Source organism: Nycticebus coucang, chromosome 13 (genome assembly GCF_027406575.1).
Source record: "Nycticebus coucang isolate mNycCou1 chromosome 13, mNycCou1.pri, whole genome shotgun sequence".
In the NCBI taxonomy this organism is placed as follows: Eukaryota; Metazoa; Chordata; class Mammalia; order Primates; family Lorisidae; genus Nycticebus; species Nycticebus coucang.
Window position 1 is genome coordinate 100,846,859 of NC_069792.1, and position 126,438 is coordinate 100,973,296.

At 52.9% G+C, this 126,438-nt stretch overlaps 1 protein-coding gene across 9 annotated transcripts; it reads right to left on the reverse strand.

Annotated features, from left to right (window-relative positions):
- Positions 1-5,025: 5,025 nt before the first annotated feature.
- TSNARE1 (t-SNARE domain containing 1) lies at positions 5,026-118,216 on the reverse strand. Of its 9 annotated transcripts, none has more exons than XM_053558525.1 (19): positions 118,159-118,181; positions 110,635-110,825; positions 78,570-78,886; positions 73,573-73,769; positions 71,640-71,751; positions 68,161-68,393; positions 64,145-64,294; positions 62,447-62,953; positions 54,576-54,653; positions 53,920-53,989; positions 43,631-43,721; positions 40,355-40,426; positions 37,670-37,726; positions 26,478-26,636; positions 15,035-15,107; positions 12,879-13,340; positions 9,077-9,158; positions 7,784-7,968; positions 5,026-6,875 (listed from the first exon to the last, which is right to left on the reverse strand). In XM_053558525.1, the coding sequence occupies exons 8-19, from the start codon at positions 62,853-62,855 to the stop codon at positions 6,265-6,267; spliced, it is 2,349 nt and encodes a 782-aa protein (XP_053414500.1). In that variant the 5' UTR covers positions 62,856-62,953; positions 64,145-64,294; positions 68,161-68,393; positions 71,640-71,751; positions 73,573-73,769; positions 78,570-78,886; positions 110,635-110,825; positions 118,159-118,181; the 3' UTR covers positions 5,026-6,264. The 9 variants fall into 9 exon arrangements, with proteins under 9 accessions (XP_053414500.1, XP_053414494.1, XP_053414495.1 ...); XM_053558519.1 differs by lacking the exon at positions 68,161-68,393 and adding an exon at positions 73,114-73,326 and having other exon boundaries at positions 118,159-118,180; XM_053558520.1 differs by lacking the exon at positions 68,161-68,393 and having other exon boundaries at positions 118,159-118,180.
- Between the last annotated feature and the right edge of the window lie 8,222 nt (positions 118,217-126,438).

The window sequence follows — 126,438 nt, forward strand, 5'->3', positions numbered from 1 at the left end:
CTCTCCAATCTGACAGTTCTTGACTTTTAATGACCTCTTTTAATCTGTTTTTATTTTGTTTACTGGACAGTTCCAAAAGTTTGCTTTGTCTTATATTTTTCTTACATGCTATTTGTTTCTCCTTTTTTTCCCCCCTTTTCCTTTTTTATTCAATAAAGATTTTTTTGTTTAATTGTATTCTTATTCCATTTTCACTGGTTTGGATGTTTCATACCATAATACTGTTCTTCAAGGGGTCACCGTTTGGCTTGAGTTTTAATGTGTTTATTGTCTATTCATCTGTCATAGTTCTGTGATCAAAATACAGCCTGCCCTGCCACCACGGGGACTTTCAGCTTCTCCTTCACAAGTGCAGCCCCACCCAGCCCACACCCCTCACCCTGGCAACCCCCACTGCGTCTTCTCCATCTCTATGCTTCCCACCTTTCAAGACTTGTTTTGTTGCTAAGCACAATGCCCTTAAGAGTCATCCGAGTCATTGGCATTTTTAAGTTGTTTCCTTTTCATCCCTGAGCCGTGCACCTGCCACTGCCTGGACACACCGCAGTTCACAATCCACCTGTTGATGGGCAACTGGGTTGTTTCCAGCTTAGAGCCATTACAACTAAAGATGCTATGAACATCTTCATTCAATCTTTTGCAGGAACATGAGTTTTTTTTCTACATAACAAATGCTCATACAACTTTTGGGGTCGTCCAGCTAAGTGTTCTGTTCACCTTTTTAAGAAACTCTCCAACTGTTTTCCAGAGTGGCTATGCCAGTTTTCGTTTCCATATCAGCAGCATATCCATTTCTCTGTGTCCTTCTATCCCTTATTTAGTCATTTGACTAGGTACGTTGTGGTATGTTGTTATGATTTTAATTTGCACTGCCCTAATAGCTACTGATGCTAAGAATCCTCAGATGTGCTTATTTTTCTTTGGTGAAGTGTCTGATCAAGGTTTTTTGGACCATTTTCTAATTTAGTTTTTTGTTTTCTCCTCACTGTTGAATTTAGAGAATCCTTTGTATATTCTGGGTACAAGTTCTTTGTCAGATAAGTGATTTGTAAATATTTTCTACTAGTCAGTGGTTTCTATTTTCATTCTTTTAACAGGATCTTTTGTAGAGAAGTTTTCAATTTCGTTGAAGAAATCCTTGAGTTTTTTTTTTTTTAACCATGTATAGGTTATTAATAGGGGCTGAGATGAGTCAATGTCTAACTTCTTTGGAAATAATACAATAAACTCAGAATATCTGCACAACTCTTCCCAACACTTTGCATTGTGCACTTGCTGTTCTATCTTTCCTAAAAATTTAATCCTACAAATTAGACATTCTAGTCATTGGAGACTTTTTATTTTAATGGACACTTGATTTTACTTACATATTCATATTTCTTGGTTTACTATTCTTCTCGCATTACAGATCTGCCTTCTGGGTTCATATTCCTCTACCTCAAACTCCATCCTTGAGTGGAAGTCTATTAGTAGTAAATACTTCCAGTTTTTATTAGGATTGTGTATCTATACTTTGCTTTTGTTGAAAGATAGTCTTGCTGGTTGAGAATTCCAAGGCAATGGCAAGTTTCTTCCCTCAAAGCTTTGAGGGTGTCACGTTTTCTGGTTTCCATTGTTGATGTAAAGTCAGCTGATCACATTATTTTCCTTCCTTCCTCACTGCTAGGGAGGCCCCCCCTTTCCCCATAGTGTTCTGCAGTCTCCCCGTGTCGTGTCTAGGAATGTGCTTCGCTCTCACTGCTCAGCACACACGTGCAGCCCGAGTTTGTGGAATCGCAGATCTCGTCAGAAACGACCTCTGCTGTCCCACAGCCGGCTGGTTCTCCTCTTCTGGGACTCTGGTGGACGTATGTTGAATTTCCGGCTCTACTTTCTACATCTCTTAATTTTCGTTCACTTCTATGTTCTTACCTCTCTGTGCAACACTGCAATTCCTTTAGAAATCTTCCAGTTTGCTATTTCTCACTTAATCTATGACCAATATGTTGCTTAGTCTATCCCTCGAGTTCTCATTTCTGAAATAAGGTATACTTGATCCTTCTCAGGTCCACCCGATCACTTTTGATACTCCAGCCCTGTGATTTCGTAGAAATTGTTACGTGACTAGTCCCACTGGCTGTGTCCTCTGGGGACTGAACTGCTCCATGGTCTTGCTGCTCTTCGTTCTCCCTCCCGACTGCTGCCCAGCAGCACACCCCATTACAGGCTGGCACTTCTGTGGTTCCCCCCAAGGCCTGACTAGATCTTTTTCCCAGAAAGGACCTTGTTCTTGGGTTCAAGACTCACTGGAAAACCTGCTGCTGCTTTCATTCTTAGGGCAAACCTGCCTCTTCTCACTGGCTGTCCACTCTAGCATGTTTGGTAGGGATGGGAGAAGGAGTGACAGGCAATCTTGACTATCTTGCCCATATCCTGAAAGCCATCAAAATATTTATAATCATGTTTTTTCTAACATCAAATGCCCTACTGTGGCAGAGCCCTTCAAATTGTGTCCACCATCCACCAGGAGTAGGTCTACCCAGCTTTCCTGGTTCCCTGAGATCCGAGGGTGGGGGAGGTGGCTGTGCTCACTTGCAGTCAGAGGGATATGAAAACATCCTCGCTCACCTGGGAGGGCAGCAGGACCTAGGGAAAGGGCATAAACATGGAATCTGAAAACCTTGTTTCACGCCTGCCTCTAGCAATCTCTGTGACCCAGGACAGGACTCTGGCCACTCCACTGTCCTGGGCTCTCAGGTGAGGTACTCTGGGCTCTCTAGCTCTGATGGAAATCATCCTGGCTGCTAGCCTAGTCTGTCTTTCCTGAAACACACTATAAAAGGCCCTGCAGTCAAACTCCACCATGGATGCCACAGAAGCGTCTCCTGCAGTGGTCACTGATGCCTTCTCTCTGCCCAAGGTCAGGTCCCTCTTGTCTGCAGCACATGATGCTGCCAGCCACCCCCACCCCCACCACCAGCTCCTGGTGCTGCAGCTGACATGTCACCTCCCTCCTCCCCTTGGACAGCTCCTTCTCTTCCCTTTGCTGACCTGTCCCCGTGTCCCAGATGGGAATTCCCAGGGCCTTGTCTCAGGCCCTTTCCTTCTCAGTCCACATGGTCCCTAGAAGGGCCCAATCTACCAGAGCTTCCACAAGCCCCTCTACGGAAAAAGACCCTTGCCAGTGGGACGGGCACTCACCTGAGCCTCCCCACAGACATCTGGCACCAGGACATTGACACTAACCCTGCCTCCCTTAGTGACTTCCCCTTCATAACCATCCTCCTCGGTTACTCATGTTCAAATTTGGGCTGCCTGGGGGACAGACGCACAAAGTGCAGACTCTGAGCTGCTGGTCTAGATCCATCTGAAACCCCATTGGGCAGTTAAACAAGAGTAGGGCTTCCCAGCTGCCTCTTCCTCACTATTCACAGAAAACAAAAGCTCTGCTCTTGATTGGCTCTTGCTAAAACCAGGACCACAGTCCTCTTCCTAATGGGCCTCAGGCCATCCCTCACCCCATATTCATGAGGCGCTTTCAGACCCAGGCCGAGGAGGACCCCGCTCCTCCCACCTCTAAGTGTCCCTGCCGCCCTGTGCGCCTCCCCGACCGCTAGGGCCCCATGGACAGCCACCTTCTGTCCCAGTCATGCTCATGTCTGGCCTCTGATCATCTGGCCAGCACAGGCAGTGACCAGGAAGACAGAGGTCACTTTAGTGGCAGACAGAACAAGACTCACCCATCCTGCCTTGACTTTGAGCCCCTACTCCTCAGCTGTAGGCCCAAGTAGAGCTGGTTTTCCCCACCACGACCCTTGATTGCTCTCTGTCTGGACTATTTTTGTCTCCTCCTTCCCATCACTGACTATTCTGCTGGTCTTACTCACCACTGCCACATGGCCTTTAAGGCCTCTGCTGAAATGTCCCATCCTCAAGAAGGCCTCCTCAACCCTAAACCATGCAGGCCCCAGCTCTGTCAGCACCCTAGGTTGGCAGATGACAGGGTCCCCACCCAGACCCAGACGGTGCAGGCCCCAGCTCTGTCAGCACCTCAGGTTGCCAGATCACAGGGTCCGCACACAGACCATGCAGGCCCCAGCTCTGTCAGCCCCTGGTTTGGTGGCTCGTAGGGTCCCCACCCAGACCATGCAGGCCCTAGCTCTGTCAGCCCCCCAGTTTGGCAGATCACTGGGTTCCTACCTCAGTACCTATTCCCTTTCCCTTTTAGTAACAATATCCCCATTTGGGGCTAAAACTATAAAAATATTTCCAGCTTCTACCGCATCTAAATTTGAGCATTTGACTAACTCCTAGGCAAATGGCTGAGATGCAAGCAGAGATGTCTTTCAGGACAGTGGATTTGTTTTTGCTCATTTCCTCCCTCCATCCTGCTACCTAGAACATGAGTGTGATGGTTGGAGTCCTGCAGCCATTGTGGGCCATGAGTGCCATGATGGAGAATGGAGCTGAAAGGGACCTGGGTCTCTGAGGACTGTTTGGTGACCTTGCCAGCTCTGGATTATCAACCTCCAGATATACTTCACGTGAGAGTCACAACGTCTGTCTTCTCTAAGATGAACTACTCTTTTTAAGTGACACAGAACAACTTCGTCAAGTATGTATATACCTGCTTGGTTTACACTTTTTGCAGTGCACTAAGAAGAGAGGCTTCTTGCCTGCCTTGGTTGCTTCTGTGTCATCTGCACTTATTAAGGGCCCAGGCCAAAGGACAACCCTGATAGATACCTTGAGGCAGACCAGGGCCAGGGTTTGAAGCCAGGGCTCAGTGTATGACTAGGATCAGGGTTAAGTCCATGACCAGGCTCAAGGTTCAATGTGCGACCAGAACATTTAACTGGGCTGGGAACATGGTGTGGGACCAGGATCAGAGCTGTGTGTGACCAGGGACAAAGCTCAGAATATAACTGAAGTAAGGACACAGGGTGAGAAGAGGACCAGGCTTATTTGGGGACTAGAGTAGGGACTATGTCCATAGCAAGACTGTAACACAAGAAAGAAAATGCTCATTGCCGTAAGAGAGGTCAACATCAACCACAATGAATGTTTATAGTGGACGAGAACCAGAAGGAGATTTACAAAGGCTTCTTGGACGGGGTGGCTTGAAATGAATCTGGATGTTAAGGGTAGAGAATGGCTTTCCTGGGGAGGGATCTGTTTGAGTAGAGGCCCCCATGCATGCAGAACAGAGCCATGGACACCCATCGAAGGAGAAGAGCGTGGAGCAGGGCCAGGACACATTCAAAGACAACTGGCTGGCTGGCGTCAGTCTGGGGTCTTTCACAGACAGCAGTCATTGACACTGAGCCGAGTAAGCACAGCTCAGGACCAGGCTCCACTGGCTCGCCAGAAAGGCCACAGGCTGGCCCTCAGGCCCCAGGTGGCCAGGCTGGCTCCCACCTCCTCTCCTGCTGGCACACAGATGGTAGCCACCCAAACTGTGTGGCCACAGATAGTGCATTGCCAAGTGGGGACGAGGACAGGAGGTAGCGCTGCCCACACTGGAGGGGCTCACAGAGTCAGAGGTGGTAATGGTGAAGAAGGGCCCAGAGCCGAGAAGGTGCTCAGGACTACCCCCAGAGGGGCCAAAGCAAGGGCAGAGCCAGGGAAAGCAGCGGGTTCCAGCTCATTTACTGTCATCATCGTCGGCATTACCACCTTTTTTGTTATTTTATGTCCATGTAAGAAAAATACTTTTTGCAAAAAAAATCTACAGGTACAAAATGGCATCCCACCCCCATATAGTGCCAAGTAGTATATATGCCTATATATATATCCTTATATTTATAATAACATAGATATAAAATTGGACAGAAATGACTCTGGCCCACGGGATGGGCTCCCTGGGCGGAACAAGGCAGAACTGCAGGAGCCCAGCCCCTAGTCAGGCCTCAGGCATCACTCCAAGCCACACCACTCTAGGGCCCCAACGTCCAAGTGCATCTCCCCACCTGCCACCGCCTCCTGCCTGCCACACGGTGCTGAGAAGTCCACAGTCAGGCACCCCAGCTGGCCGAGTCTGACACCAGCAGTGAGATCAGAGAGGGACTGATCTCTCACCGCCCTCTCCCCAGCCCGCTGCCCCTTCTATAGGTCAGCAAACCCCCAGACACAGCCCCTGACACAGGGAGCACAGGCAGATGTCTGTATGTTCTCCGCCTTCCGGCCCTCTGGACACAAGTTGTCCTGGCTCGCTGGAGTCCCTGCCACCTGTCCCCAGCACAGAGGCCTGCCCTGCTTCCTGCTCCACCACACCCAGGACCAGCCCTATATTTCCTCCTCCACCTTTAGGATCATCCCTGAGAAGACCTCAAGGCCTGGCTGGGCGTTGGCGGGGGCATCCTGGGACCCCCTGGTGGGCCCATGGGCCACTCCCCCAGTAAGGGTGCCATCTGGGACAGAAGGTGAGACTCCCAGGCTGGGGCGCGCCTCCGCCAGCCTCTTGAGGGTCTGGTTGAGGGCCTCGACCCCGTCAGCCAGCCGCTGGCTCTGCTCTGTGAGCTGCTGCAGCAGCAGGTTCTGCTGGGTCATCAGTGCACTCTGCTGCTGGGCCCAGGAGGACAGCAAGGCACCCTGCCGCCGGTGGGAGTCCAGCAGCCGCTGCTCAAAAGCAGATACTTCAGAGGCTGCTGCCGGAGTCTTCCCGGAAGGCAGGGGAGGTGTGGGTACCGATGCTGAGGAGGGTGGGGAAGGCTGGAAGGCCCCCACAAACGTGGCTGCAGGTGGGGCTGCAGCTGGGGAGGCAGGTGGGGAGGGTGAGGAGGTGGGCACGTGGAAGGTTCCTCGGAAGTCCAGGGGGTCAGGTTCAGGTGGGCTGGGCCCATCCATGGTCCGCAGGGGCAGCCACAGGCAGCTGGGGGCTTCATCTTCCTCATCGGCTAACAGAGGAAGACAGGAAGACATCAGCCTGGCTGGCCAGGGACTGGCACGGTATGGGGGACGTGGAGGGAGGGGGCCTGTCTGGGTCCCACAACACCCATGAGAGCTGAGGAAACTAAGATTCAGAGAGGTGTGTGGATTCACCCCTGTGTGGGCCAGGCCACCATGGCACCACCTCCTATTCATCCCCCACGATCAAAACACTGAGGCTCCATCCATCTGCACAGCTGTCCCGAACCTATCTGACATCCCGCCCATCCCTGAGGTACACCCCACCCACCCGCCTACCCCTCGCCTGTGCACCTCCACCTAGCCCTCCCCCCATGTCCTCCCCACCCACCCCTCAGGCACATGCCCTTCATCCACCTGCCACATGGGCATCTGCCCGTGGATGTCCCCAGGAGGGTGAGAGGGTCCAGTGTCCCTAGAGAAGCAAGACCAGCCCTGAGCACGGAACCCCACAGCCTCTGGCTCCACACCCAGCTGTGCTTAGTCCCCACGTGGTAGACCCTAGGAATAACCCTCCTCTACTGAGGGCCTCAAATTCCCTGTTTGAAAATAAAAAGCTGACTTTGAAAGCTCAAGGGTCACTTTGGAACCTCTGACCCTTCCAGTTCTCTAGGTGTGGAAGACAGGCGACCAGATGTCCTTCCCTAACCTGCCACGAGGCAGGGCCCATTGGGTGGGAACAGGATGTCATGGGGGGAGGGCCTTCCCACCTGAGCCCCACCTGCCTACAGCCCGGGTGGCTCTTGGTTTACAATGGAAATGGGGTGACTTTTCGGCAGCCTCGCCCCAGAGAGCCAAGAGGCTAGGTTCATCCATGACAAGGGTGGCTGGCTCAGTTGCCTCTGCCGCCACCGCCTTCTCCTCCTCCTCATCGTCCTTCTCCTCCTCCCCGGCACACCTTCCTCCTGCAATCCGGGGCACGTGCTGCTACTTCTGACCAGTGGTCCCTGGGGTTGGTCTCGCCAGCTCGTTGCTGTCCTCCAAGGTGAGGCCCTCCATGGCGCAGGCCTTAGCATCAGCACACCCATCAGTCTCACTTGCCAGTTGTCCTCAGTGACAGATGGGGAGGTAGCAGGCCATGGGCTGGAGCAGAAGAGCCCTCATCTGGCGCCAGGACGCCCAGCCCAGCCCTGCCACGCGCCACCCTGCAGACGACCTCAGCACAGCCTCTCCCAGTCTCCTCTCCTATCCCGAGGAGCCAATCCTTGGCCACCCTGATCTTAGTCTGATGGCCACTGGCAGAGGAAAGGGGAAGTCGGCAGCACGCTGGCCTCCGTTCTCATGTCCCTCGTCCCTTTACCATGTGCTCTCCCTGAGCGTGAGCCTGGCCTGCAGCCACCCAGCCAGGGTGGGAGCCACCCGGCCTGGGCCTGTGGGAGGGAGCACAAGGCCCCCAGCGGCACAGATCTCTCCCACTCACACTCCACTTCCCCAGACCCCCTTGTGGCTCAAGCCATGAACACCTTTCCCTCTGTGCTCTTCTATGGAAACCAAGTACAACTCTGACCTCTCAAAGCCCTCCGCACAGCCCACCACTCAGCTGTCCATACTCCCCTGTGGTGTCTAGGGCTTGCCTGCCTTGGGCTGCTCCTCTGGGCACAGGCTGCACTGGCCCTCCTGCCAGGACAGCTCCTGCTTGGCTTCCAAGAACCTGTGATCTCCCAGGAAGCCTCAGGGCCTCTCTGAGTTACCATGGTGGCAGCCCAGCTGCACAGCAGCCCCAGCCAAGGATGGATACTGAGCTGCACGCTGGCACCACTGTGCCTATGGAGAGGGTGGCAGAGATAGCAAGCCCAGCCACACAGTTCCCCAATGGGCAGCTTAGCCCATGTGACTGCAGGGCACTGTCCTCTCCTGAGGGCCACACCACTGCCTGCCAGCCTTGCCTGGACTGCTGGGGAAAGACCCTAGCTACCTGCTTCACAAGCTTGGTGGGCACAGGACCCAAGAAAGAAGGCAGTGGGGGCCCAGATGATGGAGGAGATGGTGCTGACCACCACTGCAGCCCCCTCCTCAGCCCTCCCTGCCCCACAAGGCTTAAGCCAGCAGCGTGGCTCAAAGGAGACCCTGTGGGTCTGGACGTCCCGCACACAGAGCAAGCCCTGGGCCCCTGGACACACGGATGAAGAGACAGGGGGACAGAGGGAAGAAGAGAGGCCGGCAGGGCACTCTCACCCTCACACTGACTTACTTGGTGCTGGCTGCTCTGGCCAGGAGCTCACTGGCCGCCTCCACAAGTGAGGACACAGCCTCAATGCCAGCTTCAATACTGTCTGCAAATCAAGACACAGAAGGCAGCTTCAGGGGCAGGGCCCACCCGTCCTTGCCCTGAGGGCACCTTTAAGGGAGGCCCCAAGGAGCCCGCTTAGGCCAGGGAGTGGACAGCTTGGGCTTTGTGTCTGCTCCTCTGCGGCCCTGAGGCCCCTCCATGTGAGCTTCCCTGGAGGCCTGGCCTCCAGAGGAGCAGCTGCAGGGTCGGGTGCTAGGCTGCCAGGCACCACTGAGGGAGCTGGTGTGGGCTGTGGCCCGCCAGTGGCATTAGGACAGAGGCCTGGAAGGGCCCCTGGAGAAGGCGACTCCCCAGCACCCTCACCTACAGGGAGAGCACACCAGGAAGAGACAGAAGCTGTGGCAGGGGGCCAGACCCAGACTAGAGTCAAGTACTGCTACCATGGCCCTGCCCTTGGGTGGTCCCACACCCTTTGTTATGATCCCTCAGTGGAAGGGCAGTGCCCCATCTCGGGTTCTGCTGCAGAGCTGCCACAAGGATGGCAAGGCCACTCTGTGCACACAGAGCTGTGGGCATCTGGACAGTGACCAACCAATCTAAACCCTGGTGCGGCACTGATGGGACCAGCAATTTTGTGCAAAGAAGTCACAGCACTGGGCCACATTTGAGCCACAGACAAGGCCCAGGAAACCAAGAATCCACACAGCCCTTCAGGAGCAAAAGGCAACACCATGCAGAACAGAAACTGAAACTGCCCAGGTCCCCTTGGAGCACACAGCCGGCTGCAGGGACACCACGCCAGCAGTGGGCAATTGAGACCTGGGCATTCAGCACAGCAGGAGTTTGGCTTGATCAGGGCAAGGGACATGGAGATTCTCACACCTGGCACTCCCTTCTCCCCAAGGGGAGGCCATGTGCCACCCGATGCATAGAGCGTCTGCCTGCCGCCTGGTTCCTCACAGAGACCCGGCCACCCCTACTGGCTGGCAAGATCAGATGCAGACATCAGGCAAGGGTGTTAATTCTCAAGGAAGAGGAGGCACCCTCAGAAGGCACGGCACCCAAGTCAGGCTTCAGTAAGAACTGGGAGGCAGAAAACTTGGCTTCAAACTGCATCACGGTGCACAGGCCTGAGCTGGCCAGAGCTCCTGGGCCAGCCCTGAGCTGACCAGAGCTCTTGGGCATGGCCCTGCACTGACCGGAGCTCCTGGGCCGGTCCTGAGCTGACTGGAGCACCAGGGGGCAAGGCCTGTGACAGAGAAAGCTGTCACAACCACAGGCTGAAAGTGTCACCTCTAGTTCTGAAAGATGTGCTCTAAATCAGCAGCATCCTCAGGAAGAAAGGGCCCCCACTCTGATCAGAGAAAAGAGGCCCCATCTCCGTAAGCCTTGAGAACCCCCCAACTGGGCCTCATAGGAACTCTTAACCAATAGTTCACCAGCTTCATCCCACCCTCACCCAAGCCCAAGGCTCACAGACACATCCTGATCACCCCACCAGGGACCTGCCGTCCCCCCCACAGGAAACCTGACAGCTGCCACACAGGCAGGACCAGCCTCCCCAGGGTGGAGGTGCCTGCCCAGCCTGACCTTGCCATGGGCACAGCCCGTTCACGTGCAAAGAAGCTACCTTGCACCTACATGCACTTGCAGACCCCAGTGGCAGCAAGTCTGGCCTTGCTGCTGTCATGGGCAAGTTGGGCTGGGGTGCAGAGTGGAGGCCATCGTGCACAAGAAGGCCACAGTGGTTTGGGCTGACACAGGTGGCTCTGGGAAAGACACGCTCCCCAGCTGCGCTTATTCTCTGTCCTGTGACCACACACAGCCTAAGCTAAGGCCTGGACCCTGCCCTTGGACTTGGATAAGGTCCGAACCTGCTCCACGTGAAGCCCTCGCTCTAGGCGTAACCACATGACTTGGAGGCACATGTGACTCCTGCAGTCCAGGCCCCTCAGGACAGTGACCAGGGGTTCCGCACACAAGCCACAGGCCAAGTGTGGTCTTTGAGGTGCTCCCCAAACTCAGCCATGGTCCTAATCTGGGACAGCCCCCAAGCAGATGCCCAGCTTGGAGGCAGAGCAGCTACGGCAGTGCGCAGAGGTAGGCAGGAGAGGCCCCAGGCTTCTCGGGACAGGACCTGCTTATCAGTCTCAGCCCCAGGGGCTCTGTCTGGACATATGGGGTCAGCCCTGCAGAGCCACAAGCCCCTGGGCAACCACCCATGACACAGGGGGCTGCTTGGTGGGAACCGGCTAGGAGGGCTCCTGGCTCTGGGAGTCAATTGGATGCCCTGACACTGAAACAGGCCTCCAGGCCAGAGAGCATCACCCTGGGCACTGCCCCCTCCCCAGACACAGGAAGAGCAGGAGACACACCTCAGGGGAAAGTGCCCACCCAATGATCTCAGGGCACAAGGACACCTGTGGGAGGCCTCCATGCACTCTGTCAACTTGCTATCCGCAGCCCCCAGTTGTGATATGTCCTTACGGGCCTGGCCCTGCCCAAGCCCCAGGCCAGTGAAGACCCAAGGCGGGAAGATCAGTGGCTCTGAGGCACTGGGACCTCCCAATGTGATATCCCCTGCCCCGTCATCAGACTCTGCAGCCACTTCCCTGCTCCTGGCCTTCGGTTCTAGAGGGGAAGTCTGTCCCATCACAAGCACTCTCCCACTTAGCCATTCAACAAACTTCAGCTATCAACAATGGGCCAAGCCACTCCCATGAGGAGATGATGGGCACCAAGGAATCAGGCAGTCGGGGTCCCTGACGGGGGCTGAGCCCATGGCCATGACCTACCAGGGGATCAGAGAAGGTGGGGCTGGATCTCAACCCAGGGCAGGTGAGCAGACCTGAGCTTCTGCCAGCCCTCCAGGATGGGGACTTGGCCATCCCAGTAGCACCAGCCCCTGCTCAGCCCCACAGAGCATGTCGCCCTTGCCCTAAAGCACCCCAAACCAGACCCGCTCTGCACACAGAAGTATGGACGGTAGGACCCTGCCCTGTGGAGAGAGTCTGCAGCCCCCAGAATGGACAAGGCCTGCAAGTGCTCCTTCAGACTTGCCCCAGGCCACGGCTCAGTGGCGTGCCACATCCACACGTCTCCCACCCAGCCCAAGTTGGCCCTTGCTTGTCCCCGTGAGGCTGGATCCTGAGTCCACTCTGTGGCCTTCTGGAGGGAGCTTGTCCTGTTTTGGGGCTTCGTTCCCAAAGTCCTTTCAGCAGCTCCCCAGAAGGGTGAAGCCCGGGGCTGGGGGGCGCTCAGCTTCGAGGAGGTGGAGCTGTGCATGTGGAGGATGGTGGAGAAGAGCGGAGAGGCGGCAGGAGGCAGCAGCAGGGGCTGAGCCAGCTTTGCCCTGGGAGCCACAGACAGCTGTGGGCTGCAGAAGGGGCTCCACAAAGAGCAGAAACTTCTGGCAAAGGTGGTTCGGGCTCAGATGGGAGGATCATGTGTGCAAGGAGGCTGAGAGCCACCAGGGAGCCCAGGAGTGAGGCACAGCCTGGGGTACACAAAAGACCAAGCTCAGCCCAGAGTCTATCCTGGCTCTGCCGAAGTCCTAAAACAGTGGGCAGGTCATCTTCTGCTCTCTAGGGGCTATGACAAGAGCCAGCCAGTTGAAGCTGGGGTCTGGCCTTATCTGCTCATGACAGCTTTACCCCAGGAATCCAGGGAAGGAGGAGGGGCAAGGGCTTCCCTCTTCCTCCCAGACACCCCCACATCATCAAGCTCCGTGGCCAGCCAGGGGGTGTGGGGAGCGTCCACTTACTTGGCAAGGGCTCTGCAACCTGGCCCTCGCCTGGGGGAGCCTGGGCGGAGAAGGTCTCTGCCACCATGCGCTCTACCGGTGTAAGGATGAGGCCAGGCACAGGGCCACCCTCGGCCAGCTTTTTCCGCACGGCGCCACGCAGGTCCCGCCACTTGTGCTTGAGGTCACCCAGGTCTCGGTGGCAGTAGCCGAGCGCGTTCACTGCCTGCAGGATCCTGCCCCACACGCAGTGCTTCCGAGCTGGGGTGCCCCGTAGTGCCCCAAACAGCAGCGGGTAGTGGCGTGTCACCCTCTCCACCAGCACCTCCGTCTCCTGGGGGCTGAAGTTGGGCTTGCGCGTCTTGGTGCGGTGGTGGGAGCCTGGCTGTTGGGGAGAGCCTGGGCCGGCGCCCCGCAGCAGGGCTGCCATGGCTGGCTCGGGGCTGGAGCTCCGCCGGCAAGTGGCCTGGCTGCTGCTGGATCCTGGAAAGGCACCAGAGGCTGAGCAGTGGACAGAAGCTGTGGGAAGGAGGTGCCACCAGGCTGGTGGCCACAGGTTTCTGCAGGTCCCTGCATGCGTGAGCAGAGGGGACACACCAGGGCCTGGCACAGGTGTCCTGCACCCGTGGTGTCAGAGCCTAGTGTCATGGCTGCTCTGAGCCTCCCACCTGCCCCCTGCCAGGTGCCATCTCCCCTCTCCCTGACCTGCTTGGCAGGTCACCCCAGTTTGTCCCTGTCCACTCCCTCCCTGAACTGCTGGTGTGAATGTCCCTTCCAACCACAGTATGGCCCCACCTGATTAGTCTGTCAGTGGGACTGGCAGGCATCTGGAGTGGACAGGCCAGGGCAGGTAAGCAGACCTGACTGCTGTAGCCGAGCAGCACTGGGCACTGCCCTAGGCCTTGCTCACAAGAGACCTGGCCAAAGCACTAAGAGCTCCTGCCCCACCAGCTCAGGTACCCAGCACACCCAGGGCCAGGCCCCTCAGAAGCCCACCTGCATGCCTCCAGGCCCCAGCACAGGGTGGACAAATGCAGGCCAGGGCCTCCATGTGACCACACCAGGTAGGGGGCACCAGCGTCCTAGGGCTCTCTGAACAAGTGGAGGAGGCTGGAGCACATAGGGTTAAAACTGACCTGGTCTCTGCTGAGAGCCTGGACTGGATTGGCTGTAGGGCTCAGGTGCACCCTCCCAAGCAGTGAGCCCTGGAGCCTGGGAGCCCCAGAGCCCCAGCCTTTGAAGGGCAGCATCTTGAGGGCTCAATGGCTACCACCCTCCCCTGCTTCATCCTCAAAATGCATTGGACCTAATGGGTTAGGCAGGACTCCTACAAGGAGGGAGGAGCTTAGAAATACCTTTCTCCTCATTCCAAGGTGCAGGTGGCCAGCTCCTCAGGCCCTAGAGCTTTGAGACCTCAGGGGGAGACTGAAGGAGCCCCTGGGGAAGACCACAGGTGACCCGCGGATGCAGCAGGAGGCCAGGACCACCCTTTCCCCCAGTTCTGGTGGTAGGTGGCTGAGGAGAGCCAGGCGGCAGGGCGGCAGAGTTGGGAGACCTGGCTGCTGTGGCCTGTGTCCCATTTGGCAGGGAAGGCCCTCCTTACTGTGGGTACAGACGCCTAAACAGAAGCCTCCAGCCTCCTGGCTACAGGCTTAGCCCCTTCATCCTGACTGCTCACCAGCCAGGGCAAAAGGGTGGGCCTCCCCACGCTGCTTTCCCTCCTTTGAATGAGGAAGGCAGGGCTGTGGGTGCTGCATGCTGGGAGGCTGCCCAGGAGGTGCTGGCTTGCGGAGCTGGCCTGGTCTCTCTTGAGGGCTTCCTCAGCATGCTGTCCCGGGGTCCCTCCACAGGCAGGCACACTGGTGGCAGAACCACGGCCCTGGGCTCCACATCCCAGCAACCTCATGGGGACACCGTTGCAGCCGCACCGCAACCCCCACCTGGGATGGCCTGTCTTCACTCCTTAGGCTTCAGGTAAGCAGGAGGCCCCACAATGGGCACAGAGGCCAGGGGCTCTTGAGTAGAGGGGTGGGCAGCCCTCGCCCCTGAGGCCCCCTCTCAGCCTTCCTGAGGGCTGGAGGCAGCCCAACCCCACCCTGGGGCCTTGCTTGACTCAGAGGCAGTTTTGCCCACACCTGGGGGTCAGCGGGCAGCCTGAGGCTGGAGTGGCTACCCACCGATGGCGTCTCCTTGCTCCGACGCCATGGAGGCCAAGTCCTTGATGATCTGATCCACGTCCAGCAAGTCACTCTGCAGAATAAGACAGAGCCATCAGGTACAGAGCTGCAAGGCACAGACCAGGGCATTGGAGAGGGCAAGCCCAGAGCCAGGCACCGGCGATAGCCACAAAACTGAGAACCAGTCAGCATCCAGTGACCAAGTGGTCTGCCCACTTCCTATCACAGAAGGAGTGATCAGAAGGTCAGGGACAAGCCCGGGGTCACTGTAAATCAGAGGCAAGGCAGGGATCTGAATGCTCAGTCTCCTGACTCCAGGCCAAACTTCAAACTCCCCTAATACCCAGGGTCTTCCCTGGGGATTTGCAGACAACTACAGAACAGTGTCCCCAATACTGCTGTAGAGGCCTGAGGAAAGAAGCAGGAACTGTCCTGAGCACCCCATCTGCACGCTTGCTGGCTGCTTCTGAGCACACCCCATCCCTCCGTACCGCCCAGGGACTCCTTGACAGAAGGGTTCTAATGGCCCCTCCATGTGCACCAGCACTGAGCACGGACGGCACATAGGGGCTGCTCAGAAGTCCCGAAGGAGCGGACTGGGCAAACAAGGACAGGTGGGTGGACAGACAGTGAAAGATGAATGGGTAGGTGGGTAAATGAGTGGATGGATAAAGGGATGGATGAAAGGACGGGTGGGTGGGTGGACAGGTGGATGGATAAAGGGATGGAAGAAAGGGTATGCAGACAAATGGGTGGATGAAGTTATGGGCAGATGGGTAAACAGATGAGTGGGGGGATAGATGGGTAGATGGATGGGCGGGTAGGTGGATGAGTGGGGGAAGGGATGGATGGAAGGATGGGTAGGTGGGTGGCAGCTCCATAGCTACCCAAGGACTGAGTGGCTCCATGAAGAAGTGAACAGACTAAGAAATATAAACTTGGGCCAGGGGACTTGAGGGTCCCTTCTCCCTTAGCACGGCATGCTGGCCCCTTGTGTCCTCCAAGCTATCTAACTCCTTGCTCCAACAACAGGATTATGAGGATGTGGCCATACCACTCTCAGCCCACACACGTGGGCCTGGGCATCCACAGATAAGGGATAGAGTGGGGACTCCAGAAGGCCCATGATCTCCAGGCCTCTCAGAAGGGGAAGAGCCTGCAGACCAGACATGTACTCCTTTCCTGACCACCATGATGCACAGGGGACAACTCCCTGCTGGCCACTGCATGGCCCTGGACACACCTGGTCACTCCAAGCCCAGTCTACTCACTCATCACCTGTGCAAAACCAACCCTCCCACACAGGTACCTGACTGCGCCAAGCCACATGCAGCGCCTGGCAGACAGCTGGACTCAAGCTCAGGGCAGGGGTGGTGCTTCCATCCTGCCAGTACGGGGAGGGGTGGCCGTGACCCCTGCCCAGCACCCACTGAGCAGCTTAGTTGCAGCCAGGACCGACTTCCTCTAGGGTCACCTTACCCCACTGCAAAGTGTTACAGGGAAATTCATCTTCTTAGGAGTGTTTTGGGAAATGAAGCAATTAGCACTATCTAAAGCCATACCAACTATCAACCACAATTCAATTGCTGGGTTCAAATTCGGCCAGCATGGGGTAGGCAGCTGCTCTGCAGGACTCAGCCAGCAGGAGTAGGGTGTGGAAGGCCTTAGCTCCAGTTTGTGTGGCACGGTGGCAGCACCAGGCAGGGTGGTGCTGACTGGCCCTGTCCCTGGCCCTGTCACCACCACCTTTTCTGGGAGTAAGGTCACAGGCCAAGGAGGCCAAGCTTAGGCTCCACTCCGAGACAGACATAAGATCACAAGTCATGGTGCAGCCAGGTACAGGTTACGGACCAGACCCTCCCATGTACCAGCGCTAACCACTGCCCCCCAGTACCCCCCAGCACGGAGTATAGCTGCACGTGGACCCAGAGCCTGGGGGCTTTCCCAGGACCTTGCAGGCAGCGCTCACACATCTCACATCAAGTGTGATGTACCTGCGGTTATCCCACCCTTCACAGACAGGGACCTGGGTCGCAAAGGGCACATGACTGCCCAAGGACACACAGACAGAAATGTTGAGGCCAGCATCCAACCTAAATTTATGTTGACACAGCCCAGGTCACTACCCACCACAAATGCTACTTAGCACCCAGGGACTGCAGCCTTCCCCCAGGATGGGCCCAAGGCCCCAGTTAGCACTTGGGGACAGCAGGCCTTCTCCAGGACATCCTGTGCTGCAGCCACCTGCACACAGCAGGCTCGTGTGCATAAGCCGAGCAGGAGAGGCCGAGGGCCACGCTGGTGTGGACTGCCCTGTCCATGGTGGGAGGGAGTGCTCCAACCACTGCCCAGCATGCAGGGACATGAGAGAGAACAGCACAGGGAGGAGTGAAGCTGAGCAGGACCCAGACCCTGTAGGCAGGCTGCAAATCCCTGCGTCCCAGCCTTGGCGTTCTGGCCACGTCTCTGTGAACACATGACTACTGTCCCAGGAGTACTCTGCATGCAGCAGTGTCAAATCCAGTAACCTGGGACAGCCCAGCTGGGTATGGTGTCACCAAGTCAGAGTCCCTGATGTGTTGGCAGGGTGTGGATGGCTCATGTTCTGGGCTCAGGGAGAGCCCCCTCAGAGGAGCAGGGACTGGGTGACCTTCTAGCTGTGGCCAGGGAGTATCTCGCTGTGGCCACATGGCCGCCCAGGGAAGACTTCCACACAGGCTCAGCTCCTCTGGGCCAGATGCTTTACAGTCATCACTGGCCTGGCTACCTGCTGCCTGGTGTGGCTTGGTGTGCTACACCAGCAACGTGTCAGATGGCAGCAGGTGCTCTGGCTAAAACCCCACAGGACTCCGGCCCCTGCCAGTTGAACTGAGCAGGGGTGGCAGAAGCAGGGACTACCCAGGGAAGAGCTAAGACCCAGGGGACACCTGTACCACTCAGCCCCACCAGCATGGGGTGCACAGGGACCCCAGAGCCTTCAGTGCAGTAGGAAACTACAGCAGGCTGTGCCCGCTGGGAGAGGTGACCAGGACCCCACAGTATCAGGAGTTCTGCTGTCCCAGCCTCCAGAGACTCAGCCAACTGTGCACGGATGGGTATCAGCACCACCCTGCAACCTCATGCAGGTGAACGTGGAGGCATCTGCAGCTCATTTTAGGCATCCCCTTTTTGAGATGCTTGGCACTCAAATCACTGCCTTGGACCCCCTCTGGCAATGGGCTGGCACAGATCCTCCACACCTCTGAGGGCTCACTGATGAGTGAGCATCATTCATCTTGAACAAAAGGGGAACCAAAGCTTGAACAAAAGCTCAATCTCATTCTACCTGAGCCCTGGGCTCCTGGCAAGCAGCCATAACTAAGAAATCCCCTATTCTGTTCTGGAAAACAGCTCATTGCAGAAAACCACACCCCACAGGCCTGGATAGGCCTGGGCAGGACCAGCCTGGCCCATCTTTGGTGTGCTCCCTGCACAGAACAGACGTGACTTTGCACAGGGGCAGGGAGACAGGGGCCACAGCCCACCTCTTCACCACCAGGACCCTACTGCCTGTCCCCACAGCTGTGGCAGGGATTCCTGAAATGAACTGGGAGGATGCTCAGATGCCAGGGCCTAGCCATACTGGTTATGCAGTCTTGGCTCACCCACAGGATGCAAAGAAAGGGCTGGCCTTCTGCAGTGGGGGTGTCCATGGAGGGAGCAGCGTTCCCAGGCCCTTCCCACCTTCGTACTTCTTCCCCCAAGGCCACTGCAGAGTTGCAGATAACTCTTGGGCTGTCTATCCTTTGTCCCAGCACCACTGCTGCTCTGCAGGACAGGCTGGGGATGAATACGGCCCTACACCTGCTGCAGAACTAGCAGCTCCAGTGGGATGGACCTGGAGCTGGGCATGCCACTGACCCTACCATGGGCCCCAAGAGCCAGCCATATTTAAGAGCACAGAGGGGAACATCTGGGGCAGGTGGCTAGCATGGACACTGGCCCTCCAGTCACTATGCAGGCACCTAGGCCTTGGGCACCTGGGCTGGTCCCAGGTCCTGGGAATAACGCCCAAGGCAGGCAGGAGTCACGATTCACCAGACAGCAAGATCCCACCCAGGACTTGGAAGAAGTCAAGTCCAAGCCTGAGAAGGTGGGCCAGCTTGGATCCTGGTGCTGTCCCCACGGCAGGCCTAGAAGGGTGCATTCTGTGTGTGCAATCAGAGGCCAGCAGGACCCTGGGGACAGAGGAACACCTGAGTTGGTAAGTGTGTAAGTCAAACGAGACTGTTTTCACTGCTTCTAAAACTAGAGCTCATTAAAAGCTCCCACAGAATTTTACTGGCACGGGGAAATAGCCACCTTGCACAGGACATAAGAAAACGTGTGTGTGCGTGCATGCGTGTGCGTGCGCGCGTGTGTGCGTGTGCATGCGTGTGTACGTGTGCGTGTGTGTGTGCATGCGTGTGCGCATGCATGTGTGCGTGTGCGTGTGTGCATGTGTGTGCGTGTATGCGTGTGCGTGCGTGCATGTGAGTGTGTGTGCGCTTATGTTCCCTTCACTTTTAAGAACGAGAAAAAAATATCACTGTGTCTCTAGCACACAATCTCTTCTTAGAATTAGGATCTTGGCAACCGCCTACCTATAAAGACGACTGTTCCAGCTAATGGAATAGCCACGTTTTATTTATTTATTCACTTATCTTTCCACTTATTTATAGTTAGCCAGGTGGATCCCTCTTGCGTTGGGGCTGTGCACAGGGCAGGGCAGCTACACTCTGCCTGGAGTCTGGAGCCTCCCTGGGCCCCTCATCCCAGCCTCCCACTCCCAGGCCTGCTGGGTAGCCATGGCAACACAGCAGCCAGTATATGCTGAGCTCGGCACCTGTGTCAGGTGCTCCAGCAGGTGACACGGGCTTGGTGAGGGGCACTCGGGCCGCTGGCCAGAGCAGTGCCCTACAGGCCCGCACACGCCACCAGATGAGCACCATGCCTACCTTGTCCACCTCACCAGCCTGAGACAACCACCAGTCACCCCCCAGGCAGCACAGGCTCCAGGCCGGGTGGACCTGCTGGCTCCTGGGGTACCAACCCTGCTGGGCTCTCTCTCTCTCTACTCCCAGCACTGAAGCTCTGCTCTCCCTGTGGGTGACCTCAGTAACATCCTTCATCATCATCCTCATCTAAGAAAGGCCAAGAGCGAGGCAGCCCTCAGCCTGAAGGGAGGACAGCCTGGGCTCAAGCAGCCTGGGATCTAGTCCCAGCTCTGCCACATGAGCTGCATGACCCGGGCCAAGTGATGGGGCTGCTCTATGCCCCGCTTCATCTTGGATAAAATCAGAATGTAGGCGTGCTCACTCACACAGAGCTGCCACGTGGGCGATGGGAAGATGCATATAAATAATGGCAGCAAAGCCCTTCCATTAAAAAGGAGATCTTCCTCGGAGTCCCCGCACAGAAGCTGAGTCATTCACCTGCCCTCCCTCAACCTACCCACCTATCTGTCCCCTCCCTCCACCCCTCCCCCATCCCTCCCACCACGTACCCACTCCCCTCCCTCCCACCCTCCCTCCAACCATCTACCAATTTCCCATCCCTCCCACCACCTACCCACTCCCCTCCCTCCCACCCCCCTCAACCATCTACCAATTCCCCATCCCTCCCACCACCTACCCAGTTCCCTCCCTTCATCCCTCCCCCATCCCTCCCACCACCTACCCACTCCCCTCCCTCCATGCCTCCCTCCACCCACTCACCTAGGCCTCCCTCTACCTACCTGCCCCTCCACCCCTCCATCCCTCCCTCTCCCTACTTACCCACCCATCTCTCTCTCCCTCCACCCTCCCTCCAGCCTTCCAGCCCCACATCTACTCATTCAACAAGCAGTCAGTCACTAGGAGCCCACATAGTGTCAGGCATTCTTTGGGGTGCTGGAAAGACAGAAATGACCAGAACAGACAAAACCCCCTTCTCTGTGAGGCTCACGTTCTAGCGGAGGGGGATTAAGAATGCACAATGAGATAAGTAAATGGGAAGTCAGACAATGCACAGGAGGGTGGGAGTTAGTGGGAAGCATTTGTTGCTCAGCTGTCTGGGAGGAACAAAGGACAGGGCATGCCACGTTGCCAGGCCACAGGTGGGGGCAGGTAGGGGCACTCAGTGACAAGCCGTGGAACACACAGGCTGCCTTTCCTGAGGGCAGCTACGTAGCCTCACCCCACATGCTCATCCTACAAAGTGACACTCACATGTCTCCCCCAAGAGGTGGGGATGTTGGACCCACAGAAGGCAGCAGAGATGACACATCATGATGTCCCTCGAGGCTAGACTACAAATGTCAGGACCCTGGGCTCTGGAACCTAGCCCCCTATTAAGAGGAAGTATGATGTAAGCATTCCAATTTGTACAAATAATCAACACACTGAAATGGGCATAAATGTATTTATGATCTATGTACAAAAGACTTAATAAAAAAAAAAAAAAAAGAGGAAGCCACACGTCGGGGGAGCGTGTGGAGCTCAGGCCAAGAGCCCCCACTCAGGTTTCAGCCAGCAGCCACCTGAGACGCAGGAGTGAACAAGCCTCTGTGTGACCCCACCCTCAGCTACCTGGCTGCGCGAAGCAGCAGAAGCCATCTCAGCTTTGTCCTGCTGGGATTTCTGACCCACAGAACACAGGAGTGCAAGACCTGGTTTGCCTCCCTGAATCCCCAGGTAATCTGTTACATGATAACAGTACCAGGGCACCAGATTATACAAGGTAGCTTTAAAACATGGCCTTGGATTCTCTGACACTCCCCACCCCCATACCTGGGCAGGTTTGATTACTAGAACCAACAAAGAGCAGGGAAGTGATGCTGTGCACCTCTGTGGCTGCACCACAGAAGTCCACACAGCTTCTGCCTTGCTGGCCTCCCTGGGGACACTGTGCAGCCGTGTCAGAATCTGAGCACCATGGGGCAGCCGTGCTCTGAGGAAGCCCCATCTGTGAGAAGTGTCCACTTCTGTGGAGACAATCCAGTCACCATGAGCCATCCCAGCCCAGGCACCAGAAGCAGAGTAAAGAAGTCTCTGATGACTCCAGGCTCTACCTGCTTAAGTCACCCCCAGCCACTCAAGTCTTTCCAACAGAGGCCATGGACATCATGGAGCAGAGATGAGCCATCCCCACTGAGCCCTGTCCAAATCCCTGAAGTGAAACCCACCATCATTGCAGCATGGTGGCTGTTTAATGCCGTGAGACGAGGGATGGCTTGTGATGCAACGGGAGGGAGACGGCAAGGCCTCTGGCTTTTTGTTGGTTTGAGGGGGAGCTACAGCAAAACTCTGAGCGCAAGTGTGACATGATCTGACCCACATCTCAGGATCACTGTGGACACAGTGCTGAGAGGAGGCAGGAAGGGAAGCAGGAAGGTCAACCAGGAGGCTGACACGACGGCCGGTGAGAAGTGCTAAGGGGTGGCGGCTGGTTAGCTTCTGGACACACACAGACAGGACTTGCTGACAGACAGACATGGGTCTGAGTGAGGAAGGGAGGGAAGCCAAGGGTTTTGGCCTGAGCCAGAGGGAAAGCAGTGATGAGAATGGCCTGGGAGTGGGGAGCTCCATTCTGACCCTCCAGACTGGCAGCTGGACACCAGTCCCTGGTGCTCAGGAGAGATCATGCTGCAGGTGGACATTTGGGAGGTATTTGCAGGTATGTACGACATGAGAACAACCAAGACCACTAGGAGGGGGAGAAGGGGCCTGTGTTACCCACCCTGGAAGCCCCATAGGGAGGAGGGCAGAGGGACGCTGCTCCCAGAGGAGGAGGAACAGCAGGCTCTGTCAGAGGCTGTGGACAGTTCCATAGGGAGGACAAGAGGACAAGAAGGAGCCTGAGCAGCAGATGGTGGAAGGTGGAGATGCTCCTTCTGATGGGAGCTTCCCAACACAGCAGTGACCACTGTGTGCCTGCTGGGACACAGGGAAAGAGGGAGAAGGTGAGGGCCAGGGGTGTGTGTGGGGGCTGCGGGCAGGCTAAGGGTGAGAGCCGGTCTCTGCAGCAACCAGGGAGAAGGCACATAGGCCCTGGAAGTTTCTGGACTCCCTCTGGGGGCTTCCATTTCTCAGAGGAAGTAGGAAAGAGGATGGGGTAAGAGGAAAGCAGATGTGACCCAACCAGGGGAGGCTGCTGGGCCTCAGGACCTCACATGACCCCCAAAGCACCCTGAGCACGGTTCCTACTCCTGGCAACACCAGACCCACCAGACCACCTTTCAGAGTCCCAGAGAGCAGGCCTCCCTCCAAGTTGGTTTGGGGGAGGACATACGCTTCACCAGGTGAGCAACCAGAGTGGTCTCAGACCCACCACTCAGAACACCAGACACACCCAACTGTCAACCAGGGCTGTCCAAGGGCAGCAGGGCATGGGGGGCAAGAGCTGAGCCTAAAGGTCAGACCACAGCACTCCTGGATTTTCCCAGGAAGCCCTTAGGGCCCCACATTGAGAAGCCCCTAGGCCCTAGTATCTGCCAGGTTGGAGTGCTTCCTCTCCTCAGGAGGCCCAGGCACATGCAAACACCGCCCCACAAGGGCCACCCTCAGCCTAGCAGCACACACACCTGCTCTCAGATTATCTCACGAGTGTTAGCACTGCAGTTAACAGAGTCTCCGGGCTCACACCCTGGTTAGCAGTGAGCTGCTAAGCTAGCAGCAAACACCAGCTTATCCAGCTCAGTCCTGGGCTGCTCACATCTTCAGGGGAGGAAGGGCAGGAGGCAGGTGTTAGACTCAAGAACGGCCACCCCTACCCCCACTGGCCAGCTCCCCCCAGCCCAAATTCCTCTGAGGTGGGTAGACTCTCCCACACCACCTCCAGCTTCTGGGTGGTACAGACCAAGAGGGGGTGTTTGCTGTGCCCATTTTACAGGTAAACAAACTGAAGCTCAGAGCAGAGACCTGCTCAGGGTCACATGGTCCAGTGGTGATGAGGCTGGCCCTGGGACCTTGGACCAGACTCCTACTTCCCCATCTTGGCTAGAAGGGGATGAGGAAGCTTCCTGAACAGCTGCCTGTCATCTCTCCCAGGCCCTGGGCCTAGAGCAAGGACTATACTCCTTAGCCAGACAGCACTGGTGGTGACAGACCGAGAATCATCTCCTGATTAGATCAGGGATAACTCCTGATGACTGGGTCCTGCAAGCCAGCTGCCACCTGTTGGCTGTGGCATGGTTCATCTGTCCCCATATTTCAGCCTCACAGGGAACCTCAGCAGGCAGAGAGCAGGGCCAGGGGCAGGAGAGAAGGGGCCACACTGGCCCAACTCAGGCACTGGGCTTCGCCCCTTGGAGCACCAGCCACCCAATTCTCATCTTAGTCAAATAAGAAAAGGGGTCTAGGGTCCATCTTGGGAGATAAGGAAAGGGACAGCCCACCAGGGGCAACAGGAGAGGAGCAAGGAGCCCCAGAGCCAGGGGGCCAGGACGGTGGCCAACTGCCCCGACCTACCCCTGGATAGCTGGCTAAAAAGGGCCTGTCCATTGAAGAGTCCCAGCACCTCAGAGCACACAGCCCACATGCAGGCCACACGCGGCCACCTCAAGGCAGTGAAAGGGCCCCTGTGCGCACAGGGAGCAGGCCCCCTGCACCTGCCAGCTCTCTGTCACAACTATATTTGGCCTGGGACTAGCCCTGGTGTTTGTGCAGCTCCATTCTTTACAGGAAATGAAGAAGACCCATGGGTGCCAGCAAAGAGGGCCACATACACCCATCTGGGGCACATCTGGGGCTGGCCCAGCCTCCTGACCCTCCAGCCCCACTGCACTGCCCCCCACACACACACTTCAGCAGCCTTGGGGGACCCTTGTCTAGACACGCCACATGCTTTTGCTCACCAAGGCCATGGGAGAAAGCCCCAGACTCCGTCTTTCACAGGAGAGGAAACTGAGGCACAAGGAAGGCTAGGACTGGCCAGAGCTTAAAACAGGACAGTGAGACCAGCCCTGGGGCAGCTGCCTCATCAGCAGCCCAAACCTGAGGGGCTGAGTTAGGCCGGGCCACCCAAGGGCCAAACAGCTCAGCAAGGGGACAGAACTGGCAGGATGGTGGGAAGCTATCCACGGAGCCTTCCGGGCCAGGGCTCAGGCCATAGGCACAAGGACCTAGCGTGGAGATGGGGTGAGGGCACAGAGCAAAGGCCTCCTGTGGCCACCACAACACCAGGCATAGTCAAACTCTGGCCAGCAGAGGTGGGGGGCACAATCAGGGCCCTGTCACTCCCATGAACAGTAACATTACCGAGAAGCGGACCCAAGACCAGGCAAGCAGGCAGGGACTCTCCTGCACTGTCAGCCGAGGGTCAACAGAGGACCAAGGTGGACAGGTGCACAGCTTGGACTCCCTTGCTTGTGGCAGCCCAGAGTCAAGCTGGGCCACCATCGGGGGTTAGGCACACTGTCCTCAGGGTAGGCTGGTCCGTTTCATGCGTTCACTTAACAATCTGCCACGCAGGCTGACAGGGTGCGTGGTCCCTGCCCACAGGAAGCTGCATTCGACTGGGAATGGCAAATGAAACAGCACGGCCAACAATCGACCAAGCAGAGGTTCTGGGCCTGAGCAGGTGGAAGAGCGCCAGGCAGGGGAGCGTGGCGAGGAGGACCTTCCCAGGGCCCACGCCTGAAGGCCGGGGAGCCAGCAGGGCCAAGATCTGGGATGTTCTCAGGCATCCCCAGGCCAGGTCAACAGGGTGGAATAGAGGTCATCACAGAGCCCCCGGAAACAGTACATTCTCACTCAGAATCCAACCAGAACAGGTCCAGGTGGCCCCCAACACACGCATGCACACACACACTTAAACTCACATACAGCCACACCCACTTGCACACATGCACACTCACTCTCACAGTCACACACTTTCACACACATGTGCACACACACACACATACACACGCACATACTCCCAAGTGCTCAGCAGCTGTCACAAGAGCACCTGCCGCTGACACACATGGGCAGGAGGTGCAGACACGTACAACCCTGGAGACACAAGGAGCAGGCTGCACCCAGTGTCCCCCCACAGCGGGCCCCCAACAGCACTCCCCACACCTGTAAGCAGCACCACCACAGCGCCTGCTCAACTCTGAGCAGTTTTTTCAGCCATTGACCCTCGCCACCAAGCCAAGCCACCTCCACTAGTGCTCTACAGCCTGCCAGAAACCTAAAGGTCCAGCAAATAAAATGGCCACAGTGACTGTGCTGTGCCCTGTTAGGAAAACCCACAGAAAAAAGAGGATGGGGCAGGGCTCCCTGGATGCCACAAACCAAATACTCACTGAGGGGCAGTCACCGCAAGTGAGGCCACAGGGGCCCAGCTCTGGCCCCTCCGGGAGAGGGGTGGCCCCAGGATGCTGGCCAGAGTGAGCAATGCTGTGGCAGGGTGGGCACCAGGGCTCCATGCAGAGGGCTGAGTGTGCGCCCAACAGCCTCACCTCCATCTGCAGGATAGCCTCCTCACGCAGCCGGATGGCCTCCAGGTCCTCCTCCGTGATATCTGGAAGCAGCGCCTGCTCCTGGCTCTGCCACACATTGCCACCCCCATTAAAGATCTTCTCATCATTGGCCAGCTCCACAAAAGGGACCTGAGGACTCTGTAGAAGACAGAGGCAGACCCTATGATCACCAACGCACCCATGTTACCTCTAAGCCCCAGGCCACAGTCTCCTTCCTCAGGTCTCAGGACAAGAGGAGGCTCCAGAGCCCCTGGGAGCCAGGTGCCCCATGCCTGGAACCCACACCTTGTACCTGTGGGGCAGGAGAGGGGGTCTACAGCCTGGGCTTGTGTGGATGGCAGGCAGAGACCCAGGACAGCCAGACACTGGCCCTGCCCTTGATCCCCCCTCAAGGCTCCCCTCCCCCCTGGCCCTCATCCCAAATTGGACTGCCACATTCTAGGCTCAGACACAGGGCTGGCAAGACACGGGGCTGAGCAGGCCAGGACCCTAACCCCAGGGAGAGCAGCTCACATGGTGTCCTCAACTTTGGGGGTCACAGTCCCTCTGGAACCCCCCCAGAAAAGTTCCCCATGCATATAAAATCTCCCTTTGGGGCTTGGGGAGCAGCAGGTGCTCTCCCTTTAGGGAGGGGCTACAGGAACCACCTGAGGGAGCTGCAGGCTTGGGCCATTAGGAGGGGCAATGGGGCCTTCTTCAGCTTGTTTTTACTCCTTACTGAGTTAAGTCACCAAATTTTGAAATTCAGTAAGATCATCCTTTTCCCTTTAATCAATCCCATTTCTCTCTGATAGAATAATCTGGGGTTGCCAGACCCTCCTGGGGCCATGGCATGCTGGCCACACTGGGAAAGGACTCCCAGGATTATGGTGGCATGTCCAGCTCAAATGCCAGAGCTTGGGACTCAGTGACAGCCACCTGCCTCTGCCTGTCCCTAGGACCTGGACTCCGTCTCCTCAGCCCTCCGTGGAAGGCATGATTAAAGCCTGCTCTCCAGTCCTGGGAAATGCCCTCCTTCAAAGTACGGAGCCTGGCTGATGTGTCTTGGGGAGGGGTGGCCGGCATTGCCAGGTCCCAGCCTCTGAGTTGTGGAACCTGCCTGCTGCATGCCGTCCTGGGGATCTGAGTGGGAGGGCACAGCATGCAGCCTCTCTGCCTCTTCCCTTCCTACCAAACCCTGCTGGCCTTTACCCAGGCCAGAGCCAGAGCTATCCTGCCAAGGGCAGCTGTCCGTGCGGGTCAGGGCAGGACTCAGTGGGCTGAGACAGCAGGGCGCAGCTGCCATCCTGATTCACGTAACTCAATCCCAAAACCCTGCAGTGTCCTCCGTGTCGGTACAACCAGACGTGCAGGCTGAGGCAGGACCGGGGTCTGTGCACAGGCCAGCTTCTACTGGTCCCAGGGCTCCCACCAGGCCCCAGAAACCTGACCCTCAGCCCTGCAAGGAGGCTGCAAAGGGTACATCCCGCTCACTTTTGGCTTTTCTTTCATTGCAGGACCCTGACACTTGCTGGAGATAGAGGCCATCTCACACGGCACACAACTCAGGTATGCACACGTGGAGCTCTGGCTGAGTTCATGTCAGCTGGCAGGCCATGTGGGACTCCAGGGAGAACCAGCAGGAGCCCCTGTCCCTCTGCAGCAGTCAGGAGCCCTGCTGGCCTGCTGCAGATGCTGTTCCCTGAGGGCAGCCAACCCAGGCTGCATTGTGTCCAGTGAGATGCCCCTGCCTCCTGAGGCCTGAAGACTCTCTGCTGGTGGGTGGCTGGGAGGTGCAGGGGGCAAGCCTGCCCCTTGGCAGTTAGAAGGAAGACTCCAGAACACAATCCAGAGAGGCCCCCTCCTCAGTCTTTCCTGGCATGCTTTGAGGGGCCCAAAGTGCCCACCCTGTGGCAGGTCCCAGGACAAGAGTAGGTGATGGTGAGAATACGAGTGGGTATGCACAGATCCCACCAGGCACAGAACCAGCGGGCGCTGCAAGTCAGGACTTCAGTATGCTCTGGCAGCCATCACCCGAGGGGCATGTGATGCTGTGAAAGCCGTGGGCTATGACTGATGGTGTCCAGGGGCAGGGCGGGGTGGCAAGACACCCCTTAGCCCCACGGTGCTGCCTGAGACTGCCCACTGGTGACAGCCAGACCAACAATGACCTTTGGAGGGATCAGGCAGGAGGCAGGTGCCACATCTCTTTCCCAGTTTTCCTCAGGACCCCATGAGGTGGGTATGGCAGCTCATTTAAAGGGAACAGCTTATAAGGTCCCAGGTGGTGATGCTGTGCTGACCCGGTTCTCCTTCCCAAGCCCACACTCTCTTACACACCATGCAGGGGGGTCAGCAGAGGACTCTAAATAAATAATTATGTGGATAGATGAATATAAAATAAAAGATATAAAAAAATCTGTTGACAAGCGCTACTCATCCAAGGCGGTAATTATCACCTCTCGTCCTGGTGTGGGTGGGAGGAAGTGAGCAGTGCCGGGGGTGGCAGCAGGAGGGGGCACTGGCCCCACGCCAGGCCCACAGCCCCCGCTGGCTCCCTTCTGTGGCTCCAGCCCCTCCTCAGCCTCCAGGGCTCTCTCGGAAGGAACATTGGCAGAAGTTCCGGTGCCTGCGCTGGAGCCGACACCAGCTGTGAGACCCAGGCAAGGCAGGGGCGTCCCTGGGCCTCAGTGTCCTCATCTGTAGACTGGGAACACACCAGCCTGTGCGGCAGCCTGTGCCTCACCCCCAAGGAGGAGCCCGCGGAGGACCTGCCCTCTCCCGAGGCAGTGAGGGCCACAGGACAGGCCACTCCCTGGCTCCCTGTGTGATCTGCGGGGTCCTGTAGCGTCTCTGAACCTCTGTCTTCACTTCCACGAATGGAGCTGACCCCACACACACCCTCAGGTCATCTCCAGGAGAGACCAGGTGAAGTGAGGAGCCAGAGCACAGGAAGACGCCAGGAAACACACATGACAAGATGCCACTTTAAAGTCTCAGAAGAGACACCAGGAGGACCTGAACTTTTTCCCAGAGCTGGTGAGTCAGGAGCATCTGCCCTTGTCGGGGCATGGGCATGAGCCGAGCCACTGCACAGCAGCAGGGACGGGGCACAGTCTGCACCTCCTAGCAGTGACCTGCCTGAAACACAGACCCTGACAGAGGCTCCTGCCCCACTCCCACTGGGGCTTGCCTGGGCGGGGCTTCCTACGCTGTCAACACAGCCAGTGAGTCAGGAGCCCCCCAACAGCCCCACCTGCCATGCTCCTGAGGTGGGAGGTCCAAAAATGCTCACCCAGCTGACCTCAGGGCAAACACCTGCCAACAGGAGACGGAGCTGGAAGAAACCCTGCTGCCTCCTAGGATGAAACATCACGGCCAGCTGGGGAGAAAGTCAGGTGCTGGGGAATGAAAACTGCACAAAATGTCCCAGTGACACTTCCCTGGGGTTTGGGATTCAGTGGAAGCAGCCCACAGACTGAGAGCAAGACGCCATGAGGTGGGCTGGCCAACCCAGGCTGGGACAGGCCAGAGACAATCCTGGAGGGCCTGTACCCCCAACTCCACAGACAGGCCAAGAGCAGGGACCAGAAGCCTGCCCTCCTGACAGCGCACAACAATGACAAAAGGCAGGGAAGGAAGAAATGGTATAGCCGCCAGTCCCTGCAGCCCCCAGCTCCTCCATAGCCCCCAGTCCCCAGCAGTCCCCAGTCCCTGCAGCCCCCAGCTCCTCCATAGCCCCCAGTCCCCTGCAGCCGCCAGTCCCTGCAGCCCCCAGCTCTTCCATAGCCCCCAGTCCCCTGCAGCCACCAGTCCCTGCAGCCCCCAGCTCCTCCATAGCCACCAGTCCCTGAAGCCCCCAGCTCCTCCATAGCCCCCAGTCCCCCGCAGCCCAATCCCCTGTGGGCCCCAGTGCCCCTGTAGCCTCTAGTCACCTGCAGCCCCCAATCCCCAGCAGCCTCCAGTGCCCCCATAGCCCCTAATCCCCTGCAGCCCCCAGTCCCCCCTTGCCCCTAATCCCCATGCAGTCCCCAGTCCCCACACAGCCCTTAGTCCCCCGCAGCCCAGTCCCCACGCAGCCTCCAGTCCCCCGTGGCCCCCAGTGCCCCCATAGCCCCTAGTCCCCTACAGCCCCCAGTCCCCAGTAGCCCCCAGCCCCCCGTAGCCCCTAGTCCCCTGCAGCCCAGTCCCCACGCAGCCCCCATTCCCCCGTAGCCCCTAGTCCCTTGCTACCCCCAGTCCCTCCACAATCCCCAGCTACCCTGTTGCCCCTAGTCCCCTGCACCCCCAGTCCCCATGCAGCCCCCAATCCCCCACTGCCCCCAGTCCCCTCGCAGCCCTCCTCCTGAAAAGCCCACAAAGTGCCTTTATTCTCCTCACAAAGGCCCAATTTGGGTCTTTAGCTCAGAAGCTGGGATTAGGGATTTGCTGGCAAGGTGCTGGGAGCAGCTCAGAGGGGAAGGCCCTGTGACAGCAGTCCAGCTCAGGACACAGCCAGACAAAGGCGGCTTTCTCCTCCCTCTCAGGCCTGGGGCTGCGTCCTCATTCTGACACATAGGGAAGAAACACAGGCCCCAAAATGGCCTGGAGATAGGGCCGCACACATTTCCTGTAAGAAGGGATGATGGGCATTGAGGGAAGCCCTTTCCCCCCACAGCAGACCACAGCCCATGTCCCAGGTCTCTCGGAAACTCTGAGAGACAATAACTTTCCAATGTACTTGACCCCGGCGGCACGGTGGGGGTCAGGGCAAAGGACACTCAGATGCTTTCGAAAGGCAACTTGTTTTTGGTCGTCCCAAGGTAGGTCCTTGGATTCTCCAGACAGCAGTGACGGCGCTGTAGATGACAGAAGCTGGTGTTTATCAAAGCCCCGACATCAGGACTGCATACAGCAATGCATGCCCAGCCCCACAGTAAATGCTGAAAACTGGGCTCAAGGGACAGTGACTCTGCTCTAGGCTCTGGACAGAGAAGGACTAGAGAACATCCCACCAGCCTGTGAACGTGAAACGTGATTTTAATAACGTGGCCTGGAGACACACAAAGTTCCAATGAGATCTATGCTAAGTCCACCAATGTTGGCACAAAGACAGAGCATGACCCGCCACTGTGGACCATTCCCCTGAAGCTGAGTGAGTGGCCACAGCTCTGGCGAGGGGCAGGCAGAGCAACCCTGGACCCAGCTGGAGGCTACGTCAGACCGTGGCCACGATCGCCAACTCCAGAGAGACTGCGCTGCCCAGCTGAGGGAAGACAAGGGTGTTGCGTACCACCCACTCCTGCTGGGACAGCCCAGCAACAGTCCCGTCCTTGGCAACAGTTTCTTGCTGAACGGGTTGTTCGTCACTTCATCACTGACAATCTGCAAACTTCCTGGGAATAATCTAACCTTTGTAATTTCTCAGAAGCACTATGGACCATTCCATTCCCTTTTAAGAGAAAATTCTACTGAGATGTCACACACATATGAGCCAACAGCCAGATGGCGAGTGCGCCGCTCTGTAAGTAAGAGAAGAAAGCACCAGTTGGCCAACAGACAGCTCAGCCAGGACCCCAAAGCCCTTTCCAGCCCCAGCATAGAAAGCCTAGACTCTGACACTGCCCAGCAGTTCGGTCTGGTTTTGACCTCTACAGAAGCAGTCATATGGGGTGTCCTCTTTGGTTCTGACGCACTCACACTATGACTGAGGGATCCCCAGTGGACCCTGGCAGCCTGGTTTATTCTCTGGTTTGCTGCAGAATCTCCCACTGTGAGTTCTTCACAAATTACTCCTCTGCTCTGCTGCATACTGGCTGTTCCCCGGGCTTCCTACTGCGCGTGGTGTTGCTATGAGCATTCCTACATGTGACTTTGGATGAATGTACAGTTGTCCCACAAAATCCACAGGGGGTTTGTCCAGAACCCCTAGAGACACAGAGATCTGCATATGTTCAAGTCCCCGCTGTAACATGACACAGCACTGCATGTAACCCCTGCACATTCTTTGGTGCATTACTACACCTAACACAACATGGAAGCCATGTAATAGAGTTAATACCCCGTACCATTTAGGGAGTAATGACTCCAAAAGTCTGAACTCATTCAGGACAGCCATATTTTTTTTCCTAATATTGCCGGTCTGTGGTTGGTTGAATCCGCAGATACAGAGCCCATGGATGTGGAACACCAACTATACACACCTTCACTGGGCAGATCTGTACAATCAAAGGGATGAAAACACTGGGCTTTGTAAAGTAGATTATTTTCAGATTATTGCTGGTACAATTTACACCTGGTCAGCAATGTAGGGGCCCAGCTGCCCACACTGCAGCCGACACTGGCACTTTCAGGTGTTACTCACACCCCTTCTAGTTATCAGGGGTGTGAGGTGGTGGCTGCTACACAGCACAGAGGCTTCACTTGCCAGGTTCCTGGTAATAGGCTCAGGACATGCCCATGCGCTTATCAGCCAACTGGAGAGCATCTCTGGTGAGGCACCAGACTCATCTGCCTTTGTCTTACTCATTTGCAGGAGATCCTCTGAGACCCTCCTATCGTGTGAAATTAAGTCCTTTTCAGATGTGTGTTACACAAACACCCCCACCTCTCTCTCTGCAGGCTGCCTTTTCACTCTCCTCATGGTGTATTAATTTTAACAAACCCGGGTTTATGCATCTTTTCTTTACAGTTAGAACTCCTTTAAGAAATGTTTGCCCACCATAAAGACATGAATGAAGGCAGGCTTCTCCAGCATCTCCTAGAAGTGCTGTCTGCTCTTTTGCAAGCAGGCCTATGAACCAGCTGCATGTGTCGTGTGCACTGAGTGAGACGAATTCTGCAAAGGATCCTTTTTTCTTTCAGTTCAAACATTCAAGTGACCCAGCGCCAAGCCCTGAATGAATCACCAGCATCCATCGCAGGGCTGTCCACCTGGACCACATGTCCAGCTGCCATGGTGTGTGGGTCTGCATGTTGAATCTGTCCCTGGGCGTTGTTGCTCTGTCTGCCTAGCCTTGTTCAAATACCACCCTGTGTTCATTTCTGTTTTAAATCATGCTCCAATACCTGAAAGTATAAACTCTCCTCTTTGGTTCTTCAAAACTGTCTTCACTACTTTGAGTCTTACTCATATTTCCATATACATTTTAGAGTCAGCTGGATGATTTAAACACACATGTGCACACATGCTTAAAACCTGTTGGAATTTTACTTGGATTGCACTGAACCTATCCATTCATGTGGTGAGAACTGGCATCTCTGTAAACAGGGCGCACTGTCAATTACATAGATCTTTTGTAATCTCTCCCAGTGATGCTCTGTAGTTTCAGTGTAGTGGCCTCGAGCAGCTCTCCATAGATTTCTTCTTGGTCTTGAAGCTATTATAAATGGTATTGCTTCTTAAATTTCATTTCCAAATTGCCTTTTGCTGGCATGCACAATGTCTTCTCATATGCTGACCTGGATCCAGCAGTCTTGTCAAAATCACTTACTAGTCTAACAGCACATCACAGATGCCTTCTGATTCCCATGCACACAATCACACTGTCGATGACTGCAGTTTGTTTTCTATTCCATCCTTATTCCTTTATTTTTTTTCATGCCTTATTGCATTGGATGAGACTCCCAATATAGTGGAAATAGAAGCAATAGTACTAGACACGTGTTTTGCCCTTAATCTGGGGAGAAAAGATTTTAATATCATCCCGGTAAGTGTGATGTTAACCCTGAGCTTTTTAAAGATGCCCTTGAGCAGACTGAAGATATTCCTATCTATTCCTTGTTTGCCAAGAGCCTCCTTAAATTGGTGCTAAACTTTATCAAATGCTTTTCTGTATCTATTAAGATGACTGTATAGATCTTCTCACCCGTTCTATTAAAGTGGTGAATGATACTGCTTGTTTCTGAATGCAAACTAACCTTGCATACCTAGGTAAGTCCTACTGTGTAACGAAAGAGCTTCCTTTTTATATATTTCTAGATTTAATTTGTGAGCGTTCTGGTTAGCATTTTTGCCTCTGCATTCATGAGAGAGACTGATATGTCTTTTTCCTTCTGTGATATCCTTGTAAGAATTTGGAATCCAGGTATGAACGGCATGAAGGGCAGCAGGGTGTGCTTCCTCTCTTTATAGTCTCTGTAATAGTTCATGTGAATTGGTGTCATTTACTCCTCAAATTTTTAGAAGAATTCACCAGTATAGTCACCTAAGCCTGGAGCTTTCCTTGTGAGATGTTTATGGACTGATTCCTTTAATCAATATTGAACTTTCCAGACTCTCTGTACATCTTGGTAAGTGATAGTTTTCTAAAGAAAATTATATTTCATTGGTGTTGTCAAATTTGCTGGCATAAAATTATTCATAATATCTTTATATTACTTCAAAAATATCTGTAGGATTTGTGATGATATGTCTATTTTCATTCCTGAAACTGGCAATTTGTATTTTCTTTCTACATCTTGCTTAATCTTGTAGGAATTTAATAATTTTATGAATCCTTCTAAAGAACCAACTCTTTTGGCTTCACTATATTATCTACTGTATGTATTTTTTATTTTTATTTTTTACTGTACATGTTTTTAATATTTCATTAATTCCTCCTGCCTTAGGAACTGCCTACATAATACCACATGCATCCTCAGCCTGCCTGAGATTAGCACTTTTGTCCCTTCACTGATGACACTAGGACATTACAATGCTTTCATGGCACGAGCCTCCTCTCTGCCTATTCTGCTGTGGCTGTCAGCAGCACATCCGACCCACATCTGAAACCCATAGTATTCAATACTCAACACTGACTTCACTTTTTTCAGGACTCCACACTCCTTTCTCTGTCACTGTGCTCCCATCGGAATCACTTCCCTTTTCCACTTTGCAAGCATCCTACTGATGATGAGTTCTCTCACTTTGTTTTTGATGAATACTTTCACGAGAGGTGGAACTGAAGGCAGGCAGCTATTTTCACTGGGCACATTGAAGTTGTGCTCTTGCTGCTTGAAGGTTCCTCTTTTTCTCTGGAGAAAATCAGCTGGCCATCTTGGTACCTCTTTAAAACAGTCTGATTTTTTTCCGCTGGCTCTAATGTACTTTAAGATTGTTTTTCTGATTTTAATCTGCTTTTAACATTTAGTTTTTATCTTTTGTTTTCCGCTTTTTATCATGTTAGGGCACATGGTGACTTTTTTTAAAAGATGGTAAATTTATCCTACTATCACATAGCTTCTGGGAATCTATGGTCTGAGGAACCTAAATAACTTTGGAAAATTCTCAACCATTACTTCTTCAAATATCATTCCTGTCCATTTTCTCTCCCTCCTGTTGATCTGTAACTCCACCTGTACTCTTCTGTAGATTTCCTGTGTTATTTTCCTCTATGTTCCAAGGTAAGTGTTCTCTTAGACTCTGCCTTCTGCTTCACTATCCTCCCTTCTGCTTTGTCTAACTTGAGATTTAGCCAACCTATTACAATCTTAGTTTTAGTTACAATATAATTAAGTACTAGAGTTCCCATTTTTATTATTTTCATAAAAGGTAAGTTCTTTGGGGCAGCACCTGTGGCTCAAAGGAGTAGGGCACTGGCCCCATATGCCGGAGGTGGCGGGTTCAAACCCAGCCCCAGCCAGAAACTGCAGGAAAAAAAAGGTAAGTTCTTTGGTAAAAGTTTCTGCCATTTCACCTACCTGTGTTTTCTTTGACACATTAATAATGTAAGTTGAATATTCCTAATCTGAAACACTTGTGACCAAAAATGTTTCAGATTTTAGATTTTTTTCAGATTGTGGAATATTTGCATTCTATTATATTTACTGAACAAGCATCTCTAATCCAAACCTCTGGAAACCACAATGCTGCAGTAGGCATGTCCTTTTAGCATCATGTTGGAGCCTAAAAGGCATCACATTTTGGAGCATTTCAGAGGTGGGGATGTCAGATTAGGACTCCTCAACCTGTAGTTAGTTTTAGGGTACATATCTAATTATTCCAATATCTGTGTCATCTATAGATCAGTTTCCACTTACTATTTTTACTTACCTTTAATAATTTGATAGTGTTATCTGTTATGCCTAGCAATATTAGTTTAAGTTCATTAGGAATTTTAGTTTAAATTCATTAGTATGAAAAATTAGAGATTTGAGACATTGAAATTATCCTTCAGAAGAGATTCAACTGTCTTTGGGGAAACAGAAATAAGCATGATTCAAGGCTGTGTTTTAGGTTTTGTTACAGCTGCTCTATTTTTGATTTACATGATCATTACAAAAGTTTTAAGATACATAAAAATCCAAAAACACAAAATTGGTACAGACAGAAACAACTGAAGTCCCCCCAGCAAATTAATAAGCCTGGCAAGCTGAATGAATGAATCAGAAAGGTACTGTTGACTATGTTTCTTGGGAGTAAAATGACAGACCATAACACAATCTGTCTCAAAACTTTTGTAGTGACCCAAGTACCTTAATCCTTTAGGTTCTCATCAGCAATCTGCAGTGTTTACAAGAATTCCTCCTCCTGAGTGGGACTTAAACGCCAACTTTTGCCTCTTTTTTACTCTGAGAGGGCCTCACCTTCTCTTTAACTTTTCTTGTAAACTGCTTTGCTTGATTACATGACTCCCACAACACGCGTGCACTGCTGACAACCGGACCTCTTTCTCTGGGATTCTGATTCCTAAGAGCCCTGAACTCTAACTTTTCTCTCCCCAGCCCAGGAAGACTGCTAATGCTCCAGCCACCCCCTCTGCTCAGTCTCAAGAGGCTGAGACACACAAACTGGAAGGTGCCCAGCAGTGAGAAAGGACATGAAGCAGACACGGACTGCTGTGTCCTGACTCCCCAGCGGCTCACTGACGCCTCCACCCCGTCAGATCTCTGTGTGTCTGTGTCTGTCTCCCTGTGTTCATGTGCTGTGTGTCCATCTCGATGTGTGCACATGTATGTAACACAGGCTTCACAGCCATCAGCAGCAGGACTACTCTCCCACCAGTCAGTCGGTACAGCACACAGCACTATCTGGAAGCTTGCCCGTGTCAGGCACTGTGCCAGAGGCCAAAGGTCAAAATACCAATGTTTTGAAGCTATTCATTAAGGCAGATCCCTCAAACAAGGTGGTTGCCCAAGGTCCCTCCTACACCCCCCCACCCCCAGAACACAACTGGCACTGGGTTCCGCACTGCCCCAACACCCACTGACTATGGGAAGTACTTGGTACCTACCTGTTTGCCACCCCTCTGTGCCATGGGAAGCAGTGCTCTGGACTTTTCTGCAATTTTCTGTTGGGAAATGACAAGAGGAGGAAGATAGGAAGAACAAAAAGAGAAGGGTCAGATAAACACAAGTTGTTAGACAATGACTCAGCAAAATACACCTCCCACCCCCTGAGAGAATGGAGCTGTCCTGGGCTCCCGGCTGGGCTCTGCCTGCGATGCCTAGATGAGCTCTGCCCACGCGTGTGAGCTCCCTAGGCCTCAGCTTCCTCTCCTGTCCTGCAGGATGAGATCTGCGCTTCCTGCTTCTCAGGAGGCTGCTGTGAGGTCACCTCTGGGGCAGCCCCTTCAAGTTCCCATATTTTCATCTATAATGTGCTCCCTCGTATACTGTACACCCATGGTTTTGCCCCAAACTTTGGGGGAAAATTTTTTCATTTTAATTTTTTAATTCAAAATTTTGTTTATATTTAGGTACTTGTTTTTTGCATTGTAAAGGAATTTTAGCATTTATTTTTTGAGATATTATGGTACAAGAAATTTTATGTAACAAATAATTACAAAACACAAGAACAGATACAAGGTATAAGAAATTTTATGTACTGTTAACAAATTTACAGTACGTGTACATCATAGAAGGCCTAGAGCTTTTCATCACTGCCAATATCAGAAGTTATCGTCTTATTAATTTCTACATTACCAATGTCTACTGAAGAGTCACTTTCCTCATCCCAGTAAATTCTACCAACTTTAGTTCCATCCACAGTATTGCTGATACCACATTTTTAAAATGATTTCACAAACTCCCCCTCCTTGACACGGTTCCACGATCTTAGGATCCAGTCACAAACCTGAGTGACAGATGCTTCCTTGATTCTGCCTGTCAGTGTTAAATCAGCACAGGCTGACGGCACCCACGGCATTCACTCTTTCCTCACGATGGCCTTGAAGTGCTTGTTTACTGACACATCAGGAGGCTGCAGTTGGCTGCGTAGCCCACCAGGTATCACAGCAAGTTGGGTTTTCAAGTCCACTGTGATTGCTTTTACACCTTGTAATATGGACTTTGAAACGAATAAAAACAAGCAAAGTTCATTTTCTTAGGAGACCTCCAGGCATTTGTGACTGGACTTTGTTTAACCAGATTTTCAGACCTGCTTTTTTCACTCATCCTTGTTCAGGCACACGGACAATAACTCCACCTGGAATCTTTCCTTTTGGAACACTTTTCTTTCAGGATCACAGGCAGTAGCTTTGTCCCAGCTACACACAAGCTAGAACAACAATGAAATGTGTTTTCTCACATCCACTAGTTGTTGGTTTTTTGTTGTTGTTTTTTTTTTTTTTTGAGACAGTTTCACTATGTTACCCTGGGCAGAGTGCTGTGGCGTTGTGGCGTTGTGGCGTCACAGCTCACAGCAACCTCAAAAGCTTGGGCTTAACCAAGTCTCTTGCCTCAGCCTCCCAAGTAGCTGGGACTACAGGCGCCTATGGCCCAGGCCGGTTTCAAACCCTCCAGTCTCGATGTATGTGGCTGGGTGCGGTAACCACTGTGCTATGGGCACTGAACCTCACGTCCACTAATTTTAACAGTCATGGTCTTTGGTGCTTCGACGTCCATGGTTCTGTTGGGTGGCACACCAAATGTGAGTCGGAGCTCATCCATTCTAGTTATTCGGGAGAGCCCAACATTGTAAGTCTTTTGAAGACAGATTATATAAGAATGAAATTCCAATACTTGATTCTCATAGGCTGCTGGAAGTTTTGGACAAGTTTTGTTCCTGTCCTCACACTCAGAACTTCTCTCCTCATAAAGTTAAAGCACCACCTCGGTGTCCCTGAGAAATCACCAATGTTCTTTCCTCGTGCAATCCTTTTGCCCTCTTCTTGTGTCGTCTTGGTGGAAACAGGATCCCAGTTGGATGCTGCTCCAGAACCCAGGTCTTCACCTGCTGCTCCCCCTCCGGCCACTGTGGAGGTTTCCCTGCGTGACTTTCCTCTGTCTCGGCATCTGCAGAAGCCACTCCTCCTGCTGCCTCCACAGTCTGAGACGCTCTCAGTGGAAGGAGGTCCAGAGGGTCTCTCAGCAGCTCTGTTCCCAGGCTCTTTAGCATATTTAATAACAGTTAGCTTGAAGCTTGCACTGTATGAAAACTGCTCCCACATTTTCTAAGGGATTTTTCAATAATTTTTGTAAAAAGATCAGCTAGATTGCTAGCTCCCACCTCAGGTGTACGAAGAGAAATGTGTTGCTCTTTGTTGGCTGAAGATGCTTTCGTTGCAAGTTTGTCAAAAGTTCAACAAAACCTATCATTATTCCAGGGTATTATTTTATATACAAGTATCATTATTGCTTTCTAGAGTTACACTGTTAGTGCATACACATAAATAAAAGAATTAAAAACATTTACATAGATGCAAAATTAGTACTACCCGTGTATAATATGCATCTTTATTTTTCCCTCAAATATTTGGGGGGGAAAGTGTACGTTATATGTGGCAAAATACAGTAAATACCTTTTAGGAGACATGCACTGAGGTACACCACCAGGCCCCGGCTACTTGCAGAGTGCCTGCAAAGATGGCCCCTTCCTGTGCCCTGGGGGACAAGACTGCACCAGGCCAACTAAGGGACAGGCGGCCAGTGCTGGTGCTCGAGAAATCCAGGCCCACAACCCCCACCCAGAGCCTCACCTTCTGCACCACTCCATAGCGCTGAAGAGCATCCGCCAGCCGCCTTTTCAGCTGGTCCAGCTGCAGGCGATCCTGGACAGACAGAGGCTGTGTCATCATAGGAGGCAGTACCGCTGTCTCGCCCCCCAGCACCCCCAGGCCATGGCGGCGTCAATTCCCCACACTCCTTTGCTTCCTCCATCCTACTGGCAGGGCCCCCACAACCCCTACTCTCTCCTTCACCATTGTCACATCCTCTTTCCCTCAGAATTGGGCCCATCACCATCTGCTTCACCCCCAGTGACACCCCTATCTCCACAGGCACAGCCAGTGCCCCAGTGGACACCATCACCACTAAACTCCAAGTCACATCAACATAGCCCATGGAAGCCAGGAACTGCTCCAGTCACAGCACTTGGCCCCAGAATTCCTTGGCTCAGCAGGAAGTGCTATGACCCCACTATACTGCACAGGAGACTAGGACTCTTAGTCCTGAGTGGCTCGCTCAAGGTCAGTGGGAGGCAGGGCTAGATCTCATCAGCACTATCAGAATGGCATCCCCTCCGGAGCATTCTGCCCTGTGCCCTGTTCACAACTTTGCCACGCCTCCCTTCTTCAGGACCCATAAATGGCCTCTCAGGCCATAGACAAGTGGCCCCTGCCTGTGGGCTTCTGTGCATTTCCAGCCTAAACCCATCCCATGGACCCTTCCTCAAGCCCTGCCACCCAAGCCCACACAGAAGAGGGATCAGGTCCCCTGTCAGTGCCCTCAGCAGCAGATCTGTGGAGCCTGTGTCAGTGTCGAGTGAGGCTCCTGGCACTGGCCCCATGTGTGCCCCAGGATGGAGCCAGGGGCCCAGGTGGAGGTTCCATTCTCTGTGGGAACACACCTCCGGCCTCTCCTCTCTCTACATCTCTGCATGACTGGTATATTCTTCCTTCCCAGAGATAGCAACGTGCTGTCTGTGCCCCTCTAAACTTCCTGGGGCCAGGCCAGGTCAGCAGAGGAGGGGCAGAGCCAAGTGTGAACCTGGACAAGGGATGCCTACAGACCCTTGCCAGAAGCAGCAGCCCCAGAGTATCACCTGTGCAGCTCCGATAGCTCTCACTCAACAATGGGGCGGCAGCATCAGCTGGGACTGCCCCACTGTCTCCTGGAGTCCAGCAGGATGAGGGGAGCACCCCTAATTTCTACCACTGAGAGTCGCCCAAGGCAGGGACCAAGAGAAACTTGCTGAGCAACAAAGGGGCATCAGCGCCCTTCCTCCATCCCCAGACACCCACTATCCCCAGCCCTTCTGGGATCTGCACCCTCTTCCCTTCACTCTGCCACCTGCCGCTGGGTCTTGGGTCCACTACCCTGCTGGCTGGGTTCCCACCTGGCTTGAAGCACCACCACCCCCAACCGCCACCGAAACATCGTCCCCTCCTCCTCCAAAAGGCCACACACACCTAGCAAGTCTAACTCTGCCACAAGCCCCAAGGGCACGGACGCTGTTTGGATGGCAGTGTGTCCCCCCACAAGACCATGGGGACCTGGAGGGAGGGACCCGTCTTATCTGCACCCTCAGTGCGTCTTGCAGAGGAGGTGCTAAGTGTCAGCTGCTTCTCCAGCAGGTGGCAGTGGGCGAGGGAAGGGAGGATACAGGGGCTCAGGCTCCTGACATCATGGCCCTCGAGGTCCAAACTACGGTGGAAGCACAAACTCTGCTCCCACAAACACCAGAGTTCGGACCCAGCCAGGCTTGTTCCAGACTCCAATGCAAGGCGCCTCTCCCCACAGAAACGCCTCTCAGAACCATGGCTCGTCACAGTCTGGGACCTCACACAGTTCCATACACAAGAGGGACTCAACAAATATCTTTAGGTGGATGAACAAATGAATGAAAAAGTGAAGGATGAATGAATCAAAGAACAAAGTTAAACAGAAAAGGGTCAGACACAGACATCAATGCAGCCAAACCCCTGCAGATGCTGGATGTGACACTGCCTGAGTACACAGGAACAGAGAGCAGGTCGGAGAGCACCAGCTCCTGCTGCAGCCACAGCTGTGGTGGCCGCATCATGCACAGAGCAGCTGGGCCTCTTGAAGTGAAGATCCCTGTGCCTCCCAGTCTGAGACCTTGGAATCCTCCACCCCCCATCCTCAGACAATTGGCTGCTGCCTCTAGGATGTTTCTTTTTGGTGTCACTGACTTTTGAAACAAGTTCTGGTTTTTTGAGTAATAGTTTATCAAAGTATAATTTAGAGACCATAACCCACCCCCCCATTTGAAGTGTGCAGTTCCAGAATGTCTACTCATATAAGCATCACTGCAACCCTGTTTTAGAACATTCCGGTCACCCTAAAAGGTGCCTGGTGCCAAGTAGCGTCCACTTCTCTGCCCCCCCCAACCATTCATCCACTTTCTGTCTCCCAAGACCTGCACTTCCTGGACATTTCACACAAAAAGCCACTCTCTGTGTGGCTTCTGTCACTCGGCACACTGTATTTGAGGTCATCCCAAACTGCAGCCTCTTTGCTGCTGAGCACTACCCCCTGCCACAGCCCCCAACGAGGCCAGCAGGCTTCTGTGTGGGCCAGGTGATCAGTACTTTGGGCTTCGCAGGCCAGTCTGCTGCAACTGTCACCTCTGCCCCTGCAGCCCCCAAGTAGCTGTGGACAGTATGCAAATGAGCAGGGTGACTGCCAGCTCTGCCTGCTGGCTCCCATCCGTAACAGCCTAGGGTCAACGGCCTTTAGTCTCTGTGGTGAACACCACCCACGCCTTGGGGACTGGACAGAGTGGGGATAGGTGACAAGGAGTGCTGACCTAGTGTGTGAGAGGGTACTGTAGGGACAGGGAAAGCCCTGGACTTTGCCAGAAGCAGCGGCCCCGGAGTGTGGCGGGTGTGGTGATGCCCAGGGCTACAGGACAGGGAGGCGCACATGGCGGTAGCCACAGACAACAGGCACAGGTGGAGAGGGCAGGAGACAGGCAAGGGTGGCAAAACTAATGACAGGGGGTGTCAGCGTCCATTCAGAAAAGCCCAGCTAGGAAACTCGAGGCACTCTTGTCACCACGCACACCAGACCCAGGAGATTGGGGCTCCCAGGCAACTCCACCCAGTGGTGGTCAGTGAGCAGCTGTGGCCTAAACAACTGAGCATATCCAGCTCTAACCTGGAAGCCATGACTCAGGCCACCTGTGTGTCAGCCCCCTACATGCTCCACCCCCTGCCATTATCACCTCCCCACCACAGAAGCAGGGGTCCCTCCCATCCCCGTTCCTGGCCCCAGACCCCCCAGGAACATACCGGGCAGGCACCATGCAGGACCTCTGACATCTGCTTCACAGCACTGGCGCTGGCCCCGATGATTCTGTTGGTCTCCTGCTGAGCCATGTGCCTGGGGGCCAGAGAAGGAGCCAGGAGCAGAGGGGGAGGAAGGAAGCAGACCAGGTGGGGATGCAGGTGGGGGGACAGCACAGAGGTGGACAGAGAGGGCCAGGGAGACATGACAGTGGGAGAGGCAGCAGGAGGCAGGGCACAGAGAAAGGTGACAAAGGGACAGGGGAAGAGACACAGCAATGGAGAAAGAAGAGAAGGAAAACAAAGGGACCCAGAGTCCAGGGCAGGGAGGGACGGAGGAGACAGAGAGAGACGGTGCAGGAACAGAGGCAGGCGGGCATGTGGGTAAGGGAGAGACAGAAGAGGTGAGCATGGCCAGGGCAGACACGGCCGCCCCAAACCCCCACAGACAAGCCCGGAGTTCTGTGGCCCCCACTGGCAGCAGTGCCTGCACTGGCAAGCAGACCCACCGGAAGCCCTCCCTGCAGAAAAGTCCCTCAGTCAGCCACACACCGCAGGGAGCTGGAGAAGCAGGGTGGCCCAGGGTCCTTGACTACATTGCACACATCTGTAGGGTCCTGAGCAAGACCCTGGGTCTGACCCACATGGACAGACCCAGGACATAGGAGACAGGGACAGACCCAGGCTACAGTGCTACATAGGATGTCAAAGGCAAGTGAAAAGACCAGCCTATCTTCTAAGGTTCACTGCCCCCTGGGTTCAGTGACCTACGGACACATATAAGTGCAGAAGGGACAGGAAGACTTACAGGAGCAGCCCCAGTGGTCCCTGAAGGCAGCTGATGTGCGGAAGGGTCCTGAAAGACCAAGGCTGCACCCCACACCCTATGCTCAGGCACACCCTGCCAGGCATCCACCTCTCCTGCACCTGCCTGGGGGGAGGGGGTGTGCAAAGGATGTGGCAAATGCAGGATGGGGGCACCCCTGTGCCACATGGAGGGCAAGGGTGGGGCCAGGACATGGTGTGTAGTGGGCTGACCATAAAGACAGAATGATGGGCACAGTGCACAGTCACCACACACTCATCCCCTTCTCTGGCCTGCCACCTCCAGTGACTGGTGACCATTGCCTACAGCTCAGGCCCCTTGCACAGGAGACCTTGCTCCTCCCGCCCAGGCCGCAAGTGTCAGAGCCAGGAGCCGAGCACAGGTACCACCCCATACCTACTATCCCCACACCAACTGCCTCAGTGGCTTCATCTGGTCTTGTGGCCTAAAGTCTATCAAGCCACCATCCCAGTCACGTCCCCAGCCAGGCTCTGAGTCCAGACAGGCCCTACTATGGATGTGACAGCTCCACCTAGGGGAGTAGCAGCCCCCAGTCAGTGACCAACACCGACCCCCCACAGCCTGAACCCTTACGGGTCCCCCTTTCAGCTCAGCTGACTACATCATCCCCCTCCAGTCAACACTTTGGGCCATGCTGACCATCTGTCCTCCCATTCCCCACTGAAGCTCATTGGACACCACCTCAGCCAACAATAAGTTTAACACATCCAAAAGAATGCGGAAGTGGAATGCATCTGTCACCACACTGCTTCCACTTGTCACTCCCCTCCAAGGGGCAATGCAAGGCCTCCTGGCCCCTCCCCTCACAGGGACACTGTGTGGCCTCCTGGCCCCTCCCACTCATCACGGCACCACATGCATTCTGTGCACATAGGCTGAGAAACCCACTACGGAAAGATCTAGCTGCCATCACTACCAGCCTTGGAGCTCACCCTCAATCCCGCACCCCTTCCGGGCAGAGTCAAGATCCCCTAAGGTGTTCCCAGCCCTCAGTCAGGGCCTCTGCTCCTTGTAACTCGCCTCTGCACACAGCCCTTGCATGGGTCTCTCTGCCTTTCCTGATCTCCCTCACGACCCCTAGCCCTGATGCTCTACTCCAGTGGCCCACACCCACCCAGACCTGGTGCAACACCCAGCCCTGGGGTGCTGACAGCCAGAAACAGCTGCCAGTGCTCCTGCCTGGCTGGGCCCAGCACTTACCCTAGGCAGCCACTTATCCATGGAGCCATTAGCACTGAACAGAGGCAGCCTCTGTTCTATGCCTCCGCATCAGGGTTTCTCTCTCCAGGCAGCTTCTCAAATCCATCTCCCTCGTAAACTGTGGTCGGTGGGCAGGATCAAAGCAAAGGAGGCCTCCTTACCCAACCTGGCAGCCCCCAGGCATCAGGCCACTTGCCAAGGCCTTTGTAGAAATGAGAGGCTGCCAACCAAAGAACCCAAGAAGGGGTCAAGGGAGGAGAGCCCCAAGCAAGGAAAGGCAGCAGAGCAGGAGGGCAGGTGGCGAGTTCCTGCCTCCACCACTGGCATTTTAATACAGGGCCTGCCACAGAGACCTCCTTACCAGACCCTCTGCCATGAACAATCAGAAGCTGTGTGAAAACACACAAGAAAACAAAAGTGGGGGATGCAGCTGAAAGTAAAGTATCACTTTAAATTCCTAGATTAGAAGAGAGCAAAGAAGAACCAATGCCCTCAATGTTCACCTAAAAAAGCTGGCAAGTTATGCTTAAAGCAAGCGGAACAGATGTAATAGATGAGTTCAATAACTAACCAAAGTAGCAAACAGATGGGCAAGAGAAACAACCAATAGAACCAAAAAGCTTGCTCTGATAACACAGAAATTCTGCAGAGCTCCACTGAGACACACCAAGAGGAAGAAAACACAAATATAAGTCACCAGTATCAAATACAAGTCACCAGTATCAAGAAGGGCTGTCCTACGGAGCCAACAACAGAAGGATGATCAGGTAGTATCATAAATCACATTTCACATTACGCCAACAAATTTGACCACTAAGACGAAATAGATTCCTTTAAAGACATAAATCATCAAACTGACTCAAAAAGAAATAGAAAACCTAAATAGTGCTGTATGTATTGAAGTGCTTAAAAACACTGCCACAAACACACAGGTAAGGGTGGCTTCATATCAAATAACCTTTAAAGAAAAAACACACCAGGCACAGGCTCAGAACTCTGGGAGGCTGAGGCAGGAGGATCCCTTGAGCTCAGGAATTTGAGACCAACTTGAGCAAGGTCAACATCTCGTCTACTAAAAATAGAAAAACTAGCTGGGCGTGGTAGCAGGCTCCTATGGTCTCATCTACTAGGGAGGCTGAGGCAGGAGGATTGTCTGAGCCCACGAGTTGGACGGTGTAGTGAGCTATGATGATGCCACTGCACTGCAGCCTAGGGAAGGAAGGGAAGGAAGGGAAGGATTATAGCAGACTTTAAAAGAGAAATAGAAACCCACAAGCTCACCCTGAAGTTCACACTGGCATACGAAGGCAAGGAGGAGCAGCAGTTAGGGCAGTGCCTGGGGCAGCAAGCACTGGCTGGGCAGGATGGACGTCACAGCATAGGGTGGTGAAGAGAAGGGACAACTCACACCACTGCTTGAGCGTCCACACTAAACAATGAGCTACGGTAACTCCATGAAACATTTGCTCCCTAAGAGAGCTGCATGATCAGGTGTCCTTCCCTGAGAAATGCCCCAGGAGGCCCTTCCACACAGACTCCGGGACCTGGTGAGGCCTGAAGTGACACAAGGGAGCCACAGGGCAGGACCTGGAAGAGAGGACAGAGCAGGCAACAAGCCTGAGGCTGTGGGGCTGGAGGGGTAGGGTGCAGCAGGGGTGGCCAGAGGGTAGATGGGGTCGCCTCAGGCAAAGTTTGGGTTTGACTTCATTGTGAGGGCAGCCGCTGGAGGCTCCTAGCCAGGGACTGATGTTGTCAGACCTGTGATTTTACAGATCACTCTGCACAGAAAATGCACAGTCAGGAGCAAGACTAGAGGTAGGGAGGCCGGCAGATGACAATGAGGCCAGCAGGGGACCAGAGACAGGACAAGTGGCCTAGATGGGTGATCATGGGGGGCAGGGAGGTAGATGTCAGAGACAGGCCATTTTGAGTGTGGGCTGGCCAGCCAGTGACCAGCAAGGATTGGGTTTGGGTGGCCCCTGCAGCTCCCTCCCTCAACCTGGGTCTGTGAGAATGGAGGCCTCAGGCTGAGGGGGAGACCCCACGATGCAGCTGGTCAGTCCCTGTGGACAGGTCAGCCACCCAGGTGAGGAGAGACAGAGCTGAAGGGCCACCTGGGGTATCCAAGGCACCACCACAAAGGGACTCCAGACTGTGTAACACGCAAGACCACCAAGGGCCAGGAGGAGGAGCCAGCCCTGGAGATCAACAAGGAGCAGGCAGAGCAAAGGCAAAGGCTGACAGAGCACGGCTGCAGGGCCTAGAGGAAACTTCTAGGAGAAGGAGCCAACTCGAGGATACACAGATAAATAAGCTGATGAGCACGTGGGCAGAGCCCCCCAGAAGACACACAGGTGCCCAGGCAGTGCCCAAAGGCTCTCCAGGTCACTGGCTACCAAGGGATGCAAACCCGGTCATCACAAGAACACTGCACACCAAGAGCAGCTGGAGCCAAAAGACAGACAGTAGCAAGTACTGGCAAGGACACAGAGACCTCAGTGCCGCCCACACGGCCAGCGCATGAAGTCACTGAGTGACCCGGCAACTCCACGCCTGGGTGGACTCTCACAGGAAGGAAAACTGTCCACACAAAAGCCGGCCCACAAGTGCTGCCACAGCTGACAGCCAAAAGGGACAACCCATATGCCCGGCAGCTGACCAGGGCCTCACCACCCAACAGAGACAGGCGGTGTCCAGGCCCCACAGCCCTCCTCCTTCCACCTCCCCTCCTAAAGTGGCCCCCAGCCCCTTGCCTTCTGCAAACAGGGCTGTCTCCCGCTCTCCCTATGAGGTGCTGGTGCCAGGGGTCCTGGGAATCAGCACCCTGGCAGTCAGCACCCTGGTCCACAGTGCTCCCTGACTCACCAGACCACAGGCTAGATCCCCGGCCCACAGATTGCAGCCATAGTCTCATGGATGCTCCCCAGCAGCCCCCAGCCCATGGGGGACTCTCCTGAATACCCCTGCTTGGGGTCTGGAGCTGTAAACATTCTGGGCCCTCTCAAGAGCCCATGCTAGGCAGCTCAGCTCTCCCGCCAGCCTCCTGCCGCACAGACCTGCATGAAACCTGCCCCCCAAGGCTGGCTCCCCAGTACCAGGCTCCTCATGGGCCACGTGTGCAGAATGAGGCAGAGGGGCCTGAGTGAGTGGGGGCCCCATAGCCCCTTTTGCGCCTGGCCCCAGCTCTGCCCAGCATTAGTGATGAACACAACACAAACAAGGACGCTCTGTCCCTCAGAATTCCGGCACAAGTCAGGATCTGCCCTTCAAAATTAGCCATCATGTCTCTACCCCTTGTAGAATCTTCCACTGTCTTCCCACCATTCTGGAAATGAAGCCCATCTATCAAGACCACCACCACATTTGAGGTCTTACGGCACGAGGCAGTTTGAAAATGGCTGAAAAAGCCTTTGACACTCCTCTCCTTGAGAGGCAAGGCCAATGTCCCTACTCCCAGATGGGCTTGTAACTGCTCCAACCAACACAGGAGGGCAGACGTGAGGCTGTTTGATTCCCAAACTGGGCCACGCAAGTCAGGGCTGCACCTGCCTTATTGGCAGGAGCCCTGAGCTGACAGGTGACAAGTGGCTCCGGGAGGCTGCCGTGCTGGAAGGCCCAGCTCCACAGAGAGGACAGTTGATAGTGCCAGCAGACCTCAGCACCTGAGCAGTGTCAAGGCTGATCCCATGTGTGAAAAAGCCTCTAGGAGGTCCAGCCCCACCTGTGGAGTCCTCTGACTGTGAGCGGTCCCTGCTGTGGCCCAGACATCATGGCAGTAGCACACCGCCTGCCAAGTTCCTGACCCACCAATGACATGGGCCTCTCAGCTCACTGCCCTTGAGTTCCTGGGTCAGGGCGGGTCCTGAGGCTTGGTGGCACCTTGCTCCCCAACACAGAGTTGGACCCTATGTCCACATCGCCAGGGTCTGCCACGCTCAAGACTTGATGCAGACACTACCCCACTACCCCACTACCCCAGAGGCCTGCAGCAGCGGGCCTCTTCCCAGCCCTGTCCTCCTGCTGTGGTCTCAGCAAACCTCTCTCCTCTGGGGCCTATTTACTCAGAAGTAAATAGAGTTCATCTCTGGGCCCCAGAGGCGGCTCTAAAAGGCAGCCGTCAGCCTCTCCACTACCTCAAGTGACCGGTATCAGGGTGCTTCCCAGCAGCCGGCAGAAAATGATGGGAGGCACTGGAGGCACCCTCTCCCACCCTCTCCAGGCCTATGAGCAGCTGCTCAGGAATGAGAGCCCACTCTGCCCAGCATCTGACCCATTAGAACTATGCCAAGCAGAGGCCTACAGCTCTAGTCACCCTGACCCGAGGCAGGCTGAGAGCCGGGCCTGGCAGACCCTCAGCAGTCTCCACCACTTGCACCCCCGCCTCAGGGCTCGCAGCCTACCCACGGCATAGCAGCTGCACCCCACCACCACCCGCAGATCAGAGAGCCCCAGGGAGGGCAGGGCCTCTCTGCCACACCCAGGAGAGAATACACTCCCCTCCCCACGCACTCCTCTCCAGATCACAGCGGCCTCAACTTCACAGCAAATCACCTAAGCTGTGCCCACCAGGGCACGTGAAGGTCAGGTAAAGGAGGAGGATGCCAGGATTGCCAACAGGGTGTCCTCCTACCCACTGTCCCATAGGACCAGGCTATATGGCATGCAGGGTGGGGGAGAAATGAGCTCTGAGGACAGGCATAGACCTGGTGACCCTGTGGATCCCTAAACAGGCACCGCCCCCGCTAGCACCTGGCCTCCACCATCAGAGTGCTCGGGGCACAGAGTGCTCCATGGAGACTGCCTCCAGGCACACAGTGGGGACACTAAGCCACACCCCTACACCCGCACCCACTGCCCACCTTCCTGGGCTCTGGAAGACATTCCACAGATCAGCCTAGCAGAGCACTAGCTCCTTCTTGCTGCCTGGCCTCCAGCACATCAGCCAGACCTCAAGGTGCTGCCTATGGCCACTGTACCCCTCCACTCGAGTCAGCTGGGTCAGCTCAGCGGCAGCTCCAAGCAACCCGCCACACCCTAGGCCTGGGCCTAAGCAAGGCAGAGCCCATGGACCTGCTCGCAGACAGGGAGAACTTGCCTTGGCAGTATCCACACCAAGCCACCACCTCCGAAGCCGGCACAGCACGCAGCTAGGGGGCCTGCACTTGCCCCCGCTGCAGCCTAGCCCGCTCTGCCTGGGGACCTGGCCTGGCCAGCCCTACACTGGGCTCCTGGCTCTGCCTGAGCCCTGTAACACCAGCACCTCTTCCTTGAAGCCATCCACTTGGGCCTCAGAAACACCCTCTCCTGGTCTTCCTGCCAGCCCAGTGGCTTCTCAGCCTCCCACACAGACTCATCCCTACACCAACGATAGGTAAAGCCCTGATCCTGATCCAGTGAGGGAGGCTGGGTGGGACTGACCATGACCCTGGACCATCCCACAGACCTGGTTCCAGCCTCTTATGCCCCTCTGCTCTCCATGGGGACAATAGCCAGGCAGTGAACTTTCCCTTCAAAGCTCCCTTAGTCTGCACACCTGGGAACCTGGCCAAGGGCCATGTGGACACCTGAGTGGGCCTGTCCCCTTCAGGTGGCATTGGGCAGCAAAGTGCTGAACACAGACAGGCAGTGAGACAGGGATAGGCAAAAAACAGAGGGGTGGGAGAAGGGAAGGGCTGGGGCAGGGGCCAGTCTGTGAGGGCCATCTGGACTAGAAGGTCTGGGAACACACGTGAGGGTGTGGGGGACAGTGTCCAGAGGGAGCTCCAGGGAGCCCGCTCATCACTGCAGTATAGCCCTTTGCTATTTCCATACAACAGAGAATCCCACCAGGGCAGAAACACACTGGAAGGGACCGCTAAGGCCTGGGCCAGCATGGGAAGCTGTGCCTCCATCATTCAGTCCCATAGGGATCTGACCACTACTGAGAACTCAAGAGTGTCATGGGAGGCAGCAAGTGTGACCCAGGGGATGCCGCAGCCCTGTATGTGAGCACCCACAGCCACTCAGAGGAGCTAGGATCACACTACCATAAGGGCTGGGGCAGGGAGACCTGGGGGCCTATGAGCCCAGCACAGGGTGCCCTTGCCTCCCCCGAGCTCAGGCCCAGTGCCAGCTCCATTGTTAGGTGCGTGCTCTGTGTCCCGTGGACAACCTACCAGCCACCTGGAGCTGAAGCTTTCTCCCCTGTAGACAAGGGCAAGTCCTGTACAGGGCCCACCCACTCCCAGCCCAGAGTCACTGTCCACTCCTCCCCTAATACTCCCTACGGGAAGCGCTGGTGCCCTGGGTTCATGCTGGGCCCCGTGAGCTCAAAGCACGTGGCTCCTACTGCCACTGAGCCCCATCCACGGGGTCATCACCTCAGCCACTGCCCTCTACCCAGGGGTCCCGTGGTAGGCAGGTTGGGGGAGGCCACTCGGGGGCAGGGAGGGCAACAGACACGACCGTGTCACATCTGCCTCATGCAAGATGAGAACAGGTGGCGCAGCCCCCTAAGCTTTCATGAGGCTAAATGTCTTCAGCCTGAGGCATGGTCATCTCTCCTAACACAGGCCCTGCCACTCCTGCAGGGTTGACCTGCCTTTTCTTTTATAAAGGGATGGTAATAATGGACGAGGGTATTTTTGTTCTTTCTTACTATCCTTACTTGGCCAAATAAGAAAGCTGGTGACTGTCAACTGGAGAAAATACAGATCTGGCAACCCTATGTCAGTCTCAGAAGTTATTTTTTAAATGTTAACAGTCTATGACATGAATACATCAGATAGAGTCACAGAAGGCTCTGGAAGCCATAGCAAGCAGGCTAGGCATGAGCCAGATACATTGGAAACTCCCTCCTATCCGAGACCCACGGCTGGGAAGGCCATTCTCCTGCTAACCAGGCCAGGCAGCCCAGGACACACCATGAGGGCTGAGACCCAGAAATGCCCACCCACCCGACACAGGGACCTAGGCTAGGAAACAGGCAGCGACATGAGGATCTGAGTGCAGCAAAGTCCCAGGAGCTCTGTTCATAACACTGAGAAAGCCGGAAGCACCAGCCAGAGTCTCAGCTGTATGTATCATTTGCGTTCCGCAACATCCTTGGCGCTGCCTAAGAGCATGTTTTCAAAGAGCATCTAATGAGGCCCGCGCTCCACACAGCCCAAGTGCAGCGGGCGGAGCACTGTTCACTGAAACCTGAGTCTGTGAGACGTGCAGAGACTTGAGAACAGGCTGGTGGGGGACACCGACATGTCAGCAGTGGCTCCTCAGGCACGCTGCATGTCCAAATCTCTTATAATGAGCACATTATTACTCTTACATCAGAAAACAGCACATTTTATTTTTTAAAGAAAAGTAAAAGCAGAGTAAGGACAGAATTGCTCCAAACAACCAAAAAGGGTGCTGTGCCCTGGGAGCCGAGGGCCTCTCGGCAGCGTGTCCACTGCTCTAGTGAGGCTGCTGGACACAGCCTGGTGTCCTTGCCGTGGCTGTGGCCCTCACAGCCTCCCCTCCATAGCTATTGCCCTTTCAGGGCACAGGGCGGCCACTAGCTTGGCCCAGTAGGGCACAGGGAAGGTGGCAGAGGGTGAACTCAAGGACCAGGCATTTCAAGAACCACAGAACTGGCCAGGGCCCTTGGGGTTGGAGCAGGACACAGGCTAGGCGAAGGCCTGCCAACGACCCTCAGAGCAGTGTGCCACCATGTGCCTCGAGGTGCCAACCACCATGTGCCTCAAGGTGCCCACTTCCCACAGAGGCCCAGAGGGCTCTGGCTCCACAGACAGCATGTGAGGCACTTTCCTTGTCCTTTGGGGCCGGAGCTCATCTCAGGGCAGCCTAATTGGGGATAGGCTCAGAACCCCATGAGGTAGAATCATAATCTGAATGCCCCACTCAAAGGAAGCCTGTGGTTTTGTACATGGCACATCTGTGTCAGGTTGTGACCACAGGTGTGTACACAAATGTGAGGGCCCTTGGTGAAGCTGAGGTGTGGCAGAGAACCTCTCAGGAAATGATGGGTCATGCAAAATGTGTGCAAGCAGATGTATACAGCACCACCTGAGCACACGCCCACCCACAGACATCACCTGGGCTTCTGCGGGGCTGGGGGGCACCTGTGTGCCCTGAAAAGAGGTAACCCATGGGGCCCACAGCAAGTCAGTGAGTGGCTGTGTGGCTAGACCCAGTGTGTGATGAAGCACAGGACCCCCTCGCGCCCATGTGGCACCACACACAGGTGCGGACACAGCAGCCCCACACTCACAGGCTGTCCCGAAGCTCCTGGGTGTCACTTGGTGTCCCCATGGACTGGAGGCTCCGCTCCAAGGAGGTCACTGCCCAAAAGAAGAGGGACAGGTGTAAGGAGATGTACACAGTGCAGCCACAGCAGAGGCAGGCTAGTGCCTGTGCCTGGGCAGACCTCCTAAGTGGACTGAAGGCCAAGGCCTGGCAGGGACCTCCTTGCCCCCAGCAGAAGGCCACTTTGGCCAGAAGACCCCTCCAGCCTGCCTGGATCAAGCCCACAGGCTCCTGCCCTCCCCTTTGCTCTCCTCCCCATCCTCGCACTTCACTGGGCACCTGGGCATGGGTCTTGTCCCCTGACTCTCAGCCTTGGTGGCCTCTGTCTGCCAGCCCTGCTAGACTGAAGGAGGCTGGGATGCGCTCCTTCATCCATGGGCACTTGTCCAGCTCACACAGCAGGTGTGCCCTAAGCCACGAGGGGTGGGCGGGACACGAGTTGAGGGGCAGGAGCAGTGGTGGGAGCAGCACCCAGGGGCCCTCCATCCCAAGAACCCTAGGACTGGACTTCAGGATGGCCTAGGGAAGGGGAAGGCCGCCCGCCAGCACCACCACTTCCAGTGCCACCTCAGTGGCCCAGAGCACCCAGGCCGGGGCAAGCCTGGCCAGGTGCAGACTCACCGCTGGAGTTGATGCGGAAGACATTGGCTGATGTCTCCTGGAAGAGCTCCTGGAGGTCCTGAGGGTCGACCTGGGTGGCTGAAGACAGGAAGAGGGGAGAACAGGCTGGCTGTACCATCCGCTCAGTGCAGGCCCAGAGGAGGGGCCCTAAGCCCTGCCCTGACTCCCAGGGTTGCCCTCCTGTTCAGGCAGCAGGTCAGGATGAGTGGCACCTGCCCTCTGTGCCCTCTCCACTCTCACAGCAGGGAGGGAAGGGGGAGTGGTGAGAGCAGCCATGCGCTGAGCCCTCGCAGGCCGTGGCCTGGCAGTACCACTCCTGGGCACATGGGCAAGAGTAGCAAGAAGGCCCGTCACAGGGGACCTGTCAGTGAGTGCTCAGACAGCATTAGTTACCAGACAAAACACGACCACCAACAGATGGAGCAGGAGCACGAGGTGGCCCCGCTGCGCAGGGTGCCTCACTCAGCAGCCTGCAGAAGGAGCAGAGCAGAGCACTGCCTCATGTGGCAACCCAATGAGCCTTGGGCCCCTGACGCCAAGGGAAAGAAGCCCGTCCCAAGGCCATGCTCATGTGAGTCCATTTATATAAAAGGTCAAGAGCATACAGATCCAGAGAGAGCAGGGGCTGCCAGGGAGGTCGGTGGGAGGAACGGGAGTGACTTATAAAGACCCTTAAGGAGGTGAATTTCATATTATGTGAATTGTGGTCTCAGTTTTTAAAAACCACACAGAACACTGTGGGGACAGTACCTCCTGGTGAGGATGGAGTTCAGGGGACAGGCATACACTGCCAGGGCGGGGGTGAAATGGTGCAGGCACCACAGAAAAGGCCTACGACCTGTGAAAAGCCACCACTCCCAGACTTGCCCGGGTCTCCACAGGCGGCCAACACACTTGGTGATGACAACAGTGCTCCCAATGATGACACTGGGATGCAGCTGCACTGACATCTACCAGCTGAGCCAGCAGAGCGAGCGAGCAAGTGATCACGAGGAGGCTCGGCAGGTCCCTGCCCCCCAGAACTCTCATAGCACAGGGGCAGGGAGGTGACCAGGAGGCTCCAGGTTCCCTGCTCAGCACCGTGGCATGTTGGGGAAGTCACGGCGGGGCCCATCCTCACCTGTGGCCTGGTTCCTTCCATCCCTTCCTCCATCCTCCCACCCCACACCACCCTGCCCTCTCCCCAGCAGGTGTGTGCCCCTTCTGAAAGAACGAACTCTGAACTCCTGGAAGGAGCTGAGGCTCCAGGCCCCTAGCACAGCCCACAGAAGCGACACCATGGAAGCTGGCGCCTCCATGACCGAACCAGCTCCCCACCAAGCTCAGTGGGCGCCATGCAGCCCCTATGGCTACACATGCAGGCACACAGGCCCATCTCCCGTTCTCTGAAGACCTTGGCCTGGGTTGGCCTCTCTTGTGGCCTCTGTAGCCTCAGAGGCTCTGCACACCTCTCCTCAACTCACATGTGACCCTGCCTTCTGACCCAGGGCCCAGCTGGCTGGGGCCGGAAGGACTAGCCCCACGTGGGAGTGCCTCCCTATGGAGCAGCATGCCCCTCCAAACCAACCAGCTGGCTTTCTACGTGCTGTATGTACAGTGTGGGGTGTAGGCAGCTGAGGCCCAGAGAGGCTGGCAACTGGCCCCAGGCCACCCACTAGGAAGGGGCAGAGGTGGGACTGGAAGCTGGGCCTGTACAAAGAAAAGAGCCGCACCTGCAGGCCTGCGCTAGACACAAACACAGAGGCTGGTGGGTTCAAACCCAGTCAGGGTCTGCTAAACAACAACAACAACAATAACAAAAACAAAATAGTCAGGCATTGTGGCAGGTGCCTATAGTCCCAGCTACTTGGGAGAGTGAGGCAAGAGAATCACTTAAGCCCAAGAGTCGGAGGTTGCTGTGAACTGTGACGTCACTGTACTCTACAGAGGGTGACACAGTGAGACTCTGTCTCAACAACAACAACAAAAATACATGAAGCAAAAACTGATAGGATTGAAAGAAAAGACCCACAAATCCACAATTATAGCCAAAGTGCTCAACACTCTCTCAGTATTTAATATAACAAGTAGACAGAAAATTTTGAGTATATAATTCAAATACTATCAATCAACCTGGCCAGAATGACATATACAAAACAATACCCCAAAACAGATGAATAAACATTCTTGTCAAATGCACATGGAACACTAAGATATACTATATTTTAGGCCATAAGGCAACTCTTGACATATTTATAATAGCTGAAATCATATAAAATATATTACCTGAACACAACAGAATTAAACTAGAAATCAATAACAAAAAGATATCTGTAAATATACACACTCATCTGAAATTAAACACCACACTTTTAGAGAACCACTGTGGAGCCTGACTGACTCCATTTTGTACCTGCTGACTCCCATCTTGTACATAGTTTAAAATTTCGCAGCTCTCACTGCCCCTCCCTTCACATATTGCTACAGGCCCCTGAGCACAGACACCCTGCAAGAACAGAAAGATAAGTGTAGAGTTGCAAAACCTTGAAAACTCCCAGTCTTAGACTCAGTGTGCTGGTATAATTCTCCATAATTCCACTCGTGTTTGGGTATAACACCGTAAAAAAAAAAAAAGAAACCACAGGGGAATTAGAAAATATTTTTAATGGAATGAAATGAAAACACGGTATATTGAAAGATGGAGGGAGGAGGGTGGGGCCTTAGTGTGTGTCACATTTTATGGGGGCAAGACATGATTGCAAGAGGGACTTTACCTAACAATTGCAATCAGTGTAACTGGCTTATTGTACCCTCAATGAATCCCCAACAATAAAAAAAAAAAAAAAAAAAGAAAACACGGTATATTAAAATATATAGCAATGTATAGAGGAAAGTTTATAGCTATATATATTATATTAGAAAAGAAGAAAGATCTCAAGCTAATTATCTCACAAAAGCAAATTAAACCCAAACTAAGAAGAAGGGAATAAAGATGAGCAGAGATTAATTCAATCAACATTAGATAAATTAATGAAATTAAAATTTGGTTCTTTGAAACAATACAATCCACAAATTTATATAAGAAGAATACTGAGATGATAAACTTGTTAGCCACGAGCAGAAGAGAGAATTCAAATCAGCAACATCAGAAATGAAAGAAGAGATATCACTACAGATCCTGCAGAAATTCAAAGGACACCACAAGAATAGTATGAGCAAACGCACGCCAATTAACACGATACCTGAGATGAAGCAGACAAGCTTTGGGAAAAACACAAAACTAACAAAGCTGACTTAAGAAGAAATCGATAGCATGGATAGTACTATAGCATTAAAGAAAATGAGTTTGTAGTTCAAAACATTCCCACAGTGAAAACACGAGGCTCAGAAGAGACAGCTTCACTGTCAAATTCTATTATACCACATATTTGCAGGAAGAATAATACCAAGTCTAAACAAACTCTTTCAGAAAACAGAAAAGGAGGAAACACTTCCCACCTCACTTCAAGATGCGTTTTATAGTTACAATATTCAAGACAGTGTGGTATCTGCTGAAGAAGACCCATTTAGATCTATAAAAACAAATCAGTGTCCCACATAAACACTTAGGACAACAGACTTAGAAAAAAGCACCAAGGTTCAACAGAGAAAGGATAGTCTTTTCCATCTATGGTGCCATAACCTTTGGGCAATGATTGAACTTCAACAAAAAATAAATCAAACACAAATATTAACTCAAAATGGATCAAAGATTAAAGTGTAAAAGCTAAAAGTAAACAAACCTTTTAAAAATAAAATAGAAAGAAAAAAATTCTTTGCAACTTTGCAAGACGTAGTAGGCAACGTCTTATTAGAGTATACAAAAAGCAAAAATCATAAAAGAAAAAATTGATCATGCCAAACAGTAAATCTTTTCACCTTCAAATGACATAAAGAAACTAAAAGGACCTGTAAGTAATGAATTTTTTTATTTCCAAAACAAAAGAAAAAGAAAAATCTTAATATATATATAAAATATATATGCCACCATTTGAAAGAAAATATTCATAATACAGATATCTGACTTTGGTATCTGACAAAGCCCTTCTATCCAGATAAATTAGTTCATATAATATGACAACCCAGTATAAAACGGGCAATAAATGTGAATAGGCACTACATAAAAGCAGATATACAATAGCCAGGCAAGAAGCTCAGATCAAGGTGCTGAACATCAGAGGAATACAAATTAAAACTATAATCTATGGCCAGGCGTGGTGGCTCATGCCTATAATCCCAGCACTCTGGGAGGCCAAGGTGGGCAGATTGCCAAGGTGGGCAGATTGCTTGAGCTCAGGAGTTCAAGATCAGCCTAATCAAGAGTGAGAACCTGTCTCTGTAACTAGTCAGGTGTTGTGGCGGGCACCTGTAGTCCCAACTACCTGGGAGGCTGAAGCAGGAGGATCACTTGAGCCCAAGAGTTTGAGGTTGCTGTCAGCTGTGACACCACAGCACCCTACTGCAGGCAACAGAGTGAAACCCTCTCTCCAAAAGAACAGAAAATCAAAACTACAGTCAATGACATGCCATACACACTGCCTGTCTTGGTGCATTTTGTGTTGTTAAATAATTTATAAAGGAAAATAAAGTCTCTTTGTCTCATGATTCTGACGGCTGAAAGCTGAAGACAGGGCATGTGCTAAGAGCCTCAGGCTGCCCCCACTGATGGCAGAGGCGAGGGGAGCTGGAGTATACAGAGGTCACTTTGTGTGTATAGAGGTCACCTTGCAAGGGGAGTGGGGGTGGGAAGATGTCAGGCTCTTTTTTAACAGCCAGCTCTGAAGGAAACTAACAGTAAGAACAGCAGTGTCCCCTCACAGGCTGCTGCCGCTCCACCCAGCATGGCACCTGACACGGCCTCTGGGCTCAGAGTGCTGCGCCCAATTCACTAGATGCCACCCCCCACTGCAGACAGGATATGGGGAGCGCACAGTTCCATACCACATGGAGCCACTTCAGACCCCCAACAGCCCTCCCCCTTCACAGAGCCACAGTACTTCTCTCCAGCCTCCAGACCCCAGCATGGGCAGTGGCCACAGTCTGCTAGTATGACCTTAGTGAGGCACCTGTGGCCAGCTGCCTCCTGGCTCCGGGAGGCTCCATAGTCACCCTTCGTCCAGGTGAGAGAAAGCTGGTAGGACAGAGGTGTAGTCCCCTAGGGATCCTCTCGACTAAGCCTCTACCCACCCACAATGGCAGCAACACTCAGTGGGCCTAGAGGAGAAACGGGAAATCCAGAATCGCAGCACATGGCCATGTGAGGTTTGTTGCCAGCTCCAGGAAGCTGTGCAGAGAAGAATTCAGACATTCGTAAAACACGGTGACTTCAACAGCCCCTAGTCACATTTGCCCAGGTGACACAAAGTTGGGTCTCTGGCCCTGCACGGGGGAAGCAGGGTGCAAGAGTCCTGGGACCTGAACCCTGCTGTGGATGGGGCATAATGCAGGGAGGGAGGGACACAGGGAACAGCAGAGGCAGGCAGCACGGCTTCAAGAGCGTCCTCTTGCAGCAGCGGGCAGCTCCAAGGCCCAGAGCACAGAGTACACAGAAGCACAGGCAGCGGCAGCATGGTGAAGTGCTTGCTCCGTGCGAGAAAGGCCTTGGCCTCAGAGATACCCAGGGCTCCGTGACCAGCTAGCTGGGGTATCACAGCCCACCGACAACGCTGCAGACAACGGTACTGGGCACTGCACAACCCTCCAGGCACAGGGGTGACAGAGGACAGAGAGGGCTGGCATCAGGCAGGGGGACGGAGCATGCCGGCTGCTGCTCGTTTCTAAGCCTCTTTACGTGTCTTTGAGTCTGCTTCACAGCCAAAGCCTAGGAATGGACGAGGGAAAGTCCCCTCAGAGCCTGAGACCAGGCCCCAGATGGCAAAAGGGGTAAACAGCTCTCACTTAGGCTCCCTCCCGACCCCTCCACTCAGTCTTGGCTTAAACTCAGCAGTGAGCCCCAAGTGTCCTATCTGTCCCTGTCACTATTCCTTTCAGGCACAGGATCCACTGTGGAGAAGGAGTTCAAATGCCTCGAGTGGCCTCACCTCTCCACCCATCCTCTAGGGGCTAGGAGGTCTGTCTAGCAATAATCCAGACCCACATGTCCTGTCAAGGCCAGGGAAGAGGACTTCCATCCATGGAGAATAAGGCCTCATCTTGAGGACCTTGGGAAGCAATTGAGGGGGCTGGTAGTATAGAAGTCCCGCAGGGCTGCAAGTGTGTCCAGGAGGGCCCAGCCAGTAGCAGGCACACTTGAACCTTGTCTCCATGCCTAATCCCACCCTTCACCCTCCACCCCAAGCACAGTGTGTTCCCGGGCCTAGGCCAGGACACAGGCTGCAGGCCAGAGGCCTCAGACACAAGCCTGGGACAGTAGGCTGCAGGAGAGGATATCGAGCCATCCCACCACCTCCTCCATGATGTCAAGGTCACCCCTGACAATGCCACTGTCTACTCAGCCACTTGCTGCCCAGCCAGCTGCCCTCCTGCAGCCCAGTCTGGCACTGAGGGCGTCTCACCATGCCACTTCTTACATCCTCCCACTGTGGCCGCTGGCAGAGAACAAAGTACCTGTCCTCACAGCACACAGCATCTCCTCACAGCATACAGCACAGGTCTGGGCCCAGGGCTGGCTCTGTACTCCAGCACCAGAAGCACCATTAGAAGTAGACAGGTCTCCCAGAAACTCAGAAAGGACCCCCCACATTATGCCCCAATTCTGCCCAGAGGAAAGGCTATCCTGGCGGGTATACTCCCAGAGAGCCAACCAGCCCTGGGTACCATCCTGCACCGGGGGCTGGACAACTGCTGCTTCTTGCCACCTCATCCAGGGGGCCCAGGACACACCATCCCAGCGCCCTGCAGTGCCCTGCTGAGATGTACGTGTCCAGGTGGCGCTGAACACACTTGCCAGGAACCTCCCCCAGGCACCATCAGCTAGGCGTCCCTGTCCTCGACAACCATGGAGCTCAGGTATGGAGCAGAGCTGAGGCTGCATCCCAAGGACAGCCTTGGCCAGCCCCCTGCAGCCCTGCCCTCTAGGGTCCCACTGTCCTCCGACTCTCTAGCTGTACCGCAGCATGTCCCTGCAGCACCTACTCCCCAGGACCAGTCAGGCCCCACCACATTTGTAGCTGCTGGACACTGGGCCAACACTGACCTCTGTCACAAACCCTGACCCGTTGGGTGCCAATAGACTGATGCTATCCTGGAGAAAAAGGACCCTGGCCTGAGCCGTGTGATGTCCACAGAGGGCCTGACACAGCCCTGAGCAGACCCCTGCTCCAGGGTCTTGCCCACCCACCATGCTTCTAGGGGCCTGAACTGACCAGCAAGGAAGCCTCACCCAGTGTCAGAAAGAGTAACAGCAGTATTTCAACAGCACTGAGACCCGGTCATGAAACTAATTTAGTAAGTCACAACTGGCTTTTATTTTACTTTGATGACTAGGACAGACTAGAAGATGGACAGGTGTGACACATCAGAGAGTGGGCACTGCAGAAACGCCTGCGTCCCAGCTGCATGTGTCCACGTGGGGCAGCGCCAGCACTGGACTCACGCCACAGCCACAGTGCCTCCACAGGACCAGATGTGAGGAGAGAACCCAACTCAAGGCTTGGATGGGAGCCGTGATCTACCTCTGAAGCTCCCTTCACACTTTAAAAACGCTTGTCAAATACACAGTTGTGAGGGAGTGAAAGGGGCAGAGGGTAAGTGGACAGGGATGCTCTAGGTGATGATGGGGGTAAGGAAGAGGAGGAGGCCACGGAGGATGAGAGGAGGTCCCTGTGGAGAAGGCTTGAGTGAGGTGGGCCCACCCTGCAGCTGGCCAAAGCAGTGCTCTGTAAGGAACTCACCTCTGAGTGGCTCCAGGCTGAAGCCCTCAGGGGACGAGGCCTGGCAGGAGAAGGTCTTGGCCACCACCTGCTCCACGGGCGTGAGCACCAGGGGCTGGGGCTGGCCAGAACCCGGGTCAGGACTCTGGGCCGCCTTCCAAAGGTCACCCAGCTTGCGCCGCACAACAGCCCGCAGGTCCCGCCACTTGTGCTTCAGGTCCACGACGTCGCGGCGACAATAGCCCAGCGCATTCACAGCCTGCAGGATGCGGCTCCACACGCGGTACCTGCGGGTGGGCTCAGCTCTCAGCAGCCCCGTGCCGAATAGCAGCTGGTGGTGCTTGCTCACCTTGGACACCAGCACCTCTGTCTCTTGTGGGCAGAAGTTGGGCTTCCTCTTCTTGGCCCGGCTGGCACTGGGCCCCACCATGCGACCATGGGACCCTGCAGCTGAGTCCTTCCTCAGGCCAGTGGGGGATGGTGAGGTGGGCTCTGGTGTCCGGCTGCCTTCAGGGGCAATCCTTGGCCCTAGAAAAGCATCAAAAGTGGGGTGTTTAAGGCTCTGGGCCCAGCGGAGGCAGCAGACCCCAGGGCACCTCCTTAGCCTCTGCTTCAGGACACAGCTGCCCACTCCCAGCCACTACCCCTCTTCCCTGGGTGCCCAGAGGTACAAGCCTCCCAGCTCTGCCACTGCCTTGCAAGGTGCCAACAGCAAGTCACCTAACCTGTGGGCCATGTCACCCCATCTTCCATATGGCCCACCTGCCTTCCACAGCCACCATCAGTGCAAGAGAGCTGAGCCAGGCCCTGGCGGCCAGACTTGCCTGCTCTATGCATCGCCTGTGGTCAGGCCCGAGAACAGGGGGCACTCTGGGCCAGGGCTGTGGCTGCTTCTGGGAACACCCTGGCCTGGGGGCAGCCCTCTCCAGCTGACATGCTCTAGTGCCAGCCACACCTGCCTGCCAACCAGGACCTTGACAGCACTGAGAATGGCATCGGCTTCCCTCTTGCTCTCCAGCTGAGGATGGGCAGCAGGCAGACAGCCTGTCTGCCATCAGCCCTCAGCCCTCTTTCCCTCACAGCCCTCCCCACCTGGACCTCCTGGGGGCTGACCCAGCACACAGCACCCACGTCTTGTGTCTTTGCTCATGTACGAGCTTTGTCAGAACCATACTGGTTTCTTGAGGGCAGGGCCACGACTGCTGTTGGGTACGGCTCTGTGGGGTCAGAGGACTCAAGGCTCCCAGGGGCAGACACAGAGGCTTCTCTTTCTGGGTCCTAACTCCAAGAAACATCTAGGTGTCTCACTGCCCGGAAAGAAGCCCACCCAGGCCTACCCTGCAGAGGCCACCGCACATATTCCTTCCTAAATCACACCACAAGGACCTCAACACCCCCTTTCTAGCCCACTCCACAAGGATGCTCAGCCTCTGGGCGCTGGGCATGAGCACCCCTTCAGTCCTACTATGCAGGCCTGGTCCTTGAGTCTACAGCACCCCACAGCCCTGGCCATCCCATGGCTTCTCTCCTACGGCCGGTCCAGACTGGCTATGCCATCCCTTCTCCTCAGAGGGACAGGGAAGAAGGGGTGGGGGGTGAGACAAGCCTCAGTACCTGCCCTGGTCTCCTTCCCAACATCAGTAGACTCCCCTCCTCAGTGCCAGCATTTCTGAGCGGCCTTCCGGGCACCCCCTACACCCATCGTCTGAGCGGAAGTACCTCGCTTCCTGGCCCTTGGGACTCTGGGTGCACCCGCCGGCCCCAGGTCACCTTCCCCGTCCTTTCCCACACAGGGGTCCTGGGAGTTGCTCTCTGGCGACGGGCAGGGGAAATGGCGAATTCCATACTCGGTCCAACATTTAGCGCACTCTAGGGACAGCAAGGGACAGTCACAATTACTCCCAGCCTGCCTGGCTCACACACAGACAGCAGGCACCCAGGCCCAAGCAGCTCCTGGGTCCTCCCTCAGGAAGGCCACGACCTCCAGAACACCCCCCTTTTCCTGAATACCAGTAGGGAGTTCAGACCTTCAGGTGTTCAGGATTTTTCTCTGAAGCACAGTTCTTTTCAAGGTGACCCCAAATGAGGCCACAACCCTCTAGATCAGGACTCAGAGGCATGGTCACTCATGAAACTCAGAGGAGTGCTACCCAAGCTTTACTATCTTTCATGGCCATTCAAAATTACTACAACCTCCAACCATGGGGGCATCCTATTATATTTTATAAAAACATTGTTCCATGATGTTCCTCCCCACACCAAGGAGCAGCTGCAGAGCTGCCCCAGGGTACCCTCCACCACTCCAGGGTAGGGACCCAAAAAAAGACACATCTTAACTTTCTCTAATAATTTCCATTTATTCAAACACCATTTCTGGACACATTTTACTAAAACTCATTGATCTTCAAATGCACCTTATAAAAATATTTTAACATCTCTGGAACAAAGCTGTGCCTTTTAACCCATGGCCTCCCAAGGCCAGTGACACGCAGTGTGTGCCAGGCTGAGGGCATGGGAAGGAGACCCAGGAGACTGCTCCCGCAGGAGCTCTCTGAGGAGACAGGGGCACACTCCACAGCAAGGCATGATGCAGCTGGCTTAGACGCTCTTGCCTATCACGCCAACAGCCTCTAGCGAGTCCCCAGGAGGGCAGGGCCAACTCCACACTGAAGCAGCAGCTCTTGGAAGAGACCCTTCATGTAACCCTTGGAGAAGAAGCCCTGGGAACACACCCATCGGCCGGAGCTTGGCATCCTCGAGGGGGGCCATGCAGCCCAGCATGATAGGCAGGAAAGGACTGCCAAGGGTCTCAGTGGGTCCCAGGTAGTAGAGGTCACAAAGGCCATTTTGTCCCCCCTTCTACCCGCAGGCAGACTACCCCAAACCACACAGGCAGAGGTGGGTCCTGCAGATGGCCCCAAGAGGGCCTCCAGTGACCTAGAATGGGGCCCACTCATCCCCTAACTCTGGCCCTGGGGAGGGAGGGGGAGGATGCAGAAGGAAACGTGGCAGGCAGTGGCAGTCCAGCTTATTTGGGTGGAGCGTCATACAGGACAGAGAACTGCAGCAAGGTAGGAGGCCCTGACCAAGGTCGCAGGCTTCTCTGAGTATCTGAGTGACTGTGAGTCTCCCAGCCAGAGCCTGTCCCTCCAGCTTTCTCAAGGCCTGGGCCTCCCCAGATGCCCATGTCATTCTCTCCTGGCAGAGACACACTCTCCAGGCCCCAAACGGCAGCCCAGCAGTTGCTGGCCCAGACAATAGTATACAAGAAGGGGTCCAGGCACTCAGTGACTGGGTGCCCATCTGCTCGAGGGGGGGTTCCTGACCAGGCCCCCAGAGAGACTGCAGACCTGGCTGGCAGCGGCGCGCAAGAACACCCTGTCACCTCACAATGCCAGTGTCCTCATCCCAGGTCCAGGTCCTGCCACCGCCACACAACTCCATGCAGATGTCCTTGGAGGGTCAATGCAGTCTGCCTACCTAAATCACAGGAACTCAGAACTCTCAGGGGGAGGGCAGGCAGGCCTAGAGCAATTATTGCCTGTTTTTTATTAGAATAATACCCTTTACAGAAAATAATTTAAAGGCAGACAATTAGAGATTAAAAAAGAAAGATCAAAATATCCAGAGATAAACACCTCTGGCCCTGGAGCTTGCTTCATACAACTAAAATGTCCCGCGCGTGGTTTTACTTCTTACATTTGCATTTAACATTAATCATAATGCAGAGGCCACTTGTGGGTCTCCAACAATGTGATGTCAGTAACGCATCGCGTTTTATTCGGGGCTGCCACTAACCCAGCTGTTTCCCTAAAGCTGGGTATCTACAGTATTTCTGAATTATGGCTCTTGTAAATCACGCAGTGGCGAATGCCTCTGCCTATGTCTCAATTACTAGGACACAGCCCAAGAAGAGACATGGCTGGTCCAAGAGAGGGACTGTTCCAGGGTGCCCTAAAACTGGTCACGCCCAGATCCCAGGAGGAGACAGCAGCACCCTACTCTCCCTCTGGTCCCACTTCCACCAGAGGCTGCATTGGCACGCTGGGTGCCTCGGTGTTCACCTACCAGGTCACCAGTTAGGCCGTCTGCAGACCCCACCTGTTTCTACGGAGTTTCCTTCCATTCACCAAGTTTTCTACACACGAACAATCTGCCTGTGCCCCTCTGCTGCCTCTGGTTAGGAGGAAGAGATGGCCCTGAGGTGCTGTCACAACTAGGGTAGCCAGGACTTCAGCACACAGCAGGGACTGGGCACTGCAGCTACCCAACACCCAGGAGCATCTCGCCCAGACCCCCGCTGTCCCACCCACTCAGCAGCCTTTTTGGGCCACCCAGGGCAGGGGGGAACACAGGAAGCACTGTGCCAGGGTCACACTCGACATCCCAGATGACATCCCAGTCTCTCCAGAGGACGCCCAACATCCCAGAGGACGCCCTGGACTCTCCAGGGTCACACCCAATGTCCCAGAGGACGCTCTGGTCTCCACAGCTTTCAGTAAACCAAGAGGATGGATCCTTTTCCAACCAAAATCCTGTTAGGTTAGAAATCACATTTTAAAAAGCAACTAGAAGAAAATATGAATGTTTGGAAATGATGCAATGCACTTCTAAAAATTCCTGGGTCGTGGAAATTAGAACACTCAGAACTGAACAAAAATAAAATTACTATATATTTTATAATTTGTGATATTCAACTAAAGCAGTGACTCTTTGGAAGTTTATTATTTTAAGTGCTTTTATTAGAAAAGAACAAAAATTGAATATTAAACATAACTGAATATTAAAAAGAAAAGAAAGGAAGATAAAAATATAAACAGAAATCAATCACATTTTAAAACTAACATCTAACAGGGTGGCGCCTGTGGCTCAAAAGAGTAGGGCTCTGGCCCCATACGCCAGAGGTGACGGGTTCAAACCCAGCCCTGGCTGTAAAAACTGCCCAAAAAAAAAAAAAAAGGTTCAAGAAAGTCATAATTTACATCTTTGTAGAGACTTGTAAAATTGTTACGTCTCTGTCACTACTGATTATAAAAGAAGAAAATAGAAGGTACGCACATATGATATTAGGAATTAAAAGGGGGGTGTGATTCACGAACTGCTAAATTTAATGAAATAGCCACACGTTGACCCCTCCCGTGCCTGGCAGGTACCACCAGCTGACCCTCAGTTCCACTTCCAGATGGGCAGGTCCTGGTGTCCCACTCAGGCTCCTGAGCACCGTCACCACTGCATGGCACTGCACCACCCACAGCTGGCCTAGAAAGGCTGTAATTTTATTTCAACAAATCAAACATTTTGAAAAGCAGACACATTTCCAGAAAAATGTAACTTAAAACTGACCCATGCAAAAACAGAAACCTTGAACAACTTTACTACTACAGAAATTAATTAGTAGTTCAAAAACTTTCAACAAAGAGGAAACGTCAGACCTAGTTTCACAGCAAAACCCCAGAAAGACTCTACAGCACACAGCCCCACGTCTCCAGACTCACAGAAAACATCATCTCCATCTCCAGCCACTCTGGAAGGGAGGAAAGAGAGATAAAAGATGAAAGTGCTGGAAAAGAAGAGAGAAAAACTGTCATTATTCACAAATGACACCAGCAAAACAGAGAGCTCAAAAGATTCCTCAGACAAATTATTACAAAAGAGTTCAGTAAATGGCCAGATATAAAGCCAGCAGAGAAAAGTCAAGGACACTACCCAGGAAAAGCCCAGTTTCCTCAACAAACCTCAAGGTAAGAATGGACGGAGGGGTGTGTGGACCCAGGGCAGCCCACGGCTCTCTAGGCTCCTGCTTCCGTGAAAACGTGGTGACTCCGCAAAGCCATGGTGAGCCGAGAGGCAGGTACGATGCTGCGCTGCAGTGAGGATCTCCCTGGGACACTGCCACGCACACAGGAGCCCTCTCAGAGGCACACTGGCACAGTCACAGATGACAGGATCTTAAGTCTGGGATTCACTTCTAAGAGACACACAGGGAGTGGTGAGGGTACAAGTGCAGCCAGACTGGCCCCAGGCGGCGGCCGAGGAAGCCGAGAGACGTACTGGGCCCCTACTTTATTACGTCTACTTCCGATGTTTCAAATTTTCCATATTTAGAAAGTTAACAAACACTCAAACATTAAAGAAAATCTCTGGACTCTGATGTTTTAAAAACCCCACTGTCTCATACCTGTAATCCCAGCACTCTGGGAGGCTGAGGTGGGGGACCCCTAGGAGTTCAAGGCTGCAGTGAACTGTGATGACACCACTGCACTCCAGCCTGGCTGATGGAGAGAAACCCTGTTTCAAAAAAAAAAAAAGAAAAACCCACAACCCTGGGTGTGCATCAGCAAAACTCCAGGGGTTTGATGAGGTGATCCTACAATGCAGGTTCAATATCAAAGAGTCAAAAATACTCAAGAAATTTCTATAGAAAATATGAAATCAATTTGCCCTAAAAAAATACTGAGAATTACAACAAAACTATCGACGTTAAGGTGGATTTTGACACAAGAACCGAAACGCTGACTGAGAACCCAGGTGGTCCTATGGCACAGCTATTGTGCGGGGCTACGACGGCTTGTCACACAGACATGGAGGAGCCCGTGAGCGCTCTTTCCACTGTCACGCCACTTCACAACACAAGTCAGTCACAGGGGGATTATAAATGTAAATATGAAAAGCAAATTATGTGATCTTGAGAGGAAATTACAGAATGATATCATTGTCATCTCCTGATAGAAGTTATAAAACTAAACAAATGCAAACCACACAAGAAATGACTGCTACGCTTACGTGTGTCCTAACTGGGCCCTTGTCCCTAGCAGGTTCCATAATGAAACACCTGCCCAAATGGGCCTGGGGTATCTACGGCACGGCTGACAAGGGTTCCATGCCCAGAATACAGAAGGGAATTCTATAGATCAGTTAGTACCAGACAAGCCCAAGAAAAAAATAAACAAAATGATCAAGCGAAGGGCAGATCCAAACAGCCAGTAAGCCACATGAGAAGATGGTCGAGCCCACCGGTTTCTAGAGAAGCAGTGACTGAGACCAGAAGAGACCATTTCACACCCACCAGACTGGCCCAAAGTCACCACCTAACACCACTTGGTGCTGACACAGACCTAGCATGAAGGGAGCACAGGGTGGTAGCAGGCATCAGCACATGGTCCAGCCCCAAGACCACCTCCCCACCCCACTCCAGTGCCCAGGGACCTCTGGCACAGGCGCTTAGCAACACTGGGACTCAGGAGTTGGGACACAACCTTGGAGCCCCGCAGGCATGGAACAGGCCCGGACACCACGGTGCAGAGCAAAGCTGAAGGCAGTGCCGTGGGAGACGTGCAGAATAGCAGCAACGCCTGTGGGCTCTCGGAACACACACACGAAAGCAGCAGTGGCGGGTAAGCACAAAGCCCAGGGTCCCAGTAATGATGTCCAAAACAAGTACAAAGCCCAGGACCCCAGAAATGATGTTCAAAACATGCGCAACTCAGCAACACCCTGTTTTGGGATATGAGCATAGGCAGATGAAACCATGGAGCAAAAGCAGAAGCAACGCGTGATTTGGGGTCAGGGGCCAGGAGGTGGAACTGAAGAGGGCAGGCAGGTGTCAAGGTCGTCATCCCTACAGCGCCGCCCCTGACCTCTAGGTGTGCACACCCACACATGCACATCTCCTGTCTACTCAGTATCCTCAAGAACATATTTCAAAACAAAAAGTCCATAAAGCAGCACTCAGTCTCTGGTTAAGGCCCCACCAACCTCAAAGCCCCTCTTTGCAAAAGGAAGCATGTGCCACAACCCTGGCCATCCCAGCCTATCCTGTGACCTGTTCCAGCACTCAAGTCTACCCCTGGCTGCCACCTCCCAAGCGCCCCACACCCACCTCCTCAGCTCACCAGCCACCCCGGCTGGCAGTCAGGGCCTCAGAAATGCCCCTGAAAGAAGGAGGGCCTCCCGGGGCATGGGCCCTGCCTTTTCCCCTGCTCTGTGTCCCTACACCTAGCACCTGCCTGGCACACACAGCAGGGGGATAAAAAGGATTAAAGGTTCAGGCAGAAGAAGAAAGGGAGGCTGATGTGGCAGAGGAGGGAGTCAGCCCAGTGCTCCCAGCAGGAAGGATGGGACTGTCTGGGAAGACGCCTGGGCCTCAGCACTGAGTCCAGGCCTGCCCAGGAGGCAATATGCAGTGCTGGCACAGTAAGCAGGAGCAGCAGGAGGTCTCCAGAGTGACCACATGCGCCCACATCCCTGCACCATCCATATCCCAGCAGGGACACAGACACCAGCAGCCCTCCTGAGCACCTGCTGCCAGCTTTGCGAGGAAGGGGCAGGGCTGAGCAGTGGGAGCCTAGCCCAGGATGGTAGGGCTGGGCCACCAAGGAGCCAAGCACAACTGGCAGGGAGGGAGCTGGGCCCCAAGGAGAAGGGCTGAGGCTCCACAGAGCTGAGACAGGCTGGGCAGAGTTCTTGGCCCAAGGCAGCTGCTGGGGTGAGCCCAGGGCAGGGAAGCTAAGCCAAGAGCTCAAGGCCCCCAAATCCAATCCCCTCCCTACTCACAGAGGCTGGACTGACCTGGTCTGGGAACCAGATAAGAGAACCTGGGGCTAAGGGACCTCCTAATGGACCTGCACCTGAAGGGCATCTTCCAGCCAGATGTGCAGCGAGCTGAGCATGGTATGGAGGGCAGAGGCCGGGCCGAGGCTTGGGCCTCGCTGGGTCCTAATGCAGAATGACCACAAGGGTTCAGCCCACAGTAGGAGTTGAAAGAGGGGATGCAAAGCTCAGTGGAGCAGAAAGGGCACAGGCTTGACCCTCAGAAGTTCCCGGAAGAAGGTCCCAGCTCTGCCCTGCCCCCTCTGCATGGCAGTAGGGAGCCGTCTGTCACCCCATGGGCCTTGGTGCCCTCCTCTGTATGCTGCCGTGCAAGGCCAGCTGCTCCACACTGCCACTTGAAAGACCGATGAGACATTCTCCCAACACCCGGAGGACCACCAGCAGCAGCCTGGCACTCTACATGTCAGCTGCATCCTCGGAGCTCCTATCCTCCCTCTCCTGAGACCCAAATCACCCCTGGCCTCGAGCTCGACAGTCACTCATGGTCTTGGGTCACAGGCAAGGTTTTTCAAACTAAAATCCATCCACTCAGCCCCCAGGCGGACTTGGTGAAGACCCTGTCCACTGCCATCCACTCCACCACCCCATCAGCAGCTGTCATTACCTAGGGGCTGATAGCCTTGTCTCGAGGATCCCCTGAAAGGGCCACCTCCACCAGGGATGGATCCATAAGACATCTTCTTCCAGAGGGCGGGGCCAGCAGCCTCCTTGCTGAGCTGGAGGAACCACAGAAGGGAGAGGACAGGGAGGCAGAGAGACTAGGTTAATGCTCAGATCAGGGTGCACAGTGGCCTCATGCCCACCCTGACCCACAAGCCTGGCTCTGCCATGCCAGTTCCCAAAGCTACCAGGCTTCCTGCCACCCCCAGGACAGTGATTCCCACCAAGCCTTTCTGTGGCCTCTTGTTCCGCTGGCCCCAGAGTGGGAACACAGGCACAGCCCTGAAGAAGAAGCACCCTGTGCCCTCCCATGGAATCCCCAGCTGAGCAAGCCCTCCGGCATGTCCCACCTAGAGCCCAGGTCGCCCTGCTCTCCAAGCCTCCACATGCCCATCCTCGCCTGGCTTCTGGGAGTACAGAGCCCAGCTGCTTTCCCAACGTGCAGATGTCCACCCCAAGGGTCATCTTCCCAAGCCATGCCTGATGGGGTGGCAGAGCTGGGGCCAGGATTCCTGGAGGGAAGTCCACCCCAGCCACTTGTTGCCTTGCAGCTGGGCACATGCCTTTGGACCTCTCTGGGCCTCAGATTCCTCACCCATCAAGTGAGGGTAACAAAAGGACCTACCTCTTAGGGCTGTGGTGAGAAACACACACGGAAACATGCCCAGACTAACAAACGTCTATGCAGGCTCCATTCTCAGCATGACACCAGCTGTCCTTGGTATCCCACTACCTGCTCCTCCCATGAAGCGAGCTCAAGGGACAAGAGGGAACGTCCAGCCTGGATGCTTCCTACCCCTGCCGCCTCACCCATGTGCACAAGTGCCTGTGGGGACATCTGTCTAATCTGGCCATGCCCTGGCAGCACCCCTGCAGAGCCCTCTGTCCCTCCGGGCTCTAAACACTTCACAGAAGCCACTCTGCTCGCCCACAGACATGTCTGCAGCCAGAAGGAGGGGCAGTGCAAAGTGAGCCTCGCTGGGGGCAAGCAGCAGCCCAAGTCCCCAGGGTCCTGTGGCTGAGGTGGCATGGGCTCATGACCCCTCTGAGCAACAGGCCCGGCCCATGCTACTTGGCCCCGTCCAGGGTAGGTGGCATCAGGACACCTACCTAGTGGAGTGGGCCACAAGCACTTGGGTCTCAGGGCCCCTTACACTGACAGCCATCGAGGACCCCAGGAGCTGTGCCTGACATGGGCTCTGCCTGCCAGTGTGTGCTCTCTCCACCGTTAATATCAGCAGAGAATTTAAAAATATATTTAAGAACTCACTTTGAAATAATACACACATTATCACTATCATAAATAACATATTTTGATAAAAGTTACTATCTTTTCCAAAACAAAGCCCCTCAGAGAGCAGCAGTCCTGCCCAACACTGTGTCCACCTCAGGGCAGGCTCAGCAGAGGTGATCCTCACCTGCTTCCACAACAAGCAGCTGCCTCACATTGTTCTCGCTGGGGCATATGAAGAATCTGGCCCCACACAGGGATGCAGCTGGCAGAGGCAGGACCCCAGGGGCAGCAGACCACACTCTCCATAGGCTTCTCAGGCCTTCCATCCCAGCACCTCTGGGAACTCCAGGCCTCCCTCCACGGGCTCCACGCCATGGAGGGGCAGGGACTGGGATGGCTGCTCGAAGAGGAGAGTGGGCCTGAAGGACAGGTGGGATTCAGGGAACCCCAGTGAGGGTTGGGGTCATGTGTGGGTGACTCTCAGTCCCATGAGACGAGGGCTCTCAACACTCCAGGGACCCACCGGGGCAAATCTCTAACATGGAAGACAGCCCAGGACACCAGGGGAAACACAAACTATCTAGACAAGAAAACAAAGAAAGGACAAGGCCACGGCTCCACTTATAAAATGTTCACCACTCACGCTAACGCTTCCCTCTTCACACAGGGCCACGGTCTGCTGCTGTGGGGTCAGCAGGTGTGGCTGTAATCAGGGAAGCCCGGGTCCAGCCGAGGGGGTGGCGATCAATGTGGCCAGGGCGGGAGGGAGGCAGAAGTGCACGCACAGGCCTGTGTGTACATGTGTGTGCCTGTGAGGGAGCGGGCACCTGAGTCCTCAACCTGCAAGACAGTAAATGATGCCTAACCATCAGAAAAAACCAAGCAGCAACACCAGCCAGTCATTTGCAGAAGAGACGACATGAGAAGCTCCACCACAAGAATGAGAAGCAGCGACTCGGGAGGGCAGAGGAGAGGCAGCTAAAAATCACAGTTTCCCTTAATTAACCTTGTACAACTCATTTGCTCTCCTAACTATACACATGTATAATTTTAAAGTATTAAAGCCTAATTTGTAAAATGCCAATAAAACACCGAGAAAGCTCCATCTGGAAACGAAGAGGAGGGGCTGTGGCAGGAGCGCCTTCAGTAGACTCGGGTCAGCTGGGAAGCCAGCGCCCCTCAGTTCCCAGGAGGCAGCCACAGGCAACCACCCAGCCTTGTCCCAGGTGACCACGCACTCCCAGCTCCACAGACTTGCCATCACAGCACCGACAAGGTGGGCCTGCCTGGGTCACAGGGCTCTGCCCTGACTGGGAAGCAGCCAAGGGGAGCTAAGCGCTAGGTACTACTCCCACCCACCCCCAAAATGACGGAGATGCTGGCAGTAGTCAGCTGGGGCTGCCATGAAGTGTAGAGAGCAGGCTGTGGGAGTTGAGGAGCCCGCCCAGGGCAGGGGATGGACCACAGAGCCAAAGACAGGCTGGCAGAACCCAGAGAGGTGTGCTACAGGCAGGAGGATTCAAGGAAGAGTCCCAAGTTCTGGCCCAGAAGGCAGGTGGATGGTGCGGGGAGAAGGGGCCAAGTGCAAGGATGCGCCCCACTGCACCGCCACAGGCAGGTGGATACCAGAAGCCCTGGAGACTGGGCAAAGGCAGAATGCCAGACCACTGTGTAAGGACAGTCATAAAAGGGATCACCCAGGGAGAAAAGGCACAGTGAGGGCCCAACTGAGTCAACACAGGGTCAGGTCAGGGAGTTAACTGGACAGTGCAAGAAAGCCTTGGCAGAGGGAGTGGTCACTGTCCATTGCTCCGCACAGGGCAGAGAGGCACATGAGGGCGGGAGACTCTGCACAAGCAGGCAGGGAGCGACCCAAGGATGAGAGACCCAGATGCGGGCAAGGAAGCTCCCCTGGAGGGCAAAGGGAATGAATATTCAATGGCTATGCTACAGGGCACAGAGGAAAGGTCCCCAGCCTGTCCACCTACTCTGGCTCAAGAGGCTGCCTTGCTGCGCAGTAGAACATCTAACACCTCTGTGTTTGCTCAGTGGACTGAGAGATGAAGGCTGGCTCACTGGCAGGACCACAGAGGGGGCAGGCTGGGACAGCAAGTGGCAGTGCATGTCCTCTGCCTGACAGGAGCCTCTGCAGCAGCCCTCTGTAGGCCCCTGGGGTAACCTGGAACCCAGTAGGCGCATCCCGACTGCTAGAACACAGGGAAGGGTCACAGTGTATTGGGCTGCACCAACCCAAACCCCTCAGGCATGCCATAACCCCACTTTCAGAATTTGACTCAACCTCTGCCCAGACCCCCCAACCCTCCCCAGTCCTCAAGTTGCTCCGGCCCCATGCCCTGCCTTCTGGGGATTCTGCCTACTAGCTCCCACGCTGTGCTTGCCACTTCCTCCGCTCAGCTCCAGATCATCAACCCGGCAGCCAGTCCATACCCCAACTTCTCAACCACACTTTCCCACCATGACCTGTACAACGAAGGTCTTCCTGCTAGGCAGGATCTTCCCCCCTAGAGGAAGCTGGGTGCCCTTGGGGCCATTCTCACCCAGGGCTGATCCTAGACCTCATAAGCCAGCCACTCATCCTGACAGCCATATCCTAACAGGCCAAGATCAGGCACCCATCTCCTGCCCCCAGATCAAGGACCCCACAGGGTCTGCCCACCTGACAGGGAAAGAACAGGATGACTAGCCCCCATCAGATGCTGCTCCAGGGTCTTTCAGAGGGTGGCACAGCTCCTGCTACAGAGGGCCCCGGCACTCCAGGAGGCAGATGCTCAGAACAGACCCAGGGGAGGCCCAAGGGAGGACATGACTGGCCCAGGTCACCCTGGTGGCAGCTGGAGGTCAGGCCATCCTCCTCTCCGGCACCTGCTCAGCAGTCCCTGGCAGGTCTTTGCCCGTGTGACTGACATTAGTCCTCCCCACTCTGTGAGGCAGGAGTCCTAACACTACTTAGAGCAGAGTCAGCTGACTGGTTGGTACAGGGCTTGGATGTGCTGGGGGTGGTCAGATCACGGCCGGCTGACACAGATGCCCTGCCAAGAAGACAGGTCAGCACCCTCACACACAAACATGCTCAGATGGGACTTCACTAAGAGATCAGGAGAGGCTCCAGAAGTAAGCTGGTACAGCAAACGGTGGCACAGAAGCCAGGAAGGCAGCAGAGTGGTGCAGAGCAATACGGGGTAAGAGAGCGGTAGCTAGGCCTTGGGCAGTGCTGAGTCGGCCCCCTGGCCCTGCTCTCTTTCCAAAGTGCCACAATCTGCTCAGTGGCTCATAGTGCTAGAGGTGCAGGTCCCTGGACTGCACTGCAGGCGTCTAGGAGGCAGCAGCCCAGGACAGGGGACAACACGCATGGGCGAGACACCTAATGATAGCCAGACGTCAGAGGAGGCAGAGGCTGTGCAGCGAGAGAGACAGTCAGGAGAGGACAAGACAGAGGATGGGGACAAGGTGTGAGGGGGACCTGGAGCCCCCTCAGGAGAGCATGGTAAGGCCAGAGAGGGCAATGGCTAATCCACATGGGGGTGGGGCTGGGCAAAGGCAGCAGAAGCTGTCCGCAGGCCAGGCAGGCGGAAGCTGGCACAGGGATGGGGGTGGGGATGTGGAAGCTTATGGGCTATTGTGCCGGAGAATGGCCTAAGCCCCAAGACTGCCTCAATGAGGCCAGACAGAGGCCAGAAACAGTGCCCCCCTCACTCCCAGGGAGGCTTCCTACCAAGCAGCTTCCGTGCCTGCCTGCCAGGCCAGCCAGCTCCTCCGGCCTCGTGCCCCTCAGGCTGGCGCCAGCTCTTCCCAGAGCCCCCACTTCCTCCAGCCTGAGGGAGCCATCTGTCCCTGCACTGCCCAGATCCTGTTTGCAGGATGCCAGAGGAAACAGGGGTGCCAGGGAACGCCCACCTCAGGCCTGCCATGGCCCCAGAAACTCAGCTGGTCCCCAAGAGAAAGCACTCAGGCCCAACAGAAGGGAGAGGCCAGCCAGCAGGCCACCACTAGGCTCTAGGTGGGGCCCCCATGCCCTGGCCTCCAGGGCTTCTGAATCTGACCTCAGGCAGGCTTCTGACCTTGGGATGCAGCTTCTTCCATGGGCCCGGGGCTCTCCCAAGCAGAGACCAGACCCCCTCAGGTAAGGACACCCTCCCCCAACAACAGGTAAGAAAGTATGTGACCTAGCCTCGGGATCCCCTGAACGCCCCCTCACTAAGCTGAGAGCTCCCCCAGGACATATACCAGGTCTCTTGCAGGAGCAGGCCCTGCACAGGTCCCAGCTCATGTCCTGTCCCAGTTTTCTCGCTGTAAAGTAGATGGCAACCCCACCCTACCTCCCCAATAGCAGCGAGGAGGGGACAGCTCACCCTCAAGTCCTCATTCTGTGGACCCTGACCTGGGCAACATGGCAGGACACAGAGTAGAATGGGACAGGTCTGTCTTGCCCTGGGACCTCAAGCTCCAGTCAGGGACAAATAAGGAGTGGCCTGCTGCTTGTCACATAGGAGAAAAAGAAGATCCGTGATCACCAAGAGGCTGTGCCAGGTGGGGCAGGGCATGGCCACAGGACAGAGGCTCCTGAGCACTGAAACTAAACATCCCAGGCCCCACACTCTGATGAGCACACCCACACTCAGAGGATGAGACCTGTGACCTTCTACATGGGGACCCAGTGTGGAGACACCAAGTCCCTGGAACAGGCTCTGGACCCAGACAGGCCGGCTCACACCTGTGTTCATCCCTGGCCCCCTGACCTTGTGCAGCCGGGCCAAGATTCTGCCTTCACACACCTGCCCTACTGTGTCCAGCACAGCTACAGAGACGCTGCTAGAAAGACTGGGAACCCCCAACTATAAGGATCCAGGGCAAGCAGGACAGAGAGACCTAGATCAACAGCCCAGTCAATGCCAGCCCCTCTGCAGACCACGAGGACTCTCTGCCTTGTCTCACACAAGGGTCCCTGGAGGCATCCAGAACCCATGGTGCAGGGCGGCACCTGTGGCTCAGTCGGTAGGGCGCCGGCCCCATATGCCGAGGGTGGCGGGTTCAAACCCGGCCCCGGCCAAACTGCAACCAAAAAATAGCCGGGCGTTGTGGCGGGCGCCTGTAGTCCCAGCTACTCGGGAGGCTGAGGCAAGAGAATCCCTTAAGCCCAGGAGTTGGAGATTGCTGTGAGCTGTGTGAGGCCACGGCACTCTACCGAGGGCCATAAAGTGAGACTCTGTCTCTACAAAAAAAAAAAAACAAAACAAAACAGAACCCATGGTGCAGGGTGGCCACCTACCCAAGAGCCTCTGCAGGTGGCCAGGCTGCAGCCCATCTGCCCTACTCCCACCCTTCACCCACCCCTCATCACCTCTCCACAGGCACAAATCAGGCAATCGCACAGGTGCGAGGCAGTGTGGCAGCAAGAGGCCTAGCCCGGCTGCCCTCTCCCTTACTCAGCCTCGATGGCCTTGTGTGGACAGCAGCAGGTATCCTCACCACCTGAGACACTGCCAGCCTCTTCAGATCACTCTGGATGGCCCCTGAAAGGGCTCAGCCTAAGGGAGAGGACATGGTCCATCTTCGTCTACTTTTCTGCTGTGACAGAACACCACAGACCATGCCACTCACACAGAAGGGAGGAATGCTCACCTCGCAGTTCTGGAGGCTGGGAAGTCCAGGCCCTCAAGGGGCCCAACCTGGTGAGAGCCTTCTTGCTGCGTCGTGCCCAGTGGACACAGGAAGGCCCCGAGAGACAGAGTTGTGGAAGAACCCACCTTCACAGCCCCCTCTTGACCTTGTCACTTCTTCACACTATCACTATGGCAATTTAATTTTGATGTTAGTTCTGGAGGGGACATTCACAGCACAGCCCCAGCCCAGGAGCACATCTGGAACTGAGGCCCCACACTCCGAGTGGCTCTGCTGGAGACATAAGTCCTGTGGTCTTTGGGCTTCATCTTCCTCACCTGTAAAATGGGAGTAAGGAGGGCAATCTCAGAGGGTGGGCATGAAGGCAAACACAAAGTGTGTGGCCGGACCGCTCCCTGCCTCCAAGGACTCGGCACTGCAGTCCCGGGCCGCACCCCTGCCTAGGAATCTAGAGAGCTCCTGGTCCCCCTGCGGCCTGCTCAGCCACCACCATGGGGCCCTGCCACCCTCTCCCATGTGGCTGCTGTAGAGCTCGCAGCTCCCTACACCCTGGGGTCTGTTAGGGACAGCCCCACAGGGAGGGCTGCACAGATGAGATCCATGGCGGTCCAGAGCAGTGTCCACCGTGGGGCCGCTCAGCACTCCAGACTTCCTTTCTGGCCAACCTACAACCTTCCCCTAGATATCTCCCAGAAAGGGTCTTGGGGACTACAGAGGGGCAGAGCTGGAGGAGTGCCACCCAAGCCCCACAGTGTCCAGCATTTGACACTCCACTCACCCTAGGTCCTGGGCATGAGGCAGGCAAGGGTCTCACCAACATGGGGACACCTCAGCTGGGGTCCTCGAGCCCCCACCCAGCCTTCAGTCACATCCTTGGTCACTGCAGACCACTCCCTGGTCTCACCCAAGGCATCCACACTTTGCCACAGCCTCCTGTCTCAAAGCCTCAACCCACCAGTCGCCTGCTGCAGCACAGGGGCCCCAGGTCACAGTTCATCAGGCCTCCATGTCCTCTCTCCTCCTTGCCCAGCACCCACCCCAGGGCTTGTCACACATACACACACATCTTCCCCTCACCCTTCATCATGCCCTGCACAAGCTCAGCCCTGGAAAACCCAGGTCTCCAGAAGGGACTACACTGGCTGCCACCCTCCACCCCAGGACCCGAGTGGGTGTCACGGGCTGCTGCACACCCCCATCCCCACCCTAAGCTGGGAAACATGCAGAAGGACAGCCCAGGGGACTAAGTTCCCAGGGCCCATGGGAAGGGGCTATGGATTCAAGTTCTCTGATTTCTCAGGCCTTTCCCACTCCATCTCTTCTTCAGTTAACCACAATAGGCAGAGGGGGCTCAGAACAATGGGCCTTAACACAGGCTTAGCCGCTCACCCCTGGACAAGTTGCTGCCCAACCATATGACCCTGTCTGCTAGGGGAAGGTGCTAGCTTGACCAGAAAGGAAGTCTGGAGTGCTGAGCGGTCCCACTGTGGTGAGCTGGACAGTTGCCCACGCCGGTATTCCTCCAGTGACCTCCCCTATAAAGAAATAAGGTGGGAAGGTGGGAGAGGATGGGAATCCAGAAGGCTTCTGAAGGAGGCAGGGCTGGGGCAGAAACTAAGAATCTACCAGGAGCCATCTGCCAAGTGATTGGGGTCCTCCTGGCTGTGAGCTGCCTCCCCTCCCTGCACTTCTCACTCACTCACCTGCTGGGAGTGACCTGAGCCAGGTGCTGCCCTGTGTGCTGCTCCACCCTGGGCCCAGCTGCGAACACTATCCCCTGTAGCCCCATGGAGGGCTGCCCCAGGGAGGTGGGAGTGTGAGGCAGCCACAGGATGTCTGGTCCTGCCCATGTAGTTCCAAGTGAATGCTAAGCTCAACCCAAGGACTAGACAGACACCAGATGTTGGGCCATGCAACAGCCTTCAAGCTGTGACTAATGCCATTTGGACCAGCCCTTCCCTCCACTGACCACTAACCACGGGCTCCACCAAAATGGCATCACCCACATGAATGTTCCCATAGGTGGGCTCCAGAAGCCAGACCAACTCAGAAACCTCGGGCTAAGGACCATAACCTCACATGAGACCAGGCTGTCTGCGAGACTGAGCCATGAGACTGCAAGGTTGTGTGGAAGAGACGTGCAGGACCAATTTGAGGGGCAGAGGAGGCCCTGTGCAAGGGAGCAGAGGCACCTACACCAGGTATTCTCTGATTTAGTTCAAGCTTCCATTTTTAAGATGAGAAAACTGAACCCAAAGAAGGAAAGCAGCTTATCAAAGTCACAGAAACAGACAAGGTCTGGGACAAGGTCACCCGACGGCTCATGTCTGCAGTGCCTTCTGCCGGCCCAGCTCCCATATGCATCCCACTGGACCATGAGTCTGGAGGAAGAGGGGTGCGTCTTCACCATTGTATCGCCCTCTCTAAGCACTCCTGCACTCACTGACCAAGCAGCGACAGCTGATTAGGACCTGAAGGAGCCAGTATGAATTCCCAGTTCTTAATACTCAGAGAAATACAGACACAGACGGGTGTGGGCACAGGCAGTCATACATGCCCACTCCCCGACAGACACCCTCTCCCAGCTCTGTCCACAGAGAGGGCTGAGCTGCTGTGCACCCCACAGCAATGAGCACCCCAGCACACAGATCTTGGTACCTAAACACCATTCTTTACTGAAAGGAAATTAGAGGGATTAAGGTGCCTGGGAAAATGTTTGATTCCAGAGCCACAGCCAGGAAAATAAAAGAGAAGCCTGGAGCACCATGTTATATGTGAAAAGTCAGGAAGTATTCCAATGAAGGGGCAGCTCAGAAGGACAGAGGAGCCAGCTTGGAAAGGCTGCCCTGGCCAAATCGGGCAACTGGAACATGAAAATAGATAATGATAAAAATTACATAATCCATTAAATAAGATAAAAACCCATGAGTCCACTGTGTTATAAACAAATAAATACTATGAAAAAAGAAAAAGAAGAGCTCTTCCTTAGGGTAAGAAGCCAACTAAGAATTGTGTAAAGAATTAGCAACCATCATAATGATAATTGATTCTGGTAAAATGTCCAATAGATGTTAAAGCTAGTGGGTGAATTTGAGGAATAACAAGTTATTTACACAGTTTGAAAGTATCTTCCCCATGATACTTATTACTCAAAAATGGAAAAACTAACTTTACCTATTAAAAACCTGGCAGACACCACTAATCACGTGGCCCCACTGAGCAGCAGCCGCGGGGAAAACCACCCCACACGCCCCATCACAAGGGACTAAAAAGAGCACGATGTCCCCCAAGTGCACCCCTAGACACACCGGGAGTGCTGAGCTGAGGAGCAGAGCCACAGGTCACCGTCAACGACCATGCCCCGAAACAAAGACAGATGGAGGACTGCTCTAGATAAAAACGGGCTAAGAGACAGGATCCCTAAAACCAACGTGTAACCTGGGATCTCCTGGGCAAGGTCTGCCCTATGAATCTGACTAGACAGGAAGGGCAGAGCCTTGTTAGTTTCTTGATTTTGGTCACTACACGTAAGAGGTCGTGTGCTGGGGATCATGAAGCTTCACGTCTGCAACTGTCAACTGGCTCAGAAACCACATCTACATACACACGCGTACAGAGAGAGGAGGGATAAAACAAACACAGGGAGACATTCACATTTGGGTGGGTGAAATATAGACAATAAGTCTTCCTGTTAATCTGGCACCTTTTTTAAAATCTAAAATTACATCTAAGAATTTTGAGTTAAAAATAAAATTAAAACTCATTGGACATTTTTTTTAAGTCCTAGGAATAAATTTAAGAAAGGTATAAGCACTGAAAACTGAGTTATTACTAAAGAGAAATTTGAGAAAGCATGGCGAGTGCCGGAGCCCCAGTCAGGAGCAGAGCACAGGCCACCAGGCTGCGCAGCTGAGAGGCAGCACCCTCCACACTGACATACACGTGTCTGCAAAATACTTTCTAAAACCAAGACGTCCTTTCCATTTAAAAACAATCTATTCACCAGGCACAGTGGCTCATGCCTGTAATCCTAGCACTCTGGGAGGCCAAGGCAGGTGGATTGCCGGAGCTCACAGTTTGGAGACCAGCCTGAGCAAGAGCAAGACCCCATCTTTACTAAAAATGGAAAAACTGAGGCAAGAGGATTGCTTGAGCCTGAGTTTGAGGTTGCTGTGAGCTCTACCCAGGGTGACAGCTTGAGACTCTGTTTCAAAAAAAAGCTATTTGACAACTGTTGGAGTAAAAGAAAAAATGTGAACTAAAATTAAAAAATTTCTAAAGAATAGTAGCAATGAAAATAGGAAAATCAATAAGACACATTTAAAGTAAGAATCAGGAAGATTTGTAACACTAAATATTTTTATAAGAAAAATGGAAACAAATGAACTAAGTTCTTACCTCAAAAGGTTAGAAAAGGAATAACAATATAATTCAAAAATAACCACAAATGGGAAAACAAATCAAGGATGCAAAAAACAGAAAAATAGACATAATCAAAATCAAAATTCTGTCCTCTAAAATAATACAACAAAAAAGACAACCAACCAGCTAACTTAATCAAGAGAAAAAGGAGAGGAATAAAAATATACAATATAAGAATTTAAAAGGGAGAATAACCATTACAACAGAAAAAAGTTCAGGAACCATAAGACACTACTTAGCAAATAAATCTCTATGCAAATCAATTGTAAAACCTGAATAAAATGGGTAATATCTGAAGAAAATGAGGCTTATCAAAAGTGACCTGTTGGTAATATAATACTTATACAAAATTTAATAGAAGTTCAAAAAGCATTCAAAAAAACTGCCTCACCAAAAAAAGTACCAGGGCCAGAAAGTTTTGTAGAAAAATTTAACCAAACATTTACAATGCCCCATAAATTATCCGAGGTCACGGAAAATGAAAGGAGACTTCCTGATGCTTTTCATGAGGCCCGTAGGACAGTGATGCCAGGACTCAATACATAGTCCAAACACAGAAGAAAACTGTAAACCAATACATGATAAATATTGATGTAAAGATACTGAATAAAACACTGAGAAGGAAAATTCACAGCCCCATCTGTTTATTTTTTCCAGGAACACAAGGCTAGTTTAACATTAGAAAATCCACTAATATAACTATGTTAACAAGCAACAAAATTCAGTGCTCATTTCTGATGGAAACCCTCAAGCAGCTATATTACAATGATAAAATAAAATAAATATCTTCCTCAAATGAGTACCTTATTTAACGGGAAAATAGTAGCTACAGTTTCCCCTAAATTAAGAAGAAACCAAAGGTGCTTGCTGTCTCTCACTGCGGTGCCTAACCCCAGGGAGCCAGTGGGCCAGCAAGCAGGCCAAGCGTCCTCTGTATTCACAGCCGCTCCCCCTCGCTGGCATCACCGCCCCAGCGCCACCTCCTGCCAGATCAGCAGCATCAGAGTCTCACAGGAGTGTGGACCCCACTGTAAACCACGCATGTGAGGGATCTGGGCTGGGCTCCTCCTGAGACTCTCATGCCTGATGATCTGAGGTGGGGCTGATGCAGTGACACTAGTGCTGGGGAGCAGCTGCAAACACATTATCATTAGCGGGGAGGTCTGACTGCCCAGAGACCATAATAAATCAACTCCTTTCAAACTCATATCAAAACCATCCCCTACACACACACACACACACACACACACACACACACACAGGTCTGTGGAAAAACTGTCTTCCTTAAAACCAGTCCCTGGTGCCAGGAATGTTGGGGACCTGGTACTACTCAACATTGTTCTGATGGTATTGGCCAATGCAGTTAAACAAGATATCAACAAGAAATAAAATCGTATCTCTCTACAAATGACACTACAGCATACTTAGAGAACCCTAGCAACACAATACTAAAATCTAAATAATAAAAGACTTTGGTAAAGTCTTAGAGTACAAAATTAACACACAGAAATCAATAGCCTTCACATTTGCAGAAACCAGCTAGATGATATAATGTAGAGAAAATAACAGCAACAAAGAAGACAGAAGATCCAGGAATAAATTTAACATGATAGGGGAAAGGCCCCTTAGAGTGAACTTTTAAACACTCAGTAAAAATATTTTAAAGTTCACAGAAGTACAACCGATCAAACAAAAAGACATCCTTTGTTCTTGGGTCAGTTTTCTCACCCCTAAAAATACCAGCAATCACTTTTATGAAGCTAGGCAAGTTGATAAGGAACTTCATTGGGGAAACAAATGTACAAGAATAACTGAAAAAACACTAAACAAATAAAAGAACTAGCACTAGCAGACTGTTAAACCCCAGAGAAGAAAGCACTGCCACCGTGACGATATGGGTGCATCTTGCAAACAGTATGCTCAGTGGAAGGAGCCAGACACACAGGCCAGAAAGAAAAGACCGCGTGTGTGCTATGATTCCACTTTGTGAGGTGTCCACAATGTGCAAATCCACAGAAACAGAAAGCAGACGGAGGCTGCCAGGGTGGGGCAGAGAGGAGGGAGTGGCTGCTAATAGGGATGGGCTTTCTTTCCAGGGTGATGAAAGTGTCCTGGAATTTGATGGTGGTGACGAATGTACAATGCTATGAATAGACTAAAAACCACTGAACTGTATGCATCAAAGGGGTAACCTTTAGGGTATGTGAATTATATTGTAATAAAGCTATTATTAAAAATGCTAGAAATCCTCCAATTAAAACACTGGGCATGAAAACATAAATAGACCAATGGAATAAGGAAGAAAGTCTAAAAATAGATCCACATACATATGGAAATTCAGTATATGATAAATGCGGCGTCACAAATCAAAGGACTTTTTTATAAATGGTGCTGGGACATCTGCTTAGCCATTTGGAAAAAAAATAAAAATTGGTCTATGCCTCACAAAATAAAAAGAATATACTCCAAATGGATCACGGCTATCAATGTAAAAGATAAAACAACTAAAGTATGTGCAATAAGAACAGTGAATTCCTCTTTAACCTCTGTGTGGGAAGTTTCCTAGGTAGGACTCAAAAAATCAAGATGCTACAAAAGGAAAGACTGATAAATATGGCAAATTTTAAAAGGCAAACAAGCAAAAAAACTTTTGCAATCGGAAAAAAACACTAGAAGTAAAGTAAAAAGACAACTGACAGGCTGAGAGGAAACATTCGCAATGTATGTCACAGATAAAAGGCTAATAATATTCCTAATATAGTACAAAATGCTCATAAAAACTGTGGGAAAACAGAAAAAAATAGGCAAAAGATATGAACAAAAAATTCACACATGCACACACTCACAATATAAAACTGGTGCTTAAACATATGAAAAGACTGCTCAAGCTCACTCGTAACTAGAGAAACACAATTTACAGTTATACTGAGAAGGCCCCTCTGTCTGCAATGTAGGAAGCTGGAAAAAAAGTGTTTCCCTGACCTAGCAATAAGAAAAAGCTACAAAACTAAGAAATCATCATTACTGGATACATCAGACAGCAAAGGTCTCAGGGCAACCGAGTAGCCTGCAACCCTAAAGAAAGGCAATCCAAGGAGAGAAAGAGGGGAGCATGAGACCCTGGCAGGGGCGAAAGAGGGGGAGACACAGTCAGGCAGGAAGATCCCAGCCACACCCAAAGAGGGGTGGCCACATCCACTCACAAGCCCTAGTCAAGGAGGCAGCAAGTGCTCACAGAAAGCTAGGAGTGGGATAAGGCAGCACCCAGCAGGGCATGTGCAAGGAGAGGGCAGCTCTGCAGCTCAGAGACAGGGATCCCCTACTCACCCAAGCCTGTGGGCCAAGGTCGGCAATGACTGACCCTGTGGCCCCAGGGCATAAATGGACAGAGAGGCTGGGGAGGGTAAAGAAAATACTCTCTGTCCCTGGAAAAGAGACAGGGTCCTTCCTGGAACTACTGGGACAGGGGCAGGACACACTCTCCTCTACAAGATGGCAAAGTTTGAGTGCCACAAGGAAGAGGAAAGGCTCACTGAGAAAACCCCACTCCCAAGACCAGGCCTGCCTGGGACTGCGGCTGCAACGGGACAACCACCGCCAGGCACTCAACAGCCAGTCCTATCAGTCTACTGCTGCAGGAAGCAGGAGTGTGGGAGAGCCCACCTCTGCACCCGCAGCAGGCACACGAGGAGAGCCCAAGGCCAGGTAGGAACTCCAGCCCAGCCTGAACCAGGGCTGTGCCCTGAGGGTAAAACAGCAGCAGCAAAACCCATACGCAAGCCAGCTCCTCCCCAGATTAACTCAACCCCCACAGAAACGGCAAAAGAAACATCCCTCTTTCTTTCTTTTTTTTTTGGGGGGGGGTGGGGGACAGAGTCTCACTTTGTCACCCTTGGTAGAGTGCCATAGCGTCATGTCACAGTTCACAGCAACCTCTAACTCTTGGGCTCAAGTGATTCTCTTTCCTCAGCTTCCTGAGGAGATGGGTCTACAGGCGCCCGCTACAGTGCCTGGTTATTTTTAGACAGGAGTCTCACTCTGGCTCAGGCTGGTCTTGAACCTGTGAGCTCAGGCAATCCACTCACCTCGGCCTCCCAGAGTGCTAGGATTACAGGTATGAGCCACTGCACCCGGCCTTTTTTTCTTTTTGAGACAGGATCTTGCTCTCTCGCCCAGGCTAGAGTGTAATAGTGTGATCATAGCTTGCTATAACCTCCAACTCTTGGGCTCAAGCAATCCTCCTGCCTCAGTCTCCCAAATCACTAGGATTACAGGTGTGGGCCTCGGTGCCCAGCCAGGACATACCTATTTCTAAGCGTAAATATTTATCTCAGTCTTATACAGTGAATCAAAATCAATCAAATCAGTTAAAAAGAACTAAACAACACAAAAAAACAGCAAACCATTGTCAAGTAACAATCAGCAGAACTAGACTCAGAGTCAGAACTACCAGGGGATTTAAATTAACTAGGTCTAGGCAGGTATGTGGCTCACACCTATATAATCCCAGCACTCTGGGAGGCCAAGGCCACAGGATCACTTGAGCCCAGGAGTTTGAGGTTGCAGAGAGCTGTGAAGACGACACCATGTTCTAGCCCAGGCAACAGAGTGAGACCCTGTCTCAATCAATCAATAACAAAAATAAATAAATTAACCATGACTGATATATTAAAGGCCCCAGTGGAAAGGATGGACAAAATGCATGAACAGTTTCATCAGAGAAACAGAGTCAAACGTAAATGCTAAAAATAATAAACATGGTACAGAAACAACCACAGACTCACACAGCCAGGGGAATCGGTGACCCTGAAGGTAAGTTACTAGAAATTATACAAACTGAAACATAAAAAGCAAGAAAAAAGGTGAAATAGAAAAATTAAAACAAAGACAAAGCAAGCGTCTATCAGATGTTACCAAATGTCCTAACAGATGTTGAACTGGATGCCCAGAAGGTAACGAGCAGAGAACAAAACAAGGAAACAACTAAGGAGGTGGCAGAGAAGTCTCTGAAAACAGCGAAAGGCACCTGCTGCAGTCTGAATGTCCAGGGTCCTCCCCAGTCCTCCCAAACCCCTAGTTGAGCTCCTGACCTCCAATGATGGCACTGGGAGGTGGTACCCAGAGGAGCCAACTAGGTCGTCGGGGAGGAGCCCTCAACGGGGGATCAGCGCCGTCAGAAGAGGCCCAGGAGAGACCGTCACCCTCTGCCACGTGACCACACAGGAAGCCTGGGAAGGGCCCAGCACAAAGACGGCTGGCACCTTAATCGCAGCCGTCAGCCTTCAGAACTGTGAGGAGAAATGTGCTTTTATAAGCCACCCAGCCTATGGCATTCTGTTACAGCAGCTAGAGCAGGCTACGACAGTACCATACTATCGATCCCAAAAACCTGGGATGCTAAGCAAGATAAGTATCAAAGAAAAAGGGTGAGGGCATAGAAACAGCACAGTCAACGAAGGTAAGAATCACAGCAGACTCTCCCTCAGAAACTATGCAAACCAGAAGACGATGAAGTGACATCTTCATAACGCTAACAGAAAAAAAAACAAAACAGCAATTCCATACCCAGTGAAAATCTCTTTCAAAAATGAAATAGCAGGGCGGCGCCTGTGGCTCACTGAGTAGGGCACCAGCCCCATATACCGAGGGTGGTGGGTTCAAACCCAGCCCTGGCCAAACTGCAACAACAGAAAAAAAAGAATGCAAATCCTTAAATATGCCAAAAAACATAGAACCTGAAAAATAAAAAAAAAAACATTAAAAAAAATGAAATAGTGGAGAGGAGAATCTGAAACCTGAGTGCCTTTGGGAAACAATGTCTGACTGGGAATGTCAGGCTAGAGACACAAGGAGCTGTGCAGAACACTGCACCCTAGTTGAGAAAGTTTATCTTGCAAGCATACAAACATTCAAAGGACAGTGGGGGAATATTACTAACAACTTTATGCCCATAAATTCAACAACCTAGACAGAGCTTACTCAAGACACAGCAGATAACCTGAATAGCCCTTTATTGAACTGATAAGAAAACAGTTTTAAAGAAAACACCAGGCCAAGAGGCTTTACAGCAAATTCTACCAAACATTTAAGGAAGAAATAATACTAATTCCACATTTAATGAAGAAATAATACTAATTCCGGGAAGGAAAAAAAAACCCTAAAGGAACAGGAATCAGATCAGCGGTTGCCAGGGGCTAGGAGTGGGAGCAGGAACAGACCACACAATGCTATAAACCCCACTGCACACTTAGAGTAAAGTTACTCTATGTAAATCAATCACCAAAAACACCAGGTAAAACTTGTTATGACAGGAGGATCACAGTTGCCCTTGCTGGGAGGCCCTGAGTGGACAGGACCACAGAGGTGCCTTGTGGTGCTACAAATGCTCTTTCTTCACTGGAGTGGGAGCTGCTCGGGTGAACACATCCGTAAAATTTACCCAGCTGTATAGGTAGAGATGTGAATTTTACACACAGAGTATGAATACAAGATTTTTAGTCTAAGCCAAGGGTTGGCAAACGACCCCCAGACCCTCTGCCTTCCTCTGTGAGAAGCTGTACTGGAATACAGTCACTCCCGTCCATCCCACGCCGCCTGTGTGCTGCTTCTGTGCTGACCACCCCCTAGAGTCCTCCTTCCATGGGACGGGCAGCGGGTGGAGGGGCTGTCCTGCTGCTCGGGCCACCCCAGCACTTCCCCTAACCTCCAAGCTTTACCCATCCTCTGTGACACAGTCTTGACAGAAGTACCTAACTGAGCGCACGGAACCAAAAGGACCTAAAACATTCCCTAACCACCATGAATGGCTCAAGATTGTGAAGATTATGAGCTCTGCCCTGTCATGTTTATTCCTGCCAGCACAGACTCTCCTGTGGGACTCTCCTGGCCAAGCGCCCGCCAATCCCTTCTGGAAAATTCTCCTGCCCTCCCACCACCCTCTACCTCTCCAAGCTGACTCCCTATCCTGCTTCCAGAATGTCCTGGGTCTCCTCTCTCTTGCCAGCCTGCTGAGGTCCTGAGTGGCCTCCGCCTCTGTGTGTCAAGGGAAGACGGGGAGGGAAAGCCTCCAGGACTAGGCAGCAGACGTGAGAACCAGGCCTGGAGCCAGGTGTGGTTCTCTTGGGAAGAAAACCATCTGGTCTTTGAAGGTGCCACAGGGCACAGCCCTGGGCCACAGGGCTGTGGGAGCTGGAGTGATCTTAAAGGCCCAGCTGGGCCTCACACAGACTGGTGGCTGAGGGAGGAGAGGCTGGGAAAACACCCCCCAACAGGAAGGCAATGAGCTGGCTGGACTCACCCAACTCCCCAGCCACACCCAAATGGCCCCCAAAATGAAAACAGTCATGTAAGGCAGTATCATGAAGGGCCCACTGCCATCCTCCAGGAGGCGGCCCTGGGGAGCCTGCACCCCCAGCCAGACACCCCAGGGCTGCCCCAGACCATGGCAGGACACCCCCAAAGCTCCCCACAACCCTGCCTAGGCCATACCAAGGGCCTGGGTCAGACAGTAAGGCCCCAGAGAGCAGGACCAGGATGTAGCTGTCCTGCCAACTTTGACATGGTATTGGAAGACTCTAAGGCCCTAACACCATCCCAACAGAGGAGGGGTACTGACTCCACTCTCTGAAAGATAACCCCAGTGATGGCCACCCTGGGATGTGGCCACAGGAGGGGAGAGGAAACACATCAAACAACAAGGAGCCTGGCAGAGAACCCCAGCCCCAGGGCCTGCCAGACACCTGCTGGGCTGAGCACTGCACACACGCAGGACCTTGGCTGGGACAGGCACAGAGCAGGGACTGGAGCCCAGACCTCTGCAATCCAAGCCACTGCCCAGCTGAGCAGGGAGAGGCGGGACAGAAGCGGGGAAGGACTCAGCACAGCCAGTGGAACAAACACCACAAGATCAAACACCAAAAAGAAAGAAAATCCCAGACTCCAGCTGGTGTCCTGTTGAGTGGAGCAGAAGAAAAGGTCTCCAAGAGGTGTCAGTTAAGCAAAAATTAAAAGACTAAAGTTCATCCACTGGGGACTTGGCTTCCGAGCAAATTGCTTTAGAAGTGGGAAACCCATGAATTGCAGGCCCTGGAGAGTTCTCTCAGATAAAGAGAATCTGACGAAAGGAAAGGCATGGAGAAGGAGACAGTAGGGACGGGGTGAGCCCAGGGCAGAGCGCCCCACGCAGGACTGCTCCACAGACCACTCCACACGTGACACAGCTGCAGGGCTCCAGCACCCAGCAAGTGCCCAACACCGTTAGCGCCTGGCCCCACAGGAGCTGTGGCCGTTCAGGGCCTCCGGCCAGGAGCTGGCTTCCTGGGCTCCTCGGGGACCCACTTGGCAGACCGGCTGGAAAGAAGATGCTCAAATTTTTCAGCAGTACCTAGGCAGAAACAGGTCTCCAGAGGGGCAGCAACGTTGGCCAGTGCACTCTGTGCCTGTCCCGTGCCAGGCCCTGTCTGGGCGCTGCAACATATTGAGGGAAAAGCCACATGTCTGCATCTGGGTGCCATGAAGACAGGTAAGTCTCCCAGCTGCTGCACGAAGCCAGGGCTCAAGAGCACCCACAGTGGAGGTCCATGTCACTCCCATGAGAAAAGGGGCACACACCCAGGGCCAGGCCTGAGCAGTGCTCACGGGGAAGGACAGGTGGCAGGGGAGGCACACCACACACAGCAGTCAGGGTGGTACAGACATGTCCCTTAGTCTCTGCAGGGAAGGGGGGTTAGGCCGTGGCAGTTCAGGGCCTGGGCCAGGAGCCAACTTCTTGGGCTCCTAGGGGCCCGCCAGGCAAGCCCAGAAGCAGTGGACAAGCATTCAGCCACTGAGCACCCTCAGGTGCACTGCCAACGAAGTTTACCATCCAGGTCATCAGGGCATATGCAACATGGCCCCCCAAAGGCCTGACCCTTCAATTAGCAAATCAAGTGGCTTAATGAAAAAATAAAACCAGGGCAGCACCTGAGGCTCAAAGGAGTAGGGCGCGGCCCCATATGCCGGAGGTGAAGGGTTCAAACCCAGCCCCAGCCAAAAACTGCAAAAAAATAAAATAAAATCAAGCTCCTGATGCCACCAGTACTTAGCTCTCTGGCAGCCTCGATACACAGAGAAACCCAGTTGCAGGGTGGGAGCCTGCTTCGTCCCCAACAGCCAGCCTAGGCCAGGCAGCAACTGATAAAGATGTGTGGACATGTGGGGCACAGGAGCAGTAAGGAAGCAGGGCGGCAGGCCTGGGGTCCTGCCTCCCACCCCTGGGCTATGCGTCAGGCTCAGGGGCCTTGGAGCTCCTTACCCAGCTGGCTTCAGGGCCGGCTATGAGAAACATGTAGAGAACACAGTCCCACTACAATCAGGGAGACAGGGCACTGCACAGGCTGCCTGCATCTGAATCCTCACTCTGCCTGAACCAATGTGCAACCTTGAGAAAGTCACTCCATGTCTCCTTTCTAACCCCACAGCCAGGAAGGGGGAGCACAAAAGAGACAGGCAGACACACAATGTGCACCATGGTGCCCTCTTTTCCCTCAAAGGACACCTAAGAATCGCCAGGGTGACGCTGGCTGACAGGCCTGCTAGGCTCTGAGTGTCTGTGTCCTGTGATATTCACATACTGACTCCTACTCCCGAGGGAGTGGTATTAGGAGGTGGGGGCTGTGGGAGGTGAGTAGGTCAGGAGGGTGGAGCCCTCATCAGTGGAATTAGTGCCCTTTACAAAAGGGATCAAAGAGAGCACTTCAGCCCTCCTTCCACCACGTGAGGGCACAGTACCAAGTCAGCAGCATCAACATGGAACCAAGCCCTCGCCAGAACCTGACCCTGCTGGCACCCTGATCTCAGAATTCAGCCTACAGAATGGTGGAAAAGAAATGTCGGTCACCATGCAGTTTATGTCATTTTGTTACAGCAGCCCGAAGGGACCAATCAGGCTCCACACCCTGGAAGATGTGCAGGGTGAAGGGATGAGGCCAGCTGGAGGATCTGCCCAGACACAAGACTCTTGGTCACCAGCACAGGGTGATAAGCCTGAGGGGGAGGCACAGGGCCCTGGGTGTGAGGGAACAGCATGCTGGGCCCACCCATGGACACAGTAGCTGAAAGGCCACTTCCCCAGCAGGACCTGGCCCAACAGAGAGACTGGCCCAGGGACACTGGGCTCAGAAAGAGGGCTGTGCTCCCAGAAGGCAGAGGACACTTGCTGACAGAGCTCCATGCACCTCCTGCCCCATCTCTCTGCTGTGCCCACCCTGGCACTGCCTGGCACCACAGGGAAGTAGCCTCATTCTCAGAGACCACCTCATCCCTCCAGGATTCTCACACTCATGTCCCCAGCAGACATGCAGACATTCGTCCATCGTCCAGAAAAACCAAAGAATAACTTGGGAGAAAATGCAAGGGAGACTCACATGAATTCCAGATGGAACAAAGGGCCAAACAGTGTAAAAATAAAATAAAAAACATTAAAAGCCAGAAAAAAGCATCTAGCAAATACAAAAGCAATGTCTTACACACACACACACACACACATACACACGCAGAGAAAGACACACAAACGGATTGGGGAACATATTAATAAAAAGCTTCTATAAATCAAAATGCTACACAGACAAAATTAAAAGGCAAAAGATAAAGTGAAAACATATTTGCAACAAATATGACAAAGGTTGCCATCCTTAATATATAAAGCACTCTTACAAATTCATTTTAATGAACTGAACCGAGAAAGTGAGTAGGAAAAGCCAGTGACCCCTCAGCACATAGAAATGAACCGGCAGAGCATCACAGCAGAGCTAGTCGAGACCAGAACGCACAGTGCCCACCTCGGATGATGTCCATAGACACTGGGGTAGGGGCCCATCCAGGCCCCCCAGTCTCAGGCAATGCCTGTGGGGGTACAAAGAAGCACAAGCCCCTCCCAAACAACCAGGCAGAGAGCCCCGCCAGCACCACAGGAGCTGTGCTGTGAAGAATCCAGACAAAAGCACCCAGCAGCTGGAAGTGCTCAAAGCCAGGACGCAGAAACCAGGAGCCTCCCGGCAGTCAGGCACAGCGCGATAACCACACGAACCACATCACATACCTACACACCATGGAGCAACTCTAAGTAGCATCTAAAAATACACATTAGTGGGTAAATGCTCAGAAGACGATGCTAAGGAGGAAACAAGGCCACAAGAAGGCACAGAATGTGTGTGACCATACCTCACAAGAGGCACGAGCAATTCCACATTCCTGGCTAGGGTACACGATGAAGCCACCACTCTGGAAAACTGTTGGGTCACTTCTGATAAAGATGCATCCGCCCTCACCCAGCCACCCCACCCCCACGCACTTACCAGGATAGCCCTGTTCGCCCTGGTCAGGCAGCCCTGCCAGGGTCATCAGCCCAAACAGCCCTGGCACAGGGGAAGGGACACACCGCGGCCGTCCACATGCACTGGAACACAGGCCATCGTTGCAAAGGGAGAAGGCTCTGATGCCACAACCACAGGACAATTTGTGAAGCACAAGAAGCCAGGCCAAGGAGAGACACACTACATGACACAATTTCCAGAAATTTCAGAAGAGGCAAAACTCCCATGTGGTGAGTGAACGCAGGAAGGTCAGGAGAAGGAGATGGGGTAGGAGACAGGGAGTTGACACAGGGACTTGCCTGGGTGAAAATGTCCTACATCATGTTCATTTCATGAATGAAAGCCACCGTCAAAACTCGGCACACTGAACGTTTGTGATCTGCGCATCTTATGTACTAATCACAACATGACCAAAGTAGTGCGTGTGCACAGGGAGACTAGGAGGAAATACTGTGGCACCCACAGCCACACTCTGTCAGGGGCTGCGGTGGAGATGGGAACACACCCTGCCCAGGGTACAGAGCCCATCACAAGGAACCGTGCACCGTGGTTCCACTTACAGAAAATGTTCATTAATCAGCTAATCCATAAAGCCAGAGAGGAGATTAGGGGCTGCCCAGTGGTAACAAGGAAGCACTCCAGTCCCTGCTTCTGGGGGCGACTGTGAGGAGCCTGCACTCAAACCCAAGTGCCTCAGAGAACACAGGCCTGTGACGTGCTGACCGACCTGGGCACTGCTGCCAGGAGTCCCACAGCAGGCCTAGCATTCCCTGGCCCACTCCAGCTAGCCTCTGGACACAAACATCCCTGTAGCCCCAGGGGGCGGCACGCCCCATACCCCAGTTGCCATTTTCCCCATAGCAGGTGTTGAGCTCACAGGGCACTCTGACAACTCCCTGGACGTGCCTCTCATGTCAGCCTCTGAGGACAGGGCCAGCAGCATCCCTCTGCAGAGAAAGACCCTCAACCCAAGGAGGTCAGCACAGGGCAGCACACATGGTCCTCCCACACCATCATAGCAGCTTGGGCAAGTGATTTAACCTCAAGAGCTAGCCTTCATCTGTATGATGGCACAGGTTCCCTGCCTCAGGAGGCCACTGCCAACAAGGACAGAGCATGGCACTGCAGAACAGATCATACCTCAAAGTGAGTGTCACTGCAGCTGCTGCACAGTCAAGGCCCCTCCTGTAACCAGGGCTTCCCCTCCCAACCCCTTAGCCCAAACCCTAGACCCAAAAGCCCCCAGGCCCTCTCTCCCAGCTTAGTAGAACCCTGCACATGTGGTGCACTTATACCTGGAGCCTTGTAGCAGGGACAAACAGCATGTGGGTTAATCAGCTAGTACATGCCCAGGGCTCAGAGAGGTGCTTGTGTGAGGAAAGGGGTTTCTCCCAGAATAAACACAGCCTGGCCAGCACAGCGCTCCCAGGGTACATGGGGAAGGAGGCCCCCTCATCCTTGCACCTTTGTTTCCCACAGCAGTTCTCAGGGACAGGCCCAACGTGTACCATCAACCCCCTGACAGCCCTCCTCCGCCCTAAGGGAGGTGCTGGCAGGTGCTTGTGCCAGGAGGACAGGCCAGGGAGAGAATGGAGCCAGATGGGGCAGCTCCAAGGCTGCCAGCACACCTGCCACCCTAGGTCTGCATGGCACTCCACCTGAGGCCACTCAGCCCCCAAGTCAGGTGCAGTGTCAAACTCCAAGCTCACGGCTCCAGCTTCCAGAGTAGTACCAGCTTTAGACCTCCAGGGTTCCAGGCTGCTACAGCTGGCACAGTAGGGCCAGGGGCCACCCCTATGCCACCCACCTCGACTTATGACTCTGGCTAGACCTACTGACAAACGGAGCCTCTGGCAGGTACTTTAGTCCCAAACAGGGTCCTGAGGTATGGTTGGGGGGGGCGGAGGATGGGGTCCAATCCCATTATTCTCAGGGCCTCTGCATGCAGCTGTCTCCATGCAGATGACAAAACTGAAGCTGGAGGGAGAGGGCAGGAGAATGGACCCAGCCTGAGCACCCTCTACCAATCCTTCCCTGGGCACCTCCAAATCACAACAGCAGTGACAGGATCGGGGTCCTCTACCAGCACTCCCCTATCAGGCACTGCTCTAAGCATTTCAGATGCATTCACTCATTTTCACCTCCCAGTGATTTTACAGGCAAGAAACGGAGGCACAGAGAGGACGGACATACCGTGTTGCCCTCGGTGAGCCTGTGCTCCGCAGGAGCAGCGGAGGAGGGACCCCTGTGGCGGACATGGCCCATCGTGGGCATCTGTGACAAGCAGAGCCAACAGGGCCCTGTCCTGCACCCTACTCCGCCCCACCCCGCCCGGGCCCCCTTCTCAGAGTGGTCCTTCACAGGGCTCAAGAGCAAACTGCAGGCCCTGGCAGCACTCTCCCAGCAGGTGGCCCTGCCCCTGGGGGAGCCTGTAAACAAGCTGCAGGGTGAGGCTGCGATTTTATAAGATGCCCATAGTAGAAAAAAGGCTGGAAAGAAAATGGTCTGGAGAAAACTTTGGGAATTAGCATCCTGTGACGGGGACCACAAGGGACCTCCTCTTTCTTTCCTTTGTCTACCACCTCTGAGTTTTCTACAAGGAATGGGTACTACTTTTTGGAAAGGGAGATAAGGCCTTTTTTAAAAGAGAAAGAGAAAAATGCCTCACAACCCACCAAAGTCCTTCCCCCCTCCTCCATCACTCCATACCCACCCCCACAGCTGGCCCTTCAGCCTCCCAGTGTCACCCTAGGCTGACCCTGCCCCAGCCTCCCGGCCCTGCACTTCAGATCCGAACCATGCACACAGTGGCCCAGGCCCTTACATAGGACCCAGCTGGAGAGGCTTGCCCCATTCAGGGCCAGACTCTGCGGAAAGCCACTCCTTCAGAAGTCCCTTCTGACTCTGGGCCTCGACTACGAAGGCACTGGGGAAACACTAACAGGCCAGGACAGCCCAAGGCCACATTTTAGCCACCTCCCTTCACTAGTGCCTGCCCACTCAGTGAATGTCCCCAGAACAAATGACTAAGTCCCATGGCCGGGCCAACAGGTGCCCAGGACAGTGAGGTGCTCAACAGTTCCCAGTGGGCACAGGGGGCTGGGGTCCGGGCTGACATTTCATCCCTTCTATGACACGGCGATGGAGGTCAGGGTGTCGGGGAGCTCAGGGCAACTGGCAGAGACAGAAGTTGGTCCCCAAGCCACTGGCCCTTGCTGGCAGACTACAGAGCATGCCTGCCTAGTGGGAGTGAGGGGCAAAAGTGGGACGCTCAGCTTGTGCTGGAGCCAGAGCAGGTGGGAGAGGGAAAGTCCTTACAGGGCACAACACAGCAAGAGAAGCTGCATAACAGGCTGCACAGCCTTCTCACGTCCTTCAGCAGCGCCAGCAGCAGCTCTGGGCCAGTCCCCACCCACTGGCGACCCAGGCGTACACCACCACCTCCCCACAGTTAGGCCTCCTTGGCCAGCCACAAACAGAGCAGAGGACAAGCCATGCCTGCCTCGGCCTCGGGAACAGTCAGCACCCGTGGGCACCACCACTCATCCTGCATGTGGGGGATACTGAGTCACACAGCCTGGCTTTTCCCACTCCCAGATGCCACCCAGTGCCCCCTCAAGAGTAGGTGCCACCCCCTCCTTTGACTGGTACCTGATACCCCCACACACAGAGGCCAGATGCTCGGCAGCACGGCGCTGAGGTAGGCAGGCCTGGAGTGCCCAGGTCCCCGAGCCCCCAAGCCCCCGCTGGCACCAGCCCTCTGCAGCCTCCAAATGGGTAGGCCCCCATGTGTGGCAAGGGTGCGTGCACGAGTAAGTGTGCTTGTATGCAACAGAGAGCCCGAGGAGAAGACCCAGCTGGGGGAAGCTGCAATTACATGAATCAGTGTTGTTATAGCAACTTCAACTTGACGTCAAACAGGACACCAGCCAGGCACCCCCCAGCAACTCGCAGAACAACCCCCAGGTCAGACTGGAGAAGCAATGATGGCTTGAGGTACAAAAGGGCTGTCAGAGCACCAGCAAACACATCCCTTCTCCCTCCTCCACCTGCCAGAACTGACTGAACCCCAACCTCTCTCCCCATGAAGGCCTGTCTCTGCCCCCGGCCAGCTGCCTGCACTCTCAGCCTGTCCCTTCTCCCCAGGATAGCAGCAGAGAAGAGATATGCCTGAGTCACGGGGCAGGGGGCAGGAAGACCAGCTGTACCCTCAAGCAGAGACCTCCTAGCACTGAGGAGCCTAGCAGGGGGCAGGGGGCAGAGGAGCAGCAGGGCCACCACTGTCATCTTCAGGCCATGGGGAGGAGGGGCATGTGGCCCCCATTCCTCCAGGCACACCCTCCCAGACAACCCAGCTTTCCAGGGGAGAAAGGAGCCATTTCCCAGACAGGAAGCTGAGGCTCAGAGAGGTCAGAACCTGCCCCAGGCCACCGTGCTGGCCAGAGGCCAAGGAGGAATGCAGAACCAGGTCCTTCTCCTGCCAAAGGTATGCTGGCCTTGCCCACTGGGCCACAGCACACGCTCTGAGAAGCCACCCATTCAGGCTAGGAGCATGAAAGGCTGCAAAACCTGGGCATCCACAGCCTAGCTCCTCTGGGGAGAGGCCAGAGAGGTCCTCAGTGACCTCAGCAAGATGAGAAGGTCTCCAGGGCAGGCTGGCTGGGGCACAGCTGAGCCCTCTGGTCATAGAGAAAAGGGCAAACACATAGCGCAGGCCCTCTACCTGGATAACATACCCCAGTGCCGCCCCAACTGCATCCTTATCAGGAAATAACCCTATCTCCTCTGCGTCCCCAGAGCTGCTTCTCCATGCTAGCCATAGTGCTAGGCCCAGGGGAGGGAGCTCTGCCTGAGGGTCCTCACTGTCCAGGGTCAGAGACAGCCATGGTCAAGGAGGCAGCAGCAGCACAGGCTCAGCACTATAGCCAGTAGTGTGTGAGGCTGGAGGAACACAGGTGGGGGCAGCTGGTCTGGAGGGGCACAGCCACATGGCTGCATTAATGGGGGCCAAGCAACGGTGGGTGTGCACCCTTCCTGACAGGCTTGCCATTAACATGGTGTGCCCACAAGGCACAGCTATGCTCTCAGTCTCCCTGTCACCACAAGCAACCTCCTAGATGTCAGGAAATAACATCGGCACCCACACCATCCATGTCAACCCCAGTGTTAGTACCCCAGGCCCTGTCCTCCACAACCGGCAACACCATGCCACCCCCCACCCCCCCGCAACCACCTTCTCCACCCTCTTGGGAGGGAGGCTGGCCAGGGACTGGCTGTCAGTTTGCTCTAAGATAGGAGTAACTTGAGCAGGTTGATAGGCTGACCAAGGCAAGACCCCTCTTCAGGAGCAGGGGCAACCACTTCAGCCCACCTCAGGACAGAAGGGGATGGAAGTCTTCCCCTTTTATAGATGGTAGTGAAGAGCTGGACCAGAGCAGCACACAAGTGGTTGGACGCAGCAGGCAGTGGCCAGTGGAGGAACTATAGCCCCAGCTGAGCAGTGCCCCCAAGCAGTGCAGAGTAGAAGGAATACCACCAGTTTTTAAGAGTTTCAAAAGCTTCCAGATACTTCAGTGGCCTGGTCTTTCTCCCTCACATTGGAGCAGGAGTGTCTGTGCAAACAGGATGAACGGTTCACAACTTCAGCAGATATCTGGGCAGGCACTTTCCCAGAAGGGGTTTGGAGAAGCACGCACAGCAAGGGTTGGGGATCCCAGTTCCCACTGTAAGAGCCTCAGCATCTTGAAGCTTCCGGGACCCTCCATTAAACAGGAGCAACTCTGCTGTTGGACCACCCTCACAGATGAGGTGACACTGAGAAACCTGTTTAATCACCACCAGGTGCTTTTCTCACTCCCAGAACCTCTCTGCTCCACTCCTTCCTGGGGGCCCATCCACAACTCCCCCTCCTCTCAAGCTCTCCCTGACCCCCCCACCCTAAAAACCCACACCCACTCCCCTGATCCCCGCCCCCCCCCCACTGTCTGGAACTGAGGGGAAGGCCAGGCCAGTGCTGGGGCACCAAGGGCAGACCTGTGCCCTTCAGCTGCTCGCCCAAAGACCAGCAGGGAGGGAGGCAGCCAGGTGGACAGCACTGTCCCATCCCTGTTGCAAGCTCAAGACAGTGCCTGGACGCTGTCCATGGTGCTGAAAGCAGCAGCCTTGAGCCGGCTGCTGGCCTGTTCACACCCAACTCACAGCCCTGTGGTGCCCACACCTGCCCCCAGCTGCAAGCTCAGCTCTGCCAGGCCTGGTGGCCTTACTGATATGGCAGAAGGGGCAGGGATGCGGATAAGACTTTGCTAAGTGCCTGCTGTGCACAGGGACCAGAACAGGCATTTGAACCACGCGACCCTTTCTTAATGCTGGTTATTCTAGCAGGCTATTTAAGTGAGGAAACTGACTTCAAATGTGAGTGTGGCTACATACACTAGCATACTGTTTCCTACTCACTTCTAGAAATCACATTAAAGCAATGAGGAAAATGCTGCCTCCAAATTAACAAGCTGAAAGTTTAAAATTCAAACTTTCAATTTAGAAAAAATAGTAAACAACAACTACAATTAAAAAATAGTAAACAACAACTACAACTGCAGGCCCCAAAACACAGGTCAGGGCCATTAGCAACAGCAGAGCACTGGCAGGGTATACTCACAGGTGGGAACAGAGCCCACTCAAGACGTAGATAGGGCGCAGCACGGGGCTGGTCTCAGGGGACATCTACAGAGATGTGCCGCTGAGCACAGCCAGCACCAAGAACTCGGAAGCCCGTTTTTGCCATACCACCAGCAACTAAACAGGGTAAGAGGGCTGGTGTCAGACACTCCCTGAAAAGCCAACAGAGGAGTTGAGGCTCCACAAGAATCACCCAGACAGCTGCCTGTGCAGGAAGCAGTTTGCTGCAGTGGCAGCACTGATGGAGGGGACAGAGACTCAACTCCATGACTTCATCCATCCCTACTTCTCTAAGAAGGGGGCCAGAGGACTCTGAAAAAGAACTGATCCGGAAAAAATATGCATTCCAAAATGAAAAGCAAACTCCAAACAGCCAAAACCATCTTAAAAAAAAAAAAAAAAAAAAAAACAAAGAACGAAGTTGAGGGTCACATTCTTCCTTATTTCAAAACCCTCTACAAAGCTACGTGGCTCATTTCTATTATCTCAGTACTTTGGGAGGCCAAAGCAAGAGAAGCACTTGAGGCCAGGAGTTGAAGACCAAGCTGGGCAACATAAACAAATTTAAAAATTAGCCAGGCGTGGTGGCACACACCACAGTCCCAGCTACTCAGAAGGCTGAGGCAAGAGGCTCCCCTAATCCCAGGAGTCTGAGGTTGCAGTGAGCTATGACATTGCACTCTAGCCTGGGCAACAAAGCGAAGTCCTATCTCCCAAAATAACAATTATGGTAAGGCATAAAGACAGACATATAGACCTGTAGGATAAAGACCCCAGAAACAATCCATGATCATGGTCAAAGGATCTTCCACACAGATGCCAAGACCATCCAATAGGGAAAGGGCCATCTTTTCAAGAAATGGTGCTGGAAAACTGGAAAGACTGGACAACCCTATGCAACAGAATGAAATTAGACACTCAACCACATACAAAATCTGTCTTAAAATGTACCAAAGACTTAAATGTAAGAAACCAAAATTATAAAACTCAAAAAAGAAAACACAGGGAAAAAGCTTCATGCCATTGGGATTTGGTGACGGTTCCCCAGGTAAGACACCAAAACACAGACAACAAAAGAAAAAGTAGAAAGTGGGATGTTATCTAGATCAAAAACCCTTGTGTATCAAAGTCCACTATCAACAGAATGAAAAGATTGCTCACCAACAGGGGAGAAAAGCTTGCAAATCACACATCTGTTAAGGGGTTAACACCTAGAATACTTAACAACACAACAAGAGTTGTTAACTCTTAACAACACAAAAACAAACAATTCAATTTTAAAAGTATCACAAATGATAAAGACAATAAAAGTGAACAAAATGTGATGGGGAAAAAAGAAATTAAATCACTTGTAAAGAGAAGAACCAGGCAGGCCTCCGATTCCTCCAAAACAACATTCAAAGTCAGAAGACAGTGCAGTGATTATCTATAAGGCAGTCAAAGGATGACAGACTGACCAAGGGTTCCGCCAACATTCAGACTATCCCAAGGGCCAAGAACCCACAGCTTTGAACATGCAGCATTTAGGGACCATTCCCATCAACCATTCTGAGAAAACACCTCCACAAAAAACCTCAGCCAATGAAAAGGGGACAGAGAAGACGTTATCGATGAGCATGGACTCCATCTGCCCACAGACGTAAGACTAAGACAAGTGTGGGCTTATGGTGGTAGGACAGATGCCCTGACTACACAGTAATGACTCAGCTAATAAAATCTAGGAAGGAAAAGAAGCAGAGGTAGGATAATTAGCTCATTGCTTCATCAGTAACAACTTGAGTCAAGAGATATAATTTAAAGCTGACATTTCAATAACAAAAATACAAGTAGATTTAATAGTGTAAAGGCAAACACTGAGAAAGGTACTATTGTTGACTAAAATTGGGTTAGAGGAGGAAGAAAGCAAAATATATCAATTTTGTAATTATGCATAGAAGGTTCATTAGTTTCCACCAGCTAACATATCAAATTGCCGGAGATTTAGCAGCTTAAATCACAAATTTGCTCCTTAACAGTTTGTGCAAGTCAGAAGTCCAGGTGGGCTGCATTCCTTCCTGGAGCCTCAGGGGAAACAACTCTGGGCTTGGGAAGAACCGGGCTCTGGTGGTCTGGTGGTTGTAGGTCTGAGGTCCCTATCTCCTTGCTGGGACTACCCTTAGCTCACAGAGCCCTCCGCAGTCCTTGCATTACCGAACCAGAAGAGCTTTCTCACTCTTAGGACCTCTCTGATGTCCCCCTCACCACATCTTTCTCAATTCTCACTGAAGAAAGTTCTCTGCTTTCCAGGGCTCAAGTAACTGTGCTAGGTCTGCCCAGGTAAACCAGGATAATCAATCCTCCTTAACATCCACACCCTTACATGTGCAAAGTCCTGTTTTACCATGCAACGTGACATTCTCTCAGAGAATTAGAGTGTGGCTATCTAGGAGAACAGGGACATTATTCTGCTTATCATACAAGTTACTTAATAAATGATCCCTACAGATGTAGAGTGCTACAGTCATTATATGACATTCTGTGAGATTTTATTGTAATATCCCATACTGACAAAGGTACAGACTCTTCTAAATATCCAAGGACCCATGTAAACAAAAATGTAAAACAAAAAAGAAGACAGACCATAGAGTGAAAAACTTACACACACACCTCAGAACTAAAGTCAGATATAACTGAGCTACTAATAAGTGTACATTAATTCAATTTAACTAGCACAAGGGGAAAAAGCTTCTCAGATTGAATCACAAAGCAAAACCCAACTTTATGCAACATATAAAAGACACATTTAAAATAATTGGGAAGGATTAACACAAAAGAATGGGCAAAGATACACCAAAAAACATGAACTCAAAAAAGCACTAATCATGACCTCATAGTTAGACAAGGTAGAAATGAAACAAAGAAGGGCACTTTAATATTAACAAATGCACTTCAGAATAAAAATGTAATAGTTATAAATAGCTATGCACCAGATAACATAGCAACCAACATTTGCAGAAGCCAACCAGGAGAAACAGACAGAAACATACCAACAGCCGAGACTAATTCATCCCTCTTGGTCCACAAGAAAACAAGAGACAACACTAAAAGGATAACATATGACCTAAATAACAATTAAGTGGTAAAATCTATTGATAGACACATCAAACCTCTGTAAACCCAAAATAGAAACTCCATCTTCTTTTCAAGCCCCAGTAGAAAAAGTGATGAAAACTGACTTCCTATTAGGGCCCACAAAAAAAAAAAAAAAAAAAAATCTCCTGAAACCCAGAACTGAAAAAGAGAATACTCAATACTCTCTCACCAAAATGCAACTAAAACAGAAAGCAACAAAACCAAGAAATCAAAAGATCCCCTACTTGGAAATTGTAAAACTTGCTGCTGGGTGGACAATTTTAGAACTGTAATCTCAACACTCTGGGAGGCTGAGGTGGGTGGATTTCTTGAGCCCAGGAGTTCAAGATAAGCCTGAGCAAGAGCAAGAGCCCATCTCTACTAAACATAGAAAAACTAGCTGAGCATGGTGGTGGCTTCTGCAGTCTAGCTACTCAGGAGACTGAGGTAGGAGGATTGCTTGAGCCCCGGAGTTTAAGGTTGCTGTGAGCTATGATGACCCCACAGCACTCTACCCAGGGCAAAAGAGTGACACTCAAACCAACAATAACAACAACAAAAAAAAAAAAAAAAAAAAAAACTTGCTCCTAAATAACTCTTGGACCAAAAAGAAAAATACAAACCAAAATCAGAGAATTTTTAGATAGCAATGAGAAGAAAAATGTACTCCATCAAACTTAAGCATCAATCCTACAAAATATTTTTTAAAAAATATGTGAACAAATGAATCAAGCATTCACATCAAACATTCAGAAAATGAGTGAGAAGATGAACTGAGGAAAAGTAGGCGAGATTATGAATGCAAAAAGTAATGAGTCAAAAAGCAGAGAAACAGGACAATTAATTTACTAAGTATATCTAAAAGATAAATCTTTGAAGAAAAATTGAGACAACAAAAAGAAAATACTGGCTGACCCAACCAAAAAAATAACAGAGCAAATAAGAGGGAAATAAGGCACAGAAGCCAAAGAAATTGAAAGAGTCATAAGAAATTATTTCACTCAGGTCTACATGAATAAATTTGACAAACTGGATGAAATTGATAATTTTCTAAGAAAATATAATTTACAAAATTGATCTAAGAAAAGTTCCAAAACTGTTTAATTGTTCCGTTTAAAATGAACAGAACGATTAAATTAAATATTTTTAAACAGAACAATTTCCACAAGGAAAATAATAAATAAAAAAGCATAAGAGAATTCCCCTCTTCAACACAAAACCAAAAAAGCACCAGGCCCAAAACGTTTCACAGGGGAATTCTAACCACCTTTTAAAGACCAGGAAATTCAGTGCTATTAAACTATTCCAGAGGATGGAATAAGAAATAAAGGTTCTATACTATCTTTTATGAAGCAAGTGTAATACTGACAGTAAACCAAAAAAAAAAAAAAAGTGCACACATAAAACTATAAACCAACCTCACTTACAAAGAGCAATATATAAACAACCAATTAAATATCAGCAGAAAGCAGTCACCAGATTAAAAGAATTATACACGTATATCAGACCAAGTGAAGTACATTGAAGGAATTTAAGAACGTTTCACTAAGAGCAACTCCAATTGTACCATCTGCCATGTTAACATAGCTAAGAAAAACTATGATCATCCCAAAGATGAATTTCTTTAAAAGCAGTTGACAAAATTCAACAATGATTCTTGATTTTTTAGAAAAGAAAATACTCAATAATATAGGTTCTTCTTTAACATACCTATTTTGATCCAAAGCTACATTCTGTTTAATAAGGCAACGCCATAGACATAGCAAAGGGGCGCCTGCTATAACCATTACTGTTTACCACGATGTTGAAGGACCCAGCCCACAAAGTCAGATAAGGGAAATAAACTAGAGTACAAACCTGGAAAGAAGAAAGTTAACTATCATTATTTGCAGTTGACATGATGAACCCTTGGAGAATCCACAATAATCCATTAGAAACAAGACACGAATGATTCAGCAACGTAGAAAGAAACAAAACTAGTACTGAGAAATCGAAAGTATTTACACATGCATACAATAAACACAGAAGAAAATAGAAGAAAAGATTCCCTATAATAACAATGGAAAGAGTAAAATTCCTGAGAACAAAGAAAATGATTTAAAATATACTATAAAGCCAAGACATTACTCAGAAATAAAAACAAAGCAGGAGGAATCATGCTACCGGACTTCAGACTATACTATAAATTGATAGTGATCAAAACAGCATGGTACTGGCACAAAAACAGAGAGGTAGATGTATGGAACAGAATAGAGAACCAAGAGTTAACCCAGCTACTTACCATTATTTGATCTTTGACAAGCCAATTAAAAAAATTCAGTGGGGAAAAGATTCCCTATTTAACAAATGGTGCTGGGTGAACTGATTGGCAACCTATAGGAGACTGAAACTGGACCCACACCTTTCACCATTAACTAAGATAGACTCTCACTGGATTAAAGATTTAAACTTAAGACATGAAACTATAAAAATACTAGAAGAGAGTGCAGGGAAAACCCTTGAAGAAATCGGTCTGGGTGAGTATTTTATGAGGAGGACCCCCGGGCAATTGAAGCAGCTTCAAAAATACACTACTGGGAACTGATCAAACTAAAAAGCTTCTGCACAGCCAAGAACACAGTAAGTAAAGCAAGCAGACAGCCCTCAGAATGGGAGAAGATATTTGCAGGTTATGTCTCCGACAAAGGTTTAATAACCAGAATCCACAGAGAACTAAAACGTATAAGCAAGGAAAAAACAAGTGATCCCGTCACAGGCTGGGCAAGGGACATGAAGAGAAACTTCTCTGAAGAAGACAGGTGCACGGCCTACAGACATATGAAAAAATGCTCAACATCCTTAATCATCAGAGAAATGCAAATCAAAACTACCTTGAGATACCATCTAAGATTAGCCCATATCACAAAAGCCCAAGACCAGAGATGTTGGCATGGATGTGGGGAAAAGGGAACACTTCTACACTGCTGGTGGGAATGCAAATTAATACACTCCTCTTGGAAAGATGTTTGGAGAACACTTAGAGATCTAAAAATAGATCTACCATTCAATCGTATAATTCCTCTACTAGGTATACACCCAGAAGACCAAAAATCACATTATAACAAAGATATTTGTACCAGAATGTTTGTTGCAGCCCAATTCATAATTGCTAAGTCATGGGAAAAGGCCCATCAATCCACCAATGGATTAATAAATTGTGGTATATGTACACCATGGAATATTATGCAGCCTTAAAGAAAGATGGAGACTTTATCTCTTTCATGTTTACATGGATGGAGCTGGAACATATTCTTCTTAGTAAAGTATCTCAAGAATGGAAGAAAAAGTATCCAATGTACTCAGCCCTACTATGAAACTAATTTATGACTTTCATAGGAAAGCTATAACCCAGTTATAACCTAAGAATGGGGAGAAGTGGGGGGGGAGGATGGGCAGAGAGAGGGTGATTGGTGGGATTACACCTGCGGTGCATCTTACAAGGGTACATGTGAAAGTTAGTAAATGTAGAATATAAATGTCTTAACACAATAACTAAGAAAATGCCAGGAAGGCTATGTTAACCAGTGTGATGAAAGTGTGTCAAACAGTCTATAAAACCAGTGTATGGTGCCCCATGATCACATTAATGTACACAGCTATGATTTAATAAATATATATATATAAGTACTTCAAGACTCTTAATAAATTAAATATAGAAGAAAAAATATATATATACTATAAAGCTATAATCAAAACAGAATGGTGCTGGCATAAAAAGTCACATAGACTAATGGAACACAATTGTGAACCCAGAAATAAATCCACCAATTTATAGTCAAGTGATTTTAGACAAAAGAACTCAAAATGGGAAATGGACACTCTCAATAAATGGTGCTAAGAAAACTGCTTCTCAACACACAAAAGAATGAAACTTTTTCACCTCATATCATATATTTCAAATGAATTAAAGACTTACTGTAAGAGTGAAATTGTAAAACTCCTAGAAGAAAACATGGGAAAAAGCTTGAGGACATGAGTCTGGGCAATGATTTTTTTTGGATACGACCCAAAAAGGCAACAAAAGTGAAAACAGACAGATGGGATTATACCAAACTAAAAAGCTTCTGCACAGCAAAGTAAACAGTCAACAGAGTAAATATACAAACTACGGAAGGGGGGAAAGTATCTGCAAACCACACACCTGATGAGGGGTTAATGTTCAAAATATAATATACAAGGAACACAACTCCACAGCAAGAAAACAAAAATCTAATTTAAAAATGGACAAGGGTCCTGAATAGATTATTTCTCAAAAGAAAACAAATGACCAGCAGGGACATTAAAAAGGTGTTTAACATCACTAATTATTAGGAAAATGCCAATTAAAACCTCAATGATGTATGGCTTCACTTCATCCTTCCCCTGTAGGAGTGGCTGTTACCAAAAAGATGAAAGATAGTAAGTGTTAGTGAGGATGTACAGGAGAGGAAACATGTGCACTCTGCCGGTGGGGATGTAAATTAGAACAGCCATTATGTTCTCACAGTATGGAAGTTCCTCAAAATAGTAAACATAGAACTACCATATGATCCAGCAATCCCACCACTGGGTATTTATCCAAAGGACGTGAAATCAGCAAGCAGAGAGAATCTCCACCCCCATGTTCACTGCAGCACTATTCACAGTTGCCAAGGTACAGACTCCGTCTAGGTGTCCACCAACAGAGGAACGGATAAAAAAATGTACACGTACCCAATGGCACACTAGTCAGGCTTAAAGAAGAAACGCTACCATGGTGACTGCATGGATAAACCTGGAAGACACGATGCTAAGTGAAGTAAGCCAGGCCAGAGGGACCCGGCGCATGGTCTCACTCAGACATGCAATCTACGGAAGTTGATCTCGCAGAAGTAGAGAAGGATGGTGGTTACCAGAGGCTGAGGAAGGGGAGATATTAGTCAAAGGAAATGAAATTTCAGTTAGATAAGAGGATTAAGTTCAAGAGATATATTGTACAGCATGGTGACTGCAGTCAATAACAATTGTTCACAGGTGCATAAAATGGCATGCTCCCTCTGGAGGGTAATTCTGCAGGGTTCACCAAATGACAGTGTGCACCTTTTGACCCAGCACTTGTTCTTCTGAGCATTTATTCCACATGCATCTTGTACTTACACATGCAGAATGGCATATTAACAAGGTTATTCATTTGGTAATAGGAAAAAATTGAAAATAACCTAAACTTCCATCAATAGAGGACTATTAAATCAATTTGGGCATGTCCCACCACGTAATAATCTGTATTTGTCAAAAAGAAAAAAAGGGGTCAGGCACAGTGTGGCTTACACCTGTAATCCTAGCGCTCTGGGAGGCTGGCACCAGTAGACTACCTGAGCTCACAGGTTTGAGACCAGCTTGAGCAAGAACAATACCCCATCTCCAAAAATAGCTGGGCATTGTGGCGGGCACCTATAGTCCCAGCTACTCGGGAGGCTGAGGCAAAAGAATCACTTGAGCCCAAGAGTTTGAGATTGCTGTGAGCTATGACGCCACAGCACTCTACTGAGGGTGACGAAATGAGACTCTGTCTCAAAAAAAAAAAGAAAACAATAAAAGGAACACTGTGAGGACATGGGAAGATCCTCATGTTATTTGTTACATTAACACTTGTTAAGTGGAGGGGAACAAGGTGTAGAAATTTGTTATAACATGACTTGTGAAAGAAAAAGGAAAAAATGTATATATTTGTATCTGATGTGTATAATAAAGCCCTGGAAGGGAATACAGTCATTTGTCACCACCAATGAGGACACATTCAGAGAAACCTGTCCTTAGCCATTCTGTCCTCAATGCACACGTCGCAGAGTGCACTTACGCCAACCCACCTGGTGGGACAGGACCCGTCTGGGCGAGGCAGCCTGCTGCCCCCGGCCGGACACCCGACTGCTCCAGGGCACAGACCTGCGCAGCCTATGGCTGGTGGTGCAGCCCCTGTGCCTGTCGCACGGAGGGACAGGGGAGCATGTATCTACACACACCTCAGCATGGACAAGGTACAGTAAAATACGGCATAAGAAGCTAAAACTCGCACCTACTCAGAGCACTCACTGTGAATGGAGCCTGCAGGACTGGAACTTGCTCTGAGCAAGTCAGCAAATGACAGGTGCATGGATGAAAAGGCCCAGGACTTTTTAATAAGTAGACGATGTGCACTCTAAATAAATGGTAACACCTGAGCACACCAACGGCTTTGCATACTTACACTATACTCCATTTGTAAAACTTTTTTTCTTCAATAATAAATTAACCTTGGCTCACTATAACATTTTTATTTTATGAATTTTTAATATTTTTAGCTTTTTACCCCTGTAATAACACATACCTTAAAATGCAAACATGTTATACAGCCTTACAAAAAGATGTTCTTTCTCTATATCCTTATCCTAGGAGCTTTGCTCTATTCTTAAATTTTTATTTCGTTTTTTACTTCTTAAACTTTCTTGTTGCAAATTAAGACAGAACCACACCTTAGCACAGGCCCACACCAGGTCAAGATCTTTCATATCACCATCTCCACCCCCACATCTTGTTCCACCCGAAGGTCTTCAGGGCGGTAACGCACGGGAACTGCCGTCTCTTGGGACAGCAATGCCTGCCTCCAGATGCCTCCTGAGGGCCTGCCAGTGTAGAACATGTACTCAAAATAAATGATAAATATCTAAAATAATAAAAAGAATAGTAAATATATAAACTCGTACATTTTTCATTTACAAGTAGAGTAAACTGCACATAATTGCACATACCCGTGTGTGCTACACTTTCACATGACTGGCAGAGAATAGGTTTACATCAGCATCACCACAAACGTGACACCTTATGCTATGACATTACAATGCTACCATGTCACTAAGTGATAGACATTTTTCAGCTCCATCATAATCTTATGGACCACTGTCATGTGCATGGCCTATTGTTGACCAAAACGTTACACACCACTTGGCTGCATGAGATACTCAAAATTGTGGCAACCCACAGAGATAAGAGCTGGACCACTCAGGGAGGGGGACTTAACTTCCTACTGCATGCTTCCTTATGTTTTTATCTTTGAAATCCCCGAATTCCTCTAACTGCTAAAATAAAAGGACTCTAGAATAATTAAATTGTGGTACAACCACACTATGGAATAAGACTCAGCAATAAAAAGAAACCACTACCACATGTGCAACGGCTGGAGAACTCTCCAGGGAATTATGGAGCATGGAGAAACCAATCCCCAAAGGTCACATACTTACATGAATGCATTTTGATAACATTCTTGAAGTGACAACATTATAGAAACAGATCTGCAGTCCCCAGGAGTTAAGGGAAACCACTGAGCCGGGTGCCCAGAGAGCCTCAGTGGGTAAGCAGCCAAAACAAAGAGCCAGCGTGGGGCAGCTCCTAGAGCTGGCCCTGGTGCCTACACGCATGTTCACTGTGCACTCCCTATGCAGGTTCCTGGGTGGGGCCCTGGACACAGAATCAACTGCAATGCCACAAGGATGAGCCACTCTGAGACATTCTCAGGAGTCTTTTCCCCTCTCTCTGCCTTGCCTTCCACGGACAAGTCAGCAAACGCCAGGCCCAGCCATGGTGCCCACTCTGTAGTCAGATGGATGGGGGCTGCTGCTTAAAGGCAGCAAGGAGCTGAGCCTTGAATAGTAAGATGAGGTCACCAGCTGGGCCCTTCCGGGCAGAGGGGTAGCCCCAGCAGAGACACTGGGACGGGACAGGCAGCTTTCCCAGAGGCTGAAAAGCCCAGGAAAAGTGGCACGCACCAAGTGAGAGAGCCAGCCTTTATGTTGTGAGGAAAGACCTTTGCCAGGGCTCCACGCCTTGGCAAGATAAGCCAGATCAAGAGTGAATCCAAGAAGCCCCGGCTCACCAGGCTCTCTGCAGACCAGCGAGAACACCCTACAATCGGAGACCTTCTGGATCCTGCACCAAGAAGCAGCAGAACCTGATGTCCTCCCCAACCTCAATTCCCACTCCCCCGACCCAGCCCATGCTCATTGGCACCTTCCTTGGGGGTGACGCAGCAGGGGAAGGAGGTCAGTCTCCAAGTAATGAAACTAGCCCTCATTAGCACGGCTCCTAAAGCCTGCACTGAGGCCAGCCAGGCCAGGAAGGAGCTGCTGTACTGTGTTGTTTACGGAAATTCATTCTGGCCTTCTATTTTAAAAATACGTCCCTTTCCAAATACTTGGCTAGAATGGATTATGTATCCGGGTAGAGGGCAGCCAAAGGTGCCCAGGGAAAGGAGGTTGCGGGTTGCACCCCTTCTCCTCTGTCCAGGGCAAGAGCCGGGGGTATGCGCATTGTACCCCTTCTCTGTCCAGGGCAGGGAGGTTGCAGGTTGTACCCCTTCTCCTCTGGCCAGGGAAGGGGCAGGAGGGATGCGGGTTACACCCCTTTTCCTCCGTCCAAGGCAGTCCCCTTGTGGCTTTTGCTGTCCATGGTTCCCTGACCAGAGACTGATGCTCTGGCCCCTCAGAACACCTGCTCTTTACTTCCCCAGACCACAACCACCTTCCTCCTTCGCCATAAATGCACCCCTCACACTGTGCCCAGGTCAGGCTTAGGTGACAGAAGGGCACAACAGGCACAGGCAGATGGGAGTGCCAGTCACAGCCCCAGTGAGTTCATTCCACTCCACCCTCACGCTTAGCCTCACAGGGAACAAGACCGCTCAACACCCAGCATCTCCCCTCTACCCAGGTCTAGACCCCTACACCCCTCGAGTCTGCCATGCTCTCTTTAGAATGGCACCAGGCAGGGTTTGGGGGGACAGGGCTGAGCCTTTCTTAGCATAGCAGCCACCATTACTAATACCATCCTCTGACTCACAGGACATCTTCCCATCTGTATAGCTCCTTCCAGTCTGGTCCTCCCAGGAAGTAGCAGAGCAGTCAGCAGTATGGGCTCTGTGGTCAGAACCCTGGGGTTCAAGCATGGCTGGTCACTTATTAGCCCTGTGACTTTAGGTAAGTTACTCAAACCTAGGAAGCATCCTGATCTGAGAAATACAAAGAAGGTACCTATCCGCGAGGTGCCCAGCAGATACCTGCTGGTCAGCAGGTGGTGTGATTATCACAGGGATGACCCCCAGTGATGGTGGCCAGTCTACTATACTCCCACTGACCCACCTAAAAGCAAATATCTGGAGCAGGAGGCAGCCCAAGGATCTCAGAAGGGTTCTAGCCCCTCACCTGCCACATTCCCCATTTTATGCCTTGGGAACTCTTCCCTGCGCCCCTCTGGTGATAGCCCTCCCAAAGGGCCCTGAGCGTCTGTGTTTCTGAGATGGACACAATGCCACCACATCCCAGGAAGCTACAGGATCAGACTCATGCCACAAAAGGTTAGGACTCAGGCCAGGCGGTTAATTGACATGGGCCAGGATCCCACAGCAGAAATGCAGCCAGGCCATGTCCACACCTGGACACTATGTAAATCAGGGCTGGGGCCCAGGCCTTCCCTCGGGGGAAATCAGAGGCAGAAAATAAGACAATCTTCCATTGATCCAGTGGAAAAAAAAATAAAGGTTTATTGGACTGGAGAACCCAGCCAGGGACTCTCATGGCCAGTGTGACTACCTGACTCTATACTATCACTTCCACACTGAGCAGGGCCACTCTCTCCTACAGCCGGAGCCCAAGGTTATGAGTTAACTAGCAGCCGCTGCCACCAGGCCGGGCAGTCAGCTGCCTGGCTAGCCCATCAATACAAGGAGGGGCTGACAGCGCTGCTGCCACTACAAGCACCCAGCCACACGATGTCGTGGCATGGGGGCCAGGCCTGCAGGCTCCAACCACAGTCCTGGGTGTGAGGCCAGTCCCCAGAGCTTTGCTCCACTCTGCATGTGTCCAGTCCTCCCCATCCTGCTTCAGCACGGCAGCTCAGGGCCCTTCCAGGCCCTCCACAGAGCTGTGCCTTTCCTGGTCTCCCACTAGCTGGAGCAGCCACTCTGACCCCCCCCCCACGCCCCCTCCAGGTTCTCTAGGTGCAGCTCGAGCCTCCCTAGAACCCATGATCCCTTCCCAGATATCTACTGGAAGCCCAGCTCTGCCCACAGCCACACATGGCCAGAGCTCAACACCCCTCTCTCTGCCCCATTCCTGACCACTCATTATGACCCCACTGTGCAAGGTGACAGCAGTGTTCCTGGCAAGGCCGGGAAAGCCTGCAGAGCAGCCCCCATCCTGCTTGCTGACCTGAGCATGTCTTCACAGAGCAGTCCACATCTTGGGGCAGCCCTGCCAGTGGTCCTGTCCACACAGGAACCCCACCCCAGGAGACTGCCCAGTTGCCTGCAGCAGCCACCAAGCTGATTCAAGTCTTAAGGGGGCCCTCCTAAGCCTGGGGTGTGCCAAAAGTGGGGGAAGGGATTTGACCAGTGTCACCTGGGCTTAAAGGCAAGCACAGAGTCACTCTCACTCCTGCCCTGGGCTCAGTAAACCTCAAGCTGATGAGCGAATCCCAAGCTGGGATAAGGCTGAGCAGAAAGGCTGTGACAGGTATGAGGACAGCACTGGGTGGCAGACAGGGCACCCTGAAGGGAGGCCTCCCCAGGAGCTACCACCCCAGCACAACTCTACAGAGAAAGACACTCTGCCGTGTTGCATCTTCGGAAAACAGTCCAGGGGACCTGGCTTGTCCTTGTTGGAGTCCTTCTGTGCCAGATGACTTGGGCCAAGAGGACTCTGCCTCCGAGCTTCCACTGGCTCTAAAACGCAGCACTAACAGAGGGCATGGGCGAGCAGAACAGCCGAGCTCAGGCCAGCTGTCATGCCCCCTCATGTCTTAACATACACCAGGCGTCCACTCCTAGGCCTGGGGCCACAGCTGGACATGCAGAGCTGGCTCCCCTAGGGGTGGGGCAGCACATGGGAAGCTGAGAAGTGACCGCACAGCGTCATGCTCCTCAGTAAGAACCGGGAATGACAATTCCCCACTGCTGCCTCAATGTATCCACCTGGGATAGGACAAGGATGCTTTGAGTACAGAGCAAAAAGCCACATGTAAGAACTGACACTGAACAAACAAAGGTGACGTCCCCAGAGAAGATAACACAAGCCACATGTCTTCCACTTTCCTGCTCGCCCCTTCTCTCCACTGTCTCTGAGGTACCGACTCCCCATGCATAGATTTGGCAGACTGCTGGGAGCTGAGCATCACAGCAGAAAGTGCTGTACCTAGGACCGGGTGCAGTGGCTCATAACTGTAATCCTAGCACTCTGGGAGGCCAAGGTGCGTGGATTGATTGCTTGAGTTCACAAGTTCAAGATCAGCCTTAGCAAGAGCAAGGCCCCATCTCTAAAAAATAGCCAGGCATTGTGGTGGGTGCCTATAGTCCCAGCTACTCGGGAGTCTGAGGCAAGTGAATGGCTTCAGCCCAGGAATTTGCGGTTGTTGTGAGCTATGACGCCATAGCACTCTACCAATGGAGTGCTACCAATGGGTGAGAAAGAAAAGAAAGCAAGCCCGCCCAGAGGGATCTTCTTTCAGAGTGCTAACAAGTCCATTATCATTGACAGGGCACAAAACCATACTTTAAAGAACATAAGAATGACAGCTGAACTTAGCCACAAAGGTCAAAATCCACCTGTGTAGCAAATAACATGACCAAAAAAAAAAAAAAACCCAGTAGCCACAGATATGCCTGTGTGCATTAACAAAAGCAAGCCTCAGCCTTAGCTGCTAACTGTTCCCACACTGTGAATATTCCCAAACACCATTCACAGCAATAAAATGCCCCAACTCCCCAAAAGCAGCATGTACGTCTGGGGCTGGATAAATGGCGTCTCAGCACTTGCCATTTACACAACTCACCATTCTGTGCCTCAGCCTCTTCATCTGAGAAACAGAGATAATAGCAGGTCCTCCTCCTGGGATTACTGTGCAGGTTTATGAGTTACCGGTCGCCTGGCATCAGGTGGGGGCTAGTATTGTTAGTGCCATCACCTGCAGGACACACACTATCCCTACTGGCTAACCAGACCTTGCAGAGCCACCTGGCCTAGCTCCAAACCCTTTCTCAGGCTTCTGCACATGCTTGTCAGCCTTGTTGCTAATGGCCTGATACACCGTGGTCAGGTCTGTGAGCATTTCTCCCAACCTGGAAGGTGAATTACCACCTCCTGTTTCCAGCTTCCCCAAGTTGTAAATTTCCACACCTGCACTTTTTACTGCATTCTCCTTGCTGCCATATACAACCACTTTCACCCATCAAAACCAGGGTGCCTACCCTGCTCTACACATGGGGCTAGGTACTCAAGACATAGGATGACCAAGGTAAAGATGCCTTCACTTCAGGGAATGGCAGGTGGGTGTGGGGAATAACCTGAAGTACAGGGGCATTCCAAGCAGAACACTTGGCACGGTCACATACATGCCGATGAGGAAAGCTGTGGAGCATTCAGGAGACAAGGTATCTACACTGTGGGCACATAAAGCAAGGACCAGAAGACATGGCTGAGGCCATAGGCAGGAGTCAGATCCCAGCCTTCACCATGCAAGCAGAAGGGAGCTATGGAAGGCACCTAAGGACACCTGTCTGCCCACAAGCCTATAAACCCCAGATCAAGGGCCTGTGTCTAGAAGCGCACCCTGACTCTGTCCGAGCAGCCTCAGGCTGCAGCTGTTTATGGGGGCAGGCTAGCAGAGGATAGGGAAGGAGGAAAGTAACCCAGCTAAAGCTCAACCTCCTCTAGGAAGCCTTCTCAGATTTGCCAGCCTTCCCCAGCCAGCTCTAATCACAACTTGGCTCCTGATCCTGTACTGCCCCATGTCCAAGCATGGTCTGCACCAGATTTCTATTGAGGACCTACAAATTAGGTCCAGTAAGTCCTCCAGTACTGCCGAACTTCATCTGCATCCACCTTGGGGTCAAGCAGCAACCCAAATCCCTGCCTCGCAGACACTGAAGATAAAACAGAAAACTAGCAGAGAAGTGGCAATGACAAAAGTGAAGTGCTGGGAAGATGAGACAAAACCTGAGACAGGAAACACTGGGAGAGAGAGGTCAGGATGGTGAGCCCCTAACAGGTGAGCTCAGACCTGGAGGAGGAGGACTGCCATCCAGGCCAGGAACAAAGAGAAGAAAAGTAAGCAAGCTGCAGATGAGGGAGGAAAGGGTGCCAAGTGCGGCTGGAATGGCACCTGGCAGGACTAGAGGGCAAAAGAGCAGCACTCTAGCCCACAGAACTCCACTTTGGCTGCGCTTGAAATGTCGCTGTTGGAATGAAGCACTTTGGTTTTTAAGCGCTTGGAATGTCGCTATTGGAATGAAGACCTGAATCCTTCATTTTAAGGTCAATTTAAACAGCCATGAGTACCAAGTGGCCACCGTACAGGACATTGCAGACGAAGCTCCACGGGTCAGGGTAGTAGTGAGACGCCCGTCAACAAACAACAGGAGGCCCCTGAAGAGTTTTCACCGGAGCTGCACAGATCAGGGTCACCGGGGAGCTTCTAGGGGAATGTCCCTGGCCCCGGGTTTCCAAGAGGCACGTTTTTACAACTTGGAGAAGGGGAGGAAAGGAGCAGAGGCGAAAGCACTCGGGGTGAGAGTCTCCAGCTCAGGCTTGAGGGCGGGTTTCGCTCGCTGAGCAGCGGCCGACCACTCCGGGCACCCAACAAGTGGGCTCTGGGGCGCTCCCGGGCGGCGCTGTCCTCCAGGCGCGGGCACCCGCTGCGCAAACCGGAGCCCGCCGACCTGGGAGTGCTCCAGGGACCCGCCGCGGGGCTGAGGAGGCCGGTCCAGCAAACGCCCGCACTCCGGGGCCTGCGGCTGGGAGCCCAGTTCTCCCCTTGGGCCCGCCCTCTGCGCCGCCCCGCCCCCGCCCCCCGCCCCGAGCGCGGCCCCGCCCCCCGCAGGGCCTCCCGCGAGCCCCTCCCGCCTCGCTGCCCCCTCTCCCACCGCCGGCCTCGAGTCACGGGTCCTCGACCGGCCGCCTCGTCCCCGCGCCGCCCCCACCCAGCCCGACCCTACTCCATCGCCGCCACCTCACCTGGGCTTGGGTGGCTCGCGGGTGAGCTCCGCGGGCTCACGGCGGGAGGGGCGGCGACGGGCACCCAAACATCACGTGACGGCCCCTGCCGGAGCCGCGTTCCAGCCAATGGCAGCCCGGCCTCGGGCGCGCCGGGGACTACGCGCCCCAGAGTACCCCGCGCGGCCGGAAGCGGTGTGAACGGCCGCCGGCTAAGCCAAGAGGCTTCTGGGACGGGCGCGCGCCCGCGGCCCCACCTCCTCGCCTCCCAGTCTGCGAGTCTGCTTAACCGCGTTGACGACGAAGGAAATGTGGACACGGGTTACTAAGTGCCGGTGGAGGTCCAGCTCAGAAGCGCTCACGAGTGAGCTCTGCCTTTACCCCGACCGCAGGCCCCGGTCCCGAATGAGGCCTGAGAAGCTGGGCCCCCGCGGATTCTCCAGGGCCAGGTGGCCGCCGGGCTGGGCGCCAACCCCGTGGCCTCAGGCCTGTCGGTGATGCGGAGCCGCGTTGTCCCCCCAGCGCAGGCTGCCACGGGTTCCGCGTAGGGACTCACACGCGCTGGGAGCTGGAAGGCTCCCCAGGAATTCAGGCGTCCTCACCTCATAGATGAGGAAACTGAGGCTCAAGACGTTGAGGGACCTTCCAAGTCACGGCCCTCTCCCGGGAGCAACCGGAGAACAGATAGGAACTTCCCTTTTGGAAGACCTTCCCCGGGCCTTTGGGCTCTGAGCCAAAGTCCCCCAGAGGGACTCCTGACACTGGCCCTCCCAGTGACCCAGTGGAGAAGGACCTGGGAGGAGCCTGGGGCCAGCGAGTGTGTGCCCTTGGCTAGCTAGGACACCTCTCTGAGCCTGTTTCCCCACAACTGAACCAGGAGCTAGGCCCAGGCGGGAGAGCAAGCTGAAATCTGGAGGTCTTTCCTGATGCTCTCACCTGGGGACTGTTTTCACAGGCTTGTGGCCCTAGGTTCCAACCCCACTTTCCACCCCCTTTCCCTAATCACTGCCTGGAGGGATACAAATGGGATTGTCACCACATACATTTCCATGGTGGGCGGGACTGGGATTCTCTGCAGCCCAAAGACGTGCTTGTGTGCCCGTGTGCATGAATACATGAACAAATGCTGTGTGCACAAACAAGGGTGTGCTCCCAAATGCACTGTGGTGCTATGTGAGTGTGCGCTGGTGCAGATAGGTGGGGGCACAAGGGTGTAATGTGGACACCAGGTTCAAGTGTGCCTGTACATGTGTGCAGCAGGTGGGAGTGTGGAAGGAAGTGTTCATTGGCATGAGTGTGTGCCCAGGGCCAGCATGTATAAACCCAGGAGGGAAGAGGGGATGCAAGCAGGCCAGGGTGTCTGGCTCAGGTCAACCTGTGCAGTTGCTGGCCTGAGCTCCTTGCTCTCCCGTACTCGAGCCTCATCCTAGTCTCAGGTTCTAGTGTTGTGTGCTGGTCTCTCAGCCAAGCCAGGATGTGGACAGGCTTCTCACTCATCCCCCAGGACAGACCACCTCCATATGGTGCTGTGAACATGATGCCTGGGGCTGCAAGGAGCAATACTCTTATCACAGGCAGAGGCCCACCAGAAGAGAGGCCAGGACCTTTTGGTTCCTCCCACATCGGAAGCAGGGAAGATGAGCCTCTCCATAGAGAGGCAGGAGCCTACCCCCACAGGCTGAGCCTAATAGAGAAGGGGAAGGGCCATAGGATGTCTCTGGTAGCCTGGGCAGGGCCGAGGCCTTGACTCAGGGTTCCCCTTGCCTGTCTTATATCTGCTATTCCCTGAGTGGTGTCGTCCCATGACCTCAGCAGCTCTGGGCTCTGTTCTTCCTCCCAAAACAGGGATTCCCAGGGAAGAGTTCTGGCCCCACTTCTAGGCTGAGCACTAAGGCAAATAGGGCCAGTAACTGGAACTGGTCCGCCAAGTTGGGCTCTGTTACCTGAGAAGACAGGGATTGTGTGACCCTCAGCTGGGAACCCCCAATTTGGATCTACCATTCAGGCCCCAGCATGGGTGGGAGCAACAGGATTGGAAATGGTTCCTAGGCACCTGCTAAAGCTGCCCCCAAAAATGCTTGCTCTGACTACAAAAAGCAGCATGGACTTCACTGTGTTTAGGTTAATTTCCAGGTCAAACTGTCAGACTGTGGATCCACACTGAGTTCCCTGCCCTCCCACACTTCCTTTCCATCCTCTGAAGCCTGGCTCCAATGTTACCTTCCCAGGACATCATCCCTTGCTCCCCCTCCCCCAGCTGCTGCCAGGACAAGAGAAGGTATTTGTTCTTCCCATGCTGCTCTGTAGCGAATGTTCTGCTCCCATCAAGGCCTGCAGATGCTCATTGGTTGACTTGCCCATCAAGTCTAGCCAAGTATCTGATGTCACCATCACCCAGGCCTCCTTTGTCTTTTACCAACAGAACCCCAATTTTCCTCACAGCAGCGACGTACCCAGCCTTACTGGCAGCCATGACTGGCCTTGACATGAGGATGACCACAGGAGTCTCTCAGCCCCTTAGGGGGTTGGGTGTGACTGATTGGTACCCCCTTGCTTGTGGTCCTTTTGTTCTATCATGCCAGCTTGGAATGTGAGCATGGCATCTCAAGAACCAGTAAGGGACAGGGTCCCAAGAGGAGGGGAGCAGCTACATGGTGTGTCAACCCCAGACTCATCACCACAAGGGCAACAAGCCCCCACTCCCCCAAAGGGCTGTCCGGTTAGGTCTCATTGGGCAATCCTAGCTGACTTGGGTCCTGTGTGTCGAAATGGGACCATGATTTTGTTAAGTGTGTCCTGTCCGCTGGGCCTCAGGAGTATGTGTTTACATCCCCCACACTCTGGAGTCCCCAGTACTGGTAACGGCTCGCAGGGGCACATGGCGAGCAAGTGAGCCCATACCTGAGCTCACTCAGAGGGGCTCACTTCTCACATGTTCCCGTGTAACCTGGCCTTCCACCGATGTCTTAATAAAAAAAGCGGGGGGTGTGGGAGGGTGGCGAAAATTTTTCATTCTAACACAAAACCTACCCTTGTTTTACTGTATGATGTTGAGTAGGTGACGTACCTTCTCTGAACTTGTTCCCCAAAGTAGTGATGTGGGAGCCAACTGAGGTCACACAGCACTCAGGAGCCCACCTTAGAGTGAAGTTGGTAAAGGACTGGGCAAACCAGGAGCATAGGGCATGGGGGCATGTGGGGACCGTCCCCTCATCACTGTTACAGGGGGAAGTGTCACAAGGGGAACACTTAAGAATCTCTGGAGAGAGTCTGCCACAGCCCAAGCACATAGCAGGGGTCTAACCAAGGCAAGCCCGTCTCCCCTAACCATTGAAAATACGATCCACACCATCACAGGCTCTTAGAAGACTCAACTCCAGCAAGATACCCATAACAGCCTCCCAAGGTGTTTAACACCAAGCAGGGGTAGTAAAAAAGGGAGGGAGGGAGGAAGGAAAGAAAGAAGAATAAAAAACCCATTGAAAACCATGTTTGAGTGTTCTGTGCTAATTGCATCATTCAGTGAAGAGTGAGTTTCTCCCCCTTCCTGGACACAGCAGAGCCTAGTCACCCTCCATCCACACAAAGGGCAGTAGGTGTGATGGGAGGGTGGAGTCTTCATATCCAAGGGGCAGGGCCTATCTGGGTCCCACACCAAGCCTCAGGTTTGCTGCCTGGGACAGCGTCCTCTCTTTTCTTATAAAATTTCATCTGATCTTCAAAGCCTGGAATCCATTATTTAATTATTCAACAAATCTTTAATGTCAGGCAACGTGCTAGGCCCTAGAGATATCATCCAATTTGATTTGGTTGCTAGTGGCAAAAAACCCTAAATAACAAGTGGCTTAAACAAGATCAGTGTTTTTTTAATTTTTTTTTTTTTTGAGACAGTTTCACTTTGTCGCCCTCGGTAGAGTGCTGTGGCATCACAGCTCACAGCAACCTCCAGCTCCTGGGCTTAGGCGATTCTCTTGCCTCAGCCTCCAGAGTAGCTGGGACTACAAGCGCCTGCCACAGCCCCCGGCTATTTTATTGTTGCAGTTTGGCCAGGGCCAGGTTTGAACCTGCCACCCTCAGTATATGGGGCTGGCGCCCAGTGTTTACTTTTAATGTCATATGTTCACATCCAGATAGGTGGGAGAACTGAGAAGATGCCTCATAACCATCAGTGCCCCAGACCTCTGAATGTAGTTGCCCCATCAATTCCCAAACAGACCTTTTGCCTCATGGTGATAAAGGGCTGTATGAGCTCCAGCCATCATGTCTCTTTTCCAGCCAGCAGGGAGGAGTACAGGACAGTGGAAAGACATGCAGGCATGCTCTCTACAACCGCAGTCCCACCTTTTTAAGGACACTTCCTGGATATCCACATACCATAATTGCTTATACTCCTCTTGGCCAAAACTGAGTCCCTTGGGTACTTCTAGCACCAAGGGAGGCTAGGAGATGTTCTCATACTGAGGGCCATGTTTCCAGCTAATATCTGGATTCCTGTACCCAAGAAGAAGGGGTTATCTAGAAATCTCTGTGTCAGGACATAGCTCTGTTTACCATTTGGCAGGCTGGCCAAGTCAACACTCCAGAAATCACACGTGCGCACTGGGAACATGAACTGGGTCCATGCAGGAGTGAGCAGGGGACATCAACGAGACAGCCAGGACAGTTCTGTGCTGGCTGACCCAGGGCAGGGAAACTGTGAGGGTGAGCAGTTCCAGGAGGTGAGCTATGAGTGTCGTGTTGGCACCTGGTGAGCAGGGAGCCTGCAACATCACTTGAGGCGGCCCCATCATCCTCTGTGGACATGCCCTGCCCCCTCCAGCCACTCAGAGTTGGCAGGTCAAACAGATGACCTCCTCTGCTATTCAGTCCCCAGTTGGGAAACCTGGAGGGGGTCGGGGACCTGCAGAGGGTCTGAGACCAGCCCTTGTCTTCTGACACCCAAGCTGGGTCTTTACCTTGGAGCCAAGCCATTTACCTTCTCCACACGCTCAGCTTGTAATGACCATGAAGTGGCCCTGGAGTTGTGGATGCACTCAGGAGCCATTGGAGGGGACCTTGCCCTCCTCCTCGTTTTATAGCAGACAGCACACAATTTACCTCCAACCATGAATTTCTTGTGTGTCCACTTTTCACATTAGACCTGGCACCCAAGCGAGACCAGGACTCTCAGGGGAGTAAGCATGCTAGACATGCACCTGGCCACATGTCAGCAGCTGCTCCCTCCTACCCCCAGGGTGGCCACATTTTCAGCCTCCCTGTCGTCTGGCACTGCATGGCTAGCCACGCACAGGAGTGGGTGCCCATGATGCCCACTCTCACAGGGCCACCCACAGAGCCTGCCACCAAGGGCATCTGCCCTTCCCCTCCAAGACCCGGAAGCAGAGCTGCTCTGAGCCTCAAGCCTCCGCAGCCCCACGGAGGGAACTAACCAGCCCAAGCCTCTCCTTCCTGTCCTGGCAGGGGTGGAGTTTGAGAGGACAAAGTTTAAGTTATAAGAAATTGACACAGGCAAGGGTGCCACCCTTTGCTGACCAGTGGCCTCCTGCTTCCTGAGCTCTGGACGCCTACTTACAGCATCATTTCCCAGTAGAGAGGCCATGTCTGGCCACAGAGGGCATGTGGACAGGGAGCTTGAACACTCTGAAGGAGAGGGGCAAACAGCCCAGGAGCACATGAGTGGTAAAGCAGAGGAAGAGGTAGCCACCTCCTGGGCAGTGCCCTGAGCCTTCTGGGTGACAAGACACACCCTGATCTCCGAGGTTGGGGACAGAAAGGGAAGAAAGCTGTGCCTTGAGTTTGGGGTCTCCTGGGAGAGCCCTGATGAGTTCTCAGGGTGGGACTGAGGAGGGCAAATGCCCTCCCTCTGGCCATGATGCAGTGCCCAGGCACCTGAGCCAGGCTCCCTCCAGGGGAGGGCTGAAGAGTCCTCACTCCAGGACTCACTTAGCACTGCCTTTGCCCCACCCAATTCCCTATTATTCTCTTGGCAAGGAGGGTTTATGTAGGGCCAGCCCAGGGCTCCGGCTCCTCTACCCTGCTCTTCTGCTCTCTTCAGCCTCCCACCAGCCCCCTTTGGCCTGGGGGCAGGGACTGACTCCATCCTATGCCTGCCAAGTAACTGGGCTGTCAAACACCTACCCAGAGCCTTCCCTTCCTCATCCACATGGTACAACCATAAAGCTCCCAGCTCCGTGGAGCAATGTGAGCCATGAGAGGGCTGGTGCCAGGGAAACCTTGTATACCCTTAGCATGGGGCCTGGCCCACCAAAAGCCCTGAGAATGTGGAAGCTCCTGGGGAGGAGGGTGTTTGTCATTGATATCGTGAGTGGATACCGTGCCAGGCACAGGGATGACGCCCTCAGTGTTCCTCAGAGGACCAAGAAAGGATAGACAGGCCATAAGTTTGTGATATGAAGGTTTTATAAAGAAACTTATCTTAGGCAGTGCCCATAGCTCAGTGGGTAGGGCGTCAGCCACATACACCGAGGCTGGAGGGTTCGAACCCGGCCCAGGCCACTAAAAAAAACTACAATGACAACTGCAACAACAACAACAACAACAAAAATAGCCAGGTGTTGTGGCGGACGCCTATAGTCCCAGCTACTTGGGAGGCTGAGGCAAGAGAATCACTTATACCCAAGAGTTTGAGGTTGCTGTGAGCTGTGATGCCATGGCATTCTACTCAGGGTGACAGCTTGAGACTCTGTCTAAAAAAACAAAAACAAAAACAAAAACATTATCTTCTGCTAGAGTTGTTGAGGTTTTCCAGAATAGGGGCATTTGGGGTGGGCACTGAAGGATGAGTAGTTTACCAGGCAGTAGGGTACAGATATAACGTGGCCACTAGAGAAGGTTGCTACATCCACTTCCTGTGTTACATTCTGCCCAAACTCCTATTCCAGATATGACATATGAGTATTTTCCCTGCCCTCCTTCCCTCCCTCCCTCCACACACAAACACAGTTCTACCTACTCACATACATGTATAGTCACAAACATTCTCACACTCCCAGTCTAGAGTTGACTTTGCTGTACTAAAACCAGCCTCCATCCCCACCCCAGGAACCCAAAACATCCCCACTGCTGTACACAGGGAAACACAGTAATGAGATGCTAATGAATGAGGGGAAAAATCAGAGAGAACAGCATTTTACAAAATCACAACAGTTTGTACTTCCAGGGGCATCCTCCCCAGCAAGCGCTGCCAGAGCTCACGACAGTGTTGAGTGTGGGCGGAGAGCAGGCCCCGGCCTCCATCTCCCAGAGTGTGGACAGAAATAGAAGGGATGATGGGGGCTGCTGAGGGGTATGCTTGGCCCCAGGCCCTGCTGGAGCAGAGCCCCATTCTACTCACATGAGACTCACCCAGCTCAGCTTGGGTGATTTGCAGGTGTGCAAACTGCCTGCTTAAGGCCCTTCTGAGCCACCATCATGCCAGCCTCACATCCAGGCACCTTGCCCAGAAACCAGGCCCTGCCCACAGCAGCCTGCTCCCCTGGCCCCCCACACCTTCGCCTCAGAGCCTGTGTGTATAGCCTGGGCCTCTTCTTCATCCTTTCAGGCTGTGGCTCCTCACATCCCCTGCCCTCTGCTCCAAGAAGACCCCTGGCCCCTCGGCCTGGCTCTGGGGCCTCCCCTAAGCTCTGCAGGCAGTGACCTACCCACTAGCACAGCACTGACCACTTGTCCCCCCAACCCCAAACTGGGGACTTCCTATTTGTTGGACACTGGCACAGGGCTACTTTTCATTGTGTGTCTGTTGAATGAATGAGTGAGAAATTGAATGAATGAATAAATAATAGACTCAGAGTAGCTTTGGGGATTATCTTGAACATTCTGGAGTAATCAGCAGGCCCTGAACTAAAGCATGGAGCATCTCCAGGGCCAAAGTCCCCAGAAAGGCCACCAGGGCAGTGCCCAGTCACAGCTCTAGCAGGGCAAGGGCCCCAGTGCAGCCTGCAAAAGGCCACGGAACCCCTTTAGTGTCTCCCTGCTCTGCAGGGCTACGTGAGGGGTCTGGGGCCTTCACTGACCCCGGCCCTGTAACCTTGGCCCAGCCTCCCACCTCCATCCAGGCAGGATACTGTCCTACCCACATCTCCTCCCTCCCCTCTCCTAATGCTTTCAGAGCACAGCCCCCATGAACTTAAGGGTGTGATCCTGTCACCAGGTGTCTGTCAATCTGTAAAATGAGATTCAAGCCGGGCCGAGGTCCCTCCCTACACAAGCACACGCTGCATGTACACACACATACACGGAGGAGAGGTGCCCACCTGCAGCCCCCATCTGTCCAGGAGGAGC

Coding starts and splice junctions, on each gene's coding strand:
- TSNARE1 (XM_053558517.1), bottom strand. CDS start 110,670: ATGAAAGATCTTGACCTGGTGTGGGCCTGTGCTAAG. Junction 71,141..71,639: donor ACAAGGCTATCAGCCCCTAG/GTAATGACAGCT, acceptor ATTCTGCATTAG/GACCCAGCGAGGCCCAAGCC. Junction 37,727..40,354: donor GCTATGGAGTGGTGCAGAAG/GTGAGGCTCTGG, acceptor ATTTCCCAACAG/AAAATTGCAGAAAAGTCCAG.